Below are 112,103 nucleotides of genomic sequence, written 5' to 3' on the forward strand. Positions count from 1 at the left end.
AGACTAAACAGAGGGAAAATCGGATCCAAAACTGCGACTACAGAGGCACGGAAAGCCCTCAGATGCACCCACGTGTAGGGAGGGAATCCTAATCGAAGGATCTACGGCTCAACCTACGAGGTGAAGGTGGCTCTAAATGGATATGGGTGGACTTTAAAAGATCCCTAGCAGAAGCGATCATACCCTCCGGCGGTACGCAACCCTCTGCACGTCTCCGAAGAGACGGGGCGCTTCCATGCAAGGTGGTCATCACCTCCACACATGCACTACCTCGCATCCCAGGGGGGTTTCCTATGGCAAAACCTCTCAAACTCTCAACACTCAATAGTCTACTAGCGTGCACAGTGATGGTGTGGGTGCATCCGAAACCCTAAGAAGCTAAAGCAGGATATGAAACATACTGGCCACACAAATATCCATGAAACCTAGCTCGGGGCTATACAGGTCTTCAATGATCGGACTCCAATCGACATCAAAGTGTCGCTCTCCTCCAGAATGCTCCCGTACATCGATATAGCCCGTTGCTAGACCCTACTCCTAATCTCCGGCTCGGTCAAAGAGCAAGCACACAGAAGGTCTCACACTTGCAATAGTGAGAACCGAGATGAAAGGAATGACCGACACCAAGAGAGTTGGAGGTAGGGGGATAGAAGTGAGACCCACATAGACAGGCAACATGCAATCAAGCAGAAGGAAGGCAGTCACGTGTCATACAGTCAAGCAAAGTACAAGATATATCACTCATGTCCACACAAAAAGCTACAACTATCAGGATGAATAGCGATATGAACATCATGCTCAAAAGACGATCAAGATAATATGCAAGTCAGAGAAAACAACACAGCAAGTCAAATGATATACACCAGTGAATCCATGCATGTGAGGTGAGCAGAATAATCAGGAAGAAACAGAATCGCTATACCAAGCAAAACAAGGTGAGCAACCTATGATAATCGACATGTCCATGTACCAAACTAATATAGCAATGAAGTACAGAAAAAAAAACGACATCCAAAGCCCCAAATCAAGATGATCAATCATATCAATGTCGCAACACAATATCCAAGCATACATCAAAAACTCCCAATGTGCAATCAAGAGACAGGTACTCGCTGATCGACTCATCAAATGCCATGTTTGCTTCATCTTAAGTTCAAGTTTGACCCTCTAAAATCCCCAGCGGAGTCGCCATTTTGTGGACCCCGCATTTCGGCTCAATTGCTCGAATGCGTTTCCCACTCGATGGCGAGCTCGATTTTTATTTGAAAAATTGATTTTTATTGATTATTTGAAAATGACTTGGAGTCGCCACTTATTTTTGTTTTATTTTTAAAGGGTAAACAAAATAAGAAAGAAAAACCCTAAGTGTGACTCCTTATTTCGGAAAAGGCGGTCTGTGAAAAACCGGATCGGGTTCGGGGGTCAGGTTACTTATCGGGAAGGTACGATAAAGACCGTAGCACCCCTCTAAGTCCCTAAAGTCGGGTCTCTACTAATGAGATGAAGCTGACATGGCAATCAATGGGAAAATCAATGAATACTCGAATCAATCATGCACATATGAGAAACAAAGCGTATAAAGAATGAGCAAAATATGAATAGATGCGTACCTGGGCGGCAATCACGAATGCACTATCATGAAACATGGTTAGCGAACAATGAACATATATAATTAAGCGCATATAAAGGAATAGAATAAATCAATCATGCATGACAAATAAATCAATCAATCAATCATGGAATCTCATATGTAGGGCCCCCACCAAAGCCCGATTCACTATTGCATGAATCAATTCCGATAAATTCCATCGCTCGGAATTACGAAAATTGAGTCTTGCTTATTTCAAAATGTTTTAAAAACAGAGGGAGTTATGCAAGTTGCGTGCCGAAGGGAAATGGCAACAAATTTTATTAAAAAACAGGATTTTGGAACCTAAAAGAAACTTAAGGATGAAAAATGGGAGAGTTGAATTTTATTTGGAAATCGAAATTTGAAAAGTTATTCACAAAATAGACTTTGAAAAATTATTTGAGGAATAAGAGTGGGAAACCATTTATAGGAATAAAATAAGGATGGAAAGAATAGAAGGGTAGCACGTGACATAAAGGTGTTCATGCATAATGATGTCTTGCCCGTGGGCCCGAAGGGCAACTGATGTAGCTTGTGGGATTGATGATATCAGCAGATATATTCTCTGACTTTCCCCTCCTGGCGACCACCATATAAACCACGCATGCCTTCAAGCAATCTGGTATTTGCTTCACAAGCATAACAGATGCAGCACACACCCTTGTCACCACATCATTCTCGTTAGAACTTACCAAACCCCTTCTGGTTATCACAACTTCCAGCCTTGTTCTCTGTTACCATGACTGTGCGTCACGCGGAATGGCACGAAACCCGGATCTCTTAAGTCTTCTCTGCATGAGGCATAATGAAATGCTTCATCACAAAAACTATACCCATCAGAACTGTTCTCACATAAGCAACACTTCAGAAACCTCACAAACCCGCTCCTCCATTATCAAGCTGTCACCACGTGCCACCCTTGAAGATACACTCTTGGCTGCAACTTGACGTCATTCTTGAACAGATGAAACATGGAATCTCTTACCATTTAGATAGTTTACATCTGAAACAGTACGGGTGGGGCCCATAGCGATTTGATTCTCGGTGGCATCACGGATCAAACGGTCCATATCAATGAATGCGATACGAGAGATAACAGTTTGGCTGCAATGACCATTGATGATAATCACGTCGTGATTATATAGTAATACTCCGACGCGAGAATAGAAGATTCAATTCTGATGCCCAGACCTTCCACATTTCTTGCTATCACTTCTTCTCAGACTTGCATTTTTAAGGCGGTGCAGCACAACATGGAAGCTTTCCGCTCAGTCAACTGACCATAAACACTCAGTCCAAGGCAATCCAAACGTGAACCATCTAACAATACTGAGTAACAGCAGGGTCTCTTTCCCAACAGATTGTTCTGTCAAATTTCAAAAGCCCTCAGTATAATCATGCTTCAATAAGGGGATGTCTGATCCAAACCCATCCGTTTCCTTATATGACCAAACGGTGAAAATCGCCACGAAGTCACTCCAAAAGTGAAGACTGAAGTGTATAAAGGGGTGGATAATGTGGTGGTGGAGTGGACTAACGGGAAGACATTGCATGAGGGGAGCGTGGTATAGAGAATGGGTATGGAGATAATGGAAAATGGGTATGGGAGAGAGGAAAATGGGTATAGTTGTGGTTAGAGAGAGAGAAGGTGGTGGGGAGTATATGATGTGGTGTAGAGAGAGAAAAGGTGGTGAGGGGTATGTGAGGAGGATGATGGGTATGAGAGAAGGGTATGAAGGGTACCGTGCATGGGGATGAATGGTATGAAGGAAAATGGGTATGGAGGAACATGAAGGATGGGTGGTGAGAATGAAGTAGGAAACGTGGGTATTATGGGTGTGGGAAGTATGGAGAGCATATGAGGTGATAGGTTCGCATGGGGACCCAGGTTGATGAGCAATGAAGGGGAATGGGTATGAAATGAAATGGGTTGGATGGGTGTGATTGAATGAGTATGGAGGATTTGCATGGATCCAATGGGTACAGAGAGGTGGGCATTATTTGTGAAATGGGTATGGAAAGGGAAACGGGTAGATGAGTGATGGGTTTAATGATTTCGATGGGTTGAGGTGAGAGATATGGTAAGAAGGGGTGATGGGAAGGGTACATTTAGTGGCAGATTGGATGAATAAGAGGAGGTAATGAGATGTGCAGCTTGGTGGGCATGAAATGGGCATGAAGTGATTAGCATGACCGGTGATGGATATGGTGATTGTGAAGGGCAGCCATGGGTGCATAAGTGAGGGATGGGTACGTGAAGGTGGTGAGTTTGCATGGGATAGGAAATGGGTATATGCATGGGTATGATAGCAATGGGTGGGGACATGATGATGAACTGTAGGCATGATATGGTAATGGGAGCGTGCAGGATAGCCTTGGATGCATGCATAATAATCACGTACACATGGGACCCATGAGCAGGTAAGAATTTTGGATTTTAATGGAGACTTTTGAGGGAACTTAGGGTGACTTGTTGCTCTTTATATTCTTTAACATTTCTAAGGCCTTGTCAGTCAACCCCACTTTCAGATACCCACTTGCTGTAGCCGAATATATATTCTAATCAACAGAAATATGGGGATTCTCCCCCATCCGATTCAAGAACCCTCCCATTGCAGAAATATCAGATGCCACAACATAAGCAAACACGTGATTCCTTACTGTGAATGCATCACATGGAATTGCTTTCCTTTGCATTTCTTGAATCAATGCCTCAGTCTTGCCATGATTTCCAGTTTGAGAGTAAACGTGGATCAACATATTGTAAGGAAAATATGACATTGCAAAGTTCATCTTTCTCATTTTCTGCATAGTGGCTTCTGTTTTCTACACAGATTTCTCTTACACACAGCCACTGAGAAGAGCACCATACGCACTGGAAGTCTCTGCCTACCCTTGTCCATGAATCATGAGGATCAAGTCCAATCTGATTGCTGCCTCACTCGGAGTTAATGTGCAATACTAACAGTCAGTCATACATGGAGACATCTCTTGGGCATGATGGAAGCGTCTGAACTCTTTCATGATCCGAACAAGTGATTGGAGTTGGGGTTTGCTAACTATTTGCCCTTCTTCTGTGCATTGATTGAGGAGTGGTGAGATCGAAGCCTTAGGGTAAAAAAAAATAAACGATATCCTTGCCCTTGGGAAATTGTCACTCCTCCAACAACACAAACGCAACAAAATCATGGATCTGATCCCCAGAATACGTCCTCTACCACCATGGACAGCTTGAGAACCCAGACATATTAAAGCCAATACCCTCTTCTTCACACATAAGGAGCAACCTCCTCATGGTCAAATACTAGGAACAGAGGAGGGTTGCAAAACAGAGCACAGAGCAAGAACAAAAAAAAAAAAAAAAAAAGACTCATGAAAGCTGCGTTTCATATTTCACTTAACGAGCTTATGACGCAGAGGTGGATAAAAAAAAAACAAAATGGGATTTCAAATAGTTTGCAAAGAGATCGAAATTAAAACAAGATGACCGACAACTCATAAAACAGAGTCCAGAAAACAAGTTAGAAACCAAATGCAGGATGAGGGTGAGCGAACACAAATATTGAAAGAAAATAGATAGGATTCTCACTTGCTTGCATAGATATGTCAAGATAGAAACTCATGATAACCTGTAAACATAATAAAATGCCATGAACACAAAAGAAACCTCAGATTACATGAATAATACCTGTATCACCCTCTTCCAAGGCTATTCCTCCGTGTCTTTCTTCAAACAGCTTTCATGAACTCTCTCTAACCCGCTGAAAATATCCCTCCACTGCTCATTTACCCTCTCAAAGATCCCTGCTCCAGACTATGGATCCTTCCTTACCCTCAGACTCTTTCCTCTCAAAAATATCTCTCAAACCAACCTGAAAAAAAACCACCCTTCCCGCAACCCAGGTACCTCTTCCACTCTCTGTAGATCCCTCTTCTCTCCTCTCTACCGCCAAAAAAAAAACCAAACCAAAGCCCTGCCTACCCTACTCACTCCTGATTTTTCTGCCACTTTCCAACTTCTAGGCCCCTCTCTCCCACAGAAAAAGGCACCCCTCTCTCCTGCAGCTCCCCACTCCCTTGCAACGGCCTGCAGCTTTTCTTTGGAATCTCATTGCCACGTGTCAACCTCTCGTTGGTCCTCCAAACCACTAACCTGATTCCTCACCAACCAACCATGCATGGACACGTGGCTCCTTGAGATCGTGACACTTGGCAAAATTGGGCTGCACAAAAACGAGCCCCAAATGGGGGTCTACAATATAATTGAGGAAAACCCCGAACTCATATACCAATTCTAATTAAGTTTAAAGAATACTTTTTGGCTTCCAAAAAGTCATTCCAAAAGTAACTTAAATTTCAATTTTTTTTTTCTTTTTTAAAATTATTTTACGCCTTATTGGATATATTATAAAGGCATACGAATAGCAAAGAGCTTTTGAAGAATTAGACAGAGTACTAGGAAAACTAGAATTGATGAGCCATGCTGAGATGGGCTTTATGTTCGTGAAGCCCAACTTTAATTTGATTGGATGAAGGTTGCTCAAGGGACAACTTTTTGTGAACTTTTTTTCTATGTTGGGCTTCGGCCTTGGAGATGATCCAAGATTTATCCAGGGTCTTGAAAACTCAAGGGCTTGGCCCTTCTTCTGATGTAGGGATTGGGCCTACGTTGGGGCTGTGATCAATTTCATTAAACGGGCTCCAAAGAACAAAGGCCCCAAAAAAAGCTCCACGGGATAAAATATAGCCCTCTTTGTGCTTGGAACTGGGTTCTGCAAATAATTCTCGCATGGACCAAGCATGGGATGATACTTCAAATTCGTGACTGTGACAGGAAACCTATTAAAGATGAATTGTCCGTTTGAATACATTTCCTAAAAAGGAAAAAATTTCATAAAAGTAGTACCAAAAAAATGTACATATTTAATATAAGATATTCTATTTTTAAATAGAACATTTTTTATTTTGAAGATAAAAAATAGAAAATATATCTAAATGTGGACTGGACTAATTGATTGCCATAAGGTTCCCATAATTATTTGGCATGTTGCTCTTCCAAAAAATCTTTACATTTATCTCCCTTTTTTGTCTCCTTCTGGCATTATTAGCCATTAAAAATATGATCTAAAATTCATCAACACGACCGTTGAATATATAATGAATTTTAAGAGAGGTTTGTTTTTTAATATAACAATAAAATAAAATTAAACGTATACAGAAAGCCAATTCGAAGTTTTCCTAAGCTTATATAACTATATTAAGACTAATAAGCTCTTATTCTAAGGAAGTCTAGAACTGATAATTCATGCTGGGTTGGGTTTTATGTAGAATGAATGAAGATTGGATAAACGACAGCTTCTCGTGGGCTTTTGATTTATGTTGAGCTAGGCCCGTGAATACTATTCCTGTTCACCAATACACGGGCCTCGGCCCAAGTTGCTGGCCAGAGAATTTGTTCCGGGCTGTGATCAAATTTATTAAACGAGCTCCACTGAACCACGGCCCAAAATTGAAGCCCATGGGCCTCGCCATACATGGATAAGGTAACTCGTGGCTTTTGGTTGGCTTCCGCTCCATTTCACACATCATTTTCACGAAAGAGAAAAAAACAAAAAAACAAAAAACGAATGGAGAGAGTATAGAAGGACATAAAATGATACCAGACACTATTTGACAACAATTTTTTTTTTAAATAAAAAATATTCTTCTAACTAAAAAACAAGTCTAACAAAATTTAGACTGAAATTTTTGAGAAATTAATTTTAAAATAGATGATTTTTTAGAATAAATTTGAAATATATTTTTTTATGTTTTCATAAAATAAATGGAAATACCAATAATAGGATGAAATATTACATTATACATAAAATAAAAATATGTTAAAAAAGCATTGATGAAGAAAATCGGTTTTCATAATTGAGTTTTTAAACATAATTTTTGCTTTGACAATACTTTTTTTATTTTTCGTAACAATTTTTTAAAATATCAGTTATTAGACATTTAAAATTTTGTTTTATTTATTATTTTTTGTAAATATTTTAATTATGAATATGAAAAAAGGGTGCACCTAAACGTTAATAACAAACCATTTGGAGAATGGGTGTTTATGGACAACAAGAATATGGCTTTATTCTATGCCACATTGTGCGGCTAAGCATATTCCATCTCTAAAGTATACACAAAATATTGTTGAAGTGCTTTGAAGAAATCGAAAAAAGAAAAAGAAAAAAAAGAAGGTAATATACATAATTATTAATTAAAAACGGTGAATCTTCAATCTTCATTGAGTAAGGTCGTGAAGGAAACTTCCTGGTTAAAATCAAAACGGTGTCGTTTAGAAGTGCATCATCATAACCGGAGAAAGCAAGATCATTCGTGGTACAGAAACGGAGAAACCAAAACGCAGCGTTTAGGGGTGCAAAGCCATTGGGTTCCCCGTCTACACTGCGTTTTGTGATGTATTTTCAGTCACTTTCACTTTCATACTTCCACTGGTTGCGCGTCTAGCGACTCAGTCAATCTCTCTCGATTGGGTGAGAGGTGGACTTGTGAAGCCATATGGAGGTGAGGTAGATGGAGAGGAGCGGCGTCTTTTTGAAGGTACCGTATTCATACTCTTTTCGATCTGCAAAATCCTAGATCACAGGCTTCTGATTTGAATTTTTTTTGGTTCAAATTCCATGAAAATAGGATTCTCATGTAGTGTAAACAAGTGGGTTTATTTCAAAATATGGAGGTAAATTTTGTTCTTCTTCTGGGTTTCCTTCTGGTACTGCTTGCCGTTGACTCCTCCTATGGTGCCGATTCAGAGGTAAAGAATAAAGGCATGAAATTTATGTTTATTTAGCCCTCTGTTTGGTTGCTGAGAAAATGGAGAAAAAGAAAACAATATTTTGAGGCTTTGTCTTGTTTCTTGTTTTGGATAACCCAACTCAACTAAGGCAAATAAGTGTATTAAGCTCAGTTGAGTCGAAGTTCTTTCGTTTTCCTGAGATTCAGGGTTTCAATTTCTGTTGTTTTCCCACATTTTCTTAGTAACTAAGGGGGCACAACTGTACATGATTTTTTCAATCTGGATAGTTTCTCATTGGCTATACAATTTGAATTTAGGTAAAGAAACTTCCAAACTCGGGTTTAGATCCGAAAAAAACTGTTGTTTCGACTCATACCAACATCCCCAATGAGACATTGAGCGGGTCAGACTCAGGTTTAGATTCTTTGAAAGCTGAGCAAGCAAAAAAGGATGAAGATCAAGTAGGTGTACCAAAGGAGGGAGTTGAGAGTACAAAAGAGAAGATCAGTTCAATTAAGCAATTGGATTCAAAAGAAGCTGATAATGAACACACAGGAAAGGGCAGTTTGAGTAAGGAGTTGGAAACCGAGGGTGGTGATAACAAAAAGGAAAAGCCTGGTGATGGGTCGAAATCCAAACAGGCGTCCAAAGAGGGAGGCAATGAAGGGGTTTTGGAATCTTCGAAGCCAGGGAAGAAGGAGAGCCTGCAGGGCGAAGAATGTGATCCATCTAATCAGTGTGTTGATGACATAAACAAATTGGTTGCCTGTTTAAGAGTTCCCGGAAATGGTATTTGTTTCATTCTCTAACAATTTTCATTTATTTCATTTGAATGCTAATCATAAGCTTTATAGGCCTTGCTCCCATTTGTTTGATTGTGATATTCCTTGGTATCTACTTATATGTGAATATGAAGTTGACTCCAAGAATCTGGTTTTTCTTTCCTGTGCTAAATTGTCTTCATATGTTAGTTTAGAGATTTTACCTAAGAAAATAATGCTAGTTTGTGGTAATTGGGAGCAAATGATAAGAAATAGAGGATATTTAAGAAAGAGAGGGATGGGAAATAGCTTTCACAGAATGTCAAAGAAAGAAAATTTATCAAACAAACGAAACCGAAGATGATCTTTGAGGGAAGAAATCCACTATCATCAAGGTTAGGAACTGAATTGCTTACAGTTCTAAAGTTAAATCTCTCTTCTTAATCCTCAAAGAAGTGAAAGATATTCATTAGGGTAGTGTCTCTCTACATGATTAGACTACTCCACAGCAGTGGGGGAATCAAGCTCCATAAGTATGCTTATCTAGGATCGGGTGTTAAACAGTGAATTATGATAGTTTTCTTTAGTAGAAGTGTAGAACACTGAAATGCCTAATAAGCAATCCACTTTGGACATGGTTTCCCCATTTCCCATCTGGAGTTCAATATCTTTCTCATTTTCCCTCTCATTAGTTTTTGCGACCACTCACACCTTAATCAGAATAAACTTATTAAAATCAAAATGCGGTTAATGGAAAAAAAAATGCCCTTTCTTCACTAAACCAGAGAAACATTGTCATTAAACCTGTTGTTACAATGCTAAACTGTTTCATTTTGTCTAGCTCCACTGAGAAAGTTCACTCCCTTTAAAGGATATTGTACATGCCATTTCTTTTGAACTAATCATCATCAAGATCCACATCTGTGCTTATTGACCATACTTCCTTTAGGTTTCTGGTAAAACCAGTACCAACCCTTTTAATCCAATTCATAGTCTTTAAGTTTATGCAAGTCTTTGTGCTTATATTCTCTTTGTTACTTTGATTGCATTTTGTCTTTTTTTTTTTTTTTTTTTTTGATTTCCTTTTTTTGGTGATTTACAATGGCTCAAAACACATTCCTGCTCGGAGCCTCAAACCTAGACCTACTCGAATCACATCTCTACTAGATACCAAACAAGTAAAGCTTCTATCGATATTTATTATTTCTTGATGGATAATATTGATATGGTAGAGGTTTGTTTATCCTTGTTTCTTTTGCATTGAAATTCAGAACTTAATGTTGGTTTGTGGTTTCCAGATTCTCCAGATCTTTCCCTTCTGATTCAGAACAAGGGGAAAACTGCTCTTACTGTTACAATATCTGCTCCTGATTTTGTTAAGCTAGAGAGCACAAAAATTGAACTCCAAGAGAAAGAAGACAAAAAGGTACAGAAACAGTATTTTATAGCAGATTGAAATTATAGTAAAAGGGCTCTTATCAGATGATTTAATGGTTTAGCATTTTCTTTTCTTATTAAATTAGTTTTATATTAAGATCATGAACTCTAAATGCCTACAAATTTAATAATGCGTAAAAAGTTTACTTGCATTTGACTCGAGGAGCATACAACTTCTTTTGTAGTAATACCTAAATATTATTTAGTTTTATAATCAATGAATTTATTAAAGAGTAGAAATAGTTTAAAATTGGAGGGGGAATCTAAACAAGGAAACAAACCTCAAGAACTCACAGAAGTGGGATGGCTAGATAGGATCAAAATGGGGTCCTAAGAATAGAATCGCATGGCCAATAAAAAATCATAAGATTCTAACAAAGAATAATTTACTTATCTAACTAAAAATCTTAAACCAAATATTGTAAATTGGTGCGTTTGAGAGTAGTGAACAATGGATCCAAGTTTGTTTCTTGACAAGATTTTAGATATTGGAGATAATTAGTTTGCAGAGCATTCACTAATAAGGAATGCTATTGCAGTTGCAACAGGCATTATGGTCTAGGATATGAGATTCTAGGGAAAACAGCTACTTATGAATCCTGTCAATTACCTGTAGTGACGTTGATGTGATCTATGATCCATAAAATGGCTACAATGGATCCATATTTTTCCACCTTATCCCTGCTTTTTATACTGGCACATCTGACATTTTCTACACAAGTTGTCCCTCCTACGTTCTTGTAATATCGTATGTGAAGGGATTATTCTGATCCCCATTTCTTGTATAATGGTGGTGCAAGAAAATATAAACAAACTTCTTGGTTAAATATTCAGGGAATTCTTTTATTATATGCTTCTTGATGATTTAATGTTAAGGATTGGCAAACCAGAAAATTAAATCACTTTTTGAACTGCAGAATTGGTTGTGACTAGAGATTGCACAATGCAGGTGAAAGTTTCTATCAGAAATGGTGGAAGTGACAACTCCATTGTTTTGACAGCGGGAAAAGGTCGTTGCAGTCTTGATTTCAAGGATCTCATAGCCCAGATTGCCCAGAAGGGAACTGATAACATTCCCGAGTCCACAGATGGTAATTTCCTGACAAGAACCTCTAGTTTAGCATTTCTATTCTTGGTTGCTCTAGTGGCAGCTGCTTCAGCTTGGATCTGCATCAGTTTCAAACGGAAGTATTTCCCCAGCAGTGGCTCTAAATACCAAAAACTAGACATGGAGCTCCCAGTTTCAGGTGGGGGCAAAGTAGAAGCAGACATAAACGATGGCTGGGATAACAGTTGGGGTGATACTTGGGATGATGAAGAGGCGCCCAAGACGCCCTCAATGCCGCTTACCCCGAGCCTCTCAGCTAGAGGTCTTGCCGCACGGCGGCTGAGCAAGGAAGGATGGAAAGACTAGCTCTCCCCAAAGCAAACTCACCCCTGTGAAAGGAAGGAGGAAAGTAGATTTTGCTTTTCATGAAATCATTTGTTTCGCCAGTTTTATAGGTACCCTCTTTGATTATTTTTGTCCATGGTAATAGAAACTTATAGATTTTTTTCTTTAAAATTCATATATGCTTTTACCACTTGGTTGATTTAAGGTTTTATGTTCTGTAGATTTGACTGCTTCTCATGAAAAACACCCTTTCATCTTGTGCTTCGAGCATATCGCTTGGTGGGCAATCAGAATCTCTTTTTGAGTATTGAAGTTTGCAGTCAATGAAATCTCTCAGTGGCAGTCTTTTTTCTTTGAAATACCAACTTGTGGACAGAGACTTTGCTTTGCATCTTTCAATATTCTGTTTTTTTTTAAAACATGCTTGGTAACGTTCTTAAAAAAGGCTTTTTATTAGAAAAATAATAATAATAATTTCATATTTTAAAAATGGGAATGATGAAATGCAAGGTGATTTTTGAGGATAAATTTAAGGTGCTTTTTTTAAAAAGAAAAAAAAAAAGAAAAAAAAGGAAAGAAAAAGTTATTTTATCATATTTTTGCATTATATATAAGTATATAATGCCTTTATAAACCCGTTAAGGTAGCTCAGTTGATCACGGTGAATATTAGAAAGTGTGGTTTCATTAAGTAGCAAATGGTCCTGGGTTCAAATTTTGAATTTAACCGGTGCTAATTGTTGCAAGGCGGACAGATAACACCCTAAGGTTTGGGTAGCTATAGAGAGTAGTAAAGAAAAAGCATATAGTAATGCCTTTACAAAAAATAAGAGATTATTTGATAAACCTATTGTTTATTATTTAATGGTTTAAGTGAATTTTAAGTTAAGTTCTTCTTTAGTTGTTAACTTAAAAGTTATTACTTAATTTTTTTTACTTTAAGCATGAAGTTTGTTTAATAAAATTAACTTAAAATTTATTCTAAATCATCAAATAGATATATTTACTTTCAAGTTAATTTTAACTAGTTTTTATATTTTTTACTAATATTAAATAATAAATTTGTTTGTTAAACATTAAATATGTAAGATAACTATAAAAATATTTATTATAAAAAATGAATTATGAATATAAAATCATACTTATAAATTATACTCTCAGTACATGGGTAAATGAAATTAAAAATAAGTTAATTATTTTGATTTATTACTTAAAATTATGACATTAAATTATTTTATCAAATATGCTTATATAATGACTTAAATTAAGTCATTAAATCATATTAATTCAATAAATTGATTTATCAAACATCACTAAATGAATTAAATATTTTCCTTTTTTATGATTAAGTTTTCAAATGGGAATTTTATTTCAAAAACAATTAACAACAGTTTTTAAAAATGGTTTTGATCAATTTCCAACCCTTTATAAATTCCCCAATGGAGACAGAAATTGGGCTGAAAGGTTGTTTGCTTTACAGCCCAATTGATATCTGAGACAAGGGTGACACCTCTTTAGGTATGTGGGCTAGTGCAGATGAAGATGATTTTCCACAAACCTTTTTATTTTCAAAAATGAAAATAGTTTTGGGTAACTACTTGCAATTTTTTACAAAGCAAAAATATATATATATTTTTTTTACTTTCTTAGTGGGTTGTTTTCTTAAAATATAATAATTTTTAATTAAAATTTGTAATTTTTTTTTTTTACTATTAATTTGATTTTTTCAGTAATATTGAAATTTTCATTCTAATTCAACCTTTTCATGAGTTATTATTAAGCTAATAAATATATATTTTCAAATATTTTTAGATGAATTTATGAAAATGCAATAGTTTGAGCCCAAAAATGCAATGATGTGATACATGGGATGAGTAATGTCAGAAAGAAACCACACAGCAAGAGGGATGAACGAACGCCTTGCAATCATCAATATAATTGAAAATATCTCAACCCAACCAATCATTAAAATATGTCACCAACATTCAATAATTTCAAAATATCTGCTTTCAAATACAATTCAAAATAATATTATATATTTTTTAAAAAAATATACTCCAAGCAAAAAAAAATAAAAAATCTTACTTTCTTTTATTACTATAAATATTTAAAAAAAATTAAAAATTAATCTATAAAAGAAACTTAATATGAATAGTGGTCTATGAATGTTGGGTAATTCTTGTAAATTCATCTCTTATAATTTAAAAATAATGTTTTAATTTGACAATAAATAAAAAAATAATTAAAATTAAAAAAAAAATTAAACAAAAAAACTAAAAATCCTATTTTGTTTATCATTATCAAACCAACAACACCAATGTCTCACTCACATGGGAATATTGAAACATTGTGGACATTGTGGAAAGTCATATTAAAAATTATAGAAAATCATTTTACTAGTAATTATTAAACATGTTTTTATTTTTCGTTTAAAGAAAAAAAAAGAAAAAAATATAAAAGTAGAATTATTAATATTTATAAAATTTAACAAAACGTAAATAATACTACTCAAAAACTATTTCATATATTTTACATAAAAATTAAATAATTTAAATATGCAGATTTTATAATTGATTTTAATTATATTTAATTTTTTTAATATGAAAAAATATTTTTTTCTCCACATCTAGGACGAAGGCGTTTGGTAAAACTCAATACTTATTACTTAATGTCTTAAGTTGATTTTAAATTAAATTATATTTAAGTTGTTAACTTAAAACTTATTTTAAATAATAAAATTAACATATTTATCCTTATAAGTTATAATTAAGGTAAAAGAGGTTGAGTACCAATAGAGATCGTAGAATAATAAGGAAAATTATAAAAGTAACTAAGGCAAATAAAATAAAAAATGTAAAATGAAGATATGAAATTAATAATAAATTAATTATTTTTATTTATTATTTTAAGTTATTTTTTACTTTAAGTCATATCATTAAATTATTTTACTAAATATATTTAATTTATTTAATAAATTAAATTAAATTATTAAATCGTTTAATCAAACACCCATTAGTATTATCCTAATACTAAATATAAGTTAACAAAAACTATTTTAATAAAATTTCAAACATAAATTTATAGATTTATTCATATTTTTTAATTCAACATATTTTTTTTTCAAATCAGACAATTTTTTTTAATAAAAATCATTTAAATATGAAATTTGTTTAACACATGAATTAAACGTTATTCCAAACATTCCTTCACTAAGTCTTGTAATTTATTAATATCGTCGTAAGTTTCATTTTTGTTGCATTTAATCATTTTGGTCCAAACTCATTCCTAAATTCATTAATAATATAAATATATTTTCCCATATACAGCCAATATACGGTTGTTACATGCATGTGAGGCGAAGCTTCACATGCTTCCACGCGTCTTCTTCCCATTGGAGCATCAATGACGGAGCACGTGCATTTGGGTGACCTTTTTATGCATGAGATGTGTCCGGGGGCATCACATGGTGGGTCCCATCCAGTTTGTCAGAAAGCACGTGCACTCACATGACCCAGATTAGTACCGCCTCCATAACTCGACGCGTGTTCCCATGTCCCCGGATTATCCGGCCGCGAATCATCCCCTGATTGCGATTAGAGACTGCTTCTGGGGGACCCACTGAGAGCGAGTTACGGAGGCATTGACGGCTCAGATCTGCGTACATAACATTCCTAACCTACTCTCGTTTTTGTTAGTTTATTTGTGCGTCTATTTATTTTACAGTTCACGTCCGCCGACTCACTGCGGTTTGTTCTTTGGCTGCCACGTGTGCTTCACCTTCAGTTTGGGTAGTAATATTTGTATAACTGTTCATTTAAAAAAAATAATTGTTAAGGTATTTAATGACCTGTTTGGTTGTGTGTCAAACTGTCAATGCGTTTTACAAGGAGATTATTTAAAATAGTTTAGAACAAGACAGTTTCACAATGTTTCATTTTTCATGAAGGTGATTTTTTTCCTAATAAATAATCCAAATATTTTAATAAAATTTGTTATTTTTTATGCCAAACACGCCCTTTTAACAAAGAAAATTACATTTTTCCCATATTTTTCATACAATGGACGGAAACTGAATATGTTATTGAGGGTTGCCACGAAGAACTAAAATCAAAGCAAAAAAGTTTAGAAAGTAAAACAAATGGCATTCAAACGCGCCCATGACTCCGGCCAAAATTGTACAAAATGACTAAGCGATTGGGCCCTTTTCCCTTTTTTCTTTTCCTTTTTTTTTTTTTTTTAATAAAAATGCATTTATATTAAAAAATTTAGGTGGCATTTGAGTAATGTCATGTTTGGCAATTTCTTTTTACTCTTGTCTGTGGTTCCCAACTGCCACTCTTAATTGAAACTAAAAAATAAATTTAAAAAATAAAAAATTAAAGAGGGCTCTGCATGGAAAAGTACAAAAGTGCTTTGGGACGCCGTCGCGGGGCTCTATGTGTGTGGGTCTCGCTTTTCCACGTATCAGTCATTTCACCCCTCCATGGAATTCATATTTCAAAGGTATAACAAAAGGCTTTCTTTTTTATTTTTTCTTTTTTATTTTTTTCCTTTTAGCAATTTCATGCACGAAGGATTTAGTCAAATATTAGTCTTTTAAATATTCTAAAACTTAATTATCATGATGTAATTTTATTTTGTTCCTTTTTTAAAATCAATTAATTTTAATTACTTCAATTTTTTCTTTATCTATCTTTAATTTGAAGTTTGCTTAAAGGAAAATCAACCAGCTTTAACTTAAAAATAAATAAAAATACATAGAAATAAAAAGGCAAGGACCACTTGAGGGGGGCGGCTTGTCTATTTCGCCTGCATCATACTTATATCCCACGTCTCCTCTTTATCTTTTTGGCAATACAACACAAAGTAGAAGCACTTCTCCAAAAGCTCTGCATGCGTAACGAATTTATGCAATTTAGATCCCATGAGCTCACAGATTTTTAGGGGATCATCTTGTGGGTCATTCATAATCTATTTCAATTTTCACACCAAAATATAATATTATTGTACTACATTTTAAATTTTCTTCACACTGTTAATGATGGTATCCGAATCATAATTCCTTCAAAAGCGCTTATCATAAGCATTTATTTCACTGAATTAAGCTGCTTTTAGAGCGTTGAAGGGGACTCAAATGTAAATATATTGTTTTGATGATGTGGGCTATAGATAAAATTTAATTAAAAGTTTGTTATTAGATTTTGCCGTGTAGTTGGAAAGGATCGTTTTATTGTCGTTAAAGTAACGGACACTTGATACGACCATTATGATGCCGGCCGTGAAGATTGTCACCATGTTCTAAATATATATATATATATATATTTTCACTTTATTATCACTGTTGAATACGCTTTGATTAATTAAATAATGGTATTAAACTTTAATTAAATAATTTTATTAATTTATTTGAGTTGTTTATAGAAGATATGAGGACGGTTTTGGACTATTGGTGATTAATTGTTGTAGGGATCATGAACTTTTATTTTACTATTTGTGCGTTGGTATCTCGAGGGTTTGTTAGAAATAAGGACAAAATCAAGATTACAATACTTTTTATGCGGCCAAATTAATAATTATTTTCATAATAAAATCATTTATTAAAAAAAAAATCCAACATCACCTTGAAATTTTTTTAGTTACATCCCATATGAGATAAAAACGATTTTCAAAATAGTAAAATATTCAGAATAAATTTAAGAGCAATTATAATTAAAATAAAAATACTATAAAATTTTAAATGGCAACTCTTATATAGAAGGTATGAATTTAAATTATATTTTTTAAAACTCGAGGTATTGATACTTCAATTATTTTATATTTTAATTTTTTAAAATAAATTTTAAAAAACATCGAGTTAATGTATTTTCTATTAGAGTTACTATCATTTTTTTGTTTTTTAAATTAGAAAGTAATAAAAATATCCAAATAACACTTAAGGCTATGTTTGACAATGGTTTTAGAAAAAAAATTTAGCTTAAAAAGTGTTTTTGAAAAAAAAAAGATATTTAATAAAATTTATGAAATGCATTTTAAATTTTTTAAAAATCAATTATTATATTAAAATTTTATTTGTCATGCTGTATGAAAAAACACTTAATAAGGTGCTTATTTTAAAAACACTTTCAAATAAAATACTTCTACTAAAAATATTTCAAATAAAAATATTTAAAAAAACAATCTTATAAAATATATTTAATAGTATTTTTATTGAAAATACTATAAGAATTACCTATTAAATGTTTATTTTATAAGTATTACAAACGATAAGTAATTTTACAATTTTTTTTAAAGTGTTTTCTAAGTTTTGTTAAACATTGTTTTTTTAAAAATATTTTTGATACTACAAGTATTTTTTAAAATCACTATCAAATAATTTTTTAGTATTTGATAATATAATAAAAAATAATTTTTAGAAAAATAAATATTTAGAAATGATTTATCAATAAAATTTAAAATATTTAAAGAATCCAGATCCCCAAACCAAAGAGTCATAAGGGGTTTTTCAAACCATTTTTTGTTTTTATTATCTTCATTTTTTTTAAGTATTTATAACTTCGAATTTTCTTGATTCCCATCCAGATAAGAAGTTTCATAAACTGAGCTATTTTTGTAGCATGTCTCTTTAAAGTGGAATTCATCCTTTGTTTTTTCCTTTCCATTTACTCGGATCTCTTCCGATTCTTGGAGGTTTTAAAACTTTGTCCAACACTTACTTTTTATAAATAAAAATGATACAAAAATTAAATAAAAACAATGGTTTTAAAAATTAAGAAACATGTTTAACAATTTTTAAAATATTTGACTTTTTCTATTCAGGTAAAAATAACATATTAACATCGTCCAACATGACTAAAATAAACTTATTATCAATAAGTTTATTTTACGTATGTTGAATAATATCAACATGTTACTTTTAACTGAATAGAAAAAACCAAATATTTTATTTTTTTTCTATTATGCCAAAAAACAGACACCACCTTAGATTATAAAACTTTGTCAACTTTTTATTACGACTATCATTATCTACGTCTTTAACTGAATTACAACTACATCAATCCCAGCTCATCATTAACATGTATCTACATTCCCGATTATAATAATTTACAACAATTAATGTCTACTTGTGCAAACATGACCATGAAAAAATTGGTGAGTGTTACCTACCATCCAACTCGTGCATAATAAAATTTTTGTATCTTGGTCTTGAAACAAAATGATTGTCTTTCAAACAAAATTAAAGTCGGGAGTGGATTATATTACTAATAAGGTGGGTATTTGCAATAAAAATGATGAAACATCAAATTAATAAAGATGAATTATTGGAAACAATTAGAGGAATGTAGGCATTAATAATGCAATAGTAAGACGAAAACCACTCATATGGGGACGGTATGATGAGAACATGGTGGTCCAATTTTTGTAATTAGAAATCAAAATCTTCCATGTGAAATGAGTCGGACCACATTTTTCCGTGATTGGCTCGCTAGCTTTGGGCCCCTTTGTACGCCACTTACAACCTATCTTGATTTGCGCTTGGGGCACTTTTTCTACATTCTCCATTTTTCTACCTAGGATTTATTTCATAGTCCAATTCGGAAAAAAAAATATTTAAATATTCTTGAATCTTTAATTTATGATCATTTTTTTCTAAAATTTTATTTCAAATTATTTTTATGCCATGTGCAAACTAGAAAGAATCTCTTTTATCTTTTAGACTATATTTAAGAATTGCTCACGAAATTCGTTCAAATTTATTGAAAATTTTGAGATGCAATTATCTTGTATTTGAATAGTATGAATTAGAGGGGTTAAGGGTTTATTTGATAATTATTTTTAAAAATAAATTTTTATAAAAATGATGTGATTTTTTAAACAAATTTGAGGATTTTTTTTTATTTATATATATAATTTTTTTAAATAATTAAAAATATAAAGAATAAGTCTATGTACATTACATCATGAATAAAACAAAATACTTTCACCAAGAGTATACCCAAAAAAAAAATTTAGTTTTCAAATTATAAGTTTCTAAAAACATAACTATTTTTAAAAAACTGTTTTTGAAAATATTATCATACAAAACCCTAAATCATTTTATAAAGTTGAGTTTCTCTAAATTACCCCTATTGACTCTTTGATAGCTAATATCAAGTATTATAAAAGAAGTAAAATAACTGTTTACTTCAATTTTTCCAAACAAAAAAAAAGGGGGGGGGGGGAAAGAAAAAAGTTCCCTATCATGGGATAGTTTGAAAGATGTCAAATAGAAAAAATGTAAAGAGCCCCACAAATACAATGACCATGAAGAACAATAGTTTGAAGCGTGGGGGAAGGATTGATGATAAAAGTGAAGAGGGGGTGTGGTGTGTATGGGGCTTGATGGGGGGACCCTAGACACCGACTTAAAGTGGGCAATGTTCCATCATTCTAATTTCTTTGTAGCGAGGGAACACACAAATATCATACAGGATCTGCATGGGGACATGTGTCTCTTGTATGGCTCATGGATGTGATTCTCACGTGCGATGGTGGCCCCCTTCCCCCTTCTTCTACTAATGGCAGTAGGGTTGGCCTGGACCTAACTGCCCAAGTCGCACACTTTTTTCTATTTATGTTCATAGCCCCTTTCCCTGCTGTAAACTCTTCTCCGTCTCTCTTGGAGGCTACTGCTACCAACATGCTTCTTTACCAATGCCATGTTACCGTTATGAAAGATAATGGCCCACGCTTTGCTTTGAGATTTTCTTATTCTTCAATTTTAGGTCTTTTTTTGTATGATTATAGCTTTTAATAAAATTATTATTTTTTTAATGACTTGTACTTGAAAGAGCTTATTACTTATAAGAGGGTGATGTTTGAGTGAAAATATGGTTATCATAATTTTAAAGAATTATTGAAAAATATTAAAAAGAAAATAAAATTAAATATAAAAAAAAAAGACGAATGTATTTAATGATAGTTATTTTGAATTTTTTTTAAAATTAGAATATTTTAAATTAAGAGTGTTTTTCAAGTGATATCAAAGTTATTTAAAAATAATTGAAAATATTTTAGAGCAAATAAAAAATTAAATAAAAATAATAATGTGAATCACATTATTCAAATATTATGATATTATATTTTATAAAACTAGAACATATACATAAGTCTAAATTAGAGGCATGATATGGTACGTGGAATGATCGATGATGACAAATGATTAAGAAAATAACGTGAGAATATTTATGTGTTAATGAAAGATGCTTTATGGTACAAAAAAAAGCACATAACTAAATATGGAATTTCAGGTAGAGCTATGCACTATATATTTCTTTTATAAAGTTTTAAAATTGTAAAAAAACCAATTTCAAAATTTCATTGTTTTATATTTTGAAGAGATATAAAAAATCTATAAAATAATCATGGCAATATTATATATACTATTTTAAAATTTGTATTTAGTTTTCTAAAAATATGATGATTTTTTTAGAATAAATTTGACTTATTTTTTAGGTATTTTAATAAAATATTTTAACAAAAGAAAACATGAAAAATAGACCAAAAGCATTACATTATACATAAGAACACCTTGCCTCCACGGAAAATAGATAAAAAATAAATAAATAAAATTGAGTCAATAAGTGAAAAAAAATTTCTTTAAATTAAAAAAAAAACTATTATTCTCAAAAATTAAAATTTCAAAATTAAATTTAAAAAACGTTTTTAAAATAAGATTCTAAAAAACCAAAAACGTGAAAAATGCTGCATTTTTCACGTTTTTGGTGGAAGGGTAACCTTCACCTATCTTCCCGTATCCGAAAATCAAAGCGAGAGGCTCAACCAACTCCTTCAACCTCCTCTTGATTACAAAATCACTTCATTTCATTTCAAATGGAAGTAGTTTCCAAAAGGGCATGTAGCTAAGTACCTCGCGTCCAATGAGGGCAGATTCCTTCAACATGATTTTCACGTCGATTCAAGGCAGATGCGTACATCAATGTGCCTTCTCCTTATTCTTCTCTTCTTTTTGACCCAAACCCTCAACAATCACGTGTATTATCGTAGAGGACATTTCTCCCAGGCTCAGTTACCGACCGAGTTACAGCTACCCAGCCCAACAACCTTACGGCCTTCCTTACAATCTATTTTAAAGCGACTTTTGGAGGAGTGGCTCATGGGGCATGCCACCGGCATCTATTTGTACCAAAAAGTCGGTTCATTTCAGAGAACAATAATTTTGTGATGGAGATATATTTAATTTTTGTAAAATTAGGCTTTATTTAGGATAGATATGAAAAGAAATAAAGAAAACGATTTGTTTTTTATTTATTTTTATTTTAGCTATAAATTATTAAAATTGCGATCCAACATACAAAATCTATGAAGTGGATTCATATTTTGATTTTCTGTCTAGGAGACATTTTTTCTTATTGTCTTTTTCAAAAAGACATTTTTCCCTATTGTATTTTTATAAGTGAAAAGACACGTGAAATGCACTTTTTCCATCCCCCTCTCTTTCTCTCTCCCTTCGTTTCTCTCAACCTATCTAGGTTCATTTTGGTTCTTTGTTTTATTTTAATTTGAAATAGGTTTTTTTATTTATTTTAAATCTAAAGTGAAAAATAATACTAAGATTTAGAAGGGATGAAAATCACAAAATAGAAATCCGAGGAAAGAAAGAAAAATGATTAGAATTAGAATTTTATGTTTTTATAAAAAGAAAAAAAAAGCAAAGTATTGAGTGGGTAAGTTAAGAGTCTCCTTGACACTAATTTTTAAAAATATTTTTATTATTTTTAATATTTAAATGATAAAAAATTTTAAATATTAAAAATTTTAAAAATATTTTTTAAAATCATCATTCAAGGTTAGTTGTAGTGTAAAAAAACATAGAAGGATGGAAGTTGAAGTCCTTTTATATATATGTGGTCGGTGGTTTTTTACGTTATAAGCTTTTTAATTAAAAAAAAACAAATGCAAATCAAATGCATAAAGATCCTTTAGCTTTAAAAACAAGTTTTCTAATTTTATTTTATTTTTTTAAGTCAATCTATTATTAAATATTAAATAGAATCTTCCAATGATTAAATAAAAAGAAAGAGCCATTATTGCACTTAACATGTAAAATGTCAATTCACTCAAGCACTTGATTAATTATTCTTAAAAGCAGTTTTTTTTTTTTTTTTTAATATTTAGAATAGAAAATAGTTTTTAATTTAAAAATTATTTTTGACAAACTTTTAACATGAAACAATTTTTAGAATATTTTAAATAACAATTAACAGAAAATAAGTGAGGAAAACCCTATCTTTATATTTGAATCCTTTAAGATAATTTTATTTCTAAAAATAGTTAATAATTATTTTTAAAAATGAACATTAAACTGTTTTAAAAGGCATTATAAAACAAAGGTCTTTTAAATTAATTACATTACCTCTTATGGTAACCTTATTTATAGTCAAATTAATTGATGGAAAGGGATGAAAAAAATCTCAATTTTATAAAACTAACTTCTTCAATTTTTAAACGGGAAGAGTAACTCATTTTTAACATAAACGTCCTTCAAATTTTTATTATTTACATGTTTTTTAAAATAAAATATTATTTTTTAAAGAAAAAAATAAGGGCATTCTTGTCCATAATATGTATTTTTTTAGATAAAAAAGTATGGGAGATTAGATTTGCAATTTCATGTTTATTTTGTGACTTTTAATCCATTATCCCTTTATGGTATCACCCTTTAGCATCAAGGTTAAAGTTTTCGCGTTCTATATAAACTTTATTAGCGGCAACCTTTCATATTTTTGCATGATGTCTAGTATATATTGTTATAAGAAATTATAATCCAATTTCAAGATATTTTTGGTATCCAATTTGACAATATTTTTGGTTACGTGCCATGTCGGTCCACTAGAGGCACAAGAAAAAGACTATGACAAGAGATATGAAACACTTATGTCTTGTAGCACATGTTGCTAATCCTCAAACCTCCCACATTTCCCCTATATGTGCTTAGGATTCATCCACATATGGTTGCCCTTTTAATGCTCACCCTGGCCATGCATGCCTCCCAAAGTACATAAATTTAATAAATGGAGCTGTAACTTTCAGTAAATTATTTGTTCTAAGAACCTTTATGTAGCGAAAAGACATTGGCACATAAATTTAATAAATGGAGAATAATAGTCGATAAGGTTTTGAATTAATGCTTGTTTTAATAATTAGAAAAAAGGCTTTGAAATCTGAAAGTTTAAGTTCGTGTTTAAGATAGTTGCAGTTTGAAGTTTATTGTTGAATCGTAAAATAAGCATAATTAGATGTTAATTTTGTAAAGTGGACAAAAAAAAAAAGGAGTAATTTTAGTAGTTTCAAAAAAGTTACTGAATTTAGATTCAATTTCTCGCATTGTAATCACTAATAAGCCTTGTTTAGGATAGTGTTTAAATATCGGTTTGAATTTCATATTTAAAAATTATATTTAAAAGTTTTCTTATACTAAAAATAGATAGAAAATTGCATTTGCCCTTTAATTCATTTTTTAATTTTATTTTAGCTATTAAGCTTTTATTTAGATTGAATTTTGAGAGTCTAAAATTTATTTTTTAAAACTTAATAGGTGTTTGATAATCTAATTTAATAATTTAAAGTGACATAATAACTTAATTTAAATAATTAAGTAAATTAAACATATTTGATAAAATAACTTTAAATAATAAATAAAAATAACTAATTTATTTTTAAGTTCACATATTTTTTTTACCTTATTATTTTTATTTGTTTTAATTATTTTTACTGTTTATTTTACTACTTTATGACCTTCATTGTTACTCGATATTTTTTTGTTATAATTATAATTTATAAGAATAAATATATTAATTTGACAATTTAGAATAAATTTTAAGTTAATTTAATTAAATAATTTTAATACTTAAAATAAAAATTAAGTAATAAGTTTTAAATCAATAACCTAATAATAATTTAACTTAAAATCAACTTAAACTATTAAATAATAAGTATTAAATTATACCAAACACTCCCTTAATTTAATCTTCTATATCCATGTGACTAATTTGTTTAAAGAGATTATGACTTGAAAAATAATTTGACATGAATGTAGGGAACCCCCATACGCCCATGTGGCAGCCCCGCACGACATACCCTCAGGCAACACGTGGCATACCAGCTCCTTATCCGGGTCCTCTCAAGGGGGCACACGACACCCTCAAATCCTCTACCTGGACGATGCTCTCCCGGGTCCGGATGTGTTGTCCAGACCTATGAAGCCTTGGCCGTAAAATGAGGGCCCAGTCACTTCAGACAGTCTGTCACAGCCCACATTTCGCCGCCTGTAGAGCGAAAGGACAGACGTAACGACAAGTCATCTCCCACGATTTCTAACAGCTGCCTGCATAGCGATGATGACTCTGCCACCACCTGAGTGTCATCATGACGAGCCAAAAAGTCTTCCTACCATTAAAGAGAGGCAAAACTTCTGACACTATAAAAAATGGCTCCCTCATGCGAAGAAAGAATGGTAAGCTTTTTGACTCAGAAAAAAGAGCAGATTGATTACCAGATCAATGACTGACAAAACCGTCGGATGGTGTATCCGGACATCCTGTTCGAACATCTTTTGCAGGATTGACTGAGGCAGGTATCATCCTTGGGTGAAAGCGAACGTCTCTTTGGTGACTGCGAGGATCCCTGGGACACGAGACATCAATAATGAAAACAAGTAATAATTACAAACTTATTTTGACTTATTGTACAATAAGTAATTTTATTTTTAATTAAAGGTTTATAATGTTATTTTTGCCTTTTAAATTTTTGGTTAATTTCACTTATTTTTTGAAATTATAACTTAATCTTCAATTTTGGTTTTGAGGTCAAAACAATAACCAAAACAGTCCCAAATGGTGAAACCGGGTCTAAGAAGCTCTCCCAAACACGGCTCCTGTTAGGTTGTGCAAAATGTGTATTCGAGTGTTTTATATCATAGGATGCAAATTATACTTTTGAAAAATTCTCCACTCAAGGTTAGAAATACTTTAAACGTCGAACAGCTATGTCAAATTCCCAAATGATAGAAACGAAAACGAATGAAAAAACAGAAGAAAAAGTCAATGCAACCATGATTTTTTTTTGGAAAAAGAAAGAAGAGCTATACATCATCCCCTGATTTCAATGTGACCTCATTTGAAAGACCAAAATTAGTCCAGGAGTGGATTGGATCGGATCCCAATCTATTTCCGGAAAATCTGCCAGAGGTTACAATATACTATCTTATTAAAAATAACAATAACCTGATTATTGGATCCGAACTGTAATTCAATTACCAATTGAGTGGCCAAAGAGCCCACAGCTTGAGCAAATTTAAACATAAAAAATTAGGCCATTATAGTTAATTTTCAAGCAATTTGCAATTTGAAATTTGAATCCCGGATAGGCTCAGACCCACTAAAAGACCGTACACTACTGGATAGTGGGCGGGGTTTGAATTCTCCTTCACAATCTCCCCCAAGCGTGAAGTGTGAACGCTTAGAATTTCAAAAGATCACCTAACCCAACCCATGGAAAAGGGAAACGGGAGAGTGTTATTTTAGGAGACAGTGTTAGAATTTCAAGCACAATGGCTTCCACTATGGGGGAGGATTTTTGTTTTCTAGTCTCCACCCATGAATCATCCCACTTTACCCCCTCCTTTTTTATTTCTTTTTAAATTTAAATTTACTTATTTATTTATTATTTGCTTCTAAGTCATGGACAACTGTATGGGAGAGAGCATGTGACTATGGGAGTGATGATTTTCCATTGATGGGTGAGGCAACCAACGCATATGAGTTTACATGGCCTTTTTGGTTGGGGAAGACCACCCATTTCAGATGGCTTTATCAGTCCATTTATGTCTCAAACCAACTGCTTGGACCACCTTAACTGCCTTAATGTTGAGCTGCCCGCTTCCCATTTTCCCGTGATTGATGGGTTCCGGTTAAAAAATATATTTATTTTTTCAAATATATAAATATATTTAATTTTATTATATATATATATAGATAGAAAATAATTTCTTTTTTTAATGTCTTGTGTCTTCTCTACTTCTGAATCCTCCTAAATTTCAAAGATGGCGACTACACAAAATAAAAATTAGCACAACGGGCCAGTAACTGTTCTCACAAACCCCACTCCCCAAACAGACCTTAACCCACAACCGACATCAGTGACTGCGGTGGTGCTGGGAAACCTTACCGTGACCGTCACAAAACCGGCGCCAGCCGGTCATTGCGGAGCCTTGCCTCTTTGACCAACTTTGACGTGTCACCATCTCCGACTTCCAAACTTTTTCATTTTTCTATTTGACTTTAAATTTTTTCGAAAGTTGAAAATAAAAATTAAGATTTCTCTCTGTTTCGGCGGAGGCCGTTGATTGCGGTTGGGAATAAAGGCCTGCGATGGGACCCACTTATCTTTATTTTAATTTTTTTGACCACACTTTTTTTTTGGCATTTTTCTCTTTTTTTGGTTTATTTAAAGTGTAAATAAATTTAACGAAAGTGGGCAGTGTTTTTGGAGATTATTACGACAATACCAATTATTGACCTCAGTGTAAATATAAACACCCTTTTTTTTGTTACTGGTGATGTCGGTGCACATATAAAAAAGGGAGTGCAGATAGAAAATTAAATGTTGTGAGTGTTGTTTGTCGGGTTGTCGCATTTTCGAATCCACTTACAGGTCAATCTTTGATATCGTTCCAGAAGCCACGTGTAGCCACACTGCCACGGTAGTACTATTTTTATTTATTAATGAAATACCAAGGATTAATTTTAAATAAATAATTTATTTTTAAAATTATTATTTTGTTTGCAAGTTTTTAACCGCCCTTCGTGTCATTGTTTAGTCACATTTTGAATCCATGAGAAAATGACAGTTAAAAAAATATTCTTTGACAGGTACGTAAAAACCGAATATGATTAGACCTGCTATAAACCTTGATAAAAGTTAAAAGGCTTCAAAACGGGCATAATCAGGATTGAATTAGATAAAGATGATTAATTTGATGGTACAAAAATCTATTTTATATTACAATTACCAAACTAACCCTATAAGATATGACGTAGAATTCATTTTGGGCGACAATTTTGTTGTAAATTATCTCATTTATAGTGTGGAATTTGATCCATTAATGAGAATGTACCTTCCCTCCTTCATGTTGTGATGGAGACTACTCGTATCTTAATCAATAAGAGAGATGGAGGGCGATTGATAATCGATCTTCACACGTAAAGTTAAAGCACAAAAATATGAATCAAAGATGCCATATACATTCACTTTTTCTCTTTAATGGTATACTCTCACCTTTTGCCCTTTTTATCATCTTCCAAACCCCCACTATTGTTTACCGTATAATTAAATGGACTGCGTCAAGGAGGATAAAAAAAAGGTGTAGTGGAAATTCCCCAACATCCAAAATCCGTTTCACACTTGTATTCCGTGCTTTACTTGGAATCTCATACCCTACCTTTTTTTTTTTTTTTTTTAATTGATTCTTGTTGGGAATTTGGATCAAATTCCTATTTTACGGACATTCCCCACTAATAAAAGTAAAAGTTTTTCTTACAAAATGTTTGGTTTTGATTGGGTTACAGAGCAAAAAGAAAAATATTTAAAAATGATTTTTCTAAATAAAATATGATTAAATTATTTTAAAATTTACATATTTTGATTATTTAATATAAAGTTATTTTTTTTTCTTTTTTAAATACATAATTTTCTATGCTTATTCAAATGATTTTTTTTTTCTCTATGTGAAGAATAAAGAATTTGTAAAATGGAATTTTTATTTATTTAATAAATTAAATGGGGTTTCATCTACCATTCCAAAACAGATCAAAAGAAAACAAAACTGAAGCTGCTCGGTGATTTCCGAGGGTGCATTTTCCCTATGCAGCGCTGAGCAAATGGTACGTTTCAATAAAGGTCAACAAAATTTATAATCTCACCACTTCCCATCCAATCTACGCTGGTCACATAGTAACCACGGTGGATCACACCACACCTGATCTAGGCACCAAGAAAAGATTAGGGGCATTGTGGACATTTCACAGGTGAGGAGAAAACACACGTTTTCATCTTTTCTGTTTTGGTAATTGTCTCTGTATTATATCTGTTTTTTTTTTAAAAACAAAAGAAATGTTTTTGAAAACAATTTTTTTTGTTTTTATTATGGGCTGTAGTAATTTCTTTTCACAAAGGGCATTAAATCCACACCGACCCTTTCAGTGAAGGGCAGGGACACCCACATGATTCTGTTCTCTCTCAACCGTTTTCAACCCCTAAAAAGAGAAGTGAAAGGAAACAAACAGTAATAAAATAAAAAATACATTTATTAATCTCTGCATATTTTCTGAGCAATTGGGACTTTTCCTCTGCTCTCCTCCATATATAGAGGCTTGAGCTCCCCCCAATTCTTCCAATCCTTACCCTCTCTTTTCTTCTTCTTCTTTTCTCTGTTTTGTTTCCCTTTCTCCAGGGATCAACTCTGCTCTTGGTGGGTTCATCAGAAGTTTTAGCTGATAAACCACACCAACATTGCCATTTTGTAGTATATTTATACCTACAGGTTGCGTTGCAGAGCAGATCTGTGTCACTGTTTTGGGTTTGTTCACTGAGCAGATCATTGTGTTTCTGCATTTGGTTTTTGTTTCTAGATTGGAACCCTGGTCTTTGTTGCTATGGAGAAGCTTCTGAGGCTTATTACCATGGCTCCTCTGTTTCTGCAAATGCTGCTTGTTTCTTTCCCTTTTGCTTTTGCTGGCCATGACTATGGCCAAGCTTTGACCAAGGGCATTCTCTTCTTTGAAGCTCAGAGATCTGGGTACCTTCCCAGTAACCAGAGAGTGAAGTGGAGAGCTGATTCTGGTTTACATGATGGAAAGGCTAGTGGGGTAAGTTCATTTTCCACTCCAACTCAAAATTTCTGAAAAGCCCATTGTGGAACAAGACAATTATAATTGAATTATTCCATACAACCAAATGTGTTGAAGTTTTTTGCTATAATCTTTGAGTTATGTAGGTGGATCTGGTGGGAGGATATTATGATGCAGGTGACAATGTGAAGTTTGGCCTACCCATGGCATTCACCGTTACAATGATGTCATGGAGCATAGTGGAGTATGGGAAGCAAATGGCTGCAAATGGAGAGCTGGGTCATGCCATGGAAGCTGTGAAGTGGGGCACTGACTACCTCATCAAAGCTCACCCCCACCCCGATGTCCTCTACGGAGAGGTTTGTGCGCCTCAACACTTTTCCATATTTCTTTATTATTCTGCTCAACTTGTTGCTAGCTTGACACCGCTCACTTCCTGTGTGTGGGCAGACTTCATACTGTCCTTTTCTGGTTAAAAAACCAGCAACCCATTTCCCACCTATTCATAAAGAATTTTGGGTTTTCTTTCATTTTTCCAATTATGTTTAATTTTATGGGGTTTTTTTTTTTTAATTTTTTTATTTTGGTAGGTGGGAGATGGAAACACTGATCACTTCTGTTGGCAAAGGCCAGAGGACATGACCACAGATCGGCGGGCATATAAGATCGATCCCAGCAACCCAGGGTCCGACCTTGCCGGAGAGACCGCCGCCGCCATGGCCGCCGCCTCTATTGTCTTCCGCCGTTCCAACCCTTCCTACGCCAATGAGCTTCTGACCCATGCTCGACAGGTTCATCTCTCCCTCTCTCTCTCTCTCTCTCTCTCAAACACATAGTCTGTTTGGCGCATGTTAGCACAGTCTACCGTGCGCCGAGCAGTTGAGCGGTCCTCCCTTGTCATGTGGCTCTGGAACTGGCGCATGTTAGGAAAAACGGTTGTGGTTAAGAGGCAGTTACGTTGGTTCGCATTTTTTGTCAGGCGTAGGTTAGCACTGTGGACCACATTTATGGCATCACAACCCCTGGCTTTTATTTAATAAATGATGAAACCGTAATTGTAACAGACGGGGCAAATCCGTAAAATACACTTCATTTTGATTGACGCTGATTTGTCCAAACTACCCCCTCACGCCATATTTCTTATTAATCCCTCACATTTTGGTGTTTTACTCATATAAACTGTATTATTATTATTTTATTTAAAATTTATATTCCCCATCACTACTAGGAGATGAGAATCGCATCTCACAAGTATTGACTGAAAAAAACTTGGAATCACTTCTGTAAGAGGAAACTGAAAGCGAAACCACGTCGTTTAAGGCATTGTTGGAAAATGAACGCAAACGACGTCGTGGTGGTGAAATGTCTCCGGCGCATATTCAGGATCGTGGTGGGCGCACGGCGCACTTATCCTCCATTCACGCGAAGTGCGTTTTTGGCCGTACATATCTGTACTCTCAGATCTGACCGTCCATTAAAACGATCCGCAAAAAGTGCACACTTATTGTCCTATCACGTGAGAACGCTGTCGGTAGCCGCACGTGCCTACTTCCCCTCAACCTCTCTTCCCAAACTACCCTTCATGTTTTATCATATCTACTGAATTACCCTTCAGTCACTAACACATGTTCTAAAATCTTATTTTCAGCTGTTCGAGTTTGGAGACAAATACAGGGGCAAATATGACAGCAGCATCACAGTGGCCCAGAAGTACTACCGGTCTTACAGTGGATACGCTGTACGTGATCATAGCTCTTTTGAACTAGTGATTCCATGTGGGACAGTGCACGGTTTGGTCTGGTGCACCACTTTAACTGAATTAACTGTATGACATGTTGGTAATTGATGTTTGTAGGATGAGTTGCTCTGGGCAGCTGCTTGGTTATATCAAGCAACTAACAATCAGTACTACTTGAGCTACCTTGGAAACAATGGCCAGTCGCTCGGAGGAACCGGCTGGTCTATGACAGAGTTCGGGTGGGACGCCAAGTATGCTGGGGTTCAGGTTCTTGTGGCTAAGGTAATATATGAAATTGATCATTGAATGATTTATGTGTGTTCTTGAATTGAATGGTATTGTTTGATTTATGGATTTTCTGACGTGGGAATGGAAAATTGAATGGTTTGGATCCAGAATGAATGGAGCATGTTTGTGGAATGTAGGCTAATTGTGTTGTTTTCTTTGAGCAGATGTTAATGCAAGGGAAGGGTGGTCGCTATACCTCGGTTTTCCAGCAATATCAGCAGAAGGCTGAGTTTTTCATGTGTTCATGCCTGGGAAAGGGCACTAGGAACATTCAGAAGACTCCAGGAGGCCTTCTTTACAGGCAGAGATGGAACAATATGCAATTCGTGACAAGCGCCTCTTTCCTTGTTACAGTGTACTCTGACTATCTTGCTTCGGCTGGTAAAAACTTGAACTGTGCTGCTGGCAGTGTCTCACCATCTGGGCTTATTTCATTTGCAAAATCTCAGGTAATTTGATCCTGGACTGGATTGTAGAATGTTATGGATGAGATTATATATGAGTGAGGGTGTTTGAAGATACTCTTTCTTGTGATTGGAATAAACAAGTACAGAGTTTTAAATGGGATGATTTGTAAACTTGCAGGTGGATTATATTCTTGGAGACAACCCAAGAGCCACGAGTTACATGGTGGGGTATGGAAACAACTATCCTCGACAAGTCCACCACCGAGGTTCCTCGATTGTGTCTATTAAGGTTAACCCTTCATTTGTCAGCTGCCGAGGAGGCTATGCCACTTGGTTTTCCAGGAAGGGTAGCGATCCTAATCTCCTGACCGGTGCTATAGTTGGTGGCCCTGATGCCTATGACAACTTTGCCGATGAAAGAGACAATTATGAGCAAACAGAGCCTGCTACCTACAACAATGCTCCTCTTATTGGCTTATTGGCTCGACTAAGCGGTGGTCATGGTGGATACAACCAGCTACTTCCAGGTACACAGGGTGGTTTTTTGTTTTATTGCTTGCATGTGGAAGTCTTTGGTTCCTAAGTCATTGAGTTTAAGTTATGCATTTCCGTGGTTAATGATCAATGTTTTTGTTTTACAGTGGTTCTTCCAGCTCCCAAGGAGGTTGTTACCCAACCAAAATCAGCTCCTACACCCAAAGTTACTCCAGCTCCAGGTATGCTTGGCTTATCTTCTAAGTGATTCTATGTTCAAGGAGTCCAAGTATGGCTCTTGAACTTTGCTCAAAAGGGATATTATAATGTTAAATTGCTTTTGGCCTACAAAATCTGAAAGAGGGGCTTGTTTTACAGCTTCAACTTCTGCCGAAATTGCCATTGAACAGAAACTCACAACTTCATGGAAAGCCAAGGGGAACACTTACAATAGATACTCCACAATTGTGACTAACAAGTCTGCTAAGACTCTGAAGGATCTCGAGCTTACAATATCTAAGCTTTATGGTCCACTCTGGGGCCTCACAAAGTCTGGTGATTCATATGGTTTTCCATCATGGCTCAAAGCCTTAGCTGCTGGGGAGAAGCTTGAGTTTGTTTACATCCATTCTGCGGATCCAGCAGAGGTCTCTGTTTCCAGCTACACGTTGGCATGAGTGAGGAAGAAGCCTAGTTAAAAAGAGACGGTGGCACAGGTTTTCTGGGTTTGTACTGTAAGAATTGTGCAGTTATACAGAATGCAGTCCAGAAAAGTCTTTCCTTTTTCTTTTTTTTCCCTTTTTCCTTTTTTTTTTCCCTTTGAGGAGCAAAGGAGGGTTTCTCAAGTTCGTCTTTACTTGTTGATTTGGGATCTGATTAGGGTTTTAGAGGAAGTTAGGTTAAATAAGTTTGAAGGTTGGAGGAAGAAAGGAGTGAAGGGACAAATTAAAAAAAGGTGCTCATCCTCTTTCTCCTCCACTTCATTAGGTAATTATAGATAGATTTCAGATAGAGAGAGTGAAAGAGTGAAGGTTGAGAAGTGAAGAAAAAGACTTCTCAACAGAGTTCAAGGAGTCTTTTTTACTTCAAAACAGCTTTGTATGCCCGTTTTGGTTTTTTTTTTTGGTTGTGATGTTGTAATCTTTGCAACATTTCTTATTTCCCATATGAATATAGTTTGTGCAATCACATTGTGTCTTCATTTTCCTTTGTAATTGAGAAAATACATAGCAACTTGTGCCTTGGCCTTGTGTCCTCTTCGTCTTTCTCAGACATGCATCCATGAAAATATTAACTCAATCTTTTGGCCTGTTTATTCAAAACAACTTCGGATAAAAAAGAATCCCAGATGCCTGCATTTCTTCAACCTGGTTTCGCCTTACAGGCTTCTACTTTTTCTATGTTATTGGTTATAGTTCTGCTCAAGTTGAAGCACAAACGCTTAAGTTAACTACCAAATTGTGGTGGGAAGGCAAAATGAGGTAATCAATCAAGTATTTTCCCTTTCATTTTTCCCCTCTGGACCAATCCCACAAACGCACTCTCTTCCATGGCTTTTCATTACTAGCATATCATGTTTCTCATCTTTGAAAGGGAAAAAAAAAATGGAAATCCAATATTGGCCAAGTAAGAGGATGGCATCTTTGGTAAAGAAGGGGAATTCACTACTAAGTGCAAGAAGCTTAGAAGAAATGATCGTGCCTTGAAAACTCCAGTTCAATGTTACACCGTAGACAAGTAATTAGCCACCACCCACCACAATATCTGGATAAAATGTCACATGGCCTCACTCATCTACTTTCCACTACAATCTCAAAACTGGAAAGAAAGAAAGGCCCATTAGACAAAAAAAATAAAGGGCTTGGGCTTGGGCTTATTTGGCTTCTTATTAGCTTAAAGGCCCCCAAAGCATAACGTTTCTTAAGGTCAACTACAAAGTCACAAAAAGATCAATGGCTTGGGCTGTTTGGATTCTTCAGCTTGAGGCCCCCATAGCACAAATGTTTCTTAAGCTCCACCACCACTACGCTGATATTGTCTTTGCTTCCTTGAGCCATTGCCAGTTCAGTTAGCATTGCTGCAGCCTTTGCTGCACAACTTCTACTCATTCCCTCCGAGACTCTCCTCCTAATTTGGCCGTCAAAGCATTTCCTCACAATCTTGCAGGCAAGCTCATTTGTAATAACATCCCATAAACCATCGCTTGCTATTACAATGAAGTCATCAAACTCTTCTCGCTCCCAAACTGTGACCTCTGGTTTGGGGGTCACATATGGCTTCAGAAAGTAATCCCCTGCATCATATGAAAATTTCTTCTAAGGCAGACATATTGAAAAACTCGAGAATATTCAACTTCTCTGAACCAAATACCTATTGATCGTGAGGTAGAAAGCACTCCTAGAATACGAAAACCATTCCAATTTATCACTTTCCCTCCTGCTGCTTCCACTCTCTCCCTTTCATCAGGCCTGTCAGGCTGTGGAGGGAAAAAACAAGGGTGAGATGAAGGTTATGTTGCAGGCACAAAAAAAAAAAAGCTTCAAAAATTAAAAAGGAAATATGACCCAGTTATATATGTGCTGAGACCTTATGAAGAGCATGTACGTAGTTCATACACTGATGGGTCTCAACTATTCGTGAAGCGCTTGTCAAGTGTGTTTGGTTATGGAGAAAATTAGAAGGAAAAATGAATGTGTTGGGTTTTTCAGGAAAGTAAACTTTGTTTGGATCGTGCAACTTTCGGTGAGCTCCATCGAGGGGGAGAGATGATGGTGTAAATGAGAGGCACGTCACCTTATGATCACGAGACAGTGGGACGGCAACGCCGCGGCGGCAGAGAACGGCTCTAGAATCGCCGCAATTAGCCACCACAAGCTTCTCGGGGCCAACCACCACCACCACCGCCGTCGACCCCATCGACCTGAGCAAGGAAGAAGTGGACCTGTCTTCCACCTGATTGGCTTCGCCATTAATCTCTTCATCCATCTTTGAAAAGCTCGCCACCATCACGTTCTCCCAATCTATTCGTCCTTCGCCATTTATCGCATCCTCGATCTCTTTCGCGAGTAACCTGTGCAGACGATCACGACACGCGTACGCCACCTTAGCCCCGCCGTGACCGTCGTACACAGCGTAGAAATCGTACGAGTCGAACTCTCCCGGTGCCACCGTCAGGGCGTCTTCCATGGCCCTCCTCCGCCCAATCACCGACATTGATCCATGTGGGACACACGTCGAGACACGCTTCTCTCCTTCCTTTCCTCCCTGCTCCTCACTCTCAGAGACCACTTCTCCATCCGATGCCCCACCGCTCTGCGACGCAGATGACTCCGGCGCGGAAGAACCCGACGTCGAAAGCTCCGAATTCAGTTTCACGGCACCGTCATCCATTTTGGACTCTTCTTCGACACCCTTTGAAGACCTGAAAGAGGCCTCTTCTTTGATTCCTGTACGTCTCTTCTTCACATACGCATCTGCCCCCAGCTGAGGATCCACCCTAGGCTTAATCGTCTCTACCGAGTCCATCTCAGGGTCAAAGTAACCACTCCCTCTCTACTACTCACCATAACAATTCATACACTTTCCTCCTCTTCCCCGGTAAATTTCTCCACAACCCACCCTAGAAACCGCGGCTGCTCCAAAGTGGATTAAATACAAAAGCCATGGTGAGCGGGGGACACCGACTCCTTCTATGGCCGCCATGTGTTGGCCGAAACGGCGGTTTCAGAGTGACTGTGCGCGAGCTTGCGGGAGACGTGGAAGAATTCAGTTAGTCGAAGAACACGTGGCGTATGGAGGAATTGGGCGGGACTTTGGAAGGATGTCCAGTGTTGAGGGGGCGATGATGTGGTGGGACGTAACCTGCTGCAGAAACAGCGGCTGTTTCCGGGGTGCTCTTTTTTGTTTCACTGACAAAGAATGTTGAAGCCATATCTCTCTCTATTTCTCTCTCTCCTCTCTCCCTGCAATTCGACTGATTCCCCCATCGGCCATCCCCACCTTGACTGGGTACTCTGACAAGTGCCGCATTTCAATTCTGAAGTTCGTTTTTGCTCAAAACTCGTTTCTTAAATCCTAACGAGGTCATGTAGTGTAGGATTTACCATTATTAACATATAAAATTAGTAAATTACATGAACACATGAATGGTTATTTTTATTTTCTTTATTTCAATCTTACAAGCATGCATATAATTTAATTTTAAGTATGTAACTTTGAAGAATGCATCCTCTTCCCTATGGCTAACACTTGGTACTTATTATAGTTGTTTTATAAAATAATAATATCCTTACAATTTTTATTTTTATTTTTTAAAAATTCTCTTAAGACTAGAATATGATAAAAAATAATTACTAAAGTTTAGGGAAATGCTTTAATTTATAAAGAAAATCTTAATATTCAAACTTCTTAATGTGAGAATATTATTCTCATACATGAACTACTATTTAGTTGTAAATAAATGACATAATAAGATTACGTTTGATTAATAAAATATGATATATATCATAAAATATTATATCTCATCATCAATCAAATATGGAATATGATATAATATCCTATTTTTTTATCATTTCTTATGTTATATTCGATTAACCAAACATGACCTAAATGTATACATTAACAAATTGACGATAGTCAAAGCATTTTGATGTTCACGTTCTAATTTGTTATTCACATAAAATACTCATTATAAATTATATCAAAGCGTGGTCAAACATTCTTTGTTTGACTTTTTTATTATTATTTTATGATTTAATTTATGTTGTGCTTATACATCACTTATTTTTCAAAATTGTCTTCTTTTTTAAAAGACTATTTAAGGCTCCTAGATTAGACTTTATCTCTACCCAACTAGATTATACATAAAGTTGGTTATCTTTTTAATCATGCTTACTTCTTTGTCAACATACTCATAACCTTTATGAATATCAAACCATTGTTCATGATAATTGATGTTGCATTAGTTGAGCTATTAAGATGTATACAAAGATGGGATAGTTATATGTGGTTACCATAATCAAGATAGTGTACCTTCATTTGGTTAGATGTATGAATTTGTGTGTGTAGGGGGGGTCATGAAGAACACTATTGAGACTATTGTGAGAGAGCCAACTATTAAGATTTGGTATAGAAAATTTGTGTGAAAATTTTGAGTCCCTAATGAAGGGGTATGCCTATATGAGATTAAAAACATGTCTAAATTAGGTTTTATATACCGCATTTTATCTATCTCTTCTCTTACCTTTGATATTTGTCAGTTTTTTCTTATTATTATTCCTAATTAACTTATCTTTTTCTTATTTTCAAATTGTAGAGTATTCTACTATATCCACATATTTCTTTTTTTATTTTATATATAGCTAAAAAATGCTTCATTTTTATTCAATGGGAGACCTTCAACCATTTCCTTCATTGAATTTTCTTGGTTAGCCAATAGATTTTTTGACTCCAATGGTGATGAATGAGCTAGTCATACTTGAATTCCAATAATAAGTTTATTATATTGGAGTTCTAAACAATGGATAATAGTTTTTTTAGTTCTTCTTCATTAACTCGAGCTTTAAAATCTAAGTTAGAAATTTTATGGGTAGAGATATTTTACTTTTATAAAGTATTTGCTAATTGTCATCTCCCTAGATGAAGCATTTGTTCTTGTGGATAGAGAACTCTTCTTAAACAATCATCTTGAGCATGTACGTTATCTTCCCAAGTCCCAACTTCAATCCTCCATTTCTTGAGTTCTTCATTGTTTTCTTGGGTTGGTGATGTGGTAACCTTCACTAACTACGTCTCATGAATCCAGATTCTTAAGGTCGAATTTAATTCGATTATTTCAATTTTTATAACTATGGTTATTTATTGAAAAATGAAAAAAGAAAAAAATCCAAATCAAACATGGCCTACGTGTCAAGCCTCAGAAGAACCTATCTACTTTTTTCAGAGATGGCAACCGGGAGATGGGCCACAGCTAGGGATTGATGAAAAAGGGTAACGCCCATCCTGTAATTTAAAAGAAAAAACAACGCTATTTTCAACAATGGTAGCGGAGGATTTCAGCTTGCATTGATTGGTAGCGAGGGCGGCGACTGGTATGGCCGTATGGCGGCAGCCCACTCCGAGATTGTAACGGTGCTCTTCTAGTTCTAGGTCGGTGTTGATTTCTTCGTGCCATAAAAAATTATGGGAGAATTAGCCAGAAGGTAGGTTGGATAAAACAATTACTAGAAAGAGTGGTATCTTTTAATAATTATTGAGGAGGACTTTAATAAGATTAATATACCAAAACTGTCATTTAACTAAAACTTTTAAAATTCTAAACATTTAAAGTACTTCACTTGATTTGTCAATACATTTATGGTACATGGGTCTCACATTTATTGTAAATATTGATATTTAAATTTTAAATCAAAATATTGGGTTTAACCCTTACAATTATATATAATTTGTTATTTAAATTTACTATTTAAAACAAAAATACTTTTAAAAAATATTTTCAAAATATCATTTATTGTTTTTTTACCTTTTTATTTTTATTCTAATTTTTAATTTTATGAAGAAAAAAATAAGTTTTATAATTATATAATAAAAATGATGATTTTTTCATATATATATATATATATATATATATATATATATATATATATTATAATTTTAAATTGATAAATTTTGTTTTTGTATTAAATTTAAGGAAGATAAATTTTTTAATTTTTCATTCAAATTCTCTAAAAATAATAAGAAAATGATAGAAAATGTTTAATCATTTTTTATATTTATAATAAAATAATTTTAAAAAATTTATATGATTTTTTTTCCTTTGCATAGTGTTTTTTTTTTTTTTAAATTTTCATATAAATTTTTTTTCTCAATGCATCGAGTGGATAATGTTAATATATTTGATATGTTGAATATTAATAAGGTATAAAAGGTATCCTTAATATTATTACTTTTATTATACAATACAAGCACAACAAAAATATGTTATAATTATAATATAAATACACTTACATTACAATAAAACCTAATTAAGAAATTTATGATTTTTTTTTATAAAAATGGTAATTTTGTATAATCATACCATATTTCATAATATACATATATCATAAATAATTTCTGAAATAAAATGAAATACTAATTTGAATTCACGTAGTTTATATATATATATATATATACAAAAATTATTAAATAATTTCAAAACACTAAATAAATGTTGTTAATATATTAATACGATGTATTAATACCAATAGGGTATGAATAAACATTTTTAAAATTATTACTTTTATAATGAAATATAGGTACGATATAAATGCATTATACTTACAATATAAATACATTATTATTACAATATATTATAACATAATTTAATTTATTTTTATTTAATTTTTTCACGTGCTATATTACCCAATGAATAATTGTGAGTTATTCCATTTAATAGGTGTGTGTTAGTCGATTGAATATTTATATATTATTCAATTGATGAGTGCTCATAAAAAATAATTATTTATTATATTATGATAACAAAGTTTTTAATTGTATGTTTTATATATAAAACGATATAATAATTTTAGGATATGGTTTTTATTTATGAGATATTAAAAAAAAAATTTTACAAGGTTCTTTAAAAAATCTCAATTTTTTTTAAAAAATAACAAATTTTTAAATAGTTAATTATTCAAAAGTGATAACAATTTTTTCAAGTTGAAAAATGTACCGTTGATTGTCTATCAACCTGTACTTATCATCATGGATGGACCCCACATCATTTATCAACTTGTACTTATCATCATGTATGACCCCCACATCAATGACAATCTCAATTTATTTATAAATAATATAAAAAGCATATTAAAGGGTAAAATTGCCCTCTAAAAGAATGAGCTTTCATAGTCGTTAGTTTTTCTAACCCACCCCTTTTGGGTAATTCTCCCAAAAATTATTAAGTAATGAATTTTAGCAAATTATCATTTGTAATGGGGCCAATAAAACCATTTTAAAATTATTTTATCTAAATATTTAGATATAAAAATAAATAAAATTTTAATAAAATATATAAACAAATAAAATTATTATTGCAGATTAAAAGCTGAATTATGACAAGATTATTAGTATTATTATTTTTAATATTTCAGGGGAAAGTTAATGTCCAAAGTCCCGTTTGCATATCTACGAAACAGAAGAGTGAAGAGGGCTCCGTCGACGGTGAAAGGATTCGGAAAATGGAGAGCGAGGATCTTGGTGGCGAAACCCGATTGGTCTGCCTCTGCATCGAAGCTGCCTCGCAGAGCAGAGACGCCGTTGAGAAATGGCGAAGACAGCGACGAACTCTCCAACGCATGCCCTCTCATCTCGCGGAAGCTCTCCTCCATCGCCTCATTCGCCGCCGAATTCTTAATCCGTCGCTTCTCGAGTAAGTTTACGACGTTATTCGTTTGGTTGCCTGTAAAAAGTAGAGAAAAGTGGAGGAAAATCTGGATTTTGATTTTTTTTTCTTTACCTGAGACGAGTAGTTGCGTTAGGCTAAGCTGATGGAGGATTTTGTTTTTCTTATAATTTCCTGCAATTTCTCGGCAATCAAAGGAAGCGTGAATTTCAGTTTCATGGAGTTCTGTTTAGTTGCATGATCTGTGATTTGCTGAATTGCGATTGAAATTAGAAGGAATTGTCATATAACATCGAAAGTGGAATGCGTACTGGTGATGCAAAGTGTCTAAATCTTGTATTTTCATTAGCGCAAGCATTGATCTTAGCCCGATGCGACGCAACGATTTTCTTTTTCTCTTTTTTTTTCTCCGATTTGTCAGCAACCAAATGGAGGATAATTTTCAGTTTTATCTTTGTCTGAGTTCTATTGAATTGCATGATCTGCGAATCGTTCATGAATTGGCTGTGATTTGCTAAATTAGGATTGAAATTCGAAAGTACCGTTATCTAATGTGAATCTATGCTACATCCTGATAATTCAAAGTGTCTGAAGCTTCTACGTTTCCCACTTCAGTTATTGATCTCCATATCAAGTGGCTGAACAATTTTAGTTGACTTGTCTATTCTTATTTGTACCATATTTAGCCTCTCACAAATGCCTTAAACATTTCATTGCATACCTTTTGTGGACATGCGTCTTAATGCACTTCCATTTGCTTCTGTGCTGTAAACTATGATTGATCCATAGACAAAGAAATCTGGGAGAATGTTTTAAAGGATAACAGTCTATAATTGATTAGTTCATCATGGTTAGAATTTCTAAGCTTTGCTCTCCTCAAAGATTATGGCATTCAGAATTCCTTTCCTAGAGTGATTGGCTATGAAACTGACTTTTTTGGCTCAATTCTTTGTGAGGTTGGCCTGTGCTGACCTCAATTTGCTCTTGTAGAGTTTTCAAATTTAGTGTAGAGAAGATTGATTTAAGAGGAGAGAGTTCTGTTGATGCGGAATGGATGGCATACATAGGAGGATTTTGCTGCTTGTGCTCATTGAATATTGCAGATTGCCAAAGGATCACTAATTCTGCTTTGTGGCCTATTATAGGTATGCACTCATTAGATATTTTATTGAAACCAGCTTCTGTTGTTGAATGAGGAATTATTTCCAGTGGTTAAATTCACAAGTTCATTTCTGGGGAGAATGTCAATATATGTCTGTTGTTGATCTTTAAGGGATGCCGAATTTAAAGGAGCTGGACCTTTCCAGATGTATAAAATTCAGTGATTCTGGACTTAGGCATCTCATATCCATCCGGACTTTGCAGAAGTTATGCATTTCAGAAACAGGTGTAACTGCAGATGGGATTAATCTTGTTTCTTCACTTACAAACTTGTCAGTATTGGATTTGGGAGGTTTACCAGTCACTGATTTGGTACTAAGTTCTCTCCAGGTACACTATCTTTTGTATACCATGCGTTTTTTCTAATGGATTCCTTAACTGTATTTTTAATCTATTCAGTCCCTAGTTAGCTATGAATAGTTGTCAAAAATTCATGATACATGATAAGATGCTTCTTTTATGTAAATGAATGCCCATCAATGCTATATGTTGCATCCTAAGTGCATCAGTTGGACAATTACAATGTATACCACAACAATTGAATGTCTGACTATTTCTTCCATCATTTTTAAGAAAAACAAAATTTTAACTTTTTCTTCTTAAAAAGGTTCTTTTAACCATTATAGTTTTGTTCTGTAGATGTGAGTTAAAAATTTTCTCTTTGTGGCACTTACATTCTTACTGTATTTGTACTCTCTTTTTTCTTGTTTTTAATAAAAAGAAGTTTCTTTTTTGTCTTTTTCTTTTTACTTCTGAGGTAGAGGGGATAATAGTGAACTTTAGATTTGGATATGACACAAAGAAACATATATGTCATAAAAATATAATGTAGCACTCAAACTTGGACTTTTTTGAAATAATAGTATTTATTGTTGGACTTACTTTGTGGATTGTTGATGAATCCATGCATTAAAATCATATTTAGTTAAGCCAATTTTGTAAAGTAACTCTAATATTCAATTGTTACATATATATTATAGTGAAGTTGATTATATATTTGTCTATCTTTTTATTGGTTATATATTTATTTATCCTTTATGAAATGAGATACACATTGCTTTATACTTGGTCTTTGCAATATATATATGCATGCCATAGATGTATACACTTTTTTGTTTATTTCCCTGTATGTGAAAAAAACTTATAACATATAATGCCACATGATGATAATACAGAAAAATAGGGAATGGTACCTGGTACAGTTTCAGGAGTCAACCATGGCTATGACTACTTCACTAATGCCTGCTGTATTTTTTTCGTAGTTGGATAATTACATGCACGATTAATATTCCGGTTATGATAAACTCTGGTTATCTGCTGCAAACAGTTACGGATCATGTTGAGCACATTGAAAAAACCACTTTATAACTTATTTCCTTTGAACTTTTCCTGCATGGATTGATAGCGCATACATCTTCTTGCATTACAATTGCCCTGAAAATTTCAGCAGGTGGCTTTTCTAATGTATCCTTAGCCTGTAAATGAAATTTGTTATTTCTGCTCTGCTTACATTCAGTTTTAATATTTGGTGTATCCATCATGGATATTTATTGAAAGTAGAAGATTAGCTTGTTCAGTTGTCCATGACCATTAAATGTGATTGTTTTACTTTATTCTGTGGTTAAAAATGTGGTAGTTTTCCTTCTGAAATTCTTTTGTCAGTGCTATTTCTTAAGTTAAATAATTTGTCATAGTTTTTATTTTTATCAGGTCCTGACAAAACTACAATACCTTGATCTTTGGGGAAGTAAGATATCTAACAAAGGGGCTGCTGATCTTGTGGTGTTCCCCAAGTTGAGCTTCCTGAATATAGCCTGGACGGATGTTACAACGTTGCCGGATTTGCCATCTATTGCATGCCTAAACATGAGCAACTGCACCATTCATTCTATGTTTGAAGGCGAGGGTGCTAAAGCTCTTCTAGAAAAGATTACTGTCTCTGGAGCTACATTTTTAAATGTGTCTGAAGCCTTTTTGTTTATCGAAACAAGTTTCCTATCTTTCTTGGATGTATCCAGGTCTTCTCTTAACAGTTTCTGCTTTTTATCTTGTATGAAAGCACTGGAACATTTGGATCTCAGCTTTACCATGATGGGTGATGATTCAATTCAGTTGATTGCATGTATAGGAGCAAATTTGAGAAATCTGAATCTCAGCAACACAAGAGTTAGCTCTGCTGGAGTGAGCATTTTAGCTGGTTGTGTTCCAAATCTTGAAACTATTTCGTTATCTCACACACCAGTTGATGATGTCGCCATCTCATATATCAGCATGATGTCTTCAGTGAAGATTATTAACTTGAGTAATACAAATGTTAAAGGTACAGTTCACTCCTGAAACTATTGAAGTCTTATCTTTGATTTTTTCTATATTTATATATAATGCATGGAAGAACAGGAGGGTCTCCATCATCTAGTTAATAGGTTATATTGTGTCAACTTGTCCCCTCCTGTGGTATGGAGGCCACTGCCCAACTTCTTCCAGAGAAAATCCCACTTTCATAAGCCTTAAATCATATGATACATAAAGAAATGCTGAAGGGAGCTAATTGCTTTCATATAGACTTATTCCAATGCCATGATATGAATGGTGGTGAACAACCATATGATAGATTTGAGTTTTGTTTTCCAACATCTTCACTGGAACAAGGGCTGAGCACAAAACATAAGAATGAAGTATAACGAACTCGTTATCATCCTACTCGAATGTTATGGAACCACCAGTTTGTTAGGACATATAACGTTTTACCAAAAATTTTAGGATAACCAACTGACACCCAAATAGGCTGGGCCACTTGCCATTTCAAAAGAAACTAGCAGGTTGGATGCCCAGGTTTGAATCAGGTTGGGTCAACTCAAGTAATACCGCTTCTATCCCATGCCAGCTTGAATTTTGGAAAACTAGACTAGCTAACAGGTTTGGGGATGTTCTTTGTACTATTTGGTAAGGTGGCCCATGACATCATCATGCTCCAAACGATGTGGTGTTTTAAGTTTTTCATCCTGAGAAACCTGATGGTGTGGAAACATTTTTTATTATGGGATTGTCTCTTTTTTTCTCTCTGAATCTCTGATACACCTTCACTTCAAGTTGAGACAGGCAAAGACACTCACAGCCCATTCTTTTATGCAGTCCTTGAAATCTACCTTATGAAAATCTTCATTGTTTATCCTATCGAAAATCTTCGTATTTTATCATTTCTTTATGCCATTAAAAGATGAGTGGCTGCTCCATTGCTCAAAGACTACTTAGAATTGTCACCAATTAAAATTAGAAATATATGAGAACTTCTATGATGCTTATGATAGCTGTAATATATTTGCAATTTTTATGCATTCCTCATGCTCTCCATCTTATGACTTAATGTGCAGATGTTTCTTGTGTGTAGTTTACAATAGATTTCCTTCTGGACTATCAGGTTTGATTTGGAGCGACTCTGAGCTAGTTTGGGAGCTCTCACTGGCAGCCCTGCATAGTCTCAATTACGTGAAACGGTTGGATTTGGAGGGCACCCAAGTTGAGGATGAAGCTTTATGCCCTCTGTTAAGGTTCCAACAATTGAACGAATTATCTCTCAAAGGTACTCGCCTTACAGACTTGTCCTTATACCAGTTGTCTTCTCTTCCGAACTTGATAAATCTGAGTATCGGTGACACCGTGTTGACAAATGGTGGACTCAATTCATTCAAACCACCTGCAACACTAAAATTGCTGGACTTAAGAGGCTGTTGGCTCTTAACCGAGGATGCTATATTGTCATTCCATAAGAATGATCCTCAGATTGAAGTTAGGCATGAACTTGTGCATATCACTCCGTCAGAGCAAAATGCCTCTAACCGATCATCTCCATCACAAAAAGGTAAGAAGCAACAGAAGTTACCCAAATCTCAGAGTAGGTCCAAGGAGGAAACCGTCATAGGTATGGAATTTCCTTTTCTTGAATCATCTTGTAGAAGCTGCTGCTTTTCGTATTCCCAACCAATTAGATTTTTCATTATTCTGAAATAGATCAAAGATGGAAGTATAGCAGAGAGGAACTGCTTGCAATGGAGCATTCGACCTTGGCCCTCAATTTTCCTTATAAGATGCATTTGGGTTAACTCCAGGAAACTGTCTGCCGCTGTTGAGGTGCAGGTATCTTCCTGTGTTCGTGTTTAATATATTTTCCTTTTTCTGGTTACTACAAGGATCTGTTCATCTGATGAATACAAGACTATCAATTCTGTTAGTTAAGGTTTCAGAATTTGGAACTAGAGTATGTCTTATGCTTTTCATTTTTGTTCTTAAGATGCTGGGGTGAATGACGAGACCTTGAGCAGAGAGCCTCGTCAAGGTACACTCGTCAAATTTGATTTGATAGTTGAAATGCTTGGCTTTTGCTGCAAGGGACATTTTTTTTTTTCAAATATTTGGTTAATAGGGATGAAATAATCCCTAAATTATAAATTTAATCTTTCCAATATTTTTTTCTTGAAAAGAAATCAATTTTTTATATAATTGTTTTTTTTTTTTTGTCATTTTAAGTATTTATATTTAGATTTTAAAAGAAATTATTATTTTTATAAGAAAATAATGAGGGCATTTTTATTCAAATGAAGTAAAAAAAAAGTGGGAGGTTAAACATGAGAATGGTAGGATTTGCCTAGAAATCGTTTTTGATCATAATTTTTTTTTTTTTAAATAGTTTTTGAGAATGGTTTAGAACATTTGAGAATGTTAAGCTTTGTTTGGAAAGCATTTTCAAAATAATTAGGAAAAATAGTTTAGGATAAAAGTGTGTTTGAGAATTTTAAATGTTTTTAATTTGTTATCTATGTTTTAAAAATGATTTTTATTCAATTTATTTTTAATCATTTTTTGCATTTATATAATAATTTTTTTAAACAACTCAAACAATTAAAAGATTCTTCGAAAATGTCTTTTTAATTTTGATGAACAAAAATTACTTCTTCTATTTTCTTCCTATTATTTTGTTCCAAAGAAAACAAGATTATTTTCAAAAATGTTTGTCACACAAGACTTAAAAGAGTCTATTTTGGACCATTTTTAAAAATAGTTCTCAAAAAATAATTGTTAAAAATAGATTTTAAAAAATAATTATTAAAAATAGTTTTCAAAAATGGATATTATTTTTAAAACAACAATCTACTTAAAATTTGGAATATTTTTAACCTCTTTTTCACTTTTTTTGAACATTTTATTTATAAAAATAATTTTTGTGCTTATAATAATTGTCTTTAAAACAATGCACAAAAAGAAGTAAAAACAATTAAAACATATTTGCCAAAAACACCTTAAAACAATTTTTCAAAAAACCAATTGTGTAAAAATATATTTATCAAACGGGTTTTTGAATATGAAAAAGAGGTTTCAACACCTGAAGATTGTTTTAGGACGTTGGCGTTGGACAATAAGTGGAAATAACGGACAAGAAAAATAAAGAATGGGAAGATGCATCGCGGGTTCCCATTTTTAGTTTGTTTTCACAATTGTCATGAATATCATCACTCTTTAAGAAGGAGAACGGAAGGAACCTGGAACCAATCATTAGATATCGCAAATTGCAATCACAATCAGCGTGATAAGCAGTTCTAAAAAAAAAACATTTATGAATTGCGAGATTAAATGTGACAAGAAACCAAATAAATAACATTGAAGGGTGCTTATAAAAATATTTGCCATTGTACATAAGAACATCCGCGTACTTCCCTAAAGTCCCCCTGAAGTTAACTTAACATGGCTCGAAGTGACTTCAAATATAGCATCTGGTTTTCAGATAAAACCATATATACAGTCACGAAAAAGAATGCAAACCTCCGGCATTTTCTGTGTGAAAAGATGTAGACGATGGTACCTGAGATCTAACTTTCTTCAGGCACTGGGCTTGTTTATGCTTTTGTACATTTTGTCAATAACATTCTGTGACACAAGTCTTGGGTTAGAAATTTGATCGCACAAATGCATATAGATGGTTAAGACACGAAAATAAACAAATCGAATCAACATTTTCCAAAGACATAAATGGCCTATAAAGTAATATATTTAAGAATTAATGGGGATCAAACCCAAAATAATAGCTGCAAATGCCATTCAGCAAAAGTAGTCAATATTTGAACCGCTCAATTGGACACGGCCCTCTATGATGTAAAAATGAGGGTGTCCTTTTTTCCTTTTTGTGGGGGGACTACGTCGACTAAAAGGCATGTCAAATATGCATTGGTGCAGCCATGGCAACATACTGTTTCCTAGTTGCCATGCCACGACGGGTTGCATTTTAGATAAACAGGCCACTAAGACCAGGTTTCATCAATGATAATTCTTTTTGCTTAAATTATTCCATAAATTGTTAGCAGGTTCACATCATGCATGAATATGAGGATCAGAGGAGCTACCTGATAATATTTTAGCAACTGGGGCCTCTTCTTCTTATATGTTGGAGTGATCAGGTCACGTTCCATATCAAATGGCACAGGGTCAAGGTGAACTGCTTTGACAAACTCAAAACCTTTCAACTGCCAAGAACAATTTAAAAATCACAAAATCAGACGAGTAGCTTTCAGAGGTCAATAAGTTATTCCATGCTTTTTCTCTTGGTGGAGGTGAAAAAATGGGTCACAGCCAAATGGTAATAAAGAAAGGGTAGAGAAAAGGAACCTTTTTCTCCTTCCCAATCTTTGAGAGCTCTCCAAGTATGTATTCTTTTGCCTTGGGATTTTCACAAAGGGAATCAAAATCCCCAGAAATATTGTTCTCTTTAGCCCACCGTTCAAGTGCTTGCTGATTGGGGTTAGCAACAGCAACAAGGAAGGACTCAAAGCTGTTGCCGTAAATCCATATCTGCAATTAAAAGAGGGGAAATAGTTCTCAGAGTCAAACACTACAGATTTCTGATGAGTGGAACAATATCAGGAACCAAAAATCAGCAAACCTATTTACCCAGAACAGAAACTTTGGCATCACATATTCATAAAAAACAAAACTAATTATTCAATCAAGTTGTTCAAAAAATTGTTTTTCATTGTAAGAGGTTACTATAGTAAATATGTAACTGTGGCACCGGGAACTTCTGTTACAATGCACCAATCAAAGAATTGAAGCCCCTTTGAAGGTCCACATGTATGGGGACAGGAGTGGTGGTATAATCCTAAATGGAATTGCAGAGAAGGTAAATTCTGTGAAACAAGAAAGCAAGCACATGACGTTATGCAAGTAAAAAACTACTGTACCACCAAGAATGAGACAGCTCCTTGATTGAGGTTTTTTTTTTTTGTGGTTCAAATATAAACCTCAACACCAAAAAGGCAGCTTGCATGTGCACATGCCCATCCTCCCACACATTCACAGAGAGAGAATCAGGGGAAAAGAGTAGGATAAATTTGGATGAAAGAAAACATCTTGGGAACATATAAAGAACAGGCAAGAGACAGGATTCACGTGAAAGAAACATCTTCCAAAACATGACCGTATCTAAAAATATAATGACACCATTTGAGAGGCATACACAATGAAACTGAGAGAGAACCAAAATCAGGGGAAAAAAAGGAGTGATAAATTCAGGTAAAACGTATGATGACACATTTGAGAGGCATACCGAGTCAATATCAGAAACAAGACCATAAATGTTTTCCAAGTTCTCAACGGCAACGTATTCTCCTTGTGAAAGCTTGAATATGTTCTTCTTGCGGTCGATAATTTTCATGCTCCCATCAGGTTGCCACTCACCAACATCCCCTGTGAAAAGATAAGTCATCAGCAAGGTTGTTAAAGAAACGAATCCACAAAATAGAGGACCTCAAAACTTAATTCAAGAAGAAATGCCAATATGAGCAAACCTGTGTGGAACCATCCATCAACCAAGACCTCTTTGGTGAGATCTTCACGTTTATAGTATCCCGAGAACAAGGTTTTCCCTCGTATGCATATTTCTCCACGTGGTGTGCTTGAGAGGGCATCATATCCCATTTCAGGAACAGATTCTAGGCATACGTCAACATTTGGTACTGGAGGGCCCACTGTACCAAGCATGCTAATTTCATTTGGCAGTGAGACAAATGTGCCCGCACAAGTTTCAGTCAGACCTACATTAACATTAATACAAAATAAAGATCCAAATTCACCATGTAGAAAGCTACTTTGCACAGTACTAGAAACGGGAAAAAAACTTTGGACATATGTTTCTCAAAGGTGCCAACGAAATTTCAATTTCAATGCTTCACAAAGAAACAGTCAAAAAGGATAAGACAGGTAGACACTAATTTCAATGGACTGCATACCATATCCTTGTAGAACATGAGCACAAGTCACCACTCGTAGATAAGCTTCCACATGGGTAGAGAGTGGTGCGGCTCCAGATAAAATAAGTCGTACGTTTCCACCTAAACCTTGCTTTACCTGAGGAAGTGTCAAAAAACCAATACACTAGGAGTAAACAACAGATGTTTGGATATGCGATCAATGTCAGTAAAGGAAGAAAAAGATAATACAGGAGCTGTTACAGGAATACTTCCCCAACCTTGCCAAAGACTATTTTATCACAAATAGGAGCTGCCTCTAGGGTTTTAACCCCCTTCCACAGGTTGTATTGTTTGCTGCATGATTTTTACCATATCAAAAACAGCCCACCCATTAAGAGAGGAAAAAAAAGCAGCATAAGAAAAAATCCCCACTGAGAATTGAGTTGTATAGATACAAATACACAAGATACTCCAGCAACAGAAATACATCATAAAATAACTTTTGAGGATTGAATTAGGGAGCAGATCTGAGGTGAGCCTCATGGTGATCATCTTAAAATTGGATAAATTCAAGGGAACAAAATAGCTTATGAATTCAACCATATTTGACAAGGAAAAATAATGGCCCAACAATTCAAAGTAATAATGTCTGGTCTCACATATGATTGGAATGATACCCTTCATGAAGTGAAGAAGCGATGAAAAGGTTTGATGGGGAAAAGGTATGACAAAGCCTGATATCTATCTAAAGGAAACTGATGTGTGCATTCACTCATTAAGAAGCAAATTTCAACAGTGGAATAGAACTTACTACTTGTATGCAATGTTGAACAGTGTATTTCTCAATAAACCACCTGCAGAAATCTTCTGTTTCAAACCTGGAAATATGGACAGAAGTTAAGAATGTAACCTAATATAACATAACAGTAGATAGAAATGGAAACTCTGGAGAACATTTATTTTCCAATGACACCAGAATGAGATGACAATAAACAAATAGCCAAGTTTCCTAACCCTTTTAAGCATAGTAGAAAGCATGCATAGCATTCTGGAAATGGGTAGTAATAGTCACATATTGAACTCCAAAACTAAAAATCAACAAACTTGAAATGATTTCAACCATCTGATCTTTGCTTGTTTTACATGTTGAAAATAAGCTTGACACTACACCAAAAAGGCTTGCAAATGGACATTAAAATGGAAACTAGATTAATTTTCTCCCAGATATATATTTTAGGTGCCATTGCTGCATGGTGGATCTCAAACTTGTCAGGTCATGACTGTGAGTGTGGTAGGCGTGAGCACATTATCTGATTCTGATGCAAGTGTTTCTCTGATTGATTATTATACTTGGAAAAAGATACAGAATTAGACTCAATTAGCACATTCAAATGTAAGAAAAAATTTGCACCTGAATATATCCTATCTAATACGCGAGGAACAGCACAGAAAATAGTCGGTTTTAGCTCCCCAATGTCTTCAACCAATAATTTGACATCCTGAAATTGGGGCAAATGACCAATTACTATATTGAACACTGATTCGAGGAGAAGAAAAAAAATGCATTAGCTGTCTTACCCCTCGCCAAAATCCTATTGAGGCACCATGAGAAATAAATAACTCTTCAATCACCCGATCAAAGATATGTGCTAGAGGAAGATATGAAATAAATACATCCTTCTCATTCAACTGCAATTTCCAGACACAGGTACATGAAACATCAGCAATCAACTCAACTTAAGAAAACATGCAACATACTTTAAAATAAAATAAAATAATTAAAACAATGAAATTAACTGGCGACCATTTCTATCTCAAGATAATGAAGAAACAAAGCTTAAAATTCCCAACTATCTTTCTATCCGTGTATTCTGTTGATGAGATACTGAGATAACTTGAAATGAGAAAAGAAATCACCTCTTCATTGACACTCTGTAGCAGGCGCTTCACCCCAGCAATAAGAGTAACAATGCTTTCATTGGAAATCATCACACCTTTGGGGTCACCGGTTGTTCCACTTGTGTACATTATTGTACAAATGTCGTTTTTCTTTGTCAATGGAAGATCAAATTTTTTATCATCTCCCTGTGAGCAAACAAAAACACAAGCTTTAACTTTTCTATAGGCAAAATAGCATGTTTATAAATAGGTATCTAACAATAAAGAGGGAAAAATGCAGAAAACTTGTAACAAGAACTAATAATCACCAACAAATTAAAGAAGCATAAAATTAACACCATTTACCAGATATCCACAAAAAAATGAACATGAGAAAAACAATATGGATATCAATTTTTATTTATAAAAACATTAAAAAACAATTGGGGAAAAAAAAGAAAGAAACCCAAACACAACATTATTTGATATAGGCATTATGACATCTTTTACTCTGGATATATTTACTTGTGTGCTTTCCAACTAAGAATTTGATTAAGTTTAGCTAAAAAGAACTTGATAGAAGCAATTGCTAGTGTTGGATATCAGACTCCTGATATCAGGTCAGTTGGTGATACATTAATTTCTTCCAAAGAATTTGAAACAAGCCCAGGTCAATTTCATTTCTTCTATAGATGGTCAATGACTAGATTAAAGCCCACAATGAACACTCAAATTCAACATTCAATCAGGTGAAACATACAGAACAAATTTGAGTTCTACATAAAGCAAAGTTTAAAACAAAGCCTGCACCTGCACAACTTAACTCCGGCCAATATATTTGTACATTAGAAAAACAAGTGACCTTTCTCTAGGTGAAGCAGCAATATAAATAAAACAAACAAAATAATTTGAGCACAAAGAAAAAAAGAATGAAGGCCCCGATTGTTATGTGTGCATACAGCCTTCAACTACAGCATCTTCAGAGCACCACCAATGTTAAGTTCAATAATTATTAAATGCATCCCCTTATCCAAACAAGGCAAATGCATCAAAGCATATGCAAATTATATTAAGATACTAAATTATACAAAAAAAAAAAGATATAGGTTTGCCCATTGGCATGATCTTTAACAATCCACGAGCATGGGCTAGCAGTTGATTAATTATACATAGACAAAGAATCAATGGATTCTGCAAACCATGCTTTTTATAGATAACTTTCATGCAGCACAGATTCATGTCAATTGCCAACATTTTTTGACAAACAACTGAACATGAAAAGAATAATATATGAAATCACATAGCCTACCAGTTGCAAGAATTCCTCCCAATAATATATGGCCAAACCAAACTTTTCAACTTCTTCCCTTTGTTCAGGTGTAACCTTGCCAAAGCTCACAATTGCTGAATATAAAGTATGCATTATTCCTCCACAGTCCACAATACCACATGCACAGACCAAGGGAAATTTAAAATCAAAAGCTACTTACTTTTCAAGTATTCAGTTGTGTTAGGAAATGTTTTCAACACCTGAAAGAGGCAAAGATAAACAATGAAGAAGAAATCAGATTCTCAGCATTTAATATTATTATTTCTCAAATTGCCACCAAGTGAACTTATTATTAGTGGTACAGTAATTTCAACTAATAATTTTTTTGATACTTCAGAAATATTGCCATGAATCCTTAGTCATCCATAAGAACTTATAAAATATGCGTACCTCAGGAATCTTTTTTTCTTCTACGAAAACAATTGACAGCTCTGAATGGCATATGATAAATTCCACGGCACCGGCACCTAACCATAAAAGAGAAGCAGTAAAACTAACATGAACACCATACTAAGCTTGATGTTCAACAAACTTTAATGTGGACAAGCATCTTTACATCTTTAAAAATAAGTTCAAACACATCATGAGTTGGAACAGTCATTCTTAGCTGTTGTTTGTAAGCATACTTCACTGCTAAAGACTGACAAATTTTTCCATTAAGTGTGTTTGATAAGTAATCACCGAAATTTCCATTTGTCCGAGAAGGATGGTAAAAATTTCAGCTTTAAGTCTACTCTGAAAACTGAATGTGCTTCCTTGGTGTGATTTTAAATAGCCAATCAAAAACACAAATGTGCCCTTATTCTATTAGCCTAATGAGGAATTTAATCTTCAATAGCTTGAAACTTCCATGCTACAAATTGAGAACCAAGTGTTTGTTTGGATACACTTGCTGTTTTCTATTTTTAAAATTAGAGAATAATAGCAACTTTTATATAAGATACAAGAACTCTTAAAAGCTTACATTAAAAAAGCAATGATTTTAAAAAACTATTAAAAAAAATTTATATTATCAAAAAAATTTTACTACCTCAAAATTTCAAAATTTTAAAATTTCTGAAAGTGAATTTTAAAGAAATAAGGTAAATTTATACTTTTTATATAAGATGTTCTACTATTATATAGAAGTTTTCAGTTTTAAAAGCAAAAAAAAGGAAGTGTTGTCCAAATAGCCGCTCAAGGTTTTTCAATAACAACTTTCAGTTTTATCAAATACAGCCTATACATAGATTCATGGTATGGTAAAAAGTATTGCATGCTTATGTAGAATCATGTCAAGGAAGGGATGATGCATACCTAGGGTATCATATAAAGGAACGCAATAGAGCCCATGAGCATTGCACGCCTGCATTAGCCTTGCAGCATTAAATCAAAACCATAGAGAGAGGCAAAATATAGTAACATAGAAAATATAACTTCAACAACAGCGGTAGTAGCAAAAGAAAGGCAGGAGCAAAAGGAAAGAGATGGGAGGAGGAAAGAATACCTCCATGCTCATGATCCACTCAGCAGAATTAGCACCATAGATACCACATCGTCCTCCCTAAAAGCCAGCAGTTAATATATCTATAAGCAAGATACATAGAATTTGACACGAAGAAAATACTCTCAATGAGGAAGATCTCCAACCAAGAAGAAGAAAATGCATAACAAATTGCAGATATAAGTGGACTTGACATGAAGTTTCAAATAAAGGAACACATGAGAAGGACAATACTGACAAGCATGAAAGTCTGTTTTTACTGAAAAAGCAGGAAGGAGAAGTTTAAATAATATTTTAAACTGAAAGAAACCCCACAGAAAATCAATTTCACATATGAAAAATTAAATCAATGAAGTAACTAATGGTCAGGTTGAGCATTGAGAATGAAAACAAGGGACTAATAGTTTATAGAACAAATTCAATATAGGCTCAAACTTGGCCATCTAATAAGTGTTCCCCTTAGATCTGTCTCAATATAGGTTCAAACTCTACCATTAACAAATAAATTATCAGACACTGACTTACTTCATTAACACCACAACTGCGGATGGAATTTCCAACTTTCATCACTTTGTCATATACTTCTTTATAAGTTAGCCACACATATTTACCAGCCTGCAAAGAAGAAACAACAATGTAACTTTTAGCTGAAAATCAAAACAAATTATAAATTGCAGACCTTATGGAGAAATAGCATAAAACAATAACCATATACCTTCCCATTCACAATCTCTCGTTGACCAAGCATGCGATTTCCAGGATATTTTTCAACAGCCAGGCTGTGACAGAAACATGAGGCATAACTCAGGAAGCTCAACATAAAATACCATCCACACACAAAAAACAAAACACCATAAAAAATAAATAAATAAATAAAACAAAAAAAAAATGAAAAAAAAAAAAAAAAAACCACCAGCGGTGTGTCGTGTGTTTGTTAAGTGGAACTAACTAGCATATACAAACCAGAAGGCAAATTTTTTAAAAAGCAGACACAGAATTCTAAATGAACAAACGAATACAGCAACAACTGTATGTAATGCAAGTCAGATGCCAAGAAACAGTTCATTTGGCATACAAAAACATCATTTTGGACTTTTTCAAGGTCAAAAGAGGCATCCATAGAACAGGAGAGCTGAATCATCATATTTTCCTTTCTTCAAGGAGACTTCGAGAAGCTTTCATAAACAATTATGACAAGATATTCTCATGATAAACTGTTTCACTATTGCAAATCCACATACTTCATGAGAGCGTTTACTTCATTTTCTTCCCGCTCTGCTTGTTGGCAGGAAAAAATTTCAGCGAAAAAATAAACAAACTTCGCCTGTAAATATGCATGGTAAACTTTGCTCGCTTTTTTAAAAAACAAATCGCCGGAAAATTGATGCGAAAACTATTTCGTCGAAACCAAAGAAACCTTACTTAAAGTAATAGACGGAATTTAAAAAAAAAAAAAAAGGTTAAGATCCACAGTGTGACATAAAACAGTTAGACGACCTTAAACCGCGCCTTTAGTATCTTTTGGCATAAAGAGAAACCTTTTGTGACATCAACCAAAAAAACAGCACAAACACGACATCTTAAGAATCATTCCACTTCCAAATCAAAATTCCGAAAACCAAAATAACACAGAGACAAATCCACCGAATTCCAAAGCAGCACCGGAAAATCGGAAAACTCGTAAAAACTCATCAGTTAAAATTCTTATTCAAAAACCACAACAACTACATCCTTTTCGCCAGAAAAATTTACCGGAAAACGTCCCAGCAGCTCTCCATTCCCTCAATCGGCTTCGGAAATCCATCCCTGGCGAAGGAACTCCGGTACACCGGTCCGATCGACGGCCTCCCGTCCTTTGCCTCCTTCGCCTTCTCCATCTCTATGATGAACCTCTTCTGCGCCATTCTCTCCGAACAACTCTAGAAAATTCTTCTACTTCTTCTCCGATGAATCTGAATGAGAATCTGAATTGAGGCTGTAGTGTGATGTATATATATGTGAAGTCTATGAAAGGAAAATAATCAAAATATTAGGTGGAAATTGGTGGCCAGAGCTGCGAGATTTGGTTTGACTTGAAGACAAAATAGAGGAAGAGGGAAGAAGGACCACCTCTGCACAGAGGAACAGTTCAAAGAGAGGGAGAGAGATAAAGAGAGGTGCGTGTTTAGGTTAAAATGGGTCAACAATATTCTGGAATTATGATTTGCACTCAGTTTTGGATTTTATTTTAGTTTTTAAATCAGATAACTTGTGGAATGGTTTTGCGCCGTCGGATTTGTGGTTTTTATACGTATACCATACGGTCTACCGTGCGATGCAGCTGAAAAGGTGAATCTTTGGGGTTTTTTTTTTTTTTTTTTTTTTCGACCCGGTTGCTTTTGTATTTTCTTTTTCCCTTTTTGTTTTCTCCTTCCTAAATATTAGAACTTTCGAAGGAGAATATTTGGGCTTCCTTTTGTTTTTCCTGCTAAAATCAGCTGCAATCGGCTCATAAATTATACATATAGCTCTCGCATTTCTGTATTTCTATAATTATTTTTAGAAATAAAAAAATAAAAAAATAATGGTTTATTTGTGTTTATTTTTAAAAATATAAAATAATAAATTATAAAAATTATTTTCATTTATTTGGTGAAAATTTGATTTTTTTAAAAAAGACTTGTAGTCCTCATTTATTTTTTTATTTTTTTGTTTAAGGGAAAACAAAATAAAAAATAAAATACTAAGTGTGATTCTTTATTTAAAAAATATAGTATATAAAAAATCAAATCGAGTCTGAGGTGTCAAGTTACCTATTAGGACAATACGAATCATAACACTATTCTAAGTCTGACGTACGGCTTCTACCAACTACCAAACGAATTAAATGAATTATAACAATTAATTAATTAATTATAGATAAAAAAAAAATAATCAATATACAAATTACGGTGAAAATCAATATACACAAAAATAATGATGAAATTTAATTATAAGAATACATAAAATAAATGATAAAGAGGATTATACAAAATGATTTATTGAATTAAACAAAAAAATATATTAAAAAAATAGTTTTCAATAAATTTTATAAAAAATGATTTTGAATTAATTATTTCAATTTATTTATTTACATAAAAGAGTCAATTTATTTTACCAATTTTATTTGTATTCAATTTTCAAAAAAATTATTTATACTTATGATATCAAAAAAATTTATTACAAAATTTCAATTTAATATAAAAATTAATTTTACTTGTTTTTAAAAAAAATGAATGAATTTTTATAATTTTATTTATAAAATTATTTTTATTTATTTTTATTTAAAAAATGTGACTGATACGAATTATTATTATTATTATATATTTATATATATATATATATATATTATTTTATTTGTAAAAGAAATTTTAATTAAAAATTATTTTTTGTGACTGGTCGGTGATAATATCGGCGTGAGTTGGAGCTAGGAATGGGAAGAAAAAAAATGGGGCCCATCCTTCCAAAAAAGGGGAAAAAAAAAAGTAAAAGGGAAAAGAGAAATGAAAAGAGAGAAGATGGAAGAGAGGAGAGTGGGGAAAGGGGAAAAAAAAAAAGTAAATGAAAAATAGAGAAATGAGAACAGAGAGAGAGTGGAGGAAAGGGTGACGTGGGGTACGGATGAGAGAGAGAGAGAGAGTGGGGTTGTTGGGGAAGGTAGAACGAGAGGAGAGGGGTAAAAATAAAATATAATAATAATAAAATAATATACAAACTAAAACAATATATAAAATAATAAAAATTAAAGGTGAATAAAAAACACCAATTTAAAATTTAAGAATAAAATTGATCTCAAAATCAATATAAAAATAAAATTATGATAAATTTTGGATTTTTAATATCTTAAAAATTAAGGTATTAAAAATAATTTTATTTTTCAAAATTTAAAAATATAAAATAAGTTAATAATTTTAATATAAAAGTTCCATATTTATATAATTATTTTTTTACAAACTAAAAAAGTAAAAGTATGGAAATTTAATAATCTAAAAAAATAAAAATATTTATATTACATATTCAAATAATATTGTGAGAATAGAAAAACCTCACAATTCAATTAACCAAATTAAAGAGAAAGTAATAATTCAAATATAAAATTCATAATACATATGAACCATCAAAAGCAAGTTTCTTTTTAACAATATTTTTATTAAAGAAGACAATGATGCATCTTAGAATATTTCAAATAGCGTGATTGAAGAAGTATTTTATATAATTTTTAGTTTCCTTCAAATCTTAGATCTCTTTGTCTTCTTTTTTCGTTTTTTTTTTATATTTTTTTTAATTGGCAAAAATAAATAAAGTTCTATATATACGAGTCAAACTCTTAATTCCTAAGCAATGGCAAACACTCAACTATGGAACTATACGCAAGTCATATTCTCATTTCTTAATATATATATATATATATATATATATATATATATATATATATATATATTAATTTTTTTCAATAATTAAATGGTGTTTTTTTATTGATATTTGTGTTTTTATCAAATAAAAAAATTAAAATATTTAATTTTTTTTATTCAAATAAAAATAACCCGTTAATATCAATCAATATAACCAAATTAAACATATCAATAAAAAGTTAATTTTATTTATATTAATTGATATCATCAAATTAAATTATTTTTATTCCAATAAAAAAAATCAAATATTTTAACTTTTTATATTTAGTAACAAAACGAGCACAACCTTTGTCTATCGTTTTTATCATCTTTACATAACATTTAAATAGTAGTTTACTATGAATTAATTTTCTTATTTAGTGATCATTAGTCTTCCATTTTTGCTATTTTATTTATAATTACTTAAGTACTAAACATTGATAAAATATTAAAAAATGTTTAATCAATAGGCCACTTTTTTTTATTAAACTTCATTGAGGTATATAAATATATAACATTAGAACACATATACATAAAATGAAGGTAAAAAAAAATTTGAAACATAATGTAAATAAAAATAATTAAAATATAAAATATAAAATAATCAAATATCAAAATACACTGTAATCAAATCCTGTATAAAATAAATAGTAAAAGGTTAGGATAAAATCAAGATCACGTGATACCTTTTCTAAGGAATCAATATGGAATTGGTTATAGATTTAAAATTTAATTCCTATAATTATTAAACATTTAAACATTAAAGCTATATTTTGTTCGAAAATTTTAAAGAAAAATATGAATGAAAAAAAATAAAAAATAGAATAAAATTTAAAATTAATAAATTATTTTTAAATATTTTTATACTCATTTCACTTTTTTTTTTTATTATATATAGATTAAATAATTTAAAATATATAAATTTTAAATTAATTTTAATTATATCTTTTTTATATTTTTCATAATCAAATCAAACAAAAAAAAAATATTTTTCTTTACACCTTTTTTTTCTTTCTTTACTATTTTCTGAACCAAACATAAGCTAAGGACGAGAAAATCAAAAGATTTCCACGATAAATTTTACCTTGAAACAAACAGGGTTGCAGGAAATGCAAGTTAGCCATCAAACCAACACCACATCATATGCATTTACAAATAATTGAAACCGTGTTGCTTTCTTCTTCTAATCTGCCATCAGCCAACAGCTACCAGCCACAACCTCCCAGCGATAAACTAATAATCAAAGTATGATTTCTGTGGGTGGATGTCTTTTTCTTTTGTTTTAATTCTTTTTTTTATTTTTTATAATTATGTCATTTTCTCCTTCCACAAGTGGGGAAAAAAAAAAGGAAGAGAAAAAGTGGGTTTAAAACCCGACAACGGCGTGTAGTATTTGCTTTAAGGAATTCAGATGCAAAATCCGTGTACGGATTAACTTGAAGGCACTTGGCTTTTTCATATATGAGATGGACAAGCACTTATGTTGAGATCACTTGGCTTATTATGGAATTCAGAGGCAAAATCCGTGTACGGATTAGCTTGGAGTCACTTGGCTTTTTCACATATGACATGGATAAACACTTATGTTGAGATCACTTGGCTTATTACGTTTGTATTAGAGGTTTTTTTTTTCTTTTTTTTTTAAATCAATTTATTGTTTTGATTGAAAACCTTTCTTTATTGAAGGCCTTGTTGCGGTTTGACTATCTTATCCGGACACTTCCAAAACTCTTTAGTAAGAGAACCCTCCAATACTCTTTAAACGGGCTCTTGTCTATGTTGCCCCGTTTTTTCATGTTAGAGGCTTGGATCTTCCATTCTTCTTCCCAAAGTCTTTTAAGAATCTTGGATCTTTTCTCATGGGCTCTTTCAAGGACTCGTAAAGTAAGAGAAAGGCATACTTTCTAGGGTGAAAGCTAAATATACTCTTGTCGAATATCAAAGAGACAAGAAATGGTGAAAAAAAGAATCAACCCTTAGGTTCTTATGCAAGACTACTAAGAAGCTCAAGGATGGACAAGAAAAGGCACCACCCTATATGCTACCTTCCTTGATCGACCTATAATATACTATCTCTAATTATGAATTCACTACACGAATATTTGATATATGAAAGAATAAAGAGATTCATTGTAAAAGTATTAAATTTCAATCGGTGAATGTTATCTGATATGTAGGTATATTCTACCCACTACACAAGGTTATTCAATTCCATTTGATTCAAGCCAAGAAAGGGCTTCAAAATAGATTACACTGGACATATTATTCAAAGGGCTACATAGGCCCTAGATTTAGATTAGAAACAATAACATTACAACCTAGTAGTTGGTGGAGGCACTAAGTATCATTTGTATATGACAAAAGGCTATAACTGTGCATAGGAAGTCTCAATTAATGGGATGTGCCATGGAAGGAAAGATAAAAGACCTTATAATGGGTGGTCCTCACTACATTCAAACAGTATGGATAGGAAAAATGGAAGAAAAACTAATTAGATGATGTAATAGTGCTTAGCCTTAACCCCCTTAGATAAAGAAAGAAACTTTTATTTCAAAACAACAAAAAGAAGAAGTCATTCCGAGGTTACATTTGTTAGAATTGAGTTCTAGAAAGCATGATATGATGTGACAAATAGAAATTCATTTATAAATTTATTTATTTATGTTTCTTAGTTTCACTTTATTATGTCATTTACATTAATTGGTTATTTGAGCATACACATCCCACATCACTTGCATTGTACATGACTTTAGGGCATTAGGAGTTGTATAGAATATCCAAGTAATGAGTTCCTTACAAAGTGACAAGTTGTTTACAGTCAATTCTCACTTTGAGCTCATATATCATAATAACATAATTTATGAGGGTTGGATTGAGTTTAAGTTCACTCTTATGAATAAAGATATTTTGGTAATTACGTAATATTGCATAGGAGATAATGAACAAGTTTTCTAAATTGGGCTAATTGATTAATTAGATAGCTCTGTGTGGTTATTTAGGATTCATTTTAGGCTAAATTAAGTGATATAAACTTTGGTGAGCTCGGTCACTTAAATCCAATAGGAGGAACTTTATAAATACCCTCTTAAGGGCTAGAGTTTCCATCACTTTTGAGATATAGTCATCTTCCACCTTCAAAGGGAGAGAACTTGGGATTCTTCTCTTCTAAAGCCCACACTTTGAAGTGTTAAGATCGTGGTTCGAGTTATCAGGCGAAAAATCTTAGGTATACAAAACCTTTAGACTCTTCGGGTTTCATTTTCACCAAAAGGGAATTGATTTGGGAACATGCAAGTCAAATATAAAGTTTTCTAATATTTTATCACTGGATTCTAGAATGTTAAAATTTTGATTTTTGATTCCATTGCATAGGATATAAAGGCCTAAGGTAGTTTACATGCACTTATATGATCTAGGGTAGGGGAATAGAAAGATCCAAGGTTCATAACAATATTCCCTTAAAATGAATGAATCTCTTTGTTCATCCCATTCTAGCCACCTTTATGATATGAAATGAGTGACTAACGGTCACACAAACAATGTCTATTGGGCTTTCAATATAAAATTAACGCTATTCGAAAGGGGTATATTCCATTACCCATACATAACAACAAGCTTGAGACGTTTGCCCAACTTAAGATAAGTAAGAAAAGGTGCCTAATAATATTCCAATCTTGAGCACACAATTCAATAGTTCCATTTTAGGAGGAAATCCCTTTCTTAGCTTTAGCCCCTTTCCTTTACATAATGAAAGTTTTCAAGACTTTATTTTCCCCAACATAATAAAGATAGCATCAACACCTATTATTGCAATAGTCGTCCCCTCTAACAAGTATTATTTTTCTAGATCCGGTTACAATTTGAGTTGTTTTTTTTTCCGGATAGAATTCCTTCTATATTCTACTTCAATAGATAAATGTTATGTTAAAAATTCAAACATGTAATTATTTTATTAAATACTTTATATTTTATTTTCACAATTTTTAGTAATAAAAAAAACCGAATGGAGATATGTATTGACATATTTAGTTATATGTAATATAGTTGTCTACCATGATTAATGACATTGATACCCTGAGGAATGAGAAGAATTACAAATTAAATAATTGACCAAAAATCATATTTGTTATATTAAAATGAACTCCTCTTTAAGAGGCAAATGATGTTGATTTCATAGCCAAAGAATCCTTCAAATCTCTATAGACCAATACAGTTAGGTGAGATCACTACCCATTATTAAACTTTTGATGCCTATCTCTAAATATCATGATAAGCTGAGGTGAACCAAAGTTTACCATTAGTGAGCTCACCACCCATTATTAAATTTTTGAATCACTTTCTATAAATATGAGGATATACTCAAGTGTACCAAAAAAAAAAATTTATTATTTTTAAAATTGTGTTTTTAGTAGACTGGATAGTATTATTATGTTATGGAAAAATATATGACAATGATTTGATATCATTTCAAATCGGATTATTTGATTAAAACAATAGTTGAAAACCTAATTTTTGAAATTCAACCATTTATTATTTTTTAGTCTCATTTATAAAAAAATATTCTCATTACTTTCTTGTAAAAATAATCATTTCTTTTAAAACTATATGTATATAGTTAAAATGATAAAGAACATTTATGTTTAAAAATAGATTATTTTTTAATTAAAAACATGAATAGTGTTGGATTCATAAGTTTGGAAATTATTTTATTCTTTTTAATCAATTAATTATTTCAAATTTTAGATCTAAGTGTTTCATATGTATGATAAAATCTAAATCTTTTATGTGGGTGTGGTAAACTTTGACACTATTCACAAATGTGACACAAACCCAACATATTTTTCGTCAATTTTAGTTGAGTATAAATGAATTTGGGCTAAATTTATGTCAATCTACATAAGTATAACACGAATTTAACATGAATTAACTCATTTAATAATTTCATTATTAACTTCATTATATCTTTAAATTATTTAACTCATATTTGATTCATTTTAAATTTATTTTTAAATAAATAATTCAGTTGAGTTATAAACATATTTGGTTAAGACATTACTCAAAAGATATATAAAATTTAATTTAATATGATTATTAAATAGGAGAACGTGATTATTAAATGGGTTACACAATAGATTACTTATTTAATAATTAGGTAACATTTGGATTTATATTTTTTACACGATTATTATTTGTATCGAATTTTGATTGAGTTATCTAATAAAATATATAAGTTTTGACACAATATGAATATGAACCACCAACACGAATTTTCGACCCCTAACTTTTATATGATGATATAAACACGTGATATGAAAGTACAAAAAAAAATAACATGGGTTTAAAATAATAAAATTAAAGTATAAAATAATCAAACCATGTTTGAAAGTACGATTAATGTATATATTTTTATTAAAAAATAAAATAAAATTGTGTATTCAATCACCCATGGAGAATGCGGCAAGGGCGGTTGGAATTTATTCCTCCTCCAACTCAACTCTTTCACAGTGTTTTCGTTTTTGATCACTTTATTTGAGTAGACCCATAGCTTTTAGAAAAGTAGAACTTTGGTTTGAAAAGGAAACCGAGGGTAGCTTTTAGAAAAGTATAAGTTTGGTTTGAAAAGGAAAACGAGGGGAGCATATTTACTTGTCGCCCATTCTGGAACCTCAAGACCGATTTCAGAGGGTGGACTGGGCCCTATATATTAAATATACAAGCTAGAAAGAAGGTGTGGGAAATTGAATGGCGTTCCAAGGAAGCGAATGATCTGTTGGATCCAAGTATTGGGGGTTGACTTTGTGAAGACTTAATACCTGAAAAATAAAATATATTTAAAAACTCTAGAAGATTTTAGCAATTCAAGGTAATCTTATTTTTTTATTTCAAAAATTTTAAACGGTATAAAAAAATATGTCTAATAGTTGACAATAAACATATAATTATTATTAGTCTTTTGTACATTCTCAAAACACTTTTAGTTTAGCTCGTATTTAATGTTGAGCAAATCTTTGAAGAGTTCATTGAACTTAGCTCTTATGTAACGTTGGGTCGTGGTGATTCATTTTATCTATTCAAATTGTTGAGAGGGAAGTACTATATTATGTACATGAAGACTAACATAAGCGATGACCAATGTAAGATTCTTAGGAGAAAGTTACATCTGATCAAGATCCATTTACGAATTTTTTCATATATAAAAAGTTTTAGTTGATTCTTCATGTACATCATAATTTTATGTGTAATTAAATTATTTTTTCAATATCTAGATATGACAAAATGATCATTGAGCTTTGTAATAAAACAAAAAAATTGATAACTATTTTAAAAATAATTTTTTGACTTTTATAGAACAAAAGTCTTGTTGGAAACTAAAATATTTTTAATATATTTTTAATATTTTTTAATATATTTTTTATATCCAATGTTTTTTTTAATCATTCTACATGTTTGTATAATTGTTTCTTAAAACAGTCATTTTAAAAAAATAAGTAAAAATAATATAAAATAATTAAAAATAGAAAATAAAAAACAGTTTTTGTTTATCGAACATGTTTTTTTGTTTTGAAAAATAAAAAACTATTTTAAAAAACAGTTTCCAAATAAATGTTAAATGTTTAGACTTAAAAATCAGGACCACCTATTCACCCCTCTCTCAATATAATCATTTTACGTCTCTCAATTTTTAAATTCTCATTTGATAAATGATTATTAAAACTAAAACATTATAGAAATAGGTCACCATCATTGAAATAGGTGGCCAGCCAATCTCTGAAGAAGACTGAGTAGCTAAGGCATTAAGGAGGGGAGCTAGGAGATCAATTCTTGATCAAAACAAACCATATATTTTAGCTGGAATAGGATACCTATAACATTCTACCAACCCAAAATTTTGGGATTTTCGATTTGAATTCCCAAATAGAGAATAGGCTTCTCCACTGGACAACCCCATAATGGAATAATATCGAGATCAACTTTTATTGATAATAGATATGGCTGTAATCATATTTACAGGGAAAGAACCAGCATTCAACTTTGTGCAACTCATCAAAGCAGGTGATGGTCGGCTCATAATAGAAGCCTTCAAACTTGAAGAGGGTGTAGGAAACTTTAGGATATGTTTGGTTATAGAAAAGTAATAAAGAAATAGAAAAAAAAATACTAATAAAAATAATTTTCTTATATTTGGTTTAATTATAAAAAAAAATTAATTAGAAATTTATATATTTTAAATTATTGACTTTAAATTTATTTTATTTTATTTTTTTCTGTTTTTATGTTTTTTCCTTCTATTTTCTTTTCTTCATATTTTTCCTCAAATTTTCTAAAAACCAAATATAAAATTTACTCTCAATGTAAACTTTTTTTAAATAAAAAAAATATGTCAATCTAGATTTGTTTTCAAAATATTCACCAAAATAATGTTCATGCCACATCAGCATCTACACATTATTACATTATTTTTAAAAAAAATTCATGACAAAACCGCATCTGTGGTTTTAAAAGCTACATTTGCTAATCATGGTTTTAATTTCTATAAAATAAAAATTATAATAGGATATTAGTTTGATAAATATTATGAAAAGTAATCCAAAATTTTATTTTTAAAAAGGGTTATTTTTCCGGTAAACTCCCAAACATACCCTTAAGTTTTCCACATTGAATGCCACAAAAGGAGGAACAGCTTACAAATTGCAGCACCTTGTGAGGACAGCCTACCTAAAATATCATGTGGGTCACCGTCATTTTAAATTATGGGGCTCCTAGGAACACGTTTTAAGGGACAAAATCCACAGAAGGGGTCAGTTGAACTGTTAAAGTCATCAGACTACCAACCAACTGGCTTTAAGAGGTGGGCTTAGGGTTCAATTCATGACCAAGATCAACGATCTAAAATGGCTGGCTTGATGCTAGAAGAAACTGGCATCCTCAAAGATGTTTTCAGTTTTCACAGTACTACACCAATTCAAATATTTGGAGAATTTAATTAGCATAGACTCACAAGCAAATCAGATATGGAGAAAAAGAAAGGGGCTAAAGGAGATGGATGGAAGGAAGGGTGCGGTTCTAGTTCTAGCAGCACAAGTTGAATCTATTGGGCTTTCTCCATTGGTTCCCAATCAATCAAAATGCCGATATTACTGACAGAAAAAATTCTTGACTACTATTGAACAGAGGATTCATTGTGCATGTACATGTAACATCAGTTAATTGTAACGCCCACCCTTCCTATAAAGATTTGTCTATTCCAGGTCAAACGGGTCCTCGAGTCTTTAACATGCATCTATACAATTGAGGTAAACCCACTATATATAATGTTAGAACTTCTTCCCTCATCTGATTTTGGATATCACAAACAACCATAGACTTACATTAAAATCAAGAATCGATTCTAATACCATTTATAATGATACTCTCTCTCCTCTGCAGATACGATTTGTTTTAGTCCAATAGGCCTTCACTATCACAGTTCAAAAAACTGCACTACATATATAATGTTATAAACTTTTTCCCTTATTGGAGATGAAATATCATATTAATATATCTTATACCACTAATAGACATTCAGTGGACAACAACACTTGGAAATAGATAAATGTCCTCTAGACCTAGAGTCAAGAAGACCTGTTCAGCCAGTAAAGGTTCCATTTACAATCAGACAGATTGATACCATATCATAGAATCGTCTCAAGGAATTTAGAAAAACAGTAGAAAAATGAAAATGGAATTCCATGGATAGGTCCAATCTCAATGTTTTTGTTTTTTCTGAATTTGTCTTAGGGGATGCTTCCAAAGACTTACAAGAAGAGAACCCAAAAGTCACCAAGAGGATAATACATTACCTCCATCAGAACCTTAATTCCTCACTACCAAAAACATCTCAGTTACAAGATAACTATAAGATCTCTCTATGTGGTTCTGAGGCATTGTTTCCATGCCTAATTAAATAATTTCAAATGCTTCAATAAACTTCAAGAATACTACACTTATTTCAACAGGCAAAATGAATTGAACTGGATTAGTTGTAATCAAGATAGCTCAACTTTTGAAGATGAAAATTTCCTCACCTCTTTTTATTTTTCTTTCTTCCCTTCACTTGTTTTTCTAAACTTCTAATCCTCTGACTTAGAACTGCTGTTGAAGATATTGGTTTGCCTTCAAACTTTGAGGGTTGAACTAGTGACTGAGCAGGTGATGAACGTGGCGATGAAGGCGGCAGTAACGGTGGCGATGAAGGGCCTTTCGGCATTAACGCTTTGAAATTTTTTAGTGCTTGTGATAAAGAGAAGGAAGTGCTGGGACTGGTTTTAGCAGGAGGTGGTGGAACAGGTATTTCAGGGATACCAAACATCTTCTTCACCGCAGGTTGTTTAACAGCTGTACAATTTTATTACACAAGTAAACGTTTATGGAAAAAAAATTATCATCAAGCAATTTTAAAAGTCAAGTTTGTTATTGAATAGACATCGCAAGAAGATAGTATTGTGCATGCGCCTTCTCGCACTCATAACTATGATCCTTTGGAAAAGGTTTTTCAAATGCTTGTCAATGAATTAAAAACTGCAAGGACTCACCAAATCCATAGGCGAGTGAGAACAAATTGGAGGGAATCCAATAACAAAATATACCCTGCAGAGAAACAAATAAAAAAAATAAACCGATCAATCTTGCATTGAAATGTGCTAAACTTTTCAAATGGAAGTCATTGAATGTGGGTATTATGAATATTGGATAGCTTAATACAGCCATGGAAAGAAGTCATAAATAAAGCAAAATTTAATTACACTGTTGAGTACCGATATAATACTAGTGAATATAAATTACTAAAAGTAAATAAAACTCAAATATCGTGTATGTAAAAGAAAAACCTGAAATCAACGTTTTCATGAGAATCATCTAGGGCATTTAAGATGCATTGTATGTTTTCTGATTTTGTTCAAACAATCTTTAACTCGGTTGTTTTTTAAAATGAGGAAACTAGCTTGTTTTGGGTAGCCACAATAAAAATACCTGCTGTGAAATAACAAATAAATAAATACGTGGAGAGCATTCTGTAGATTTGGTAATTAGATTGCAGGTGGGAGGTGGTGGCAGAGTGACGCTGATGAAAGAGTAAATGCACTTGTAGTCCTCTAGATTTGCAAGCATGCCTTGGTGCTAATGCAATTTTCTTTCCTATTTTCCAAGGTTTTATTTTTATTTCATGATTTTCCTTTTCAACATCGTTCTTTTGTTTTTGATCTTTTTAAAATTCAAAACAGACATTTGCGTTTGTTTCTAAAAAAAAAAAAAAAAAAAAACAATGCGTCCAAATGGGCCCTTGACTTTAGTTAAACACTGATCAAGGGCCCCTTATTCTTTTAAGATCGCAGGCCTCAGCAGTGAAAGACCATTGCCTCTACAAGCCCCTTTTTTCTCCACCCACAACAGTGCAATTCCAACCCTGAATGCTATTATAAGTAGGGACAGCTGTTTATTAGAGAAATAAGTAAATGAGGATGCCACATCAGAACAGACATTCATGGTGCAGCAGCTTTTTATCATTAGTTCAATAATAGATGTGTCCGAATGTACCTGAGCAAAATTCATGGTAAATGGAACTGAAAGAAAAGCAAGGGCCCTGGAGAATTTCTTCATGGTGCCAGCAGTAGGATTTCCTTGCATACCATCTTGCATGTTGAACTAAGAAAAGGCCAGAGATCAGTTAATTGAAAACAAATTAAAGGAAATGTACAAGACAAAGCAAACTGAGTGAAACAAGATATATACTTTTCTGTAGGCATGAAACAAGATAAACAAACAATACATAGTACCACACGAAACCCAAAAATGCACAGAAAATGAAGGACCCATCCATACTGATTCAACAAAGGAAAGCCTTTCATTCTTCCGACCAAGAAAAAGGCTTCAACTAAGGGATAGATGCATCCAAGATGCAATCACACCATGCCTTCTCATCAGCACTTGTTAATTGACCAAAATATTGAAAAGAACCAAAATGAAAACATAGATGAAAGGAGAACTATATGTAGATATACGTCATTAACTTAGGAAGTGATAGAATAAAACATAAGCCCTTCAAAGCAAGAATCTACAAGATGCTAAAATAAATGGTTCAACAAAAAAGTTGCCTACCTCCACTGTTATCAAGAATGTCAATCCCGCCAAAATTGGCATGATGTAAAAACTATCTGGAGTTGTTAGATCGGTAAACCATAATGCTCCTCCAGTTTTAAAAGATGGGACCTTTTGTACCATGTTTGAAATCTACAAATATAGAGATAACAGAAATAACTAAATTGCAGAAAACATCCAGCCAAAAATGAAACAACTAATTGTTTTCAAGATGCTATAGAAAGGAAAATATCTTACACCAAGAAAAAAACTGACGAAGACAGGACCTTGGATAATGAGTCCCTTCAATGGAGTGAAAGGAGTCACCCCGTACCTGCAGTTTCAAATATAAGAAAAAATGATTTTTTTTTTTTGGGGAACTAAAACTGCAGTATGAAATCAATGATAAAGGTTGATATTGGTCATACTAGCCATTTTCTCACCAAGCTTTGATCAAGAAAACATTTATGGTAATTTCACAAGTCTAGCTCATTAGTTGTCTTGTCTCCGCTTTACTCAAACTCCATACATTCTTTCAACAAGAGACCAGCTATTTGGCTTCTAAACTTACTTTCTAGGATATTTTGACTTGGGTTGCATTCCAATGTGTTTTTTAAATAATGAATTAATTTTTAAAAAAAATTCTATTCAAATTTTCTCTAAAGGGATGATTATCTTTTTTTCTTCTAAGAACGATCGCACAAATTTTGCCATACAGCTTTTTTCATACCATAGTTCATAATATTATAAAGCAAACAGATGGACGTCACTGCCACTCTATCTCTCACTTACATTCTCCAAAATGACAATGATAATAGAACACTTGAAGTGCTAGATCAAAATTCCTAAATCTTCTAATCAAATTTTTAATGATTGATTTAATTTCTCCCTATATCTCAATTAAATATTTTCTTGAAGACATCGATAAAACCCTTTTCCCAATAACATTTTACAAAAGGTTATAATTATTTACCTGTGTCTATCATTTCTGGAAGTTCATTTTCTACACCTTTTTGATCATTCTCTGAAATTTTAGAGTTTTCTTTAACCTCCTTACACACTATTCTCGGCTAGTCTAAACCACTTCTTTCTCTAAGTTTTTAAAGAGGCTATTAAATTGAATAATAAAATAATAAAAACAACTTGTTTTTATCTATTCTCTAAATTCTTAAATTAGTTATGATGATAAAACACTTAAAAGTTCTTAAACATCAATTTTCCAAATTAATTCGAACACTTAAATCATATTTAAAGAGTCATGAAATCTGGTAAAAGATAACTCTAATTCATAGCTGCAATTTTTCTAAGGCTATGTTTATTTCAGCACTGTAAAAAATAGCCCAGATTATTTGGGAGACATTCAATTTCTTACTCAAACTAATTTTATAATAAGTCACAGTTCAAATTTAATTTTACTTCACAATTTCTGAATCTTTTCCATGGCATTATATATACCTCTGACTCTTGTATTTTCCGTATTAATTCTTACACTTCCACAAAATCCCCATAGGTGGAACAAAAGTTGACACCAACTTTATATATAACCATGAGTCAACAACTAACATGGACTCAATTCACCAATTTTCATTTATGGAATACAGTGCAATAACATGGTAAACTGGAGTAGAGAACTCTTACAACAAATCCAATGCTGCACCATATTTTTGTTTAATTGTTATGAGTGATGACAATCATGAGATTACACCTCTCACAATATATTTTGGCATAGAGAGTTGTGTTTAATGTATTTAAAAAATTACAAACAAAAAGATAAATCAATAAATCCACACCAGATTTTCCATCAATATCAATAATTGGGGATAGTTTTTAATTTTTAATTTTATTTTAATAGGTAAAGAAAGACGAATATAAAGAAAAGAGGAAACACCAAAAACAGTGTCCTCAAAATATACAGGAAGTATACAGAAAAAGATCAATGATAATTGGGGACAGTGTTAAAACACAACCAAACCAAACAAATTATTTAAAGGGACATGAATATATTGCTTACTCTTTAAATATTTGCTGCATTCGTTTGTTACCTTCAGCCACTGCACTAGGTTCCATGCCCTGAAAAGATGAACATTAGTAGGGTAAGAAAAACAGTTTCTAAAAGAATATTAAAGTCCTACTGCAGTAATATGAGAAAGAACAAGATAGGTACAACTGTACAAGTCTATCATAGATGGTATTGACAAAGAGATCTTATTACATGCACAGCCCACCGAAAGCAGAACCACCTACCTTTTTCTTGGGATAAGTACAAGCAAAAGGAAACTAATGGTAGACAGTGCATGCATCTTTCAAGCATTGTGTTTAGGAGAGTCAGGCGAATAACAGGCAAGTAAAGTGGAATCTAGATCCAAGATAGCTGAACCTAATATAGAAATAAGGTTCTAATTCAGGCTATCTACTAGTCCTGCATGTTTAGATTGATCATCCAAAATGTTGAGTACATGATTTTCCACTAGAAATTTAGAATTATATGATGAAGTAAAGAATTTCACTGGGTAAGAGACACCGAAAGAGGTGTAAAGTATCGTCCACAAAATTAACAGATGGATGCTATAAATGAGTTGACAAGGTAGGCACAATATAGTTGGATACTCGTACCTTAGCTTGCATCTCTTCCCTTATAGCCTCCAAGTGTGGCCTCATCAACTACAGAAAACACATAAAAATAATTATAAACATGTTTAATCTCCAAAGCATAAGGGAGTAAATTAAATCATCAATAAACCAAATAAGGAAACAGTACCTAACAGCAAGGATAACATGAAAAGTTATATATATATATATATAAGAAGCATAGCCAAGTTTTGCAGTGGCAGTGTTTGGGGGAAGGATTTCTCATCCTTCTTTTTATTTACTTATTTCATGCAATAAAATGTTTATATTTAATCCACAGAGAGAGAGAGAGAGAGAGAGCACAGTGATGCTCATATTTTGCCCATCAGAAGTCAAAGCATTACTTCACCAAAAACAAAATTCAAGGCAAAAAAGTCAAAGGAAAAATTAGAAGGAAAAAAATCATATTGAAAAGTAGAACATAAGAAATTAGAAAAGAAATGACAACATTGAGCCATGAAAAGAGCCAAGTTTAGTGTGATATGATTTAAGAAAGGTTGGGTATTGTTAGATGAAATACAATAAGAGGATGCACGTAAATTCCATCTTATGCACATGTTGCTTTATAAGTTGCAACCATATCTAATCATTTATGTAAATTCCATCTTCTTCACGTTTTACTTTATAAGTGACACCCATATCCAATCACATCTATGAAAATGGATTTGTGGTCCAGCACAGGGGATCACATAAAAAAATTCCAACTAAAACAATGTCCAATCATATTGATTTTATTTTATTTTTTAATAGAGAACAAAAATATGCAAAAAAAAAAAAAAAGGTGCCTAACAAAAAGGGGTGCGATTCAATATGAAGGGACTATTTGAATTTCTTTAAGAACCTCCTCTATTGAACCAATTCATGCTCTTGACAGCTTCTCTGATTCTGGTTCGAAACGCACCCCTATACAAGCATGCCAAGGCCATCACAAGAAGACAAGAAAGACACCCGCATTAAGCCAAGCACTGGCACTCTACAAAATCTAACAAAAATTATCATCATCTTCACCTAAGTCACAAGCCAATAAACACAACATTTTAAGTACAATATTTTCCATAATGAATTATAGAGGCTCTACTCCCTCAAAGGTTTTTCTATTTCTTTGCTTCCAAATTATATAAAATAAACAAAATGGAGCCTTTGCCCAAACCTCATCTTTTACCCACAGAACCATCACACCGTCCAAGCATCAGCTTGGTCCAGCTAGGAAAAACCAAGACACAACAAACAGGTAAAAAACCATGCTCTCCAAGCTAGAAGCCCAATCAGCATGTGATTGACGTTTCCTCCATTCATTTGCATAATCCCATCCATGATTAAGCAAAATTCATGCAAGCACTATTGTTAAAATAAATGAAGCAAATATTCTATCAAGTTATAACAAAATAATTTACTCAACATGGAAGGATAAGTGCATCATGAAAAACAAACAAATAATACACCAACATATTAAAAAATGAAAAGGCTGCAGAAACAAGTAATACATCTTACAGTTAGTTTAGAAGTGGATTTCAGTTGATTTACTAGAAGCGGAACTGTCATCCCTCGAATCAAAAGAGTGGTTAGAGCTATGGAAGCTGCCCTGGAAGAAATAAAAGACATAATAAACAAAAGAAAATAGTTCAATTAGGAAAACAAATTTTTCCATGATAAAATCATGCCAACTGCCAGTTCCTGCTGATGTGGCTTAAACCTTAAAATGCAAATCCAGGCAAGGGCCCAACTTAAATTGCTTTCCCTATTCCTCTAAACCTGATTTGGCTGAATCAAAAAATTCCTCTGCAATAGATTTTCACAAATGAATAGGGAAAGTGGTGCTGAACAATCAAAGAAGTATTTTCCTAAATGAATTGATATATCCAACCGAATTAAGACCTTGTTCCTATTAAATAAGACCCAAAAAAAAAAAAAAGATTTACATCTTTTTCCCTTTGTATTGAAATGAGAGGTGCATATGTTTGGAATCCAAAAAATTTTAAAAATAGAAATAAAAATATAAAAAGAATAACTTTGAAGTTTGAAGCAACAATTAGCAAACTTCAAACAGGGCCCAAACACAATGCACAACCATCAGCAGTACAGTGTCTAGTTATTTTAACATCTAAAGAAATTTAAGAAATCAATTTCAAAACTATGTACATGTGCATATATGTTATGACAAATAAGCTTCGGTGACCAGCGCCTTACCAGCTCAAGCCAGTATAAGAATGAACACCACCAATTAAATGCTGCAGGATCCCAACAAGGAAGAAAGAATCTGCAGCAGCGATGCTGACTTCTGATGCAACATCCACAGTTGCATTTGCAATCAAGTCCACGGGTGTCTCTGCAATAACTCCTATATTTTCTGACCCTTCTCCAATTGCAGTAGACATATACCTACTGTACGAGGATCCAACTGCCACTTGATGAGACAATGGAGAAAAACCTTTCCCTTGAAAGAAGGCACCAAACCCTCCAGAAGTGTTGATTTTGCTTCCAAATGACCTCCGCAGAAGGAAGTCACTAATTCTCTGTGGAGATTGATAGGAGTCAGCAGAACGTTGTTTCCGATCTTCATCATGACTAATGTAACCAAAGGACGGGTGGATTCGCCGAGCGAGAAAACCTCCTCTAGTGATGACGCTTCGCCGATATGCCATCTCTTGGAAGAACAAAGTTCTCCTGACAAGAGCAAAGTTCACAAAAATAAAATCACTGGATAAGAAAATTAGAACATAAAGTCGCAGCAGTCTGTTTGGTTGTTGAGAATATAAAATCATTGAAAAAAAATAACTATATATAACCATAGTCATCTGTTTGCCTGCAGAGAAAACGAAGAAAAGAAAAAGAATTGCGCCGTCTTGACCTCCAAGGACTGAAAAGTGAACCTCAAGGAGCAAAATAGTTGAGCTAGATTGCATGCCTTTGCACTTCGAAAAGACGACAAACCTAAGATCCGAAGTCGAAGTTCTTTTCTTTTCTTTTCCAACATTTTCTCAACAACCAAACGGATATTATTAGAACGTTCATGCAAATTGTCAATTAAAAAAAACCTAGAAATGCAGGGTGATGAACAAATAAGCAAAAAAAACACAAATGATTCTGATGTTTTCAATCCTCAAAAAAAAACACAAAAAAATCGCTTCTTTCATAACATTAAATTCTAAATTCAATTCAAAATTTAAAATAAAAATAAAAGATAGAAACAAATGAAACGGATATTGCAAACGATGGATTCAGAGAGATCATTGACATACCCTGGATGCCTCTCCTATGGAGTCTCTGACGTATGCGCGCGTCTGGAAATCTAAAGAAGAGAGGGGTTAGCACAGGGCTAACGAGGGTTTAGTATCCCCTACAGTACCCTCACTGTACAATTCGTACATTCATCGGTAAGGGGCAGACTGGGGATTTTAATAAAAAGTTTTTATTGTATTTTAAATTCTTACCACAGTAAACCTATGAGAGAATCAATTGAAATCCAATTAGATTAAGCTAAAGTTTTAGGATAAAGAGCACCTAAATTGGAGGTCTTAGAATGATATTAATATTATTACATCTTCACAATTAAAATTAATATTATAGTTTCAAATTTTTCTAATGAAGAAATCACAACACACTTTAGTAATATATTTTGTACTTGTAATTTTAAACTAAATTACATTGATTTATCATAAATATTTTATTTCAATTAAAATTTGATTATTTACTGTATACAAGGATCCCTTCTAAACATCCACGGACAAATTAGTAAGCTCAAAGATCCCCGCTAAGCATTCACGAACAAATTAGTAAGTTCAAGGATCCCTACTAAGCATCCACGAACAAATTAATAAGTTTAATTCTTATTTGATATACATAATGAACTCGTAAAAAAAAATTTGATAGTATTTTTACATATTTATAAAAAGAATTTTGATAGTATTTTTATATATTTATAAAATTACCTATAAGTGATTATTCAATAATGATAATAATAATAATAATGAGAACTCCCTCCTTACCTAACATCATCCAATCGGCACCGCCACATATGAAATTAACCATTCCTGCAATGCCATTGTACAAAATTTAGGTGTATAGAACCCCCAAAGCATAATGGGCCCATAACTGCAATTTGTATTGACAAACAAATCACAGTTGTGAGGCAAAGTGGAAAGAACCAGCAGGCTCCACTCCAACTCAACTTCATATTCTTTCGGTTTCTCATGTTTGATCTAAGCCTAGTCCATCAACCATTACTTAGTTCCTTCTGTCAAACATAATACCATATACATATACAAAAAGAAAAGCCAAAAAATGGTCTATGACAATGATGTTGATGATGGCGATGATGATAGTATTGCAGATGATGATACCGATGAGCACGGTGTCCCCAACGATGATGCGTCCGGTGAATTCCTGCAGACGGGGCAAGTGGGGTTCATCTTTAGCCATTCATCCACGCAATCAACATGGAAACAATGGTTGCATTCCGGGATGGTCCTGATGGTGTCTTTGGGCTGGTACTCGGACAGGCAGATTGGGCAAGTGCCATCACTGGGCTTGGGCAGGCGCATACTCTCACCCAGCACTGTTTTAGGGTAAGATTCGATGGTCGGCCCATCGAGGCCCATCACAACCACGGCGGGCAGGGGCCCAATCGAGATTGCAAAGTCGGTATCCGAGCGGTGGCGTCGCCGTGCATAAGTCCGGATCCGGCCGCAGATGCAACATGAAATCCCAATAAGGCATAAGAGCCCAGGTATTCCAATGCCTATTATAAGTCCGTACTTTGCACTCCTTGGAAGACCTGCAAATGAGAAACTAAATTTTGATCACCAAGAGGAACTTAGTATCAATTATGCCAGTTTGGGAACAAAAAAAAAAGGCAAGTACAAGTATTTTTCCTTAGGAGGTTTATAGATTGTTTAATTACATCATAAAATATGCCAAGAAATCTATTTGCTGAACCAGACAAATTTCATGAGCAGTCGTGGCATGATTCACGATTAGAAGTCCATAGAGACATTTCAATAGGGAGTAGTCAAAATTTCTTTACATTTCCAAGCCCTAAAAGTCAGCCAATTTTTCTTCCTCTAAGTAACCCTTCTACCCACTTCGACCCATTCCAACTTTCATTTAAAATTGTATAATCTTAAAATAAAAATAAAAACTATATATAAATAAGCTAAAGAGTTACCATAATTTATTTTATTCTAGCATGCATGCCCCACCATCCTTTTCTCACCTGTAGTGGTTGAACTGTTTAAATATACACTAAAATGACATTTGTTTTATTAATCTAAAGTCTGAATAGATCTAAGTGCCTAAAATTTAATCAACAATATTTCACTTAAAAGTGAAATTTTTTATTTTTATATTTAAATAAAATATCTAAATATAAAAATTAAGATTTAAAAAAAGGCTTAATTGGCTAATAATAAAGGAGTATCTGTTGCTTTATATTATTTGGTTTTATACGGTGCCGTGTGGATTGTCCCAAAGACTTGGGAGTTTTCCACAATTGGGGGGCTGTGCTAAAATTTTGACTAAGGGTGTTGACTGGAGTAAATGCTGTGGTTGGGCTCCACTTTTCTTCAATATTAAGTGGAAATTTCAAGGTGGGCAGCCTCATCCGAGTAGGACAGGCCAATGAGACTCCTACCAGAGCTTGGTTTTCTTCTAGGAAATTTCCAGACCACTCATGTTAAATAAAGCTTCTCACTGACTATTCTTGGTACGCAAGTTAGCGGCAAATCCATGTGCGGTTTGGGAGACACTCTGCCTTTGGTAGGTGTGGAATGGAAATAGAATGGGAATGGAGTTAAATCCGGCATCAAAATCTCTCATAAGACAAAAATTAAAACTAGAGAAATACCTATGAAATATTTTTGTAATTTAGTCGGTAATTTTCTTTTTCAAATAAATTATTAGACTTTTTCTATTACTCCACTCTCTGGGTTCTAAAAGATTCTAAAATTTTAGGTATGGATAAACTCACCCCAAATTGTACGAAATCCTAGATGTAGATGGACACCACAAAATTTGATCGGAACCGAATAGAAAAGAGAGGGAGAAACTCGGACATCCTCTGAGGTGGAATTGATTTTTTAACATGAGTCATCTTGTGGAGCTCAGATAACTCATCCCGTGGTTTGAAAGATGTTTTCCCATTTGTAGCTTATTCTTATAAAAAATCAAATATTAATTATGAATATGATATCCTTTAAAAAATAATAAAATTCTTGAATTTGTCCAAACAGACCTCTCATCCGTCGTGTCAATGTAGTCTTAAAAATTGAATAGCTTTTTATGACACGTAGACAAAAAATGTCCACTTATTATATGCGTATGAATAAAAAATACGATTTTTCGTATCTTAGGTGAAATAAATGGAATGACAAAACACAAAGACATTACTTCTATGCCGACGTTTTCCAAAATAAATAAGCTTTGTTTTCGAAATAAAACTAAAAAAGGGACAAGAGGAAGGGGTGATAGCTTAATTATCTAAGTAAAGACGGCACCAAACTTAAAAGATTGGGTCCAATAAATACAACAATGGTCTGATTGCACTCATTTCCATTGAAAGAATCCTAATATTCTGTAAATAATATTTTTGGGGCTTGAATGTGAGTTTGGAGGAGGTTGCTGTTGAGTGACCCAAAAGAAGATGATAGGATACTTTGAACTTTGCATATGACCTCAAAAAACTGGAGGAAATAAGACCTTGTATAAATTTAATTCTTTGAAACAACCTTCTTTGAAATTTTATCTTTGAGAAAGTAATTACGATGAAAAAATTTGCAAGTGAGTTCAAAAAATTGGAGTAAGTTATCGAGCGGGGTGGAATCGATGATCTCCCATGGACCTTACTAATGAATCCATAGGGGAAGGAATTTCAATAAATTAATTATAATGAAATATGAATAAAAGAGCACTCACCATGGCTGCTAGCCTTGGAGGATTCGATCTCAGAGTCCGTACCCCTCTTGAATCCGCAAGTTATTCCTTCTTGTTCACAAGCTCCGCAATTGGGTTCATCCCATTTTAGCTCAAGAGAGCCAAACCGTGAAACGGAAACTAAAACTGTCTTAATTTCTTTGCACTGACTATGCAAATAATAAGAAAATGAAGCTTCCGTACTTCTCGATTCATCGAGGGCAACAATCGTGTGGTTGGTTTCATTAACGCAATCGTTGGACCAGAGCTCGAATTCCTCCGAGAACTCAGTCGAGTTATCCATGTTGCAGCTGAGTAGCCTGAGGTTCCTTTGTCGACGTGGAGCTTCTTGGAATGGAGAATCCGAAAGGCTGAAGTTCAGCAATCGTTTCGGAATGCAATTGTCTGGATCCTTGATCCTTATCCTTTGTGTGTCGTATCTTATTGACTGGACGATGAAATCTCCGGCCGATGGAAGCTTGAGGACTGGTTGGCTGTTGTTGCAGGTGAGGCCAAAGCCCTGGCTGAACCCACAGCCACAGCTGGAAGAGCCGTTGATGTAGAAAGGAAAGTGGACCTCTGGCCCGTTGAGCGAGCAGTGATTCTGGCAGGCTCCAGCAGGTCTGAGGAAGAAGAAGAGCAGGAAGGAAGAGAAGAGAATTTCCAAGGCTTTCATTTTTTCATGAGAAAACTGTAGAACTGGGATTGGAGCTTGTGTGTGCCCGACGGAAAGGTGGCAAGTTTATAGAGATTTTAATAATAAATTAATAATTACTATTAAAATCGGAAAAATTCAAAGACCATTTGGTCAACTGAATATAGAGAGAAAGGACACATTAGGTCTGTGGTGGATACAGAGAGAGTCCAGCATTATTGATGGGGAAGAGATGGGAATCCGTCTCTCATGGTTTTTGGTTCTTGATTCAAGTCCAAAAGGGTCTTTATCATATCAGCTGTTTTATTTTATTTTATTTTATTTTCTCATTTTCAAGTTCTTTTATTTTTCTTTTTCTGGGTAATTGCTTATAAGCATGGATCACACAGTCAAAACCGTGTCGAAGAAAGATGAATTTTTTTTATTTGAATAACTGGAATTAGAAAGGGAACATATAAGAAAGAGGAGAGGAAGGGGGCCAAACGAGACTGTTGGTTTGTTGAGCTGCCACGCTTTCTACGTAAATTTCCCCACTTCACTTTCAATTCTTGCTTTTTGACTGCTTCTGATTTGATAAGTAATGGCTAGTCAAGACTATCAATTCTTGAATCCAAGAATGATATGCTCCGTCAAAAGTAAGAAAAAGTATGCGTTACCAATGCATAAGGTGTAGATCTACAGCATCATGATTATGTAAATTTTTAATTAAATCCATAATGATTTTGAAAAGTATTTTTAATTTTTTTAATATTTAAAATATTTTATATTTTAAATATTAAATATGTTAAAAATATTTCATAAAATCATTATTAAACACATTTTTAATATTATTATTTTTTAAAATAAAAATAATTATATCATTTCAATTTTATGTGCCTATAAATTTTTATGAATTTTTATATGATATATTTTGAATGAATATATTTAAAGTTGGATTGAGATATAAATAAAGTATAAAAGTAAATTTTGTAATTTATCCTGAGTAAAATCCACTTCCATTCTCACGCCTCAAAGTGTCAAAAATATTCTTTTAAAATTGAATTTTATATTTCAAAATCATATTTTAAAAATATCATTTTATTGAAATAAAAAATTAATTTGGTAATTTTTAAAACCTTAATTAAATAAAATTTTATTTTCCTTGTCAACTAGCGTGGATCTCCATTTTTCAAAAGATGGATAAATAAGATAAAAAAATATAAAGTTATGTCAAAAAAAATTGTGTTCCGCTTTCAATATAAAGTAATTGAAATCAATAAAGAATATATACTACTTCCTCCAATTAGCTAATTAAGTATATTTAAAAAAATAAAAAATAAATATATACTCTGTTTTTTTGTGATTGGCTTGATCTCAGCAACCTTGGAATTCATGTTATCACGTGTTGTCCTCGTGTCTACCGACTCGATGAAAACGACCACGATGAGTCAATGAGTGGCGTGTGAACAGAGACTTTTTTTATGAGAAACCAAACGGTCATTTTTAGGGTCTCTTTAGAGGCTTTAATACGGCACCCGGCACCACAGGTGAGAAACTGTGGCAATTTTTCAGGACATTTAAGCCACCATTGGTCACACGACGGTGTAGTCTTGTGCAGACCACATTGCTCAACGTTGACCACCTCCCATTATTTGAGATTTCCCATGAAAAACCATCCACCGCCATCTCTAGTGTTGATATTTGCCGCTTCAGGTTCACTATATATATACGTATAGCCAAGATTTTGGGTGGGCACTGTAGGGGTGGTGCAATTTTCAAACTTGATTGGGAAGATCGTTGTCGAATTCCATCAAGGTTAGAATGTAAATGATTAAATAGGTTTCATGTATCAGATTGATGGAAGACGGTGCGTAGGCTCCCATCTACATCATTTGCCATGCATTTAGGTTTGAAACCATGAAAGTGGGAAGCTTCTTGTTGAATCTAGAAGCTTTGTGCTGATGCCATATCAGAGAGGTTTATAGATTTTGTATCGGGTTTTGATCATCTTATTTATAATAATAAAAATTTTATAACTATATAATATAAATTCAAATATAATGAGAGATTTGTGGATTTTGAATTGGTTTTGACCATCTCATGTAGGAAGAGTTATGAATCTTGTATTGTATTACGATATCCTCCGGTCATTGCATTATATATAAAGAGATTGGGAATCTTTGATGGAGTTTGACCATTTTATTACAAGTATGGAGATAATAGTACATATGGAAAGACTTGAGAGTTTTGGATTGGGTCCAACCATATCATCTAAAAACAATTAATGCTCAATGTGATACATATTAAATTAAAAATTATCTTATTTGAAAATCAATTGATGTTTAATGAAAATAAGTTAATAAGAAATGTTTTTATCTCTTCTCAAAATCATTTTCGAATCGACTTTTATCATGCTTTCATATATTATTAAGCTAATAATTACAATTAAAATTTTAAATTAATTTTTATTATAAATAAATAAATAAATACGCATAGTCAAATAGGCAATCTAATGTTTAGTGCATGTGAATTCATATCTAGGCATAAAAAGGTTAATCACAAATAAGAAATCATTTGATTAATAATTAAAAAACAAATAAAAGTTACATTCAAATAATATTTACTTATATGTACTTTCATACTTGTAAGTGAAGAAAATAACTTTGATACTCCGTTAATGTTTATTTGAATATACTTTTATTTTTATATTTTGTACAAAAATATATAGATTTAGTGGGTATTCGATAAATCAATTTAATAACTTAAAGTGATTCAATAACTTAATTTAAGTCATTAAGTAAATTATGTACGTTTAATAAAATAACTTAATGGTATGACTTAAAGTCAACAATAATTTTACGATGATAAATATATCAATTTGATAACTTAAAATTTATTTATAATTTAAAATAAGTATTAAGTTTTATTAAATACTTAAACTTTTAAAAATCAAATCGATCCATTTATAATCCTCCGTTGATTGGATTAACGGACCATCCAATTGGAAACGGTAACAAAATACATAGGCTATTAGAAATGGTTGTAATATATGTATAAATATTGCATACCATCTAATTGTATCTTTTCCTCTATGAAAAAGAAAAAAAAAAAAAGAACTTGTGTCTGTCACTTTACCTAAGATCTAAGCATCGTCATCTTTGTATAAATCGTGGAGTAAATATACTTCCACATGAATTCTTTTGTTAGCGATCCTTTCCCGGCCATAGTGTCTCACATGAGTCTGAATTTTAAATTCCCACATCGGAAAACTTTCAGAAATTTTAAATTTTGAGAGAGTAACAATTTTTAAAATGATTGCTTTTTCAATACAAATCACTAAAAGTTACGGTATCTTATTAAAAAATAGAAAACATAGTCCAGAGGCCAATTACGTTTGTCCAAAGGAAAGAAAATGAGTTAATAACGTTGTTGGACTGAAATGAGAAATCGAGGTTTGAAAACACGTGCTAAAGTCTCTCGTGTCATGTTTTAGTACCATTGTGGTAAAACATGAACCATCCACACAGCACCCATGTGAGTTTAAATTTTTGCAGTCTCACCAACGAACCATACGAAGCCATGGTTGTTTGTACGTCTAGGGGTGGTTGATAAAAGAAGAAGAAGTCGTGGAATTATCAACCCCCATTCATTTAATCTTCAGAAAAGTCTGGTGACCACAAAATCCCGAGAGAGAGAGAAAAAAAATAGCCTAGAAGGATAAATGTCATTGGAAATTTGGAATGACATGCTTCGTTAAAGTGAACCAGTAATCTCCCCGAATTCGCCGCCGTCCCATATTTGAAAAACGTAACGCAACAGTTTTATGATCTAGAAACCTTGAATAGGACTTGAGTGCAGACTTGTACTTAGATCTCGTCGGTAGATCTACATAAACGAAGCTTCCCATTGAGTAGGTTTTTCCTGTTTCTTAAGATGAATGAACGTGGTAGACATAACCCATATTTGGAGACATATTTGGACTGCCTCTTCAAAAGTCGTGAGATTTTTTTTTTTTTAAATAATAAAATAATTTCAATCTCAATCTTGTGAAGCTATCTCAACCTTCAACTTAAATAAAAAAATAAAATAAAAAAAGTTAGACTCTGTTTGAAAAATAATTTCGAAAATAATTTTTAAAAACGATTTTTGAAATTTGTTTTTTTAATGTTTTGTAAAACAAATGTTTTGAAAACATAAAATATTTTAACATGTTTTTAATATTTTTAAAAATAATTTTTATATTCATTGTTTTATTTTTAAACATTCTATTTTGATAATTATTTTTTAAATTAATTTTTATAAAATAGATGAAAATAATTAAAATATATTTTTTGAAAATATCATATTTTATGTTTTTAATAATATAAAATAAAAAACATTTTTTTTATTAAACATATATTTTTTTTCTAAAAATTTAAAAAATATTATTAAAAACAAATTCCAAACATAACCTATCCTTATTCATCCGCATTGAGATTTCAAAGACATTTTCTAAATGTCCTCCGCCTGGTGAATGGTGTAAGCCCTAACCGAGTCATATCTTTACATGTCTAATATTAATGCTGGTGTTGAAAGTAAAAACCCTTCAAAATCAATTATTTAGATGGCTACGTTTGGTCAATTAAGCAATAAACGAAGAGAAAAAACTACGTAAAAAACAAGGAATGAGTCCACGGAAATTTTTTTCTACCAACTCACGAAATTAATAATAAAGAAATCGATTGACAATATAGCTTTTAAAAAATAAATAAACGAAAATGAAAAGAGAGAGACTGTTCCAATGAGACGAATTCAAGAATGGACTGCAACTGCGACCTTATCTCAGCAGTAGTAAGAATTTTGGTGGCCGAGAGGAACACAGCCAATGTGTATTTGCTTTCTCATGCTTATGTCATGTATTATTTATGGACTCAATATCAATATGCCATTATACATAAAAAAAAAAAAAAATTGCCTTAGAGCCGGTTTGCCGATGATTGTGAGAAATATTTATGAACCTTTTGGCGTTTGAAAACAAAAATTTTAACTATTAAAAAAATATAAAAATACTTTATAAAATTATTATCAAACATATTCTAAATGTGAGTGATAAAAAAGTCGAAGTTGATTTTGAAAAATACTTTTAAAAAAAGTTATATTTAAAAAAGAAATACTTTTAAAAGGTTAAAAAAATATTTACAATATTTTTTTTAAATCACTTAATAGATGACTTTTTTAATAAAATGCTTCTAAAAGAAAATATTTTAATTAAAAACAAGGTAATTATAGATACCCTCAAACTTGCTCCAATTATGTTGCACTTGGTCAATTTGTTTAATTAAAATATAAAAAAACAACTAAAAAGTTGACTATGAACACAACCGATAACTTTCAAAGAGTAATCAACAAGAGAGATTCTAATATACATTTAGATTGAATGCATCAATATTAACTTAAGAAATGGAAAACGGTGATTGTTGAAGTTATTAAAAAATGTGAAGAAGTCACTAGACGAGCATTTAAAGCCCATACCAAATAGGTGGGGATAAAAAATATGTATCTATTAAAGCGACTTAAGAGCTGTATCATAACTTCAATATTAATTTTTTGATCAAGTTTTGACAATTTCATCTAAAAACTAATTGATATTTAGCGATAATAGACCAAGCCTTTTATGACATTCAACCACCATCATTTAAGTGACTCATTAACGTGCTTAAAAGCATCATTATCGCACCCCCAACAACTCCTTATGTACATTATTTTACCATTGTGTTATTACGCTAATATATTAGCATTAAAGTTTCCATATAACAACACTCATTATTGGTCTCGACCCTATTGCAAATTACCATTTACCAGCATCAATCCGTTCTTTTGTCACTGATCATCATTATGACCTTTATGACCATTAGCCTTCACCATACCACCATCATAAGCTATAAAAGGGAACCCAAATTCCTATTCTCACCACCTCTCTCGGTTTTTGGGGCTTAGGGCATGATGAAGTGAAGGGTTCACTGTCATGGCCTTTGGTTAGGAGGCCCATTAATTATCTTCAGGACTTGTTGGGCTTAAGAATATGATTTAGTTTGTTTTGTGTGGGCTCGTAGGCCTGGGCCTTTTTGAGTATTTAACTCGGTGTGGTGTTGGGTTTTGATGCTTTATGGTATTGGCTTACATTTTGGACGCTTGTTATTTGCCGTGGTGTGATATTTTTTTTTATATACAATTTTATAAATTATTTGTGTAGCTTTTATGTGGTTGCCCATAATTATAAAATTTTATTGCATGTATATTATTTTCGATATATTTTTAAAAAATATATCAAAATTTTGATTTTTCTCATACTTTATTTTATTAAAATAATAATAATAATAATAATTAAAATTATTTAAAATTTATGTGTTTTAAGATTATTTATTCATTTTTACATATATAAAGTAAAATAAGATAAATGAATTTGAGATTATATGTAAAAATAAATTATTAAATTTAAATCTTTTTTTTTATTTCCTCTCTCTTATATTTTTTCTTAGATTTTTAAAAATCAAATATAACCTTAATCTTTACTACAACTTTATTGAATGTTTATTTTAAAATTCAAAAGTAACATTTGTTTTTACATATATTTTCTAAAAAAGAAAAAAGTAGTTTAAGAGATTGTTTTTAAAAATATTTTCCAAAAGGCTCATTTGGAAAAATGAATTTTAGTTGTTATAAAAAATAAATATTTAATTTTTATTTTATAAAAGTTTGTAAATTCAATTTATCTAACATCGATTAAATTTAATTCAAGTTTTATTGAAAATAAAAAATAAATTATAAATAATTTTTAAAAATATATTTTAGTCGAAATATGAATTATTGAAAATAAAAATTAAGTTATAAATAAATTTTAAAATAATTAGTTTTTTATACTAATATTATAACAAAGTCACAAATTATATTTTCTATTATAAAAATGATATCATTTTAGTATATATGAAAATCATTAAAAAAAAAAGTTTTGTAAATGCAATTAAACCAACATAAATTAATAGCATTGAGACCAAGGGAATTAAGTGAATATTTATTTATTTGATAAATCAATAATTGATTAATTCATCTATTAATTTAACGATGAATTATCAATTTAATAATGTATTAATTAATTAATAAATTACAAATGTATAAAAGTATTTTTTTTAATTTTTTATTTATTTTTGTAATCAAGCGAATTCCCCTCATGCTCCATCGAAAAGATCAAAATAAATATGTCATTGTTTTTACTTATATTAATATCATATATTTTTTAATTTTGATTTCATGTATTAGTAGATAAGCTTTATTTAAAAAAAAAAAATTTCAACGTTTAAATTTATCATGTGAAAAAAAAAGAATGGAAAGAACCCGTACCAGGAAAGAAAATTAAAATTGCAGGGCCAAAGTGGGTGGCAATTCATAAATTCAAAACAGGGAGGGAACGGATCGTGTTTATGGCTTTGCCAAAAGAAACCAAGCTTGGGTTGTATGTGGCGGGAAAATGTCCGTACGGCACGCACGGTCGTGTATAAATATATATGAAAAATAAAAAATATAAAAAAACTCTAAACTCTCATCCTCAGCCCATTCCATCTCTCTGTATCCTCATTTTCTTTCGTCATCGATTCGTCCGTGCCTTAAAATCTCTCCAACGCATTAGATTCCCTCTCCTGGAGCCCTAGTTTTGAGTGCTGTGAAAATCTAGGGTTAGGGTTTCGTGTAGGATTTATCTGAAGCGTTCTGATTTGTTTGGTTGAAAATGGCGGATGTGTTCGAAGAGGAAGCGGAGCAGACGGTTTCGATCCAGGAGTACCTCAAGGACGTTGAGGACCAAGAGTTGGTAAGCCTCTGTGTGTACTGGAATTTTAGGGTTTCTTGCGAATGCTTTTTTTCCCACCCCCCACTATTTTTTTGGTCTGGTGGTCGAGAAATTGTGGTAAAGAAAGGAAGGTTTGGAATACTGCGACACTCAGTTCCACCCATGACTTCTTAGAAGATTTCCCTTTGTTTTCTATAATTTACCGGGAGCCGAATGGCTTGTTATGCACAGTTAGGTTGTCGAATAACTGGATTATCTGTCCAGAATTTAGGGTTTTACTTTATTTATTTTTCTACGGAGTTTTGCATGAGTGGATATTTTAGCTGAAAATGGCACATTTCCCCTTTCAATCTGTTTGGTTGATGAGAAAATGGAGGAGAAGATAACTGAAGTTGTCTGTAGAATACGTTGTCTTAGTTTTTAGTAAATGATAAGAAGTTGGTAAGCCTCTTTGTGTACCAGAGTTTCAGGGTTTCTTGCGAAAATTATAGTTTTGCCCCTAATTTCTTGCCTGCTGGCTGAGAAGTTGTGGGAAAAGAAAGGAATATTTGGAATCTTATAATTCCTAATTCCATCCTTAACTTCATAGAAGATTCCCTTTTTTCCTAGGATTTATTGGGAACCAAATGCCATTTTATGTTCAATTAGGTTTTTGAGTAAATGGCTTGTTTGTCTAGAATTTGGAGTTTTGATTTTGTCTCAGTGGTTACGTTGTCTGGAATGTTGTATTTTCCCTTAGAATTGTTGCCGGGAAAATAGAAGAGAAAAAGAGAATGAAGTTGTTGCAACTGGACAGATTGTTTTAGTTTTGAGTGATGAAGTACATGCTCCGTCACCTACTCTGTTATTATCATTTCCCTTTCCACAATTGCTTATTCCTCCACCATCACTACCACAATCATCGGTGTCTCAGCAACTTGCATTGCATCACTGTTGTAGCTGCCACACTCCATTATCACCATGCCTCCACATCATATCTATAGTATGACTTTTTTGGCAACATTCCATCATCACTGCCTTTGTCATAGGGTCATAGCCCATACCATAAACCCATGCTATTGAACTCTTAATCTTATTGTCTGAAAATAATAATCAATTTTAAGTTCTGATCCTTATTGTTGTTCATAAAAAACTCTGAACAATGAAAACTTTAATTTTATCTTAAGTGGCATGTCAATCTAGCAAGGAATGTACTGGCTTTGATTAAAATTGCTGTGTTATCTTGCATTCTTTAACATAATCCTTTGGTGTTCTGTCTTTTTGTTCTTTTAAATCCAAAGGAAGCAGACTTGGTTTTGGGTGGTGATGAGGGCAAGGAATGCACCTATATCAAGGGTTATATGAAGAGGCAGGCAATTTTTTCATGTTTGACTTGCACTATGGATGGGAATGCAGGGGTTTGCACTGCTTGTAGTTTGTCTTGCCATGATGGCCATGAGGTATTTTTTATTTCTTCCTTTTTTTCTTTAGATATGCTGTCCAGTGGAAGGGGTGTAAGTTTAGACTCATTTCAGCAACTTATGGGCATGAAATTTGCGATTGCACCAAACTTTATCCAGTTGCAATGCTATTAGCATTATTGTGAATAAGTTGTCAGCAAACACAATATTTTGTAGGTCTAGGATAGCAATTTTTTGGACACGAATGATGGTTTTTTTCAATTTTTGTGCAAGGGTAGAGATTTTATCTGTTTTTAGGCCATAAGCCTGAATATATGTCTTAATTTTTGTCTTGATCATGTTTAAAATTCATTAATGGTTTCCTCTTGTGGAGTTTTCAGTTTTGTTTTATGCTTTCAGTTCTATCATCTGTTATATGTTGATGAAACATTTGATATATATATTTTTTTTATCAATAAGTAATATATGTATTGCAAAAGAGGCGCTAAAGAAGCGACTCAAAGAGTTACAGCAAAGAACAACTCACCCCCTTACAAAAGGACCCAAGACACTAGGAAAGCTCAAAAAACCCTCTCCCTTAATGAAACATTTGATATTTACACTTGCTATATACTTTGTGAGAAGTCTGGATATGACATTCTATACTGGGATGCTCTTTTATGATTTTTGATGCGAGTTTCCATCTGCATGATATTCCCACATGCAGAAATGGGTACTTTTTTGCATCTTGACTGGACGAGTGCTCCCCTCTTATAGGCTAAGTGTCTTCTCTTTGCTGCTGACGAACATTGATTGCTTGAAAGTTACTTGAAGTTCTATGATTGGATCCAAATAAGCTATGACGCCTGATTTCTTTTTGTTGCTTGGACAAAGTTGAAACTTGTTGTACTTGATGAGTACCGGGCAAGTATGATATCCCCCATGCCGGAGCAAATCCATGTCTACTTGGATGATGCATACATTTTTAGTTCTTTTCCAATTATGCATGCCAAAATGAAACATGGTTTGAGTCCCAGTGGGGAAATATCCAAAAAAAAAAAAAAGATTCTCTTTCGTGATGTTTTAACACTGGATACATTCTCCTGAATGATATTGTATATCAGTGTATTACAGTTTGTTTGTATTTGATGGTTTTGTTTTTTTTTGTTTTTGGACAAGATTGTGGAGTTGTGGACCAAGAGAAACTTTAGATGTGATTGTGGAAACTCCAAATTTGGGGAATTCTTCTGCAAGCTTTTCCCAAATAAGGATATAGAAAATGTAGAGAATTCATACAACCATAACTTCAAAGGTTCATACTGCACCTGTGGTCGCCCTTATCCTGATCCAGACATTGAAGAACAAGAAGAGATGATACAGTGCTGTATCTGTGAGGACTGGTTCCATGAGGAGCATCTTGGCCTTGAGTCTTCTGATGAGGTTAGTTTCTTTGACTTCTCCTATTTGGCTGTTGCCTGGGTTCTCATTTGTCATGTTTTTGGTATATTGTATTGTTATTCATGTCATGCTTTGGCATAAAATAGTGCACATGAATGGTTTTGTTGCTAAATCAAATGCTAAAAAGCATGGAATGGTTCAAAGCTTCTGAGCAATGGATTCAAGTTGATGTACTATTAGAGTCAAATCACCCTGATGAAATGGTTTAGGAAATGGGATGAATGACTTGGTTATCCATTATAGTTACAGTTGATGTAGAAAAGTTTCATTAGTTGGATAATGCTGTAATACGGTTGTTCAATATATGGTCAGCATCCATCAGCTCAATGGTTTGGAATTCTTTCTAAACTTTGATGAAATTTGATCTTGTGCTTTTAAATTGTCTACTGCCCCACTGAAATTAAATGCAATGCTTTAATAGGTCTTTCTAATATATGCCGTGGGTAAAGATTAGGTTAGGCTCAAGGAATATCCCTTGTTTTCTACCTTTAATGTCCACTTCTCAAAAAAGTTTTGGACCTCACACCTTTAGCTAAATTGCTAACATCTTATTCTTTTAGGTAACCTTTGTAGATTAACTAAAAGGTTCTGTTAAGCTCAACCGAAAATACTCTTGAAAGTTGGCAAAGGACCGAGAGTGGTTGAATTGGTACTATTTGGTAATTTATTAGATTCCTAAATTAGAGATTGAATTGAATTGCCCAAAATTATTATTATTATTTTGATAGGTAAATAAAGAGTTGCCCAAAATTAATAAATTATTCATGAACATAAATGTTTCCCTATCTTGAGTAACAAAATTAAAGAAAAATAAAATAAAATCAGAAGAAAAATATCAAATGGGACATAAGTTTTTTCATGTGGAAAATCATGTAAAGGATAAAAAACCGACAGTTTCATCAGGAACCAATTTACTGGAAGAGGTAAGAGGAGTATGAGTACAAAAGCAATTATATATGCAAGTCATGGGTAATCCACAGGCATGCTCATTGGCTATATTTTCAGGCTAGACCAAGTTTTTCTAAGTGTTTTGGAGTTTTCAAAAATCTCAGGAGGTTTTTATAAACTCTAAAATTTTGAAGAGAAGTTCTCTCAGAGGATTTAGAAACTTTTAAATGGAAAACATGATTTGTTTCTTGTGCTGGAGACTTATGTAAATAACTTTGAGACTTTAAAGTCTGTTAGAAGATTCAAGTGGTAGAGTTTAGAGAAAAGACTTACTTTTTAAAACATACCCAAATTTTTTACTGGATTGATCAAAGCACCAGTTAGACAGATCAAAGAGCAATCATCTTGCTCGATTTATTGAACCTTCCATTGGACTGATCAAAGAGCAATTAACTTGTTCTCTAGACCAAACATTTTCAAAGTAACAATTTCTTAGATGCTCAAATTTAATTTTAGGCTTTTTTTTTTTTGATAGGTAAAGAAAATTCATTAAGAGCCAAAAGGCAAGAGAAAGGGTATACACGGAGTATACCATATACAAGGAAGCAAAAAACAAAAGAACAAACAAGCCTGATCCTTACTTGGTGGCTAACCAGTCAACAAAATCTATCAACGACAAAGTGTGTTCCTCTATGTATACCCTAATCCAATTCACAAAAGTGTACAAAAAAATGGATTTAATATCTTGATTGTTCCTCTCAATATCATCGAAGGCCCTTCTATTCCTTTCTTTCCAAATGGTCCACATCAGGCAGAGGGGGGCAGCTCTCCAGGCTTTCTCCCTTTTTTTGCCCACAAAAGAACCATGCCAACCCAAGAGGTTTCTTTTCACAGAGGAGTGCATCACCCAATGCACCCCAAAAAGGGAGAAGATCAGAAGCCATAACATTCTGGCTTTCTCGCAAAACAGAAGAAGGTGATCTGTGGCTTTTGAATAGAATACTGTGTGAGCACAAGCTGTGAAAACCTTCATGGCATGAGTGGAGTGGATTGGAGGCAAGGATTGACATATTTGAGACTCAATCATTGCTAGCCATAATTTTAAAGGGGTAATAATGGTGTTATATAAGTTTCATTTAAACATGAAACAACTTCCTCCTAAGCCAGATAATGATTTCTATGAGAAGTGACATTTTTTTTTACTTTAATATCAAGTGTTTCTAATAAAATCACCTAGGCAGAGAATCTTTTATTGGGTTTAGGGAAGAGCTTTCCATTTCTCAGAAGCCAGTCCCAACATACAATTTTTTATGGTTGCATTTATTTATTTTTATTCCATGTTTGGGCTTGAACTTGGAACCTCCCACATCCCTCACCTCTATCCCTCGCCACTTGATCTAGGCATCAAGTGCCACATACAATCCTAACACCAACTTTAACACAGCTTAAAAAAAAACGTTCTCTTTTTCACCCATTTCATTTTGATGAACTAGCTTTAGGTTTAGTTCACCCTGAGTCTTCTCAAACATGTAGGTCACAGAGTATCACCTTGCAGTTCTGCTTTATTTAGGTGTTACACCAGATTAAAAGCTGATTCATAAACATTATTACACAAACGATTTTCTTATATTTCCCCATAGTATGAGAGAGCTTTGTCAATGTGTGATTGGTTAATTGGTTTATGTTCATTTCAAAAGTTATCATAGAGGTTAATGGATAGTCTTCTGCTGTTCCATCTATTTGCACCACAGATTCCAAGAGACGAGGAAGGAGAGCCTCTATATGAGGATTTTATATGCCAGACCTGCTCAGGAGTCTTTTCTTTCTTGACCCTGTATCCTAAAAGCATTTGGGCTGGTGTTAGGCAGCATGATGCTACAGTGAATAATAACAAGGAAAAAGATGTGTTTGAAGACCCACCTTCAGTTTGTGGGTCCTCTCAGAAGCTAGAGAATGATCCTTATTCTCACAACTCCCAGCAAATGGATCATGCTATCACTAATACTGTTTCTGAAAATGTTCCTGGAGAAAATACTGAGAAAAATGAGGGTTCAAGTCAGGTTATTCAAGATGCTAGTCCAAGTAGCAGCACATGTGTTATTGGAGTTGATCTGTTGGTAGCTCCACCAGTTTTTGACGGGAGTAAGCCAATGTTTCTCTCAAAGAACTGGAGGGATATCCTATGCAGATGTGAAAAGTGTGTAGATTTTTATACCCAAAAGTGCATCAATTTTCTGCTTGACAAGGAGGACTCAATTGTGGAGTATGAGAAAATGGCAAAGCAGAAGAGGGAGGAAAAGTTGCATCAACAGGAGGGGGTTGAATTAAATCTTCTGGATAAACTTGGTCATGTAGGGAAAATGGAGTTTCTGAATGGTGTTGCAGACATGAAGAACGAGATTCATGCTTTCCTGGTATGTCCTTAATTATATTTCTTAGTGGTTTTCTTGGTGTTCAGACAGTGCTTTTTTTATTATTATTAAAGGTGCAAGGAGATGGCATGAAAATTTGTGTTTTGTTTTGTTCAAATAGAACCTTTTCAATTAGATGATTGCTGAACCCAATTCTATTTGCTCTTTCCAGGAGTCCTTTGACCCATCAAAGCCTATAACGTCTGCTGATGTCCACCAGGTTTTTGAGAATCTTGCAAAGAAGCGCCGGCGTGTGTAGTGTAAGTTGCTCCTTGGATCTTTACTGCAGTCACCTTGCATGTGTTAAGCTCTAAACTCCTGTGGTTGGTTTTGGAACTGATCAAGGCTGAGAAACATCTAGAAAGGTTGCGTAGTTTTACTGTCTTATTGCTATAAGGATTTAACCTAGACTAGTAGTATGGCCATCTTTGATATGTATAATTATGTGATTATTTACTTTTAGAATCAACTCTGGCTTTTTTCCTCTATCACTTTGAGACTAATGGAACACATGGATTGATTTTGGGGTGTTGTTGCAATCATCCTGAGCAGGCTTTGCTCTGCATTTCCTCCCAAAAGCAGAAGAGAATGTGATTTTTACTGCACTGTTGGCCTTGGCCCATTTTTTGGTAGTTGCAGAACTTTGCCATGGCTTTTAGGTAGCTGGTTTGCACTGAACAGTGATGGAGCCATGATTTTTTTCTTTTTAATTTTCAGTAGCAGAGTTTGTTTATTAGTTAACAAAAGCATACAATTTCTTTTTTTCACCATGGCGAAAAAACTAGCTTGAAAATTTGGGAAACATCTGTTTCCACAGCATTTTTCTTTTTCTATTTTGGGGACTGGTTTGAAGAAATGTTCTGTGTGAAGCATGAAGAGTGCATGAACTTGTTCTATCCTCAATTAGCTTTCATGGTGGGATACTGAAATTACTCAATAGTAAATAGTTTTAGAAGATTCATTGGTCTGGTTGTGGGTTGGAGACATAAACCTAACACAACGTATAATTGGGTTGGAATCCTTGGATTTGGGCTGTTGATTACCTACTAAGATTCAACAACTTTAGGGTGTGCTCTGCACTTTCTTCTCCTTTCCTTTTTCTTCTTTGATGGGCAAATAAGTATTGGGCTCAGCCCTTGTCATTCTAGTGGTAAGGGCTTGGGTTGGAGATGTGGGAGGTTCTAAGCTAATAGGGACAAAAAAACACCCATAAGAAAATCTTTTGGGCCTGCTACAGTTTAGTGGATAAAGTTTATGCAGGTGTAACATTGCTATAGGAGAAGAGGATTTTAAAAATTTTATTCAACAAAAAACTGAGAGGGAATCATATGATAGGTAATAGGTGGGGTCTTGCCTTCATCTCTGTATGAGTGAAGAAGATGTTTAATTTTACATAATTTATGCATTCATCTCTGTCTTTTGCTCTAGCCTCTAGATACACTTGCCATTTTCAATATACCAGGAAGCTTATGCATGCATCACAACAACATTGCTCATTATCAAAATGCTTTCAGTAGATATGGACATGTCATTTTGTTTTTTCTTAATGGTTAATTTTTGTACCTATTGGGACTTGGAACATCCCACAAACCCTCTTCAACCCTTTCCCACTTGAGCTAGTCCTCAAGGGCATTAGATTTCAATATGTCATATTGCTCAATCTAAAGCATTTCACATAACACAATATCTTTTTTTTTTTTTGATAAGTAAAGGAATTGTATTAAAAACCACCAAAGCAGTGGCTAAAAGATTACAAGGAAGAAAACATCCCCCACACCCTAGCTGAAAGCCAAGGATAGAGGAGCAACCTGATCCACACCCTCAGCGGGTTCCCACCCAACCAATAAAATCAACTAAAGTCGAAGGACCATATTTTATAAACAATTTTATCTCCGACCAAAGAAAATAAACAAAAGAATTCTTAAGCCTTTGAATTGACAAGCTCTTCTTCCCCAAAAGCAACTTTGTTCCTTGCCTTCCAAACTGTCCAAAAAAGACACAAAGGACTTGCTCTCCAAACACCCTTCCTCTTTTTTCCCACATAACACACAATATCTTGCCTATGACACACAATGAAGTCATCGTTTAATGGTATAACAGTTTGGGTAGTAGCCTTCATGTCTTTCTGTAGATCAGGAGTGATAATTGTCTCACAAATATTTTAGCCCTATGATATTGCACGAAAACTCAAAACACTTGGCCCAAATCTTTTACTATCTCAGATCTTTACAATAGAAAGTTAGAAACTCCAATTGGTCAACAACTTGATAACCAGTGGGGACAAAGGTAGGTTTGCTCATTAAAGGAGATCATTGTATAGATTTGTCCCAACAGTTTAAAGAAAGGGTCAATAAAAATTTAATAGTCCATCCCTACCTAAAATAAGTAGACTGTCCCCTGAATATCACTACTACAATGATCTGTGAAAGCGAAATGCTCTTAATTTTAATTCAAGATTCTCTTCTATTGGCTGTATCTTTATCATATAAATAATGCATCTTTACTCATCATAGCTTCTTAACTATTATGACCACACGTCTCAATTCAACCCACAGTAGAAGTCCTGCAACCGTTTGATCAAAATAAAGCTACACATCATTTATCGTCATTATCACCTCATTGAGAACACCTTATATTTCCTAATCCTATGCCTTAATCAATAGGACCAAAATGTGTGCACTATTGTCAGTCCGTAGCGATTTCGCATACCATTCAGTAACTCCCAAAAGCATTCACCTCCAACTTTCTAGTTATACATGCATACGCTCCTTTGTTTCAATTCAAACTGTTATTATTCAGTAAGATTTTCCCCTGTTACCTTTGACGGAGATGCCCAAGACTTTGAAGAACTCCCCTCAGAAGCACTGACTTCAGGTTGTATAGGGAGGTCGTTTTCTTGGATTTGAGATGCAGAAGCACTTTCCTCTGGTTGTTGTTTTGAATAGGAAAGGTTAGAAAATAGACTATATGGACTATTACTATGACTATTATCTGCAAGCAGTGCCCATACGACCATTCATGTTAAACCAGGAATCATATACCGTTCACACCTTGTGACAATGTCTATGTGGACCACGTGGTAGACTAAAGTGTACAGCACACACGGGAGGGAAAACTCGTCTGGACTTGTTCAACTTGGTCGATTGAAAAATAAAAAATGTCTGAATTGTTTTCTATATTGCTAGTAACAACCCATCTAGAAAAAACAAAAGCAAAGTGGTTCTCTGAGATGGTTCAACATATGAATCTTTTGATTTTGTGTAGATTTTATGTTAGTAGTGAAATCTTTGCTCTACATATAATTTAGTGTTTCCTACCATCCAATGCATGCATATGCACCCATTCTGTTGCTGCCCAATTGCGTTTATCTCCAGATTCTCTGATTGTCTTGTGCCCATTTACAATTTTTTTTTTTAATTTATTTACTTACGAAACATCAGTTGTCTCCTGGTTTTTTTGGGTATACCCAATTCACCAAAATTCTTAGGCATGAATGACATCTGGTCAAAAATGAGGGTTAATTTTTCATCCCCTTCCAATCAAATCCCTTTATTTTTTCAAATTCTAAGTTCTTAAATCCGCCTTCAGGTTGAAAAAACACCCCTTTAGGTTAGAAAAAAAGCGACTTCAGAGGTTCTTGATGCTTGTTTGGATCCTTAACTGGTGGGTCTAACTCGTTCTCTTTCCTAGTGTGAAAGCAAATATGCTGTTTTGTAAAGCATCAATCCGTGGAACTACCGTCTTTCAACGGCCCTGACGGAAAGCAAACTTTGTCCATTTTTTTCAAATCTAAATTCAAAAGTTCATAATAAACTATTTATAAAACGGTCTCGTTATCATCTTTTCGTGGAAATCATAACTAATCAGAAGTTAAGAACATGCAAAGTTAATGAAATTAAGCCGCATTTCATGTGGAGTGTATATATATATATAGGAAAAGTCAATAAGTCTTTCCATTGTAGTCCACGTAAAGTGTCCCACATGCATTTTCTTATGCATGAAACAAGCAAAGGACGTTGATATTATAATATTAGTCAAAAGTATGAAGATATAGGGTATCCAGCTAAAGTTATAAAGAAATATGGTCAGTGAATCTCATTAGGATTTGCCTTCACCCCTTTATATAAAGCAAAGAACCCACTCCTTATTCAATTCTAGAAGAGACGTATTGGAAAGTATATGCAAAATTCAAAATAGAAAAATTCAATCGTAGTAGAGACGTATTAGAAAGTATATGCAAAATTCAAAATCGATAAATTCAATTGTAAATTTTTAAGGTTATGTTTGGTTCTTGGAAAATACTATGAAAAAAAAAATGAAAAAGAAAATAATTTTTTCATATTTGGTTGTTCTATGAAAAAAAAAAAAATTAATTAATTAATTAAAAAGTTAAATATTTTTAAATTATTTAATCTTTATATTGGTAGGTTAAAATAAATAAAATGGGTTTGAAGTAACAAAAAACAAATAATTTTATGGATTTTTAATCTATTTTTTATTTTTCTTCATTTTATTTTTAAAAAAATTTTTCCTTTATGTTTTCTTTCTCTTACATTTTTCCTCAAATTCTGGACCAAACATAGTTTAAAAGTTTTTTAGACTGTAGTTAAATTTGAATCTTTAACATAAAGCCACGAGCTGCAGAATATGGTTTATTTTATTTTATTTTTATTATTATTTTTTATTATATTAAAAAGTGGGCTCTTTAGTCTTCAAAATAATCATTAATATTGTCTTCTATATGGTACCAACCAGAGTGATTTTAAATATATTTTTATTTTTATTTAAAAATAAATAAAAACCGAATATGATTACGTGTTAAAGAGGTACCGTTGTGTACAATTGATTTAAAATTCGCCCAGTGAATGTATATATATATTAATGGCCTTCACAAAAACCGACAAAAGAGTCGGTGTAGTTGAAGACAAAATGGTGAATTTTTATGGTTTGATGCAGGAAAGTTGGTGAGACAGTGGGGCTGGAAACTTGTATTAATGCCCGTGACATTGTCTGGAAAATCAGAAGTGTTCTTGTGAGTTTAGAGTTTGATTCGGAATTTGCTTCCTTTAGTGCCTTCACTACCACGAAAATTCCCTTCGTCAAATTGATGTTGCTTCTAGACAGACTACTTCTCTGGAGCCAAAAAGAAAAAGAAAAAAAAACAAAATTTCTATTGTTTCGTGGAAATAAAAAATTCAGATGATACAAAAAACTCGTGCAGAAGTAACTTGTCAAACATAGTTTTCTCTCTCTCTCATATATATTAAGCAAAAGAGAGTGGCAAATAGAAATACGAAGAAGATTGAGAAATATTTAGGAGTTTCGTGTTTTAGATGCGTGAAAAAGATAAAATGTTTTGAAGTCTAATAATTATATTTGATTTTTATGTTTTAGTAATATTTTTTTTATAATTAAGTGGAATAATATTTTATATCCATAAATATAAGTATGATTGATTCAATCATATTAAAATCTTGTATATTTTAAAATGTGGATGGTTTTATTTGCATTATTGTATTAATATATTTCCATTGAAGCTGTTACAATACTTAAGTTTATTTTTATGCATTTTATTTTTTATACAAAATAATTTTGAATTTATTTATTTAATTTTTAAATATTTTTTAGTTTCTTGACTATTATTTTCATTTAAAAAAAATATATAACAGGAATTGAGTGTTTTTTATTTATTTATTATTATTAAATATTTTTTATTATTTCATTATGGCATTGAATGATACTTTCTATAGAAAGATATCGTCAATAAGAGGTGTTACAAGGTACATCCCGATTTCAATATATATATATATCTTAATCATATTTATTTGTAATTAATTTTATATACTTATATACTTATATTCTCGAATGTCATCGTAATTTTTTATTTTTAATTATAAGCCAAATAGATTATTATTAGAGCTCAAACATGGAAAATTGATTTTGTCAAGTTAGCCTTTAGTGGACTATTGTTTTCTCAAACAAAGACTTGAATATGGATTTTATTAATCCTATAATATTGGGATCTTTTCCTCCATCAGTCAAAGAATACAATTTCCTCGCAGTTTAATTAAAAAAAAAATCATCCAACTTTTATTAATATCCCTCGTTGCATGTAGGAAATCTCAAAGCTGTTCACATCAATTGGGTCAAAAAAAAAAGAAAAAAAAAAGGCAAAAAAAAAAAGAAAAGGTTGATGTGTCAAAAGCAAGTTACTTTGGATATTCATCTTTTCATGACTTTTTGATAAAATGCCAAACCTGCTTTCTCAAATTAAAGTAATGATTAGACAAGAAAACAAACACTTAAAACATGTCCAAAATTGGTTGAAAAATATTTGATTTTGGTATTGAATGCCCTCTCAATAATTTCTTTGTAAAATTAAGATTTTTAATTGAAACTTTTACAAAGTTTATAAAATTTTTATCATTATTTCTTAAATAATTCCCTCTCAATAATTTATTTTTATTTAAGGAAATTTATGTTTTTTTATTGGACTCGTGTAATAATTTATTTGCAAATTATTCATCACTAAATAAAAAAAAATTATTAGTATATTAGATCATGTGATTTAAAAACAATTTTTAATTTTAAAAACAAAAAATTGTCTTTAAAATTTTGTTTTTTAAAAATAAAGTAAAATAAAAAATAATTTTTAAAAAATCAGTAAAATTATTTTTATTACATTTTAAAAATAAAAGAAAAATATGAGTTCATTTAATTATATTTTTTAAAACTTATTTTTAATTTTAAAAACAAATTCTAGAAAATATGTTCCAATGGTACCTTAATTATTTTAGTGAAAAAGGCAAAAGAATATTTGAAAAAAAGAAAAAAGAAAAAAAAAAGTGGCTACTTTTAAGTAAAGTGAAATAAATGAGGAATTTGGGTGAGGATGAAAAATAAAGAGTGAATTCCTTAGCCATAAAGAAGGGTGCCGACACCTTGGGAAAAGTACGTACAATTCCATCTCGTTAATGTTCAAATAATTCAACGTTCAAATACGAATATTTAATACGGTTATTAATTATATTTGAAATTTAGTTCTACTCGCGCTAGTATTTATATGTGACAGAATCCACAGGTGATGTCGGCGTGACGGAGGAATTAAGTACTTTTTCGCTTCTTTTGTAATAAAATTGAAAATAATATTTGCATGTATTTTATGTTTTAAAATCAGAAAAAATAAATTTTAATATATATATATATTTCGGGAGGACCGTCACGGGAAGAGACAAATGTTGTCACTAAGCATTTGGCGAGTAGAAAAATCAAACCATATGGAGAAAAACAAGTCTACGTGAAATATAATTTATTCATAGGTAAGTAGGAGTTATAAATATATATACCCATATCCTTCAATCCTCCCCCACCTCACATGCACACCAGCTACTTACAAACCTCCAACAACCACTTATTTATTAGGTTGCTTCGCCTCATCCCTCTTAGCCTCGATCCACCAAAGCAGCTTTCAGCCCTGCACTTTAGTTTGGAGGCTAGTTTTCCCAGAAGAAAAGCTGGTTTTTTTTAGCCCAAGATTATGGGAAATTGCATGGAAACATGCAGAGAGAGGCATGAAGCAGAAGAAGAGGAGAGAAATCAGGAGAAGCAAGGGGGGGAGGAGGAGAAAAAGGGAAGTGGGTATGGGGTGAGGGTGAAGATAGTGCTCACGAAGGAGGAGTTGGAGTGGATGATGTTTCAGTTGAAGGATAAAGGAGGGAAGAGCTTGGAGGATGTGTTGAGGGAGATAGAGAGAGGGAGATCATCGGCGGCGACTGCTGGGAAAGTTGAAGGGTGGAAACCTTCTCTTGAGAGCATCATGGAGAGCCCCGAAGTCGTTGAGATGGAGAGATGACCTCTTTTTTCTTTTTTTTTACCCTACCGTTTTGTGTCTCCTTCATACTGTTTTTGCATATGGGTGATGAATGACCCAAAAATCTGTAAATTATATGTTTTTGGTTTGTTCGGAGAGCCCTCATGTGCTTTGAGAATCACGAGTTCTTTCACTTGGATCTTTTTTGGGGTTTTTTCATATGGTTGATGACCCGATCCCGATATCTCGTGCTTTTCTGCCTAATATTTCTCCTAATTCCTCCTCTTCTTCTCACTGGTAATGTACCACTGTTGCTTTGCAGTTTCTAAGAATTAGTCTTCTTATGTAAGTGGCTTTAATTTGCCTAAACATCCCTGAGGATTTTGCAATTTCTTTCAAATCTAATGTAATCCAGCCTTTTCCACATCTAAAGATCAAAACCCAGATGGGTTTGATGCTACTGACCATAATTTCTCAAACCCACCCAACTGATAAAAAAATAAAAATAAAAATATAGAAAAAATTGAAGATTTCAGTAAAGTGAGAGATCTGTGAATCTGACTCACATCAATTTTTACAGAAGGTTTTGCTTTCAAGTGTACTTCATTGCTTCTAAAGATGAAGTTGGACTCCATTGATAAACCTGAAATGATCACAAAAGTACCATAGTTTTGAGAAGGGTAAAAGGTCAATGAATATGCCATTGACCACACAGCCCAGTTGCTTTCCTGGGAAATTCCTACGCGATCGCAGTCAAGTGGTTCTTATGTTCAACAGTAGATCGTGTTAAAATGGAGAAAAAGGGAAAAAGGGGGAAAAGAACTGATAAAAAGACGTGTATGCAATCACATCACTGGACCAAATCAAACTTTATAGATAAAGAAAGTCCCAACATATATATAGAAGTAAAGGCAAAAAAATTTTGGGCTGAGTTTTATCCTGGTGAATCAGGCACCTTTGGGATCCTAATATGGCTTGATTTGATCAAGCTCTTGTTCAATATTAATCAAAGTTCAAATAAGCCTGTGTCTCTTAACTCTTCGGTGGACATGAAAAATTGATTCGTGCCATATGGAACATATATAATTGGCTCTAAGTAATGGGGTTGTTCAGTTTTCTGAAGGTGATCAATGGATATGCCAATTGGGCTATCGATCATATGCTGAAACTGAGGGGTCCTGGTCGATTGGTCGATGAATCCCATACCGTAATGCTTTCAAATATGTGGCAGCCTTGCTTATGATCACTAGACTGGTCGCTTGATGACTGAATGATCAGTGATGGAATTCTAGATATAAAAATTCTCTCGCCAGTTTTGACGTGAATCCACCTAGAGAGGGCCTCCTCTTGCTTTTGTGAGAGAAAACACCTAACTAAGAAATTTTCTAGGAAAAGTAAATTTGGATTTTTCTTGAGAAAATGACCTCCACCATGGATTACAGTTGTTTTTACAAAGACAAATCATCCATACTCTTACTTTGATCTTGTTTTGAATAGAAATCAAAAAACCCCTGAAATGACTGCAACATCATAGCTAAAGGTTTAGCTTTAACAGGCTCCAAGGAAAATCCATGAAGAGAATGCGGTGAAACTTGATTCAACCGAGAGGGACACTAGTGGATCTTGCATTAGACAATCATATCGTACTCTTTTCTGATACCTTGGAAGATTGGCTTCCTAGTGTTGACCAAACCATACACGTGAAAAACAGTAAAGAAAAAAGGATAAAAGATTAATGTAATTGAATGATGAATGTAATCTTTACATTCACGAAACACGATCCAACACCTAACTTGGTCCTATAATTTTTACCTCTTCCAAGGTTTTTCACCTTGTATCACATGTTGACTATTTTTCTCAATTTCTTTATTTATATTTCTCAACATTAGTTTTTCATTTAGAAAGTGGGTTGGATTGACAAACTGCGTTGAATTGACAATTACATTCTGTTAATTTCGGGACATTGTATAGTTGATAAAATGAAAATAATATTATTTTACAAACATAAAATAAAACAATTCATCTAAAAGAATATGAGATTTTAACATAGTTTGATCAACTATGTATACATCAACGAATAAGAGAAAATAATTCAACTATATCATATAAAACATTATAAATGGTAGAAATTTTATCGAAACATCTCATATTTTCTCACTTCTTGTATCCATATCCCTGAACTATGTGTCTCTCCCTCTGTTGGTGCTTCTTATTTTTTCTTACAACTATATCAATTTCGTATGTCCATCTCTATCTCACTTTTTCCTCTAATAATTTAGAATACCAATAAAATATTCTTAGTAATTGTTTTTATTCTATATTAAAAAAAATCTAATATTACAAAACAAATATTAATTTTAAAAATATTTAATATAATATTCTTTACAAAAAGCAGTTTATACTAATTAAAAAATTGAGATACTTTCCAACATGTGATATCGATGTTGTTAAATTGATGAATTAAGTTAGAAACACATTATATCGATATTAAAAGAGTGTTGTCAATAATTTGTTACATATGATTTAATTATTAAACTTTGAAAGAAAAAAAGGAAAGGGTTTTTTTTCACTTCATGTGCTGACTTTCCAGCTGAAGTTTGGAAATGTGGTAGGTGGATTCAACAGAAGACGGATGCATAATTTCTATGCGCCCAGCACACAACAGCAAAGCAGCTAAAGGTGTGGGAGAGCTTTGAAATTTGCTGCAGAGCAGTCTGGAGTTTGAGAGAGAGACCCTTCCAAAAATCTTTGGGCTTATTAGACCTTGATCCAACATGCCAATCGTCAACTTAACCTTCATTTTTCTCCCAAACCTTTCTTGACTTCGTGCCCATGACTCTCAATAGGGGTATGGGCTTTGGTGAAAATTTACTTGATATTCATTATTGATCTATTGTTATAATAATAATAATAATAATAATAATAATAATTATTATTATTATTATTATTAACATTACCTCAACCCAAGAATAAATCAAGTTGAAGTTGTCTAATTCAAGCTTAATATAATGCAACAATTTGGTATAATATAAAAAATATTTAATTTTAATAGATAAAAAATTAATTAATTTATTTTTATATAAAATAAACTGTTTGAGCATTAATTAAATTTTAAAATCTAATTCTTTCTTTTATATATAAAATACAATATAATTATCTAATTAAAATTATTAAGTACTTAATTTGGGTTTGGGTTGCCCAATGTCCCAACCAAGCCCAACCCAGATTCAATATTCTATATTTTTTTAATGTAAAAAATATATTGCATCCTAATTAAAATAAAATAAAATATCAACCATGTGTATTTGAAAATCATTGTATAATTTATAGTTTAGTAAATAATTTTTATTTCTTTATTAATAATATTTATGATTAAAAATTTAATATTTATAAAAAATATTATATCATATTGTTAAATATATACAAAATGATATATATTAAATATTAAGGTATTATTTTAAGTTGTGTTATTCACATATTTTTAAAATTCTTTTATTTTTAAAACTAAAAATTTAATTTTTTAATAAAAATTTCAAAAAAAAAAAAAAGAGAATGGACAAAAAGGATAAATTCATATACATGTGATATCTTATCCCATATTTTAATTTAGGATTATTATATTTGCAATATAAAAAAGAAATTGAAAATAAAATTGGAATGAAGAACGTATTGCATCATGTTATTAAGTTATTTTATGTATTACTTTAGAATGTTTAGAATTTAAAAATAATGAAATTTCTCATATATTTAGCATTATTTGGAAATCTCCCCACAATTTATTTTTCAATGGGTAATTTTATTTCTTTATTAATAATTAAAATATTGAAAATTTTATAAATAAATAATATTTTATTTTATTTTATTTATTTTTTTGGTTTTAAACCTTTACTAGTATTGGTGCACAACATTTCCCCGAATGTGATGATTCGATGACTATTCGAGTCACTAGCCAATCTTTTAATGTCACCTCCTTTGTTGGTGGGTGTCTTAAAAGAGGTGACATTAGAAGGTTAATCAATCTTCTAATGTCACCTTTTTTTGTTACTAATTAATCTTCTAATATCGCCTTCTTTGTTAGTGGGTGTTTTAAAAGAGGTGATATTAGAAAACTAGTCAATCTTCTAGTGTCACCTTATTTGTTGGTGGGTGTCTTAGAAGAGGTGACATTAGAAGATCGGCTAGCAATCCTTTATTGGTGGATGTCTTAGAGGAGGTGACATTAGAAGATCGGCTAACAACCGGATAATCACTAGATCATCACATCCAAAAGGTTGTGCACTGACAGATTGAAAACTGTTATGTAAGTAGTTTTAGAGAAGGTTGAGTATCTTGTATGAAGATAATTTCTATTGTACCCTTTTTAATTCTTCATCAAAATCCCAGTCATTTTACTTAAAATTCTTCATCAATTTTGATGCCTCTAAGCAACTATACTCTTAATGATCTACACTTCCTTAAATGGGAACTAGAAGTTATAAAGTCTGCTATGTTCCCGAAAGCCACTTTTGGAAACAGAGGATATGCCAAATCTCTCTCCGAATGAATCAAATAGAACATGGAACCAGCTCAAACAAACAGCAGTTGTAACTTTATAACATGCTTCTATGGTCAAGCTGATATCTTTTGTGGCATATAACTTATCTATTGGGGACCGCAAAAGCTCCTCAAAAGCGCTTATGTAGAGACCACTAAGCACATGTTTCACAACCTTGAAAGGGGAAATCACACCCACATGTTTCACACTTCTGGGAAGCACGGAAATGGGTAGTGGATTCTTCACTGTGTCATTAAGAGAGGAGAAACCAATAAGAATATTAAAACAATACACACCAATCCTAGGTGCTTCCGGAAATAATAGTGGATCCAACACAACGGTCAAATAATAGTGGATCCAAGTATCCAACACAACGGTCAAAATATTTGAGTTGGTTAAATTTGAGTTTATTTTACCTAGGTATGTATCTATCCAAAATATCTACCACACTTTTGCATCCAACCAATCTTTTTCTACTAATGTTTTCATCTTTCAAGAAAGTTTGAAGTTAGAAGAAATATTTGATCAAAAGGAATAAAATAATCCTTGAATCAGAATCTAATTATTTTCATAGTTTTATTTATATATATATATATTTACGTAAATACACTTAATTATTTCAAATATTTATCAGTAGTTTTCAAAAAAATATTATTTTTTTAAAAATAATTATCATAATTTTATTGAAATAAAAAAAAATGATAAAGTTATGTTTCAATGATTTGATACCTTATGAAAAAAATAATTATTTTATTTTATTTTTCTTTTATTTTTCCCTGCCCCGAGATCTAAAGATAACCTTGAGATGTGAGTCCCAACAACATCAAACGTCAACCCTGGTCTCGAAAAGTAGGATCAAAACTGAAAATTTTTGGGGTTTCTTATACGATTATGGCGGGCAAAAACTACAAGTTAGAGAATTAGAATGATTATATCAAGAGATGAACTAATATATCTAATCAAAACTGAAAAGCTTTCAGATTTCTTGAACAATTACAACAACAAATCTAACATTCTTCAGGTATACTCTTGAGCACCTCATCATGACGGCAAGTCTCAGGGTTAACAACACTAACCCGATTCGCTGGTATCGTCATCATTTCATGGACAACGTCCTTGAACTCTAGTCTCCCTCCATCTTTACACTTGGACAAAAGCCTCTCAGCTTCCTCCCTCGTCATCAAGATTTTCACTCTCATCGCCGCCCCTCTCCCTTCCCCTTCCCCCTTCTTCTTCTTCTTCCTCTCCTCCATCTCCTCTTCCCTTCGAATCAATGGCGTTTTGCTCAACTCATCTCTGTACACCAAGTTATTTTTTTCACTGGAGGGCCTCACGAACTCAACCGCCTTATCGAAGACACCCCACATATTTTTCTGATCTGTGATGGATGAAGGAAGGTGAAGAGGGGATAGTGATATATATAGGGAAGAGAACGAGGTTAAGAGTGAGAGAAAAGTGGGAGTTCAAAGGACTAAGGAGTATAGCTAGGGGCATTACTGTATTGTGGGTGTCAATGTGTCATCGGGATTTTGGCGTGAGTATCGTGAGGAATCGAGGAAGTCGTCAATCGCACGATGCTGGAAAATTCGTGGTTAGTTTTGCCATGCTTCAGAGGCCATTTGCCAGTCAATGGCAGTGATCCACTAACCTATTATTAATTATTATCATTATATTAATGTTATTATTATTATTATTATTAATTTGTTTTAAATTTTTTTTTTAGTAGTAGTCAGCGATGGACAATGTTAGGTCTTTTACTTCAATTTTTGGAATTCTTTTCCAGTACGCGTTGAAAATTAATATATATGGCAAAAATTCTTTCCAGAAAAAAATATTATTTTAATGAAGTTATTGGTCTATTTTTATATGTATAACCTAAAGTTATGTTTGATTCTTGGTTTTTTTTTTTTTTTTTTATTTGTTGGAAACTAAATATGATCTAACAATTAATAGATAGAAGTCTTAAAAGTTAAAAGAGGTCTAAGGTTTCATGATTGTAAGAAGTCTTAAAAGGTAAAAGAGGTTTAAGGTTCCGATCATCATAAGAAATAGTTGAATCGAGAAAATAAATAAAAATATATTTTCAAAACTTACTTTAGAAAATAAATTATTTTTTAAAATTAAAATAATTCAAGAATAAATATAATAAATATTTTGCTTTTTCTAATATTTGCAGTGGAATGATTTTTTATATAGGAGCTTTTGCAATAGGTTAGAGTGCATAAATATTTATTTTGGAATGGATTAATATTTTAATTTTTATTATTTTTTTAATTAGGAAAGATACAAGTTGTTGAAGGAGTCAATGCACTTTTTCAAAAGGTGCTTTTACCCCTTTTGGTGGGCTCCCCTGTCACTATGGAGAGGCCCATGAAAAACGACCTGTGGGCCAAGGCCCATTTCCCCTGCTGTCGTTTTCAACGACATTTGGATTCATCCATTTATCCATTACGGTGGACTGGTTAAAACTTCACAAGTTATAGCATGTTTGGTAACGGTTTTAAAACGGTTCTAAAAACAGGTTTTTAAGAATAGTTTTTGAAAATTATTTTATGATTTTTATAGAATAAAAATTTATTTAGAAATCTAAAATGTTTTTAACTTATTTTTAATTTTTTAATATATTTTTAAAATATTTATATGCAATGTTTTATTTTTAATAATTTTCAATATTTATATAATTATTTTTTTAAATAGTTATTAGAAAACAAGTGAAGAAATATGTTATTTGAAAATACTATATTTTTTGTTTTTAAAAATAAAAAATAGAAAATAGTTTTTTTATTGTCAAGTAAGTTTTCTTAAATTTTTTATTTTGTAAAATAAAAAATTGTTGTCAACTAAATCCTTAAATTTTCGGTGTGGTTTGGATACCTCATTTATTTTTTATTTTTTAAAATTAGTAATAATTCCTATTTTAGTGTAGGAATTTTTAAAAACTAGTCTTTAAAAGATAATGACTTTTTTAAAAAATTTACTACTTCCATTTAAATTCTTTTTTAAATATAATATTAGTATTATAGAATTTTTATTAAATATTAAATAATTTTTAAATAAAGTGTCACTAATTTAATTTTTTATAATAATAAGTTAAATGAAGTTTTTATAAAGCCAATATTTTCCTAATTTCCTATTAAGTTCCAAATATAAAAGCTATTGTTATTAACCTTAAAAAATAGATTTGAACTTCTTAGACTCAATTTAAATAACACTCCCTAAATTTTATATAAGAATTGATACTTTATTATTTTTTAAAAATAAAAAATGCTTCCAAATTATTCCTTCATTTTTTGTTTTGCTCTTACTCAAAAGAGACCCGACTTTAAATGTATTTATAAGATTAAAAGGAGTTTATTCTTATACATCTAATATGAAATATCATAATATTCTACCAATTTTTTTTTTTTTATAAAAATTAAAAATAAATAGAAAAAAATAATAATAGTCAATTATAATCCATTCTAAAAATGGCAAAAAAAAAATTATAGGTTAGGTAATTTAAAATCCAACCCATGACTGGGTCTACTAAAATGACAAATTTTAGTTAAGTCAAGTAACTAGACACGTAATTTCCAATCGAGTTATCAACTAAAGACGTGTTTAAATTAGGTCCTACCTGACCAGGTCAATCCACTTGAATTCCAAGACTATGATCACTGTCTTGGAACAGATGCAACATCTCAATAATTTCACAGCATCTTCCATGGAATCCAGGAAGCCCAAAAAAATATATATATATTGTTAGAAACTTGTTTTATTGCACTAGAATTACCTTGAATTCCGCGTGTTGGGAACTTGGTACGATACTACGATTAACCATTAGACGGGGTTTAGAACAAAGACCTGACCATGACCAAAAAAATTAATCTTATATTGAAATAAAATTAAATTATTATATGAATATGCTTCTTATGTTGTTTTTTTTCCTTTTTTTATTATTATTATAAAAAAATAATGGTATACCGCCAAAATTTGTAAGACGAATGTGTTTGAATTCAACTTCAATATTTTATTTGATTATAAAAAAAGGAAAAATAGGGGGCTTAGTCAAATTTGTTTTTAAAAACTATTCTTTTGTTAAAGGTAAAAAATAAAAAATAGTTTTTAAAAACAAATTTTAGAAAACAACGTCAAACTGGAACTATATTTTCCTTTTGTTTTTTAAAATATTGGTAAAAATAATTTTCACTTATTTTCTAAAACTTGTTCCTTATTTCATCTTTATTTTTTAAATTATTTTCAAAAAACAATGGCCAAATAATACTACAAAAGTTTTAAAACATTTTTGTGTTTTTAAAAACAAAAAGATGTTTTATTTTTCAGAATTGTTATAAAAAACAGTCACCAAATAAACTCTTAATGGGCTTGAATTAACTTTAACATTATATTTGATTTTTTAAAAAAAAGAAATAAGTATTGTAAAAAATAACGGCATGTTTGAAAACTAATTTTTTGAACAATTTACATCCTTCATGACAAAAAACATATAAAATAGGTTTAGTAACCAAAAAACGGTTTTCTATTTTATGTTTTTAAGAATAAAAAATATAATATTTTTAGATAACATCTTTTAATTATTTTTAAAATTTTATTTTCATTTATTTTTTTATGTTTGTTTTAAAAAATAATTATACAACACTTAGAATAACTAAAAATAAAATATTATATATAAAATTTATTTTTAAAAATATTTAAAATAAGTTAAAAACATTTTAAATTTTCAAACAGACATTTATTCTATAAAAATAAAAAAAAATATTTTCAAAAATTATTTTTTAAAACTGCTTTTAAAAATAGTTATCAAACAAGATCTAATTTTCTTA

General features: G+C 32.7%; 9 protein-coding genes across 18 annotated transcripts; 5 read left to right on the forward strand and 4 right to left on the reverse strand.

The window, feature by feature from the left end:
* The first annotated feature begins 8,090 nt into the window (after window positions 1-8,090).
* On the forward strand, window positions 8,091-12,373 carry LOC100254757 (uncharacterized). Of its 4 annotated transcripts, XR_787319.3 has the most exons (6): window positions 8,097-8,230; window positions 8,334-8,441; window positions 8,741-9,212; window positions 10,483-10,610; window positions 11,571-12,124; window positions 12,236-12,373. XR_787319.3 is itself a non-coding variant. In XM_010660861.3 (5 exons), exons 1-5 carry the CDS (start codon window positions 8,204-8,206, stop codon window positions 12,033-12,035), a joined length of 1,200 nt encoding a protein of 399 aa, XP_010659163.1. In that variant the 5' UTR covers window positions 8,097-8,203; the 3' UTR covers window positions 12,036-12,284. The 4 variants fall into 4 exon arrangements, 2 of the variants coding, with proteins under 2 accessions (XP_010659174.1, XP_010659163.1); XR_009467562.1 differs by lacking the exon at window positions 8,334-8,441 and having other exon boundaries at window positions 8,096-8,230; XM_010660861.3 differs by having other exon boundaries at window positions 11,571-12,284.
* Window positions 12,374-29,394: 17,021 nt separating this feature from the next.
* LOC100259874 (endoglucanase 6-like) lies at window positions 29,395-34,027 on the forward strand. Its single transcript, XM_002270844.5, has 9 exons — window positions 29,395-29,937; window positions 30,066-30,278; window positions 30,510-30,710; window positions 31,568-31,657; window positions 31,775-31,939; window positions 32,110-32,394; window positions 32,531-32,879; window positions 32,994-33,068; window positions 33,205-34,027. The coding sequence occupies exons 1-9, from the start codon at window positions 29,725-29,727 to the stop codon at window positions 33,501-33,503; spliced, it is 1,890 nt and encodes a 629-aa protein (XP_002270880.1). The 5' UTR covers window positions 29,395-29,724; the 3' UTR covers window positions 33,504-34,027.
* A 481-nt stretch (window positions 34,028-34,508) lies between these two features.
* On the reverse strand, window positions 34,509-36,868 carry LOC100251367 (protein phosphatase 2C 51). Of its 2 annotated transcripts, XM_002266113.4 has the most exons (3): window positions 35,620-36,868; window positions 35,197-35,302; window positions 34,509-35,119 (listed from the first exon to the last, which is right to left on the reverse strand). In XM_002266113.4, exons 1-3 carry the CDS (start codon window positions 36,349-36,351, stop codon window positions 34,776-34,778), a joined length of 1,182 nt encoding a protein of 393 aa, XP_002266149.1. In that variant the 5' UTR covers window positions 36,352-36,868; the 3' UTR covers window positions 34,509-34,775. The 2 variants fall into 2 exon arrangements, with proteins under 2 accessions (XP_002266149.1, XP_059598455.1); XM_059742472.1 differs by having other exon boundaries at window positions 34,509-35,302; window positions 35,413-36,709.
* A 1,922-nt stretch (window positions 36,869-38,790) lies between these two features.
* Window positions 38,791-46,617, forward strand: LOC100261612 (uncharacterized). 2 transcript variants are annotated; one of them, XM_010660893.3, is made up of 7 exons: window positions 38,791-38,955; window positions 40,953-41,230; window positions 42,194-42,348; window positions 42,477-42,694; window positions 44,075-44,684; window positions 45,783-46,283; window positions 46,373-46,617. In XM_010660893.3, the coding sequence occupies exons 1-7, from the start codon at window positions 38,926-38,928 to the stop codon at window positions 46,462-46,464; spliced, it is 1,884 nt and encodes a 627-aa protein (XP_010659195.1). In that variant the 5' UTR covers window positions 38,791-38,925; the 3' UTR covers window positions 46,465-46,617. The 2 variants fall into 2 exon arrangements, with proteins under 2 accessions (XP_010659195.1, XP_010659202.1); XM_010660900.3 differs by having other exon boundaries at window positions 38,857-38,973.
* Window positions 46,618-47,992: 1,375 nt separating this feature from the next.
* On the reverse strand, window positions 47,993-57,495 carry LOC100265062 (long chain acyl-CoA synthetase 4). 3 transcript variants are annotated; one of them, XM_002270349.5, is made up of 19 exons: window positions 57,042-57,495; window positions 56,005-56,068; window positions 55,815-55,904; window positions 55,293-55,349; window positions 55,103-55,151; window positions 54,197-54,273; window positions 53,967-54,006; window positions 53,786-53,880; window positions 52,516-52,683; window positions 52,177-52,287; window positions 52,010-52,097; window positions 51,410-51,476; window positions 50,877-50,952; window positions 50,638-50,755; window positions 50,197-50,442; window positions 49,956-50,095; window positions 49,019-49,201; window positions 48,757-48,876; window positions 47,993-48,283 (listed from the first exon to the last, which is right to left on the reverse strand). In XM_002270349.5, exons 1-19 carry the CDS (start codon window positions 57,191-57,193, stop codon window positions 48,236-48,238), a joined length of 1,989 nt encoding a protein of 662 aa, XP_002270385.1. In that variant the 5' UTR covers window positions 57,194-57,495; the 3' UTR covers window positions 47,993-48,235. The 3 variants fall into 3 exon arrangements, with proteins under 3 accessions (XP_002270385.1, XP_059598459.1, XP_059598457.1); XM_059742476.1 differs by having other exon boundaries at window positions 48,267-48,876; XM_059742474.1 differs by lacking the exons at window positions 47,993-48,283; window positions 48,757-48,876 and having other exon boundaries at window positions 49,064-50,095; window positions 57,042-57,491.
* A 10,909-nt stretch (window positions 57,496-68,404) lies between these two features.
* Window positions 68,405-76,801, reverse strand: LOC100266802 (mitochondrial inner membrane protein OXA1). 3 transcript variants are annotated; one of them, XM_059742479.1, is made up of 10 exons: window positions 76,678-76,801; window positions 75,626-76,102; window positions 74,930-75,020; window positions 73,424-73,471; window positions 72,822-72,880; window positions 71,069-71,144; window positions 70,832-70,963; window positions 70,271-70,378; window positions 69,271-69,325; window positions 68,405-69,073 (listed from the first exon to the last, which is right to left on the reverse strand). In XM_059742479.1, the coding sequence occupies exons 2-10, from the start codon at window positions 76,078-76,080 to the stop codon at window positions 68,760-68,762; spliced, it is 1,338 nt and encodes a 445-aa protein (XP_059598462.1). In that variant the 5' UTR covers window positions 76,081-76,102; window positions 76,678-76,801; the 3' UTR covers window positions 68,405-68,759. The 3 variants fall into 3 exon arrangements, with proteins under 3 accessions (XP_059598462.1, XP_059598467.1, XP_059598464.1); XM_059742484.1 differs by having other exon boundaries at window positions 75,626-76,099; window positions 76,674-76,759; XM_059742481.1 differs by lacking the exon at window positions 76,678-76,801 and adding an exon at window positions 76,225-76,475.
* A 689-nt stretch (window positions 76,802-77,490) lies between these two features.
* LOC100244486 (RING-H2 finger protein ATL20) lies at window positions 77,491-81,372 on the reverse strand. Its single transcript, XM_002265958.4, has 2 exons — window positions 80,348-81,372; window positions 77,491-78,212 (listed from the first exon to the last, which is right to left on the reverse strand). Exons 1-2 carry the CDS (start codon window positions 81,018-81,020, stop codon window positions 77,725-77,727), a joined length of 1,161 nt encoding a protein of 386 aa, XP_002265994.1. The 5' UTR covers window positions 81,021-81,372; the 3' UTR covers window positions 77,491-77,724.
* Window positions 81,373-88,439: 7,067 nt separating this feature from the next.
* LOC100242771 (uncharacterized) lies at window positions 88,440-95,459 on the forward strand. The gene is made up of 5 exons (XM_002270124.4): window positions 88,440-88,821; window positions 90,081-90,239; window positions 91,359-91,619; window positions 94,277-94,939; window positions 95,109-95,459. The coding sequence occupies exons 1-5, from the start codon at window positions 88,741-88,743 to the stop codon at window positions 95,193-95,195; spliced, it is 1,251 nt and encodes a 416-aa protein (XP_002270160.1). The 5' UTR covers window positions 88,440-88,740; the 3' UTR covers window positions 95,196-95,459.
* A 6,685-nt stretch (window positions 95,460-102,144) lies between these two features.
* On the forward strand, window positions 102,145-103,170 carry LOC100247918 (uncharacterized). Its single transcript, XM_010660949.3, has one exon. It carries the CDS (start codon window positions 102,474-102,476, stop codon window positions 102,786-102,788), a length of 315 nt encoding a protein of 104 aa, XP_010659251.1. The 5' UTR covers window positions 102,145-102,473; the 3' UTR covers window positions 102,789-103,170.
* Window positions 103,171-112,103: the final 8,933 nt, after the last annotated feature.

The sequence above is a fragment of the Vitis vinifera genome, chromosome 2 (genome assembly GCF_030704535.1).
Source record: "Vitis vinifera cultivar Pinot Noir 40024 chromosome 2, ASM3070453v1".
NCBI lineage: Eukaryota > Viridiplantae > Streptophyta > Magnoliopsida > Vitales > Vitaceae > Vitis > Vitis vinifera.

What these genes read in the sequence shown, in the direction of transcription:
- LOC100254757 (XM_010660861.3), top strand. Translation starts at nt 8,204, where the DNA reads ATGGAGAGGAGCGGCGTCTTTTTGAAG. An exon ending in GGAGCGGCGTCTTTTTGAAG is followed by an intron (nt 8,231 to 8,333) that starts GTACCGTATTCA and finishes ATTCTCATGTAG; the next exon opens with TGTAAACAAGTGGGTTTATT. An exon ending in CCTATGGTGCCGATTCAGAG is followed by an intron (nt 8,442 to 8,740) that starts GTAAAGAATAAA and finishes ATTTGAATTTAG; the next exon opens with GTAAAGAAACTTCCAAACTC.
- LOC100259874 (XM_002270844.5), top strand. Translation starts at nt 29,725, where the DNA reads ATGGAGAAGCTTCTGAGGCTTATTACCATGGCTCCTCTGTTTCTGCAA. An exon ending in CCGATGTCCTCTACGGAGAG is followed by an intron (nt 30,279 to 30,509) that starts GTTTGTGCGCCT and finishes TTATTTTGGTAG; the next exon opens with GTGGGAGATGGAAACACTGA. An exon ending in TTCAGGTTCTTGTGGCTAAG is followed by an intron (nt 31,940 to 32,109) that starts GTAATATATGAA and finishes TTCTTTGAGCAG; the next exon opens with ATGTTAATGCAAGGGAAGGG.
- LOC100251367 (XM_002266113.4), bottom strand. Translation starts at nt 36,351, where the DNA reads ATGGACTCGGTAGAGACGATTAAGCCTAGGGTGGATCCTCAGCTGGGG. An exon ending in CACTGTCTCGTGATCATAAG is followed by an intron (nt 35,303 to 35,619) that starts GTGACGTGCCTC and finishes TTCCCTCCACAG; the next exon opens with CCTGACAGGCCTGATGAAAG. An exon ending in TTCTACCTCACGATCAATAG is followed by an intron (nt 35,120 to 35,196) that starts GTATTTGGTTCA and finishes CATATGATGCAG; the next exon opens with GGGATTACTTTCTGAAGCCA.
- LOC100261612 (XM_010660893.3), top strand. Translation starts at nt 38,926, where the DNA reads ATGGCGGCAGCCCACTCCGAGATTGTAACG. An exon ending in CTTAATCCGTCGCTTCTCGA is followed by an intron (nt 41,231 to 42,193) that starts GTAAGTTTACGA and finishes TTGCTCTTGTAG; the next exon opens with AGTTTTCAAATTTAGTGTAG. An exon ending in TGGTACTAAGTTCTCTCCAG is followed by an intron (nt 42,695 to 44,074) that starts GTACACTATCTT and finishes TATTTTTATCAG; the next exon opens with GTCCTGACAAAACTACAATA.
- LOC100265062 (XM_059742474.1), bottom strand. Translation starts at nt 57,193, where the DNA reads ATGGCGCAGAAGAGGTTCATCATAGAGATGGAGAAGGCGAAGGAGGCA. An exon ending in CACAACTGAATACTTGAAAA is followed by an intron (nt 53,881 to 53,966) that starts GTAAGTAGCTTT and finishes CTTTATATTCAG; the next exon opens with CAATTGTGAGCTTTGGCAAG. An exon ending in TACAGAGTGTCAATGAAGAG is followed by an intron (nt 52,288 to 52,515) that starts GTGATTTCTTTT and finishes TGGAAATTGCAG; the next exon opens with TTGAATGAGAAGGATGTATT.
- LOC100266802 (XM_059742479.1), bottom strand. Translation starts at nt 76,080, where the DNA reads ATGGCATATCGGCGAAGCGTCATCACTAGAGGAGGTTTTCTCGCTCGG. An exon ending in TCTTATACTGGCTTGAGCTG is followed by an intron (nt 75,021 to 75,625) that starts GTAAGGCGCTGG and finishes TATTTCTTCCAG; the next exon opens with GGCAGCTTCCATAGCTCTAA. An exon ending in AATCCACTTCTAAACTAACT is followed by an intron (nt 73,472 to 74,929) that starts GTAAGATGTATT and finishes TGTTTTCTGTAG; the next exon opens with TTGATGAGGCCACACTTGGA.
- LOC100244486 (XM_002265958.4), bottom strand. Translation starts at nt 81,020, where the DNA reads ATGAAAGCCTTGGAAATTCTCTTCTCTTCCTTCCTGCTCTTCTTCTTC. An exon ending in CTCCAAGGCTAGCAGCCATG is followed by an intron (nt 78,213 to 80,347) that starts GTGAGTGCTCTT and finishes TCTCATTTGCAG; the next exon opens with GTCTTCCAAGGAGTGCAAAG.
- LOC100242771 (XM_002270124.4), top strand. Translation starts at nt 88,741, where the DNA reads ATGGCGGATGTGTTCGAAGAGGAAGCGGAGCAGACGGTTTCGATCCAG. An exon ending in GCCTTGAGTCTTCTGATGAG is followed by an intron (nt 91,620 to 94,276) that starts GTTAGTTTCTTT and finishes TTTGCACCACAG; the next exon opens with ATTCCAAGAGACGAGGAAGG. An exon ending in ACGAGATTCATGCTTTCCTG is followed by an intron (nt 94,940 to 95,108) that starts GTATGTCCTTAA and finishes TGCTCTTTCCAG; the next exon opens with GAGTCCTTTGACCCATCAAA.
- LOC100247918 (XM_010660949.3), top strand. Translation starts at nt 102,474, where the DNA reads ATGGGAAATTGCATGGAAACATGCAGAGAGAGGCATGAAGCAGAAGAA.